Source organism: Budorcas taxicolor, chromosome 3 (genome assembly GCF_023091745.1).
Source record: "Budorcas taxicolor isolate Tak-1 chromosome 3, Takin1.1, whole genome shotgun sequence".
Lineage (NCBI taxonomy): Eukaryota > Metazoa > Chordata > Mammalia > Artiodactyla > Bovidae > Budorcas > Budorcas taxicolor.
Window position 1 is genome coordinate 31972657 of NC_068912.1, and position 144179 is coordinate 32116835.

At 39.8% G+C, this 144179-nt stretch overlaps 1 protein-coding gene and 1 non-coding gene across 2 annotated transcripts; both read right to left on the reverse strand.

The window, feature by feature from the left end:
• Positions 1 to 430: 430 nt before the first annotated feature.
• RAP1A (RAP1A, member of RAS oncogene family) lies at positions 431 to 79385 on the reverse strand. Its single transcript, XM_052636667.1, has 8 exons — positions 79369 to 79385; positions 19242 to 19325; positions 17558 to 17626; positions 15502 to 15558; positions 12691 to 12831; positions 10654 to 10797; positions 5219 to 5334; positions 431 to 2179 (listed from the first exon to the last, which is right to left on the reverse strand). The coding sequence occupies exons 2-7, from the start codon at positions 19296 to 19298 to the stop codon at positions 5248 to 5250; spliced, it is 555 nt and encodes a 184-aa protein (XP_052492627.1). The 5' UTR covers positions 19299 to 19325; positions 79369 to 79385; the 3' UTR covers positions 431 to 2179; positions 5219 to 5247.
• A 24751-nt stretch (positions 79386 to 104136) lies between these two features.
• LOC128045919 (U6 spliceosomal RNA) lies at positions 104137 to 104243 on the reverse strand. The gene has a single exon (XR_008199241.1). It is a non-coding gene; the product is annotated as a U6 spliceosomal RNA (small nuclear RNA).
• Between the last annotated feature and the right edge of the window lie 39936 nt (positions 104244 to 144179).

A 144179-nucleotide genomic window follows, 5' to 3' on the forward strand; every position in this document is an offset into this window, starting at 1 on the left:
GTGCCAGAAGGGCATTCTTCTTCACAATTCTACCTTTATCCCAAGTGGACTGTATAAGATGTAACAAATCCAGTACCTGTCATGTTCTAAAACAGAGGACATGGAGTTCACGCTACTCCTTAAAAGCAGACTGGAACTTGGGAGTTATTCTTAATTCCTACTCAATCTGGCAAATAACTACACCATCTGTGTAACAGGTAATATCTAGAAATGTTTGCTCGCTTATGAGATGTTTGTCTATGATTTTAAGTCCAAAGGAATGTTTGAGAGGTGTTTAAAGCAGAATGACTTTAGAGGACCTTAAAATATGCTACACTGACCTGGACAGACTGGCCCTAATGCTTCACTTATTTTTCAAATTTATTGCATTAAGGAGATTTTGGCCCCTCACTCCCAGACATGTATAACTGGATCAGCAGAAGGTAAGTATTAGGTAACTAAGTTTATTAGAAACTTAAAAGAATACAATTTCCAAAAAAATTTTTTACAATATTTTAACATTTTCTCAGGTTGGTCAGAACTTACATTTGAAATCTGATCTTTAAATGTCAATTTAGTAACTGATGGGGCTGACCACACTCCTGGAAAGTCTCTGCAAGGCGTGAACACTACTTCACGCCCAGTTGCAATGAGACAGCGTCTAGATCCCTGAGCAATGATTTAGACTTTCTAGGACTGGTCTCCTTGATATTCAGTAACAAGGCACAGGGTTTCCCAAGCTTCTTTCCTTCTCCAGTACTTAAGTGGCTAATGAGCTGTTTGGCTCTACTTCATGGCATACATAAGTCATATCACTCTAGGTCCATGATCTACTTAAGCCCCAACTTCTGTAAAAAAATGGAAAAAAACTGGGAAGGAAAAGAAAAGCACCACTATATAGCCAGCTAAAATTTTTAACTTAGCAACCTTTTCCATATGACCACCACTATACTACTTCTTATACAGTTGAAGAAAAAGCAACTGACACACCCTTTATATGCTTTTTCACTTTCACCCACTTCTCTTAGACACTTCAATCTATAATACTATAAAGCAAATCTGAAAAATTTTACATAACATTTCACGGTGGACTTATACTCAACAAATTAACAATGGCAAAAGGATTTCCTTGATGAAATTACAAGCTGGGGAAGACTGGAAATAGTAAAAGTTAAACCCTGATACAGTGTTAAACTTATCTTTTTACATATAAAAATAATACACAGTGGGATATTTTATTCAATAAGATACAATCTTTAAGATCAAGAGAGAATATACAAAACTATTGTATGTAGTATGATGTATTTTACTGTATAATAGGAATAAATATATACAGAACAGAAAGTGTGAGGTCTGCTCATAGAGAAATCACCATTTACTTAGGGGTTTAAAGCCAAGTGCTCTGCAGGTACCAGTCAGAAAGGAGCTACTGCTGCGTTTAAAACAATGTGATCATTATAAAATAAAGGCCTTAAATCTATAAACAATAACAAAAACACACAAACCAAATGAAAATGTACTAAAATTTAATCATCCATAAAAGCTGTAATTTAATCTGACAGTAAAACACAAGAAGCAATATTAGAGTTGGTTTAGTATATTATATATTTTAGCTTTGAAAGCCATAGAAATCAGTATCCCAGTTTTTTCCCTATAAAAGACCCATTTTTCCAAAGCATTATGCACAAACAATTTTAATTAGAATATAATGACAGAATGATATTTCATAATTTTTTAAATATAAAATGAAGTCAATGACTCAAAAAAGTTATCTGCTGCAATGAGTTTGAGGGGAAATTTTTTCATAATCTATACCATTACAGATAAAGTATAATGGTTCATCTTTTAGTGCTTGACAGGGAGGAAACATGATAAAAAGGTCAATATGAAATCATTTGATTATAGTAGCAATATCTAACATTTGAAATGCATCCATGCTCTTTTGTATAATCATATTAGAGTCAAGTATATTTATTTTCACATCTGTTATAACTGCTATTGCAAAGGAGAAATACTATTGTCTTATTTTCCAAGAGATATACACAGAGCAATTCTTTTCTCCAGGGAACTTGTGCAAACCAATATAAGATCTAAATTCTTCACATAATATATAAAACAGGAGAAGCCTCTTCAGATTTATTTTTTGAAGTCTGGAATGCTGGCACTTTCCAATTAGGCAACAGTTCTTCATTCCTGTAATCTAGAACATTGAATAGATACAGATATATATATATATATGTGTATTTATATGTATGTTTAACCTCTTAATGTCAGACATGATAGTAAATAGATATCTAATATTATAGAAAGAAATGATTTTAGCTGATAACTAAATATATTAAACAGATATAGTAACAAGATTATTTTAAACTCTCTCTAAAAATGTTTTTTAAAAATAGTTTTATTGTATTTAGTGTTTCACAATATACCCGGCAGTCCTGTCTGTACAGAGGAAAACAGTGATGATTTCTACCTCATTATCACCTTATTTTTAAAAGTTCCTTTTCTACTAAGAAAACAATTCATGGCTGCATCAACTTTCCATGGAAAATTCTTTAATTCAACCATTTTATGGTTATTATATTAGGGTTGTAAGTATTACTAAGTGTTAGCCATTCAGTCATGTCCATCTCTTTGAGACCCCATGGACGGTAGCCCATCAGGTTCCTCTGTCCATGGAATTCTTTAGGCAAGAATACTGGAGTGGGTACGGAGTGTATAGCTATTCTCTTCTCCAGGGGATCTTCCCAACCCAAGGATTGAACCTAGGTATCCTGCATTGCAGGCAGATTCTTTACCATCTGAGGTACCACGGAACTCCATATTAGGGTTACCTCTTCCAATTTAGGCTAGGTCAAAAAGAGATGATACAGAAATAGCTGATGCCTATTTTCAAGGGCAGAAAATTCAAAGTAAGGATTACTATTCAGCAGAAAAGAATCAGGTTAAAGGAGTAATTTCCTGAAGATGAATTTCTTTCCTCCGTTTTCAAAAGTAGGACATATTAGAAAGAGACTAACATGTTTCAATATGATTTTGCCTAACGGCTAAGGCTAGATAAGCTGCCCTTAAGGTTCACATACTCTTTCTAAAAACACTTAAGAGTTGCTATTTAAATTTATTCTGTATCTCGGTACCTTTTAAATGGGATCAACATGGCACTTCAAGCCTATAATCACAGCAAATAGCTCTGCAAAGTATTCTGATTACTAAGTGACCTACTATTTGGTATTATCAAATAGGCACAGAGGTCCTGGGTAACATTAAATATATTGAAGGCTGAATTATCTATCAGAGTCTTAAGAATTTATGCAACCAGGATGAAAGTCTTATTTCTAGATTTAAGTCAAGATTTCTTTCCTCTAAGGTAAAACTCAGAGTAATACACTGTAGTGTGTGTATGAATGAATGTTCACAATAGGCCAGAAGATGGCACCTCTTCCTTTAAACATAAGCTAAAAGGACGTTTTCAGAGAACTGGAAATTCAGTGAGAGTCGGCTCAGATAATGATAAAAATGAGTCAGTCAACTAATTATAAAAGAGCTAAATACATTTCAGAACAGGAACTGGAGTTCTTTTCTTTTTACCTTTGTACCCTTCCCTAAAGAAATGCAAATAGCAGCAATTTTATCAATAATCTTCTTCAGAGAGCTGATGATTCATAGTTATAGACTTAAGATTTCACTAAAAGCCTAAAGCAACCATGTGGCCAGAAGCTGTTTTTCCCAAGTCTGACTACCAGAGGCAACCTATGAATTTTTCTGCTTTCCCTCTACTTTATTTCAAAAGGGGGCATAATTACTCAGTTGTTTCCCCTAAGAGAGATTTGTTCATATCTCTAAGGAAGCACATATTAGTTAATCTGGTGCTCTGGAAGAGGTACTCTACTAAATGGACCCAAGGGACTTACAAGAGTTAGCACAACCAACTCTCAAGTGGGGAACAACTGACTTTCCACTAAGTGGACCAAGCTTAGTAACAGTCCCATAATTAGCATCAAATTACACCATAAACCCACTTCATGAACATACTCTTTCATGGTATGGACGTGAGTTTGAGTAAACTCCAGGAGTTGGTGATAGACAGGGAGGCCTGGTGTGCTGTAGTCCATGGGGTTGCAAACAGTCAGATACGACTGAGCGACTGAACTGAACTGAATGTTAACAGAATTGATGAACATAAGCAGAAACTGTTCAGGGGATTTAAGTACATAATTAAAGAAAAACAAACAAATGGCCCCACACAGCCTGGTTTCTCACTTGAAAGGCAGCTTCAATGCTGCCACTAATTTCTCTCCAATGGGTTCATTTAATGAAAACTTAAGTGCTACTTGAAGTCAACTACTACTTAAGAGACCTACAGAAGAAACATGTGAAAGAAGTCAACCCATACCTGAGAGGAAATGACTACTAAAACTACACTGACATGCCAGCACACCCAGCAGAACTGCTCAAGTTACAAAAACTGGCAATACTAAATTTGGGAAGGATGTGGAATTTGTAAACTGCTAGTATGTGTGTAACCTGGTACAACTACTTTGAAAGACGTCTTAACAGTTTCCACTAAAGCTAACCACATACACAGTGTACTGTCTGGTCATTCAATTCCTACATACAGAAATGCATACGCATATACATATATGTGCATAAAGACCTGTACAAGACAAGTGCACAGGAATCATACTCGTTCCTGAAAAGAACTCAAACGTCCATCGATAGCAGAATACATAAATATATTGCCAGTGTAGTCATACAACAAAAATAAACTACTGCTATATGCAACAAGGATTAGTCTTAGAAACATTTTTGAGTGGAACAAGCCAGACATAAAACAGCGCATTACATGCTTTTGTTCCTGCTTAATTCAAAGAGAGGCAAAACTGACTTTTCCCAGATGAACCACTGTTCCACTTCAATTCAGTATGAATTTGGGTGTGACTTTGGAAGGCTTTCTATCTATTCAACCACTATTTTTTGAATACCCATTCTATACTAGGTACTGGGGATGCTTTGGAGCAAAACAGATATGATTCTTACCCTCCCTCAGACAGCCTAGACCCTAAGAAAAAGACATATTTTCCAACAGATGAACATATCTACAAATTATATAACACATTCACATTTACAAATTACAGAAGCCTGGAAATACCCCAATAGGTGAAGTGGGAAGTGGTTAACGTTGGGGAAAGCCCAACCTAAGAGGCTGAGAAAGGCGTTTGTTCTTCGTTTAGCACCTTACCTGGCTCAGAGCTGCTGCTTACTGTGGGTCTAAAGCAGCAGACACGATTTCTTTTTAGGCTTCTTCTTTTCCACTGGTGTTTTTCTATTTATCTGTCTGACCAGGTCATAAAATATCTAAATAAAAGCAAGAAAAAAGTAGTACTTATTCATCCAATATTTGAGACCTTTTTCCACAAAACAATCGATTCTGTTAAATATTACTCTGCTCTTGGGTCTGTATTTTGCTGCTTTATCAGCAGGTCTCAGACACTCCAGCTGATTTTCAGTCAGGGTAAAGCAGGACTTATCTATTTACAATGAGAGAAATACATTTGCTCTTAGATACTCAATAACAAGTTAATATAAAGAATTAGTAGTGAAGAAATAACAGAAATCACATTCTTCACAGAATCTTCTATGCTTCAAAAACCTAATTATACTTGCTTTATTTTTTAAAAATTTCAAACTTGTAGAAAAGGTAGAAGACTAGTACCAAGAACTTACGTAATTTCTTCACCCATATCCACCAATTAGTAACATTCTGCCAAGTGTTTATTTTTCCAAAGAGGAAATGCAGATGGCCAACAGGCACATAAAAAGATGCGCAACATTGCTAATCACAGGAAATGCAAATCAAAATGGCAACAAGACATCACCTCATAGCTGTCAGAATGGCAAGCATCAATAGGAATACAAATAACAAATGTTGGTGAGGATGTAAAGAAAAGGGAACTCTCATATATTGTTGGTTGGAATGTAAATTGGTGCAGCCACTCTGGAAAACAGTATAGAGGTTTCATAAAAAACTAAAAACAGAATTATCGTATGACCCAGCAATTCCATTCCTGGGCACATATCCAAAATGAAAAACACTAATTTGAAAAGATACATGCTCACCAATGTCCATAGCAGCACTATTTACAAGGGCAAGATATGGAAGTGTCTGCCAACAGATGAATGGATAAAGAAGATGTAGTGTACATACACAATGGAATACTACTCATCATGGGCTTAGGTGCTCAGTCGTGTCCGACTCTTTGTGAGCCCATAGACTGCAGCCCGCCAGGCTCCTCTGTCCATGGGGATTCTCCAGGCAACAGTACTGGAGTGGGTTGTCATGCCCTCCTCCAGGGGATCTTCCCAACCCAGGGATCAAACCCGGGTCTCCCACACTGCAGGCAGATTCTTTTACCTTCTGAGCCACCAGGGAAGCCCACTAGTCATCATAAAGAATAATTAAATTTTGCCATTTACAACAATATGTATGGATTTAGAGGGCATTAGGCTAAATGAAGTAAGTCAGACAGAGAAGACAAATATTGTGTAATATCACTTACATGAGGAATTTAAAAAATACAGCTAGTGAATATAACAAAAAAACAGCAGACTCAGATGCAGAGAACAAACTAGTTGTTATCCATGAAGAAAAGAAGCTGGGAGGGGCAATATAAGGGTAGGGGATTAAGAGGCACAAACTATTAGGTATAAAATAAGCTATAAGGATTTATTATACAATACAGAGAATATAGCCAATATTTTATAACTATAATGGAGTATAACCTTTAAAAATTATGAATCACTACACTGTATACCTATAAAATATAAGATTGTACAGCGAGCATGCTCAGTCGCTGTCATGTCTGACTCTTTGTGATTCCATGGACCAGCTCACCAGGCTTCTCTCTCCATGGGATTTTCCAGGCAAGAACACTGGACTGGGTTGCTATTTCCTATTCCAGGGATCTTCCTGACCCAGAGATTGAACCCACATTCTTGTGTCCCCTGCATTGGCAGGTGGATTCTTTAGTACTCCTCTATCTGGGAAGCCCAATACTGTATAGCAACTAGGTGAAAGTTAAAGTGTTAGTTGCTCAGTCGTGTCCAACTCTGCAACCTCATGGACTGTAGCCCACCAGGCTCCTCTGTCCATGGAATCCTCCAGGCAAGAGTACTGGAGTGGACTGCCATTCCCTTCACGTCTCCTGCACTGCAGGCAGATATTTTACTGTCTGAGCCACCAAAGAAGGCCATACAACAACTATACTATAAATTTTTTAAAAATGGTCCCAAGATCACAAGCCTAAATTATTTGTTAAGGGGGGTACCACTACCAAACAATTTATTCAAAGCTATAAAAGTGCTTCATTTATATTTTTTTCCTTCTGGTCCATCCTACTCAGTTCTATTTTCTTCAAACCATTTAATTCTATTATCTTATTTCTAAGAAAGCTGAAAACACAAGAATTTATTAACAAAAGGGTAGTTTCTGTTTCACAACTCCAAAACCCTCCAAGAACTTAATATGCATAGTGAAAGTCGCTCAGTCATGTCCCATTCTTTGAGACTCCATGGACTATACAGCCCATGGAATTCTCCAGGCCAGAATACTGGAGTGGGTTGCCTTTCTCTTCTCCAGGGGATCTTCCCAACCCAGGAATAGAAGCCAGGTCTCCCGCATCACAGGCAGATTCTTTATCAGCTGAGCCACAAGGGAAGCCCATACTTATTATTATGCTTAATATGCACAGCCACCAACAAAATCTCTTTAGTTCCTCAGCTTTAATACATAAGCTATAAAGTGAAAAATAACAAAAGGATAAACTAAAATAGTAAATTGATCAAAACAGCACATTTCTTCATGCTAGCCAGTCTGGGTTTCTGGTACTAAACAAAATGATAACTGGTTTTGTTGTATTATCCTCAAGGATTTCTTTGGCAAATGGGGCCTACCTCACAGTAGCAGCTGGTTCAGTGATGAGGGCAAGTTCAAACTATGGTTATTTGGTTAGATATGCTGAAAGTCCTCAGCCTAGATTCTTCCTCATCTTTCTGAACTACAGAAAAATCTAAAAGGAACACAGAATAATTTCTTAATCCCTCTGTCACTCCTCAATTGGGATGTCTTGATTCCAATTATTATTCTAGCATCAGCAAAGAACAATTAACTCCTGATTAAGACTGATGTGATTCTGATACAGCTATGTACTACTTTCAGAACACAACTTGTTCACAAAATGATGTGAACAAGTTTTAAAAAATTATATATTATATATTCTACGATATAGACAGTAGAGAATTAAAGAGGGCAATTTAGTTAAGCAGGATGTCCCTGTATGATCTCAAACTTGAGCCCAAGAGCTGAATTGTGTTAAAGTAGGATCCCTCTATCTTCAGGCACTCAGAAATCACATAAGGTATTAGCTGTCTGAGAAACTATTAACCACCCATAAAACTATAGTTGCATTATCAGGCTATCAAGACAGAAATATTAAAAGAAACAAGTTATTATACTCTCAAGAATTTTTAGCATGACATTTGTATGTTTTCCAAAAGAATAAAGAGCCTTAAACACCTAATGTATTTCATTTTGTTGTATCATTTTTCTATTTTTCTTTTAAAAACATTCATGTCAACAGTCGACTTCAGTGAGGCTACTGGTTTCCAATGCAGCAGGCCTCTGAGGGAGGGAGGCCATCCCAGAGGAAGGCTTAGCAGCACGTAAGTTCCCACAAACAGGTAATGCTTGAAAGGTAAGAAATGCGTCCTGCCCCCTCTGGTCCCTGGACCCAGGCCCAGCTCAGCTCTAGCCAGGCCCTATCAAATCTGTGGGTGGGTACCAGTGAGGGAGACCACAAGGATGCAGGAACTAGATCTCTAAGGAACCAGATCCAGTCATGCTGCAGATGGTGACCTGGCACTACCATTTCCTTAGCCAAGCTCATCTATCAATCTTAATGTGTATTATCTCAGTTATCTCTGAGATAATTCTCAAAGAGTAAGACTAAACCAAAAATTAAAATTATGATTAGCCATTTTTTCAAGATAACATCTATGAAATCGTAATTCTACAACAGGGAAAGCTGAAACAGGAAGCATTTCACACTTCCTTTCATTACTTGGCACTGAATTAGAAGTGAGTGTTGCTGAAGATCACAGCAGAACTTTTCCCCCATTGGTATGTAAACTTCTTTAGGGCACGACCAGTGTCTGTCCAGAAGAGTGTTACTGATGCCTAACACAGGGCCAGGCACACAGGGACATGATGAATACTCACTGAATAAATGAAATCTGTGAATTTCTTATTTTTATGTATTTATTTTAGCTGGTTTTACCTAAGAGGCAAGCTTTGACATTCTTTATTTTTGTAAAACAGAGGATGTGTATCAAGCTTAAATTCTGTTCACGCCACATGTTTAAAATAATATGGTCATTGTCTATAACCATAATCTCAGTCAAGAAAAAGACCGAAAGGACCAAAGGCTGGAGAGGAATGGCAAGCAAAAACACACAGAAGACTCTGACAACCTAACCCAGTTTTAACTTTCACCTGTGTGGTGTGCTGAATTCTGACTGACTGCCTGTGATCCTATAAATGGCAAAAGAAAGAAAGTGAAAGTGAAGTGGCTCAGTCATGGCCAACTCTTCGTGACCCCCACGGACTGTAGCCTACCAGGCTCCTCCGCCCGTGGGATTTTCCAGGCAAGAGTACTGGAGTGGGGTGCCATTTCCTTCTCCAGAGGATCTTCCCGACCCAGGGATCAAACCCAGGTCTGCCGCCTTGTAGGCAGATGCTTTACCATCTGAGCCACCAGGGAAGTCCTAAAAATAAATGGCAAGCACACTGGCAAATGAGAACATTTGCTCTACTAGGAAAGGAAAGAAGTCTATTTCATTTTTTTGTTTGTTTTAAAGTCTGATGTTAAAATTAACAAAAGCAAGGGAATCTCTTAATATTTTGCTTGGATGTGGTGGTGGCAATGGGGAACTGCACTCATCTTTTAGGGATCCAGTAAACTACTGGCCCTTTACACTCAGGCAGACAAGCTCACTTGTTAAGCATTCCTGTCCCCAGCTGTGTTCTCAGGATAGCGGAATGCTTAAGTCATGGACAGAAAAAGCCTTGTACACCTGCTCTAACAGGCCTAAGAGACAGAGTGAATTATAGCTCTGTATCCATCCACTCACACAGATTCTTCCTTTTGAGTCATACACCAAAGGGAAGCAGGACTCAAATTACATGACGTCTTTCTGTACAACGTAAGTTCATTATAGTAACTACCTTGATTTCTGTATTTTTCTACTGAATTTTACAACCTATTTACACACATCTGCATAGTTAATTGTTGTAAGACAAGGGTGATGTGCCAATTTTCACATACCACTTTCTGGTATATCGTTGAGAGGCTTAGCAGGACTTTAAAAGACACTTTCTTTAACTTAAACTTCCCCTTTGCCAACAAGGTAAGTATATGTGTTCTCATTATAGCCATCAAAGTGATTTTATACAGAGAAGGAATATAGTTTCTAGGAATTACTTAGTGTTTTCCATAAACTAATGAAGATTGCTTAAAAGAACACTGCTTTTTCTTTTTAAAAAGTTGTTTTTGACTGTTAGCTTGAAAGAAGGGAAGCTAAAAAGGCATTTATTTGTGCTGCCTCACAGCTGTTGCTTACCTCATTAACGTTGATCTTTGACTTTGCAGAAGATTCTAAAAAGGCACAGTTACACCACTGTCTTGCTAAATTCTGACCCTGTTCTTTGCCAACTACTCGCTCGTCTTCCAGGTCACATTTATTGCCAACCAAAATCATTGGAACCTGTGGAAAGGAGAAAACATATAATAAGCGACTAACATACTTGTTACTCAGCTTCTTATAAGCAAGTAACTACCCTCCACCAACTAAAATGTGTTAGGATTATTAGTTTCACCAAAGAAAAGTGAAAAGTGAAAGTCACTCAGTCATGTCAGACTCTTTGCAACCCCATGACTGTAGCCTGCCAGGCTCCTCTGTCCATGGAATTTTCCAGGCCAGAATACTGGAGTGGGAGCCATTCCCTTCTCTAGGGGATCTTCCCGACCCAGGGATTGAACCCAGGTCTTCCACATTGCGGGCAGATTCCTTATCATCTGAGCCCATAAGCTTCACCAAGTGCTTTAAAAAAGGTGTATGTATGTGTGTTGGGGAAAAGACGAAAGTGGAAGAGACAGGAAAAAATGGACAAGATTCTACCACACGGATCTGCTAAAATCACTTTAAGAATATAATCCCAAAATTCTCATGTGGACTCATGCTAATGGCTGAATTCCAAGTAGAAAAATATGAAGGAAAAGGAAACGCCTGCAATACAGAGAAGAACATACTCAATGGTCTGGGTGTGTCTTAAGTGCCTCAACTCACAGGACCAACAAACGTCAAAAACACGGCCCAACCAACACAGCAGTAAGTTTTACTTCTAGGTCTGAACACTAGCTTAGGTGAGACATGAAGGGAGAATAAGACTAAACATAAAGCCACTGAGCAGCTACGTCTTCATCTATGATTCGATCTTCAGTTTATTACATGGGATAAAGAGATTAACATTATCAGAGTTCAGTGATTTGCATGTAACTGCCTACGAAAAAAGAACTCTCGTAGATGAATCAGTCATGGGAAGAAAGAGAACTATTCATTAGGTTATGGCTGGTCATGAGTCATACGGTGCAAATCCCTCCTGCCTACAACATTACCCAGAGTTATGGTGCTGAGCAGGTGCCTGTGTCCCATTAATAATGAGTGAGAACACACAGAAACAGAAGAGAAGGTACACATGAAATTTGATACCCTAACTTATACAACTTTTGAAAAGGAACTTTGTAACTCAAAACTGAGACAAACATCTAAAACACAGATTTCATCTTTGCAAAAAGGCACAACGTTATTCATCAAATAAGAATTCTAAAACAGTATATTTTACCACAATAAAAAATTAACATTAAAAAAATCTAAAACAAAAATAATTATAAAAACTCAGTTAATTAAAATATTTAACATAATTCAAAGGAAATAGCTAAGTAAAAACTGTACCGAGAGAATTTTAGAAATGGGAACATAGCATTATGGTTCTTGATAATGTTCTTTGAACACTGTTTTTGACACTAACTAACTACCACCTTTCCAAGCAAAACCTGAGTCCCCCTTCTGCTACCAAACATTCTTTGACTCTTTTTTCACTACACTTGTGACCCATCTAGCACATGGTGGGTCATAAGTGCAGCAGAGAAAGAAGAACTTTACATACGTGTCCTTCATGTCATGGGCTTCATTTCTAACCATCTCATTGGCATATCTGTTGTTTAGTTGCTAAGTCGTGTCTGACTCTTTTACAACTCCATGGACTGTTGCCTGCCAGGCTCCTCTGTCCATGCAATTTTCTAGGCAAGAATACTGGAGTGGTTTGCCATTTCCTTCTCCAGGGGATCTTCCTGACCCAGGGACTGAACCCGTGTCTCCTGCTTGGCAAGTGGACTCTTTACCACTGAGCCACCTGGGACGTCCTCTCAGTATATTATCTGTACGTAAATTTAGAAAGCTTAAAATTGTTTTTGGTTACCAGGCCTCTTTTAGGCACAAGGTAGATACCCTCCAAGTTCCTACTGATAGAGAAAATGGATATTTTATATTTGGCCACAGAGAGATGGCAATACGCTATATATAGAGAGAAATACTTACATCTTCTGTGTCCTTAACTCGCAAAATCTGTTCCCTCAGGTCTTGTAAGTCATTAAACGTGGACTGAGCGGTAATTGAATATACTAGTGCAAACCCTTGGCCATTCTTCATATACAAATCCCTCATTGCTGTAAATTGCTCCTATAATAAAAACATGCAATAAATTATAAATATGACTCCTCCTTAAATGTACTGAATTGAAACATTAAAATGGAAACAATTTAAAACAGAATAATAACAAGTTAGCTACTGAATTCTTTATTACATGTTATAGTGACAGGAAACCTAAAGACATGATACACAGCTTCTGGAAAATCTGAGATCAATGTTCCTGTCTATTTACCTGACTAAAAACAACAAACTGTAGAATTACAAGGGAAATATTAACCACTTTTCTTTTTTTTTTGGCTGGGCTACTGCAGCATGCAGGTCTTAGTTTCCTGACCAGGGATTAAACCCATGCTCCCTGCAGTGGAGGGTGGAGTCTTACCCACTGGACCACCAGGGAAGTCCTCACTTTAATTTGGCTTTGTGTGATTTAGAAAAACTGTATATAATTCTTTTATATATCTAGATTTTAATTAAATTATTTTGGTGCTACAAAAGATGATCTCCAAGGTAGTGTTTTCAGAAAAGTTCAAGGAGTAAACCCTGATGCCCTCCAACATTAACAGGTTGGGGAGATGAAGCCAAATCAGGACAGGACTTAGAAACAATGAATGATACAAGGAGAAAACCAGGCAAGCATTGTTTCCTGGAAGTCAAATGAATAAAATTTTCACAGAGGATAAGGATCTACTGAATCAAAGGTTGCTGAAAAAGTCAAGGGAACTGAGGATACATGTGAGGGATGTATTCTGAATGCATCATGTGCTTGAAGCTACGAAAAGAGGGGCTTGAAGATATGAGGGATAATCAAAGATGTTAGAATAAACAGACTGCAGGTCCCAGAGAAGTTGAAGGGTTTGAAAGGAAGTGAGCTGGAGAAACAAGATGGTGAGTGAAGAGTAAGACACTTGAAAATGAAATTTAGGATTGTATTACGTTATTGGTTATCATACAGTCTAGAGTAAAGACATGGGAATGAATGAATGAAGCAGAGTGGAGGTCAAGAAACTGACAAGCCAAGCTACTAAATCATCTATATTACCCATAAAGATTCTATTTGGATACCAAAATCAACAACACTTTGGACTAAAGCAGTGTTGGAGAAAGTGAGCAACCCTAAAGGAGAAAGAACTGATCTAGAATAAGACTAATGAGCATCAACTACTTTCCAACCTTTATGCAAGGCACTGGGGATAGACAAATATACAGAAAATTATAACAGCATGCTGACTGCTAGGATGGGAGAAATACAAGATATTTGAGAAAATAAGGGAGGATCTCTGCAGTGGAGGAAAACTTCTTTAATTTGGACATGAGGAAGAAGAATGTCCTCACAGTTGTGGAAGTATGAAAGGAAGAAGTAGAAAGTTTTATTTATTTATTTTTTTAAGTTTTTTAACTGTTGGGGTCTTTGGAAACAAAGGAGAATTATTGCTGATTCAGAAGCTAGGAAAATTGGGGGCTGGGGAAAGTGGAAAGAGGGAGAGACCTCAATTCAGCTGATACAAGGCTACTGTTGGAATAAAGATCCGTTTTCCCACAAAACGGATTTTTATACAAAAATATGGTATAATTTGTACTCTAATTGCTCCAGTCTTCTCATGTTTTTTGATCTGAAACTTTCTCACCATTTATAAAATTATAATGGGGGATATTTGTGAATTTTAAAACAACTTAAAACATTTAAGAATGCCATTCATTTTAGAGCACTGCCTAATAGGAAAAGTCTATACATATGGAGAAAAAAAAAAGAAAATCATTTAATGTGTGCATTTTTTTGTGGCAGAATAAAACATCATTAATCAATAAAAAAACTTAAAAAGGTAATGACAAGTGAAGATAATGAAAATAAAAGCAAATACATAGAGTTCATTAACTATATTATAGGTATTTTGTGCCAAATGATTTATAGTCACCATCTCATTTGATCCATGTTGTTGTTTAGCTGCTAAGTCATGTCCAACTCTTCTGCAACCCCACGGACTGCAGCCCACCAGGCTCCTCTGTCCATAGGATTTCCCAGCCAAGAATACTGGAATGGGTTGCCGTTTAGTTCTTCAGGGGATCTTCCTGACCCAGGAACTAAACCCGAGTCTCCTGCACTGGCAGGTGCATTCTTTACCACTGAGTCACCAGGGAAGCCCCATTTGATCATTACAAGCACCCTATAATGTACTATCATCATTATACTCATTTAAAGATATGAAAAATGAGGCTTGAAATAATCCTAAAGATTTTTGTCAGAAAACACTTCTATATCACTAGTCCCTTGAGATGTTGCAATGCTAATAAAAAGCAAAAACAATTTTTAAAATAAATGAATTACCATGGTATCAAGAGACAGTCTTATTTAAGCCCAGAGAAATACCTATCTTAACTAAAATTCTGGATTTAAAATACCTTAAATATCTTTTTTTTTTTTTTAAAGAGCAGTAATAGCATAACCCTCACCTCAATACAGGAAAAAAGAAACTCAACACACAGATTCTGTAGATGAACTCAACATACAATTTAATAGTGATATGTGGGCATTAAGTACATTTAACGCACGTAAGAAAATTTAAGAAGTTTTACATTTAGCGACTTAAGTTCTTAATCAGAACAATTGTTTTTACTCAGAGGAATCAATCAGGTGACAAAAACCTGTTTACAAATTAAAATCTAACAAGGAAAAGGAAGAGACAGAGAAAGAAATATCCTTACTGTTCCTGCTGTATCCAGGATTTCGAGCATACACTGTTGGCAGTCTACTTCAACTTGCTGTTGGGGTCAGGGTTGGGGGTGGAGGAGAATAAAAAAGTAACATCAAAATGTCAGTCTGTTTTCCTCCCACCTCTTCACTCAAAGTTCCTATTAACAACTGGAAGCCTTTCTCCAGCAGTTTGCTATATTGGTGGAGACCTAACTTGGTAGTATAATAAAGAATAGGAGGTCTCAAACACATTCTACCAGGACTTGTTAATGCTCAGTTTAGATATTTTTCTGACCACCCTGAAATATGAGCACTGATTTCTGTTATTATTAGAAGGCAGTTGTCATATTCTGCAATTTAAGAAAAACAGCAATAAACAGGTATAGTTCTAAAAGGAAAAAAACAACAGCATAAAGTGTGTATATTTATATTGTCTTCAAAACAAGGCACAAAAGTACCAAGTAGCTCAAAATATAGCCAAGATTTGGGAGTAAAGAAAACTGACCACTTATCACATTCAAGTCGTCGAAGTTTTACTAAAATGCGCCCCAAATTTAATACAGAGTAAAATTTAAATTGAAGAGATAAAGGGAACACAATAACACTGAACTCATACAGTTCTCAAGACTTTAACAAAAAGGTACTTCTTTGGAAAAGCTGTGTGCCTAAGGTGAAATTTCATGTACTAAATTCTATTTTCCCAGGGCTTTACAGAAGAAGAGAAGGCTGGCCAAAAGAAGTACCAACTATTAATGGTTTGGAAAATTTTTAATAAATATGAGATTAAGAAAAGTGCTTCAGCACTCAAGGTACAGATCTCCGTTTATAGTTGAAGCTTTAACCAGCAACTTATTTGGGGGAAATTTCAGTAATGCAACACTGTCTTCTAAAAATAAACCTGTTAACCTAAGGACTATTTAAAACTGCTTCTGTGTCAAATAAAGGACTGATGAAGAGGACCATGGGCCATTCTACACACTCACACTCCACCACTTATGGGACTAATGTGATAATAATCTGCACAATCTGTGAGGGGGCATGTTCAATGAATAACGAATTAGGTCTGTGGTTTCTCAATATATCACAATTTTGTTTCCAATTTGCAGATAATGAAACTGCTCTGCTGGTAGGCTTAATGAACTTAATTCAGCAAGAGTTACAGTACTATTTAAGGTAAATTCTAGAACATCTGACAACACAGCCCTTTCTTATTTGCTGAAAGGCAGGTTTAATCTTTTGGATGGGGGTGCCTACCAGGCTTTCTTATGGCATTGTCTTTTCTACCCCATAACATACTTGGGAAATAAAATCATGAAAGTTCTCCACAATTCTAGCTAGTCTTATAATTAAATAAAACAGTACTTTTTATCAAGACCAACTATTAAAATTTATTTTCCTTTTAAATAAGTGTTATTTTTCAAAAAGTAGTTTTTGGTTCACAGCAAAACTGAGCAGAAAATACAGAGCTCCCATATATCCCTTCCCTGCTCCTTGCTAGCCTCCTCCGTATCAGCACCCGACTCACATCGGAGTGGCACATGTGGGAGGGCCGATGAACCTATCTACATCAACACAGCATCATGCAGAGTCCATGGTTAGCAGTTTTACTCTTGGCGTTGTGCTCTCTATAGGCTGGGATAAAAATGTACAGTGCCATGCATCCACCCTTATAGAATTACACAGAATCCAAACAGAATTTTTTAAGTCTAAAGATGAAATATTTTTGAAGTTATTTAACTAAATAAACATAACTTTCAGTCACAGTATAACCTTAAGCATAAAGTGATCTTAATTTTAGTCCATAAAAAGAATTAAAAATATACCTAAAAAATATACTTATTTATATGCAACTTTTCTACATTAAGAAAATTCCCATCATTAAATGCATACATTAAAGAAAGATTAACAATCAGTAAGAACACAGAGCTCTCTATAGTTAAGCAATAGTCTGTCTTGGTGAAAGTTTTTAAAATGGATACAGAGTATCTGTATCATTTCTCAAAACTATTTTCAAAACAGCTATTCCATGGATACTTGTAAGCATGTGTATACAAGTTTCACGTTTACCTTTCTGTAGGAATCTTCTATCGTTGGGTCATATTTTTCAACGAAAATTCCCTGAACAAATTGAACTGTCTGGGGAAAAAAAAGCAGATAAAAGTTAAGGACTTAGAAGAAAAACCTGCCCCTCTTATAGGTCATTCAAGTGAAATTATGTGAAAACTCTGGGTGAACATGTAAATATAAAGTATCATTGTTTTTCCATGTAAGGACACATTCATAATTAAGAGTATATTTATGAAAGGAGGTCATCATGTTAAAAATGGTCAGATGACATTACACTGTTAAAATATTACTATATTAAGTTTTAAAATACAACCAGGATACACATAAGGACATGGATTCTCATTCACTAAAATGTGAAAATTTATCAGTGTTTCCTATTACCCACCTTTATATATCTATAGCAATTTTTTATCTCATGCCCTCAACAGATAGAGGCAAAAGTTATAAATTTTAAAAAGTTTTGAAACAGGCTTTCTAATTGTGGAGGGGAAAAAAAGAGGGAATTAAAATTTATTGAGTGTATTAAGTTTATAAGCACAGTCACATTTCATATTCACCTCAGTAGTAGATATTTTTCTGATCTGCCAGTTGAGATTCAAAAGTCATTCACACTTCAATTAGCCAGAGAAATGTATTATACACTATTTTAGCTTGAACTAAATAGGTCAACTTGAATATGGTCGGCTTCAACTATCTATAATAGTGGTTCCATCTCCTCAGCTCTCATTTACTCTTCAATCCAGCCAGGATGCTTATGTCTGCATCACCTTACTGAAGCTGCTTTGATCACAACCGGCTACCTCTGTGTTATGACTTCTGCAGTCATGTAAAGGTACTCTTTATATCCAAGTACAAAGACACATTGTTCCATCCTGGATCCTTCAATCCTACCCACTCTTTCAAGGTTGAGAGGTACTCAGAACACTGTCCTGACTTTTTTCTCTCTAGTCCCTCCCCTAGACAACCTCATTAATTCCTATGGAATTCTATTTTTAATTAATTAATTTATTTTAAAAAGGTAATTCATGGACATAGGAAAAAATGAAAAAGACACAAAAGCATATGTAATGGTAACTAAACCTATTTCTTACCACTTTTCCCAATTCTATTCCCAAGGAAGTGACTGACATGCTTGTTTGTAACTTACTGAACCTTGCAGAGATAGTCTGTTCTTTTGTAGTATCTCCAACTTCCTTTCTTATCTCTATGAAGAAGACTGTCACTATTTTGTTCACAGTGGTAACTTTAGAGTCTGATGTTGTAGAAGCTCAATAAATAATAAATAAATACAGCATGTGTACAAAAAATGACCTTTATGCTATATAAGCCTGGGGTGGGATAGGATAGGAATTATTCCACTGGTACCTTTAATGATCAGTCTTCCCCATTAGAATGTAAATTCCTTAGAAATGAGAATAATTTCTTTCTTTTAAATCACAAATACTAATGTTTGACATATTATAGATAGTTAATAAATATTTGGCAAATGAAAAAGGAAGAGCCACCATTATAAAAATACACATCCATGGTTATTCAATGAGTCTGGGTCCCCTGGTGAGCCAGATACTAGGCATATAAAAACACTGCCACTTTTTCTCTTCAGTGACTAAAAACTGCATGGCAAGAAAATATGAACATCTTTTTTGTATTGTATTAATTCATTATAGTTGGCTGGCTAACTTACCAGAGCGGACTTCCCCACGCCTCCTGAACCAAGGACCACTAGCTTGTACTCACGCATGATGTGGTCTGTTTAAATACTGACAATCTGAAAGACAAAAAAAATCGAAGATTAATAAACATGCTAAGAATAGCCTAAGAACATACAACTGTTACATAAAATGAGATTGTTCATTTTTGTTTGTTTGTTTTTCCTGAAAACTATCCAAAGTTCTGACCAGAGGTCTTCTTTGTTGGAAAAAGGTAATTCATTTGAAATTCCAGAATCCTCCTATCTTTTTGTTTTGTTGTTTAGTCGCTAAGTTGTGTCTGACTCTTTTGTGGGCCCGTGGATCTAGCCTGCCAGGCTCCTCTATCCATGTGATTTCCCAGACTGAACCCATGCCTTCTGCGCTGGCAGGTAGATTCTTTCCCGCTGAGCCACCAGGGCTCTCCCATTCATACTTTGGTACAGAAGTAAGCAAACCAGGGCTTCCCTGGTGACTCAGCTGGTAAAGAATCCAGCTACAATGAGGGAGACCTGGGTTGATTCCTGGGTTGGGAAGGTCCCCAGAAGAAGGGAAAGGCTACCCACTCCAGTATTCTAGCCTGGATAATTCCACAGACTGTTTAGTCCATGGGGTTGCAAAGAGTTGGACACAACTGTCACTTCACTAAACAAACCCTAGAGTAAAAAAAATCCTCTCAGTTCAGTTCAGTCGCTCAGTCGTGTACGACTCTTTGCAACCCCATGAACTGCAGCACGCCAGGCCTCCCTGTCCATCACCAACTCCCGGAATGTACCCAAACCCATGTCCATTGAGTTGGCGATGCCATCCAACCATCTCACCCTCTGTGGTCCCCTTCTCCTCCTGCCCTCAATCCCTCCCAGCATCAGGGTCTTTGCCAGTGAGTCAGCTGTTCACATAGGCGGCCAAAGTACTGGAATTTCAGCTTCAACATTAGTTCTTCCAATGAACACCCAGGACTGATCTCCTTTAGGATGGACTGGCTGGATCTCCTTGCAGTCCAAGGACCTCTCAAGAGTCTTCTCCAACACCACAGTTCAAAAGCATCAATTTTCCGCTGCTCAGCTTTCTTTATAGTCCAACTCTCACATCCACACATGACTACTGGAAAAACCATAGCCTTGACTAGACAGACCTTTGTTGACAAAGTGATGTCTATGCTTTTTAATATGCTGTCTAGGTTGGTCATAACTTTCTTTCCAAGGAGTAAGCATCTTTTAATTTCACAGCTGTAATCACCATCTGCAGTGATTTTGGAGCCCAGAAAAATAAAGTCAGCCACTGTTTCTACTGTTTTCCCATCTATTTCCCATGAAGGGATGGGACTAGATGCCATGATCTTCGTTTTCTGAATGTTGAGCTTTAAGCCAACTTTTTCACTCTTCTCTTTCACTTTCATCAAGAGGCTCTTTAGTTCTTCTTCACTTTCTGCGATAAGGGTGGTGTCATCTGCGTATCTGAGGTTATTGATATTTCTCCTGGCAATCTTGATTCCAGCTTGTGCTTCTTCCAGCCCAGCGTTTCTCATGAGGTACTCTGCATATAAGTTAAATAAGCAGGGTGACAATATACAGCCTTGAAGTACTCCTTCTCCTATTTGGAAGCAGTCTGTTGTTCCATGTCCAGTTCTAACTGTTGCTTCCTGACCTGCATACAGGTTTCTCAAGAGGCAGGTCAAGAGGTCTGGTATTCCCATCTATTTCAGAATTTTCCACAGTTTATTGTGATCCACACAGTCAAAGGCTTTGGCATAGTCAATAAAGCAGAAATAGATGTTTTTCTGGAACCCTGTTGCTTTTTCAATGATCCAGCAGATGCTGGCAATTTGATCTCTGGTTGCTTTGCCTTTTCTAAAACCAGCTTGAACATCTGGAAGTTCACAGTTCACGTATTGCTGAAGCCTGGCTTGAAGAATTTTGAGCATTACTATACTAGCATGTGGGATGAGTACAATTGTGCGGTAGTTTGAGCATTCTCTGGCGTTGCCTTTCTTTGGGACTGGAATGAAAACTGACCTATTCCAGTCCTGTGGCCACTGCTGAGTTTTCCAAATTTGCTGATATATTCAGTGCAGCACTTTCACAGCATCATCTTTCAGAATTTGAAATAGCTCAACTGGAATTCCATCACCTCCACTAGCTTTGTTCATAGTGATGCTTTCTAAGGCCCACTTGACTTCACATTTCAGGATGTCTGGCTCTAGGTGAGTGATCACACCATCATGATTATCTGGGTCATGAGGATCTTTTCTGTACAGTTCTTCTGTGTATTCTCTTCTTAATATCTTCTGCTTCTGTTAGGTCCCTACCATTTCTGTGCTTTATTGAGCCCATCTTTGCATAAAATGTTTGTACAGGAGACAGGAATCAAGACCATCCCCAAGAAAAAGCAAATGCAAAAAAGCAAAATGGCTGTCTGAAGAGGCCTTACAAATAGCTGTGAAAAGAAGAGAAGCAAAAAGCAAAGGAGAAAAGGAAAGATATACCCATCTGAATGCAGAGTTCCAAAGAATATCAAGGAGATAAGAAAGCCTTCCTCAGCGATCAATGCAAAGAAATAGAGGAAAACAATAGAATGGGAAAGACTAGAGATCTCTTCAAGAAAAAAATACTCTACATGCTTCCAAAAACAGCTTAAAAACAAGCCTCAAAGGACTGAGTCAATCCATAGAAAAAACTGCCTGTCAGGACAAGTCCAAAATATTTTTAAAGAAGAAAAAAAATTCCACCATTCAATCATATAAAATTTACAATGTCCACAGCATCCAAAAAAATTAATATAGATGACAAAGAAAATATGACCTGAAATTAGGGTGGAATGAGTCAACTGAAACAGTCCCAGAACTGAGAAAATGGAATTAATCAGTAAGAACTCTAAAACTGATATGATAAATATGTTCAAGGATTTAAAGGAAAATATAATGAGGAGAGAAATGGTAGACATAAAAAACAACCAAAATGAACTTTCAATGTTCAAAAATAACATCTGAAATGGAATTATAACCAGATGTGCTTATCTTAAACACTGCAGAAGGAAATTTCAAAGGAACTGAGATAAAGATGGAAAAAAGTTGATGATAAGGGCTTTCCTGGTGGCTTAGAGGGTAAAGCATCTGCTTGCAATAAGAATCCCCTGGAGAAGGAAATGGCACCCCACTCCGGTACTCTTGCCTAGAAAACCCCATGGACGGAGGAGCCTGGTAGGCTACAGTCCATGGGGTCACAAAAAGTCAGACACGACTGAGTGATGACACCTTAAGGGGGGTAAAGTTGGAGAGACAGAGGGGGAAGGAGGGAGAAAAGAAAAGGAAGAAGGGAAATAAAAGAAGAAAGAAGAAGAAAACCACAGGACAATATCCAGCTATCAGGTAGGCTAATATGTTTGTAACTGGAATGGGGCGGGGGGAGGGATTTGAAAAATAAAATAGATAATAAAATACTTTCAAAATTTGATAAATTATAAATCCACAGATCCAAGAAATTCAATGAGTCCTCTCCTTAGTATAAATACAAAGAAAAGAACAATGCACAATAATAAAATTCCTGAAAATTGTCAAAAAGAGAAAATCATAAGAAGCCCAAGGAAAAAGTTTAGATATAGAAGAACTAAGTTATGAAAATATATAGATTTTCTCAAGAAGCTAGGCAAGACAAAAGAAAATACATCTTTCGAAAATGCTTCAAGAAAAATATGGTCAACCTAGAATGCTAAATACAATGAATATAGCCCTCAAAAATGAAAGTGAAATAAAAAATCCTCAGATCCCCAAAAAAGAAAAGAAAAACTGAGGAGAGGAAAAATGTTCACCAGCATGCACTTAATATACCACAGGAAAGGAAGGGAACAGGAAGAATAACGCTCAAGGTTCTTACATTATGTCTGTATTATTTGAAGGTAGGTAATTATGTATCAGGCCTTCCTGGTGGTCAGCTGGCAAAAGAATCTGCCTGCAATGCAGGAGACCTGCGTTCAATCCCCGGGTTGGGACGATCCCCTGGAGAAGGGAACGGCTACCCACGCCAGTATTCTGGCCTGGAGAATTTCATGGAGTGTATGGAGAATCTCCATGGGGTCGGATACGGCTGAGTGACTTTCACTTTTGCTTTCAGTTATATATTAACGATGCATACTGTACATACTAGAGCAACAGGGGTAGAAGGGCAGGGGAGAAAGGGGTTGGTTAATAAGCCAAGAGCTGAGATAAAATGCAATACTGAACAACATAATTCATCCACAAAACAGCGGGAAAAATACAAGCAAACAAAAAAGTACAGAGAAGATGGGAGAAATACAAAACAGGATAGAATTAAAAGGCAACCACATCATTATATTAAATGTAAATCATCTATTCTAATATTCCAACATTCAAATTCAAAGGCAAGATAAAAAAAAAGCAAGACCTAATTATATGTTATCCTCAAGAAACAAACAAATACAAGAAAAGTTGAAAGTAACATTTACTAGTGACAAAGTCACAGTTGGTGCTAATATTACCACTGTGGTTTGTTGCCTGCATCCAAAATAGAAACAAACACTAAATTTCATTTAGAGGTTGCTGTTATTGTTATTGTTAAGCCCTCTGACTCTTTGCAACGGCACAGACTGCTGCTGCTGCTGCTGCTAAGTCACTTCAGTTGTGTCCGACTCTTAGCGACCCCACAGACGGCAGCCCACCAGGCTAGCCCATCCCTGGGATTCTCCAGGCAAGAACACTGGAGTGGGTTGCCATTTCCTTCTCCAATGCATGAAAGTGAAAAGTCAAAGTGAAGTCGCTCAGTCATGTCCGACTCTTAGCGACCCCATGGACTGCAGCCTACCAGGCTCCTCCGTCCATGGGATTTGCCAAGCAAGAGTACTGGAGTGGGTTGCCATTGCCTTCTCCAGCACGCCACAATTCCCCATCCTTCGCCATCTCCTGGAGTTTGCTCAAACTCATGTCCACTGAGTCAATGACGCCATCCAATCATCTCATCCTCTGTTGCCCCCTTTTCCTCCTGCCCTCAATCTTTCCCAGCATCAGGGTCTTTTCCAATGAGTTGGCTCTTCACATCAGGTGGCCAAAGTACTGGAGCTTCAGCATCAGTCCTTCCAACGATTATTCAGGGTTGATTTACTAACCTTACTAACATTTAGAGGTTAGTAAAAAATAAAGATGTATCTTTTTTTTTTCTGTACAAGTGCTGGGGACTCTAGATTATGACTCCCTACCTATTCTAACCAGTTAGCATTTTAGGTTACTCTAGTCAGTGTTCTCAAACATTTTGGTTTCAGATTTCTTTATACTATTCGCTATACTCTTTTTTATATGGTTCTCAGGAATGGATGCTAGATTTTTTCCTAATCTTTTCCTGCATCTATTGGTATTGTGTTTTCTTCTTCTTCTTCTTCTTCTACCAATATGTTCACACTCACCACTTCCGTTCAACACTACTAGGCTATATATAGTAGGTTCTGTGTGTGTGCTCAGCTGTGTCTGACTCTGCATCCTCGTGGACTGCTGCCTGCCAAGCTCCTCTGTCCGTGGCATTTTTCAAGGCAAGAATACTGGAGCAGATTACCATGCCCTCCTCCACGGGATCTTCCTGATCCAGGGATCAAACTGCATCTCTTGAGTCTCCTGACTGGCAGGTGGATTCTTTACCACTGTGCTACCTGGGAAGTCCACAGTAGGTTTTAAGCCTAAAAGCCTATGCAAAAGGAAGCAATGAAACTTTTTTCACAGACCGACATGATTCTATATGTAGAATATCCTAAAAGGAATGAGCCAAAAAAAAAAAAAAAGGTACCAGACCAAGAAGTGAATTTAGCAAGGCTTCAGGATAAAAGGTTGATACAAAAAAGGCAATTATATTTCCATATACTAGAAAAGAACTGGAAATGAAATTTTAAAAATACCATTTATAATAGTATCCAATAAGAAATACTTAGATAAGTGTAACAAAATGTGTGCAAGACTTCTGTATTAAAACTACAAAATGTGTCTGGTTAAGGGCTTAATGATTATAGAGATATGCCATAAGATATGTCCATATCATTGTTAAGATATCAAGACTCCTCAAATTGATATACAGATTCAATGTGATCATAATCACAATCTTTGTGTAGAAACTGACAAGATGACTTCATTTCTATGAAAATACAAATAAGAACAGCCACCATAGTTTTGGGAAAAAAAAGAAAACGTCTTATACTACCTGATTTCAAGACATACTATAAAACTACAATAATAAAGACAGTGTTGTATTAGACTAAGGCCAAACACAGATCAGTAGAATCAAATCAAGTCCAGAATTAAAACCATAGATATATGTTCCATTCATTTTTGACAAAAGGGACTGTGGTACCCATCCTCTCAGATGCCCCCCAAGGATCCTGGCCTCTTGGTAGTCCTAACTTGTGTTGTTCCATCTCATATTCATATCCTTGTGTAGTTTCTTCCCATGCTTACTCAAGATTGGTTATGTGGCCAACAGAAAATGGCAGACAATATCTGACTTCCAAGATTATCATCTAAAAGGCACTGCTTGGACCATGGTCTCTGGGATCACTCCCCTTGAGGGAAACCACCACCATGTCATGAGGACAATCAACCATTCTAAGAGGCCTCTGACCCATTTGTCAACTATGTGAGCCAGCCACCTTTGAAGCCTGTCTTATAGTCAAGCTTTAATTCAGATAATTGTAGCCTCAAGAGACCATGAGACACACTTCCAGTCAAGCCACTCCCAAATCTCTAATCCTTAGACAGTGAGGGACAATAAATAATTACTGTTGTTCTAAGACAGTAAGGTTTGGGTTCATCTGTTACACAAGAATAGATCATTAATACAGGGGCTAAAGAAATTCAGTATGTAAAAGTATTTTCAACAAGTCAAGCTGGGGGAAAAAAAAAAAAGAACTTCAGCTCTTGGTGCTCAAACTAGCCAAAATCCAGAGACAATACAAGTATACCTCAAGAGATGAATGGGTAAATGGTGGTATATCCAGTCAATGGAACACTATTAATAAAAAGAAACTTCTGACAGATGCAGTAACACAGAGGAATCTGAAAAACATGCTCAGTAAAATCAGCCAAACACGAGACACTGAATATTGTATGATTCCACTCACATAAAATTCCAAATACGAAACTCAGTTACAGTGCCAGAAAGCCACGTGGGACCAGTGGTGACAGGGCAGGAGGGATGACTACAAAGGAGCAAAAGGGAACTTTTCACCGTGAAGGAAATGAGCTCTATCTTGATCATGATGGTAGTTACATGGGTATACAGATTTATCGAAACTTACTGAACTGTACATTTAAAATAGGTGCATTTTATTACATGTAAATTATAGCTCAATAGAATTAATTTAGGAAATTCAATGGGAAAGAGGGAGGAAACTTCTCAGACTAACAGTTATATGTGAAAGTCAAAGTATTAGTTGTGTCTGACTCTTTGCAACCCCATGGACTGTAGCCCACCAGGCTCCTCTGTCCATGGAATTCTCCATGCAAGAATACTGGAGTGGGTTGCCATTCTCTTCTCCAGGGGATAATCCCAACCCATGTATTAAACCTGGGTCTCCTGGACTGCAGGCAGATTCTTTACTGTCTGAGTCACCAGGGAAACCCCAAAACAGTTATATATATACATACTGTTAGAAACCGAATATGCCCCCTGAAAATTCTTACGGTGAAGCTCTCCCCACAATATGATGGTATTAAGAGGTGGGACCTTTGGGAGATAATTAGGATTATATGAGGTCATAAGGGCAGAGAGCCCTCATGTATGGGATTATGCCTTTGTAGGAGGCTGAGAGCTTGCTTCTCTCTGCCCTCTGCCATGTGAGGATACAAGACAACCAAATACAAGCCAGGAAGTGGGTCCTCACCAAACACCTAATGTGCTAGGGCGTTGATCTTGGACTTCTCAGCCTCTAGAACAGCGAGAAATAAATCTGTTGTTTAAGCCACCCCGGTTATGATAACTTGTTAGAGTGGCCGGAACTAAGCAACACAGTAAGGATAAATTAGTAAATATGCAACAGACATGACAGCAAGAATAGCTGTTGTTCTGAATCAAATATTTTTAAAATATCTCCCAGGTAACAAGTCTGTTATTATATACTAGATACCAGGGACAAAAAAAAAAAAGTATCTGTTTCCTTCCTCAAGGAGCTCACAGAGGGGAAAAAAAACTGCAATATAGTTGCAAACAAAGTTATTATAGAGACAAGATTAAAGGGTTGGGGAAGGATGGAGGAACAAAGCCCAGGATAGTTTTTAAATAGAGGTTACATAAAAGCTAAGTGAAAAGCTGAAGAGGAATGTTATAGGTATGTAGTGAAAGGCATTCTAAGCAGAAGAAACAGCATGAACAAATACTACAAACTATTAAATACAGAAGATTCAGGGAATACTGCAGAGCTCAGCATGAGTAAAACACAGGGTTTAAAAATCAGGTATGGAAATTGAAGCCAGGTATGGAGACTGGGTTATGCTTACAAAAGCATTTGCCACGTTAAAGAGAACTTTTTATCTAGTAAGCAATGAGGAGAAAACAATGATTTTTTTTTTAAAGTAATGTATACACAAATATTACATAATTATAATATAGAAAACTGATACAGTATATAAAGGAGATCAAAGGAAAAGAGAGCAGAGACAGAATCGCAGGAAGCTACTGTAATAGCTCAGGTGGGAAGTGACACAGGCCTGTATAGTAGCTCTACAGCTGAAGGCGGGCAGTGGTTTTCTGAAGGTAAAACTGACATGCCTCCATAGCTGATTAAGGGTTATTACTGAGGCTTTTATTAAGAGGATTGAAGAACAGTCAGGATAATTCTCAGATATCTATCTTGGGCAATTTAGGGGGCTGGTGGCACACCTCCTCCAATTAACACAGGAAATATAAAAGAAGATTTAAAAAGAAAGTTAAATCTTTCTGCCAAAAATTAAGTTTGAGATGCCTACAGGAAAAGTAGGTAAACAACTGATAGACCAAGTCTGGAAGCTCAGTAGAAACCAATAACGACTTAGGAGTGGGTGTTACAAGAAGATGGTAGTAGTTGAAACCGTAGCAGATGAGATCAAACAAGGAGAATTTATTAATTCAGTGAAAACAGAAGAAAGCTAAGAACTGAACTCTGAGAAACAACCACATTTTACTATCTAGATGAACAGGAACCTGAGGAATAAATGAGGTGGGAGATGTTTGTGCTGGATACTGGTAATCCTATTAACTCTTATCTGTACCAAGTAATCCTTTCATTTCTATGGGGTGCAAAAAAGCTGACTATTAAACACAGGAGACAGATCCCCATATCCCTAACCCCCTTTTCCAGGCTCCCAGTGATTCTCAGTCTGGGGATTACTGTCATTTTAATAAGAGGTAAATTCATCATCTCTCTTATCCAAAAATGTGTATCTTTTGAGAGGGAATCCTAATATAGCAAGGCTCATTTATGCTTCCCAAATTGCCTCCTAGGGCAATAGCATTTGGGGAAACACACTCAGACATGGCCAAATTATTTTGGGTGTTCTATAACAACAAAATATTTGGCCCCTGTTCCTCAACTTGAGGAGCAAGACAGTCAACTTACAAAGTTATTTTTCACATGTTTTGTAAGCACAGAAAATCATTTTCTTTACACCAAACAAGTACCATGGATTATAAATGTATACACATATGCACACATGCAAATACAATAATAATATAGCTCAGATAAGGAATCACATACAAATACCAATGAGGAATAATGTAGATGAATATTTTCTTTTTAAAGGGGGTTAGTTCTAACCTATTACTGCCAAGTTAGAAAACCACTACGTTCTTCCAAGCAAATCTCATGCCTTTTTATGGAAATCTCCTGTGCCCTGCACTCCCAACACAGCACCAGAAAATTTCTCACTCTGGTTAAGATTCCCCGACAAATAAGGAGGAGAAGAATAAACATTACACTATGTTTACATTTTAAGTCAATCTTGAATCCCTAACACTATGGCCCAAGTTATAATATAACAACTTTTTCATGCTTCAAACTTCAGTAAAACTACTTCTAAATTTCACAAAATAACATAATGATTTTCCCTGTGATACAAATAGACCTGCTTTTTCTGTTTTTAAATATTTAAACTAATTACAAGATGAAATGATTTCTCCTGTACAACTGAACCTATGAAACAAAATTCATTAAAGGAAATTTAATTGTGACAAGAAATTTTGGATAAAAAATGTTTTACATTAAGGAACACTGAAACTTCTTAACAAGCAGTTATACTGTTGGTTATATTTAAATATTTACAGAAGCTGTGAATATTTTAAATCTGACAACTGACCACAAAATACTGGGTATGGGTGGGGATGGTGGTAAGTAATATGGAAATGATGGTAAGACTTAACTTTCTAAAATAAAGAACAACGTTCCTCATAGTACATCATAATGGAAAGTCAATCGTTTCTGTAACGTGAAGTCATAGTACTATCCCACTGAGAGAGTATCTTCCTTGATACTTTCTCCTCTTGATTTTCTCAAGACTAGTACTTTGGGGGGAGGATATATATGGGGATAAAATAATCAGACATAATACACTTAGAAATGAAGTTTATAAATTAGTCTTTACATTCTAAAACCAGGTAACTCAGCTCAACAGTACTTTCCTACCCCTTACCAAATGAAAGAAGATAAGCTCCTGGAAACAGAAGAGCCAAGCCAGGGACTCTCAAAAAGAGCAGACAATTAGTCACTGATTTGAGTAAAATCTGACAAAAGGCAATAAATTCAACAAGCAGCAGAACAAAAGCCAAAGAAAACAGAATTAAGAGGATCTATAAAACACTGTAAAATAAATGTAATGTCCTTGAAAAACTGTGAAGCTATTAAATCTACATAAAAGACCCTGGAGAGACTTGCCTGGCAGTCCAGTGGTTCAGAATCCGCCTATCAATGCAGGGCACAAGTGTTTGATCCCAGGTCTGGGATGATCCCATGTGCCTTGAGCAACTAAGCCCAGACAAAACTACTGAATGTGCGCTCCACAGCCCTCAGGCCAAAACCACTGAAGCTCACACTCCTACAGCACGAGCTCCGTAACAATGAGAAGCACCCCTGCTTGCTGCAAACAGAGAAAGCCCATGCAAAGCAATGAAGACCCAGTGTAGCCAAAAAGTAAATAAATAAATTGTAAAAAAAAAAAAAAAAAAATTAAATAATGCATTAGTGGTGTTGTATGACTTCTGAAGCTAGAAAGGGTGCCAGAAATTCCTCCTGGATCTCTATTTGAAGTCATGCCTTTGGGCCCAGAGCTAAAAGGCTGCCCTGAAGTGGCCACTTTGGAAAAACCACAGAGATGGACAGAGCTGCCAGAGGAGCCCCAGCTGCGAGACCTATCAATAAAGAAGATAATTTCAGACAACCACCATTTGACTGCAACGCTCAGAGGAGAGACCTGGGGCCAGATCTTCCTAGATGAGTCATTCCCTAATTCCATACTCAAGAAACTATGGACAATAATACATGGTTATTGTCTTGAAGTGAAAGCTGCTCCATCATGTCTCTTTGTGATCCCGTGGACTAGAATTCTCTAGGCCTGAATATTGGAGTGGGGAGCCTTTCCCTTCTCCAGGGGATCTTCCCAAGCCAGGAATCAAACCCAGGTGTCCCGCATTGCAGGCAGATTCTTTATTGGCTGAGCCACAGGGAAGGCCATTGCATACTGGAGTGGGCAGTCTGTCCCTTCTCCAGCGGGTCTTCCGGATAAAGGAATCAAACCAGGGTCTCCTACACTGCAGGCGCATTCTTGACCAACTGAGCTATCCGGGAAGCCTGGTTACTGTCTTAAGCCACAACAATGTGAATGGTTTGACTACTAAAAACAGCAGGTAGAAAGCAAAAAACAAAAGAACAAAGAACAGATGGACAAACTGAAAATAATGGATAACCTAAATATCCTTAATTACATGAGTACATATTCAATAGGAAAAATGAAAATTAAAATGCAAGACAAAACATACATATAGCAAAAGTTGACAGAACCAAAGGGAAAACTAGTCAAACACAAAATCAGGATTAGATTTTAACAAACTCAGTAACTGAGAGAAAAGAAGACAAAGTCAATAAGGATGTATTAAGGATTTGACCAAATAATGAATCAACTTAATTCAGATGACATATATAAAACACCACACCCCACACCCAGCAACTGCAAATTACACATTTTTCTAAATTGCATATGGGTCATTTATTAGAACAGACAATGCTGGGCCATAAGTCAGGTTTAAACAAATTTCAAAGGACTGAAATCATACAAAGTGTACATTCTGACTATAATGCAATTAAATTAGGAACCAATACAAAAATATAATTATATAATCTCAAAATGTTTTTAAGTTAACACAATCCTAAATAATATATGGGTCAAAGAAAAAATGAAGATGGAAAGTAAAGGATCAGAGCTGAATGATAATAAAAATATATATCAGCAAAAATTATAACTAAGTATTTGATTATCACTGTAAAGTAAGCACAAAAATCTGAAAATAAAACTGTGATTATCTCAACCTTTTAGTTTGGGAGAAGACAGAAAGGAAGGTATGTTAAAAGTCTTTCTCTTCTTGGGAAGAGCATAAAGATACTGAACCTCTCTTTTTCCATATACTGAAAAAATATAAATCAAAGCATGAAAAATATAATGTCAACAACTAAATCACATATAACTTAAAAATCACTAGAGGAAAAACAAGCACAGAAAGCTTGACCAGTGCCAGAGTCACAAAATGAAAACTGAACAACACAAAAGAAAGGTTAAAAAAAGAGTATAGGAATAAGACAAAATAGATCAGTAATCCCAATAAAAAGAAATCCTCCTAAATCCTAATTCTGCAAATCACAAACGATAGAAGTTTATTCTATGAAGATTATGATGACAAACTTAGAAAACAATACACTTATCTTGCATGTAGCAAATCTTCTAACATGCTATATTACCAGCTGGCTTTGTCTTTTCTTGTTTTAAATACTGAATTCAGTATTTAACAACAGAATGCCTGAACTACAGTAAGCGTTTCTTTTGTGGCAATTCACTCTAAAAACATCTCTAGATATGGTCATCTATTCCTTTGAACTCTATACTCACTTAATAGAGTACATTCCATTTCTGGATAATTTTACATTGCTGTTTCTCTGTAGTGGCTACTTGTTGGGCCCCTGCCTCTGATGCTAAACAGAATAAAGAGAACTCCTCTCCCAGGCTACTCCTTCAAATATTTGAGGACAGCTATTTCCCCAACCATAAGCTCTTTTAAAATAAGCAGTCCTATTTCCTTTTTCAAATGATAAGTTTCAAATTCTGTATTCATTCTGTTTCCTCTGCAAAAATTTTAGGTCTTCAGTTCAGTTCAGTCGCTCAGTCGTGTCCGACTCTTTGAGACCCCATGAATCGCAGCACGCCAGGCCTCCCTGTCCATCACCAACTCCCGGAGTTCACTCCTCAGACTCACTTCCATCAAGTTGGTGATGCCATCCAGCCATCTCATCCTCGGTTGTCCCCTTCTCCTCCTGCCCCAATCCCTCCCAGCATCAAGGTCTTTTCCAATGAGTCAACTCTTCACATGAGGTGGCCGAACTACTGGAGCTTCAGCTTCAGCATCAGTCCTTCCAATGAACACCCAGGACTGATCTCCTTTAGGATGGACTGGTTGAATCTCCTTGCAGTCCAAGGGACTCTCAAGAGTCTTCTCCAACACCACAGTTCAAAAGCATCAATTCTTCGGCACTCAGCTTTCTTCACAGTCCAACTCTCACATCCATACATGACCACTGGAAAAACCACAGCCTTGACTAGACGGACCTTTGTTGGCAAAGTAATGTCTCTGCTTTTCAATATGCTGTCTAGGTTGGTCATAACTTTCCTTCCAAGGAGTAAGCGTCTTTTAATTTCATGGCTGCAATCACCATCTGCAGTGATTTTGGAGCCCCCAAAAATAAAGTCTGACACTGTTTCCACTGTTTCCCCATCTACTTCCCACGAAGTGATGGGACCAGATGCCATGTTAGTTTTCTGAATGTTGAGCTTTAAGCCAACTTTTTCACTCTCCTCTTTCACTTTCATCAATAGGCTTTTATAGTTCCTCTTCACTTTCTGCCATAAGGGTGGTGTCATCTGCATATCTGAGGTTATTGATATTTCTCCCGGTTTTAGGTCTTACACTCTCTTAAAAGTAATATATGCTAATTAGTACTATTAGCAGGCATTATGAAAAGGCTTATAATAAAAAGAGCAGTCACTGTATCTCCTTGAGAGTCTGTGTGTGTGTGTGAGAGTCATTTAGTCATGTCGAACTCTTTGTGATCCCACAGACTGGAGCCTGCCAGGCTCCTCTGTCCATGTAATTTTCCAGGCAAGAATACTGGAGTGGGTTGCCATTTCCTTCTCCAGGAGATCTTCCTGACCCAGGGATCGAACCTGGGTCTCTCACATTGCAGGCAGACTCTTTACCATCTGAGCCATCAGGAAAGCCCTAAACCTTAACCTACTTCCAACTTCTAGTTCTTTCTCTGAGTGTTCTCCATACTTCTGAATAAGATATTTATACTCCTATCTCTTGATTTTTAGTTTTAGATATTGCTACTATGGTAGGTGAGAATTCTAGCTCTCTTAACACACAGCAAAATAATATACTAAGATTACATTTCCTTTTTCATATAATGTGTGTTTATTCTGGAATTGTCTACCAACATTTTCTACCCAAACTTGCCAGATAATCTATCAATATCATACCCTCTCCCCCCTGCTCCCGTCAAAATCCTTCCTGGAGCTTGCTGTAATCTGTACCAGCTGCTCTCTAGGCCTGCAGATGTCTAGCAATCTAGGACTTTATGTGTTGGTGTGCTTCAAAGTGCCTATCTACAGAGGTTACCACTACTAATTCTTTTCTTTTGTCTATGATTTTATTTTCCCCAACACCACAAAGGAATGCAGTCCCAATATTATCATATCTCACAAATTTTCAAGAGAAGCTAGAATTCTAACATTTGGGAAAGCTTCCAGTTTGCTTTAAGCTGGGAATTAAACTCAAATTATCTGTGTGTGTGTTTACACGTATATATATAAATATATATATATGTATATATTTTTTAAATTGGGAGTATACTTGCCTTACAATGCTGTGTTGGTTTCTGCTGTAGAACAATGAGAATCAGCTATATGCTAACATATATTCCCTCCCTCCTGAGTCTCCTACCCCTTCTAGGTCATCACAGAGCACTGAGGTGAGCTCCCTGACCACTGCTATTTCTACTGCTCCTCCAGAAAATAAGGAATTTGTCCCTGTAAGTCAGCATCTTCTTTAAGTACACTATCTAAATCAACCGAACAGTGTGAATGTGAACTACAGGGCTGGTGACAATGTTTTTTTAAAGAGAAAGAAAGAAAACACTAAATTATAGATCATTTTCAGTACTGTGCCATCACTTTTTCGAACCGGCATCGAGAACTTAAAAGAAAAACTTTTAAAAGCACAATGTCTCCACTGCTTCTCAGGTTCTTACATTTTTTTGAGGGCTTCCCAGGTGGTGCTAGTGGTAAAGAATTTGCCTGCCAATACAGGAGACATAAGAGACACGCGTTCAATCCCTGGGTCAGGAAGACCCCCTGGAGGAGGGCATGCCAATCCACTCCAGTATTCTTGCTTGAAGAGTCCATGGAGAGAGGGGTCTGGTGGCTACAGCTCACAGGGTCACAAAGAGTCGGACATGACTGAAGCGACTTGGCACAGTACATTTCTTTACTAAATGACACTTCCTTTTTTATATATTAAAAAGGATCACAAATACTACCATTCTAAAAGAAACTCATCCATCAATTATCCCCTAACAAGTTTTTACTAAAACTTTTAATGAATTATGACTGAGACAATTATTCCATTCGTTGTACCCTTGATATTCTCTACAAATTCAGGTAAAGGATTAAAATGTTTAATCCAACCATATTACTTTTTCAGGAGCAAAATTTCTGGCAAATTTGACCAGTGGTCTTGAAAGGTTTAATACTAGTATGCAACAAACTCAATAATCTACCATTTGAAGTTGTTCCTTAAAAAATGTGTTAGTAAGTATACATGTTTCATTTATAATAAACTTTGTACCATCTGTAGTTTCATCTCTTTTATTATGGTCTCTTTTCTGATCCATCCTAGTAGATCTGTTAATTCTATTAGTCTTTTTCTAAAAATCAACTTTGGCTCTGTTGACCCTTCACTGTTGGCTTCCTTTATATTTCTTTAATATTTACTTTTATGTCTATTATTTCCTTCTTTTCTTTATTCTGTCCTTTTTCTAATTTAGATTGAATGCCTGGCTCTTTCATTTTCAGCCTTTCTTCTTTTCCAATGAGTATCTCAGAGCCTCCATCAGGGATCTGTTTCTTCTACCTAAAGTGTATCTTTTAGAATTTCTCTTAATGATATTCTACTGGTGGTAAAACGTTTTAATTTTTCTGAAAACTTTATGTACCTACACTCTTAAAAGATATTTTAACTTTAATAGTTATTTATTCTCAGCACACCATAGTTATTCTTTTCTTTTGGTTTCGGTTTCAATTTTTCCTTTTAATAAATTAGTCTAATAGTAGATCTTTTGAAGGTAATCTGTCTTCTTCAGACTATTTTTAAGATTCCTCATTATGTGCAAATTTAACCATGACATGTTTAGGTATTGTTTTTTCCTCTCCTGTTTAGGATACAGTTCTTGAATTTATGCCTTTTTGCAATTTTAGAAATTCTCAATTATAAACTCTTCAAATATTATTTCTACTTGACTTTTCTTCACATCTGTATTCTGCTTTGATAACTGTTAGATCTTCTTATGCTTTTCTTGTATTGGTTAAGGTTAATACGAGACTGGGCTGATACAGTAAGAGATTCTACTATGGCTTAAACAAAATTCAAGGTTTTTTCCTCTCTCACACGACAGTAGAAAGGGATAGTTCAGGACTGGTTTGGCAGCTCAGCTAAGCTCTTGTATCTTGTTGCTCTGTCATCCTTAGAGTATTGCCCTGTGCCACACAGCTAAAAATAGTCCCCCACCATGCCCACATTCCAGTCTATGGGAAGGAAGAAGGAAGGAGATGGCATATCTTTCTTCTTGTAGGCATAAACCATAAAGCTAAAACCTATGCACAAATAACTTCCACTTGCATTCAAACTGCTGAACCCGACACACAGTCAAGCCTCACTATCAGCCGCTGCTGCTGTGTCGCTTCAGTCGTGCCTGACCCTGTGCGACCCCAGAGACAGCAGCCCACCAGGCTCCCCCGTCCCTGGGAGTCTCCTACCAGAAAGACATTGAGATGGAAGCTATAGCTGGAGAGCAAAGCTTCCGACTAATAGTGATTACTCAGATGGAAAAAGAAATCAAGGGAATTTAGCAATCTCTGCCCCAATTTTCAAATTCTCTTTTTTTCTCTTACATATGGTCCATCTGTGTCTCTGCATTTTGTTTATTTTTCAGGTCATCTTCCAGCTCACACATTCCCTAATCTATTGTTAAACCTATCTATTGAATTTAAAATTTGTATTTGTATTTTTCATTTCCAAAAGTTCTTTTATTCATTTTTTTGTCAAGGCCATTGGTAATTGTTCATAGTCATTCTCCTTCTCACAGCATTATGGTGAAATGTTCAGAAGTCTGAACTTAGGATCCATACTGCCTGACTAGAATCCTGCTCTACTATTTACTAAACTCTGACTAGAACAGTGACTACTAAGAATCTGGGAATGACACTATTAAATAGAATATGGGAGACTATCACTCTATCCAAAAATATTCCCTAAAAAAAGAGAGTGAATGCCTATCTTCTTTTAACAACAGAGTAAATCATCATAAAGTACATCAGAGTGGACTGCTTTTTATATGTAGTATAATCTACTTAGATGAATATTCTTCAGCAACTGTTATCATTACAGACAAATAAAACATTTGTAAACCATGAAGAAAATTTTATAGGCAGTGACTAATACTTTCTATGTTGCCCCCAAAAGTTTTTTCCTTAAAAGTTAAGTCTTACTAAATTAACTTTACTAATCTATGCTATTTGGGATTTCTTTGGAAGGAATGATGCTAAAGCTGAAACTCCAGTACTTTGGCCACCTCATGCGAGGAGCTGACTCATTGGAAAAGACTTTGATGCTGGGAGGGATTGGGGGCAGGAGGAGAAAAGGACGACAGAGGATGAGATGGCTGGATGGCATCACGGACTCGATGGACGTTGAGTCTGAGTGAACTCCAGGAGATGGTGATGGACAGGGAGGCCTGGTGTGCTGCGATTCATGGGGTCGCAAAGAGTCGGACATGACTGAGCGACTGAACTGAACTGAATCTATGCTAAGTATATCAATTATAGAATCCTGATGTCAGAATCTTGACATTTCCATAAATAGAGATATCTACCCTAATGTTATTCCCTTAAGGGTATTGCCATATAAATTACATAACCATAATCTGAAAATTTAAGACTAACACTAAAGCAAGTCATAGCAAAATTTTTTTACAAAAGCATGAATTTAAAGAGGCTTCCCAGGTGGTGCTAGTGGTAAAGAATCTGCCTGTCAATGCAAGAGACATAAGAAACCTGGGTTTGATTCATGGGTCAGGAAGATCCCCTGGAGCAGGGCATGGCAACCCACTCCAGTATCTTGTCTGGAGGATCCCATGGACAGAGGAGCCTGGTGAGCTACAGTCCATAGGGCTGCAAAGAATTGGACATGACTAAAGTGACTTAGCATGCATGCACATGAATTTAAAATAATTTCTAGAGCAAAACGGCATACCTGTCACAAATTTCTGAAATCTTTAGAGACTTCACTTCTTATAACCAACGGAAATGTTGTGATCTTTCCTAGAAGGGAAAGTAAAATGATGTGACCAATAATCTCTATAGAGTATTTTATCATGTACAAAGCTCTTTCCTTTATATGTTTTAGTTTACCATATCAAAACTGTATATGATTTCCCCCGCTATAAAGATAAGAAAACCATCTAAGGTTTAACTTGAGTTAATGACTTACGTGCAAAGTAACTAGGAAGCTCTATTCAAACCTATCCTGATAGTAAATGCCATTCTCTTTTCAATGTATTCTGCTTTGTCACATAACAACAACAAAACAATATTAACAGCATATATTTACTGAGAACTTACCACATGCCAGGCACTACCATGAAAAATCCTCACAAAAGTCTTAATGAGGTAGGTACTATAATTTGCCCAAACCACACATCTAGTAAGAGAATCCACACTTCAAACTTTGGCAGCCTGGATCCCGAGTTCACACTCTAAAACGCTAAATCACCTCTACTCTTATATGTGCATAGAAACTTGTAAACACACGGAATACCTCTGGAAGGAAACTGAGCAATTAGGGGACAAGGAAAAGATTTTTACTATATGCCTTACATACATTTCTTGAAGGCAACTAAGAGGAAGGGGTTGGGGTAGGAATTCACTACAGACATGGAATTTCATGGTAAAAAAGGTGTTGATTCAAGATAATGAAAAGCCTAATAAAAAAATTATTTTAAATGAATCCAGGTGGTTTGAGCATTTACAATGAACAGTTGTGAGAAAGCTAGGGGGAAAGAATGAGTACAGATGTGATTTAAATAGTGATTAGGCTAGCAAGCTACCAAAGACCCTGTAAGATAAAAGACCTGAAATTTCCCTATCAGAGGAAGAAAGTCACTTAAGGTTTTTCAACAGATAATTCGAGGGAAAAACTAGATTATAAAAAAAAAGCTCCCAACTTCTCTGAGAAGAGTGTAGGTAGGAATAAAGGACTGAGAAATTGGAGCAGGGAGTCCAGTCAGGAAAACAAAGAATGGCGCTGGAATTTGAGACAGAGAGGGTTAGCCTTCAAGTGAGGGGACACAGTTCAGCAACACTGTTGTGAACACCAAGTCAGATAAATCATATATAGCACTTAGCACAGTGCCTGGCTAAAAAACAACAACTACTACTACTATTACTGCTTCACTACTGTCATTAGAGTTACTGGTATTCAGAAAAGAACTGTGGAAAGGTAATGTAACACAAGAGTGCACAGCACTGTCAGATTAGGAACCCCAATCAGGAGGCAGCATAATGAAATTTATTGATTCTGAACTTTACTGAATTGAAGGGTCATCAGTTCTCCGAAAACTGTTAGCACACAGAGAGAAGTGGAGACAAAGGAACCCAAACTAAGAACCCCTGATCAAAAGAAACCCCTGGCATATCTGGATCCCTGTGTGAGCCTGGGAAAGTTATTTGTTAATATACAATTTCCTTATTAGGGAAGCATAGCTGGATTAAGATACTGGTTCCTGATAATTAAACAAAATAATGTATTTTAAGTAGGTACAAAATGCTTAAAACATGGGAGAAGTTAAATGCTTTCCCCTCCTAAAGTAAAAACACAGGATCAGCATTTTGGTTTGATGAAAACACTGCCACATTAGAAAACCATTGCTCGGATTCTAGTTTACTATTCTGTTTGCTTTAAGAACTTCAAATCTATCTTAGCATGGCCAGGTTGTCATGAATTTCTGATTCGCAGAAACTCAAGGTTCCTGTGGCCAGAGCATTGGCTCTGTGACAAGAAATAACATAGGCATAGACACCTTTGTCCTCAAAATTTCCTGTACAGTCTTAGTCCTAACCAACTTCTTTATATTTGAGATAAGAGGAGTTCAGAAGAATATAATAAGGAAATTATTTAAAGCTTGCTTTCATGAGACAAATCAATTTGATCAGGTCTAAAAACGGACCAATAAATAAGAACTAAACTTAATCAGGGGATATTGTGTTTTGTGACTAATGCTAAGAAATACACAAAAAATACATAAATATTGATTTTTAGTTTCTAGGATTTTTATATTGAAGAGTAACACTGGGTGAGAGATTTCATTTTCTTGTAATGGAACCAAATGGGGATTCTATAAATGGGAGATTCTAATTTAGCAATTTAGAGTTATGAATTGCTGAGCCACTTAGGTTTATAAATGGAATTCATGATAAGAATCAGTTCCAAACATTCTTTTTTTTATGGCCATGAAAACCCTAATAGATTAAGCTACCATAGGTTTATACCTAGATCACTGCAATAGTGATCCCTTCACATCCAATTTTCCCCTCTCCAATCTTTCTCCCACAGTGAAGATAGAATGATCTTTATTAAAAAGACATATTTCATCATGTTAGTGACCCTTCTCCCAAATCCCTCCAGTTAAGATACTTTAGTGCTCTGCCACCACCCTTAAGGATAAAGCCAAAATATGTTGACATGGCCTGCAAGAGTCTGCCGTTTGGTCCCTAATTCCCACACTAGCATTCTCACAACGTGCTCCCTCTTCGCTCTACACGCTCCAGCCTAACTGGCTTTATACCTTTTTCTCCACTGTGCCATGCTCTCTCTTGACAGACATTGGTCAGCTGGTAAACTGTTCTGGAGAAAAATAAAGCATGAAAGGGGGTACAGGGAGTTCATAGGGCATGAAGATTTGTAATATGAAAAAAGTGATATTCGAGTAAAGACCTAAACGCAATGGTGAAGAACAGAGTCATGTGGACATCTGAAGGAAATGGAAACGGGAAGTCTTGAGATGCCTGGTGACTTCTAGGGAAAGGAGGGCACCATAATTGGAGGGCAATGATGAGAGGATTTGTAGGAGGTAAGGTAAGAGATGAAACAGCTAAATATGGGCTTTCAGGCTATAGTAAGGACAGTGGCTTTTACCTGGTGCAACAAGGGAAGTCACAGGACAGTTCTGATCAAAGGATGACAAGTTCCCACTGAAATTTTAGACAGATTTCTCTACTCTGTTGTGTGGTGAAAGGAAGGAGGAGATCAAGGGCAAAAGCAAGGAGAACTATTTGAAGGCAAATGAAACCCAGAAGATGGCAACATGGACCAGCAGAAGTGGTAAGAATTAGTTATCTTCCAGATACATTTGAACAGAGGGCCTAAAAGGAGTGAAGAGTTAGGAGAAAAAAGGCTACTAAACAATTAACAGAAGACAGACACCAAACAGAGAACATCAAGCAGGATAAACACCAAAAAATCTACACCTAGGAATATATTCAAACTGCAGAAAATCAAAGACAAAGAGAAAATGTTGAAGAAGCCAGAGGGGGAAAAACACAACTTCTAGAGGAGCAAGGATGAGAATTACATGAGATGTCTCTTCAGAAATTACACAAATATAAGAGAAGAATGAAGTGAAATGTTTAAGCATTGAAAGAGAAAATCCCCACAAAGCTACAATTCTGCAAATCCAGCAAAATTATCCTTCAAATGACACAGAAATACAGACTTTCTCAAACAAAATTTCAGGGGAACCTGTTGTTTTATATATCTGCTCTGTTCTTGAAAGTTCTTGAAAAGAAGTTCTTGAAGAGAAATAATTTAAGCCAGAAACTTGAAACCAAATAAGAATATATGAAGGTAAAATAAAATCTTTTATTTTTCTTGTTCTTAAGTGATCTAACAGACAACAACTTGAAATAACAGCAGTAATGAATTAGATGATTACCACTGATGGATAAGTGAATGACAACAATGTTATAAGGGATTTTAGGAACTGGAAATAACTGTTATAAAGTTCCTGTATTATCTGTGAGGTAGTATAGTGTTACATGAAACTGGACTTGGATTAGTTATAAATGTATATTTCAAATTCATGGGCAATCACTAAAAAAATGTGTAACTGATATGGCAAAAGAAGAGAAATAAAAAATGCTCAATTAAAACCAGAAGGTAGCAGAGAAAGAGTAGAAGACAAAAAAGAAACAAGGGCAATGAACAGAAAACAGTCATACCTATGGTAGCTATTAATCCAGCTACATTAAAATCATTAGTCAAATCAAAAGTCTAAATACGCCAATTAAAAGAGGTGTCAGAGTAGATCAAGAAATCCACTTTGAATATAAAGACACAGATTAAAAATAAAGGGGTGGAGGAAGATATACTATGCTAATACTAATCAAAAGAAAGCTGGAATAGCCATATTAAGTTCAGAGAAAGCTGACTCACGAGCAAGGAAAATTATCAGGGATAGAGAGAGGAATGTATAATGCATATAGGTATGCATAATGATAAAGGGGTCACTTCTACAAGACATAACAGTCCTTAAGGGCTTCCCTTGTGGCTCAGCTGGTAAAGAACCCGCCTACAATGTGGGAGACCTGGGTTTGATCCCTGCGTTGGGAAGATCCCCTGGACAAGGGAAAGGCTACCCACTCCAGTATTCCAGCCTGGAGAATTACAAGGACTGTATAGCCCATGGGGGTCATAAAGAGTCAGACACAACTGAGCGGCTTTCATGAATGAATGTGTATGTGCCCAACAACAGTGTCAAAATACATGAAGCAAAAACGGACCAAAGAGCAAGGAAAACAGATGAATCTACCATTATAGCCAGAGAGGCTAACACTCCTTTATTAGTAATTGGCAGATACAGCAGCAGAAAACAGTGAGGACACGGCTGAGCTGACCAACACTGCCCATCAGCTGGACCTGACTGATAACATTACAACACCTCATGAACAACAAAACATATATTATTTATAAGGGCATACAGAACATTTAAATAGACCATGTGGGACTTCCCTGGTGATCTAGTGGTTAAGACTCAGCACTTGCAACGCAGAGGGTCAGCGTGGGTTTGATCCCTGGTCAGAGGAACCAGGATCTCATGTGCTAGTAGGGGGGCGGGGGAAAGATAGACCCCATAATCTAAACTATAAGTAAGTCTCAATAAATTAAAAGAAATTTAAATCACACAAAGTATTTTTTCTGACCAGAGTGGAATCAATAATAGAAAGACATCAAGAAAACCCCCAAATATCTGAAAATTATAACATACCTCTAAATAATCCTTGATTCAAGGAAATCAAAAGGGAAATTAGAACAGAATGAAAACACTAAACAAATGAAATAAATATAACATATCAAAATTTATAGCCCAGAAATAAACCCTTATATAAATGATCAAATGAATTTTGACAAAGGTATTAATACCATCCAAGAGTTGGACAGTGAAGAAGGCTGAGCGCCGAAGAACTGATGCTTTCGAACTGTGGTGTTGGAGAAGACTCTTGAGAGTCCCTTGGACTGCAAGGAGATCCAACCAGTCCATTCTGAAGGAGATCAACCCTGGGATTTCTTTGGAAGGAATGATGCTAAAGCTGAAGCTCCAGTACTTTGGCCACCTCATGTGAAGAGTTGACTCATTGGAAAAGACTCTGATGCTGGGAGAGATTGGGGGCAGGAGGAGAAGGGGACGACCGAGGATGAGATGGCTGGATGGCATCACGGACTCGATGGACGTGAGTCTGAGTGAACTCCGGGAGATGGTGATGGACAGGGAGGCCTGGCGTGCTGTGATTCATGGAGTCGCAAAGAGTCGGACACGACTGAGCGACTGAACTGAACTGAACTGAACTGAATGAGGAAAAGGCAGTCTTTTCAACATATGTATTGGGAAAACTAGATATTCACATGCAAAATAGTTAATTGGACTCTGGCCTTACACTAAATATGAAAATTAATTCAAAACAGATCAAAGACCTAGACGTAAACGCTAAACTATAAAACTCTTAGAAGAAAATAAAGGGGAAGTTTCATGACACTGGATTTGGCAATGATTTTTTGGATATGACATTAAAAGTACAGGCAACAAAAGCAAAAACTGATGAATTGGACTACATCAAAATTTAAAACTTCTGTGCACAAGAGACAAAACCAACACTGCAAAATGGCTACATGGAAGAAAGTACTTGCAAATCATATATCTGATAAGGGGTTAATATTCAGAATAAAAACTGCTAAAACTGAACAACAACAAAAAAAGCCCAAACAAAATGGGGAAAGGATTTGAATAGACACTCCTCCAAAGATGATACACGGATGGATAATATATACATGTAAAGATACTCAACATCACTAATTCAGTTCAGTTGCTCAGTCATGTCTGACTCTCTGCGACCCCAGGGACTGCAGCACGCCAGGCCTCCCTGTTCATCACCAACTCCCAGTTTTTACTCAAACTCATGTCCATTGAGTCAGTGATGCCATCCAGCCATCTCCTCCTCTGTCATCCCCTTCTCCTCCTGCCTCCAATCCCTCTCAGCATCAAGGTCTTTTCCAATGAGTCAACTCTTCACATGAGGTGGCCGAACTATTGGAGCTTCAGCATCAGTCCTTCCAATGAACACCCAGGACTGATCTCCTTTAGGATGGACTAGGTGAATCTCCTTGCAGTCCAAGGGACTCTCAAGAGTCTTCTCCAACACCACAGTTCAAAAGCATCAATTCTTCAGTGCTCAGCCTTCTTTATAGTCCAACTCTCATATCCATACATGACTAATGGAAAAATCATAGCTTTGACTAGATTGATCTCTGCTTTTTAATAAGCTGTGTAGGTTGGTCATAACTTTTCTTCCAAAATTAGCGTCTTTTCATTTCATGGCTGCAGTCACTATCTGCAGTGATTTTTGGAGCCCAAGAAAATAAAGTCTGTCACTGTTTCCCCACCAATTTGCCATGAAGTGATGGGACTAGATGCCATGATCTTAGTTTTCTGAATGTTGAGTTTTAAGTCAACTTTTTCACTCTCCTCTTTCACTTTCATCAAGAGGCTCTTTAGTTCATGGAAAGGTAAATCAAAACCATAATGAAATACTGCTTTATATTCATTAGGATGGCTATTACGAAAACAAAACAAATGAAGAAACCAGAAAACAAGTCTTCGTGAGGATGTGGAGAAATCACAATCTTTGTGCACTGCTGGTGGGAATGTGGAAAAAGGTATGGCAATTCCTCAAAAAAATTAAAAATACAATTACCATATAATCCAGCAATTCCACTTCTGGGTATATACCTAAGAGACCTGAAAGCAGGGATTCAACCACATATTTGTAGTATACTCATGTTTACAGCAGTACTATACACAACAGGACAAAAGTGCAAATTACCCAAGTGTCCATCAATAGATGAATGGATAAACAAAATGTAGTATGCTCAGAGGTAAAGAATCTGCCTGCGTATGCAGGAGACCCCGGTTGGATCCCTGGTTCAGGAAGATCCCCTCCCCTGGAGAAAGAAATGGCAACCCACTCCCAAGCAACCCACTCTTGCTTGGGAAATTCCATGGACAGAGGAGCCTAGTGGGCTACAGTCCATGGAGTCGCAAAAGTCGAACACGGCTTAGCAACTAAACAACAACAAACAATTGTATGTACATACAATGGGCTATTATTCAGCTTTAAAAGGAAACTGTGATACCTGCTACAACATGGATCAATTTTGAGGCTACAGTAAGTGAAATAAGCCAGTCACAAAAGGACAAATACTGTATGACTCCACATGTATGAAATATCTATAATAGTTAATAATCAAATTCAAAGACAAAAAGTAGAATGGTGGTTGCCAGAGGTAGGAAGATAACAGATATGGAGTTTCAGTTTGGGAAGATGAAAATAAGTTCTGGAGATGGACGAATAATTTCACAAAAATGTAGATATACTTAGTGCCACTAAACTATACACTTAAAAATGGTGACAGTGGTAAATTTTACGTTATGTGTATTCTATCACAATTTAAAAATAATGTTATTTACCATATTAAGTTAAAATAAATCATAGGTAGAAGTGCCAGTAAAGAAAGACCAGATGCAACAGCCATTAAAGTAAGGGGAAAGCCAAACATGTGGTTTCTTGGAACAAAGAGAAGAAACTATTTGAAAGAAAAGGAACTGATCAACTGTTAAATCCTGTTGACAAGTCAAGTAAGACAAGGATTAAGAACTGACCACTGGAGGTCACTGGAGACTTGATGAACCATTTCAGTGAAATACCCTAGGGCCCAAGGCCCACTAGATTCAAGACTGGGAGATGGCAAACTAGAAACATTAGATGACTTTTTCTGAGGCGTTTGCTTAAAGAATAGAGAAATGGGGTGGCCACTATGACGACGGAAAGAGGATTTGGGTTCAGAAGGGGTTTTATTTGTTCTATTTTTACAGTACGTAGAAGTTCAGTACGTCACACACTTAAGAACTACTTAGTAATGTTTGTCCAGAATGACCCATTCTCAAGACCAGGTTTTTGCTTGACACTAGAGGGTACAGGGCTGCAATTCTGAATCTTGCTTCCCTCCACCTCCCAAAAGTATGCTATCTTATTTTTCCAAGGTCATTAAATTTTTTTTAGTAAAACTCTTTATCAAATAATACTGCAATAAATGTACAAAAATTTAACTATCTTTTTTGTTCTGTATGTCCAAACATTCTGTTACAAAAGATAACACTGCAATGAATCTGTGCATACATTTTTATCCAGAGTTACCATTTTTTCTTGGGGTAACATTTTCAGATGGATCATTATTAGTTTTAAGGTTAGAAGCTTTCTGAAGGTTCTTCATGGAGATTAATAGTTTTATCAACTTATATTCCCATATCAAGAATACGTGGGTCTTGGGAATTCCCTGGTGGTCCAGCGGTTTGGACTCTGAGCTTCCACTGCAGGGGGTATGGTGTTGATTCCTGGTCAGGGAACTGAGATCCCCTAGGCCTCCACATGGCCAGAAAAAGAAAAAAAAGTCCTATTTTCCCCTAATAATCTTCCCTAAAAGTTTCAACTTAAATTTGCTTATTACAATTTAAATGTTCTTATTTGTCAGCTGTATCATCAAAGATGTATTATGCTGCTTTTAGTTTAAATTTCTTCGATTAACTAGTGAGGTTAAAATGCTTTCCAAATATTTATCAAGTCACATCTTTTTTCTTTTGTGAACTGCCTATTCTTTCTCATTTGTTTCGAAAACAGTTATTTTTCCTGTTATGTTTATTGATTAGGGACAGTCACTCTTTTGATTACTGCAAGTTTTCCCTGTAGGTGTTATTTACTTTTAACTTTTTATTTTATCATATTCAAGTAAATTTTTGTTAATCATGTTAAATCTGCATTTTCCTTTGCCATTTTTCCCTTTCACAATTTGGTTTATAACTACTAAGGAGTGCATATTGGTGAATTAAAGCAAAAGACTGGCTTTAGGAGTTAAAGTTCTGCTCCTATTATCTGGTCTCTTATTTAGAGGAAAGTTTATAAATGTATATGCAATAAATAAATAAGTATATAATAAAATTTGGTAAAGGCAACAGGACTTGGATTCAGAACACCTGTAATTAGGTGCTGGCTCTACCACTTAGCAGCTGAAAGACTTTGGACTTCTTAACCTTACTCAACTCTCCTAAGCTATAAATAACAGCATTTCTGAGGGCTTACCATATGCCAAGCATGACTCCAGGAATTTCACTTTTGTCAACTTATTTAAATACAACTCTATGATATTATAATCACCACTTTACACAAGAGAAAGCATGTAACCTAGAGAGGTTAAATAACTCATTAAAATTCACACACAATCAGCAAATGGCAGAACCAGGATTTGAATCTAGGCTTTCTGACTCCAGTGCCCTCATCCTGGCTCCTAATCACTCCATGATCGCTTTCATCTTTAAAATGGGAATGATATCATTTATCTCATAGGTGTGGGGAAAGGATGAAAGGAAGCAATATACATGAAAGAATTTTATTGTGTAAAGTGGCAAAGATGAGGAAGAGTACTATTAAAGATTCTTATTCTGAATATCAGCAAGAAATCAAAAATACTGTATAACTTAATAAAACAAAAAAGATGGGAAATTCTTTACCACATACACTGAGAATTAAAATCCTTATGGTAACCTGTTAAAAGTACCATTGAGATAGCCCTTAGGCTCCAGCTATCTGGCTGGAAAAAATCTGTCTCAGGCTAGAAGAATATACAATTTATTCCATGAAAATGACAACATAAAGCATGATCCCAAATCAGTTAAATATGCACGTTTAGAAGCCCCATGAAAACAAGAGACTCAGTTTGTCTTTCTCCCTTAGTCTTGCCACTGCTTCCTCTTCTGTGTAACAGACATAGCTTATATCCCTCGTGGTGTTATACCATACTTACCCACTTCCTTTTTCTATCCAAATCCTCCAAGCCCTGTGGGGTGCATTTCAAGTCCCAACTTCAAAGTTATATCCAGTAACTCATGCCTATAGTCTTCTTTATCTAACCTCTTATTACTTCTTTTACAAAAACTACTTAAGTCTTCAGTTATGTTTTCTATCGTTGAGATGGAACTCTCATACCGTAAAATAGTTTAAATTACATTCACAAGGTTGTACAATGATTCACCACTATCTAATTTCAGAACATTTTCACCACTCTAAAAAAAAAACCCCCATGGCCATTATTTACTTTCTACCCCATCCCCTACCCCTAGCTTCTGGAACCATCAATCTACTTTCTGTCTCTATGGATTTGACTATCCTTAGAGTCATGAAACAACAGAAGTATGTGACCTTTTGTGTCTGGCTTCTTAATGTTTTTCGTGGTTCATCCCTGTTGTAGCATGCATCAGTACCCCATTTCTTTCTATGGCTGAATTTTCCACTGTATGGCTACACCACATTTTGTTTATACATTCAATGGTGAGTTGCTTCCACTTTTTGGCTATTATGACCAATAACGTCATGAACACAATGTACAAGTTTTTATGTGAACCTGCTTACAATTCTCTTGGGTATATACCTATATACCTAGAAGAGAATTGCTGGATCATATGGTAACTCTAAGTTTAACTTATTGAGGAACTGCCAAAGTGTTTCCCACAGTGGCTATATCATTTTATATTCTCACCACATCCTTTTCAACAGTTGTTACTGCTCATTTTTTTGATTACAGATATCCTAGTGAGTGTGAAATGATATCTTATTGTGGTTTTGATTTGCATTTCCTAACGTCTCTGGTTATTCTTTATGTGATATATTTCCTCTAATTTATAGTCAGCAAGCTTTTCCTATAAAGGGCCAGACAGTAAACGTTTCATGCTTTGAGGGCTACATATGGTCTATGCTCCATATTCTCCTTGGTTTTTTTGTTTGTTTTTCAAACAACAAAAGCAAAAGCCATGCTTAGCTTGAGGACCATACAAAAATGAGCCTCGGACTATAGTCTGGCAACCTTTACTCAGACTGTTTCATAATTAGCCTGGCCTTTCCTATCAATGTCAATTTTGTTGAAAGCAAAGACCAGACTATTTTATATTCCTTCACAGTGATCTGCACAGTTCAGTCACTCAGTGGCGTCCGACTCTTTGTGACCCCATGGACTGCAGCACGCCAGGCTTCCCTGTCCACTAACTCCCGGAGCTTGCTCAAACTCATGTGTATCAAGTTGGTGATGCCATCCAACCATCTCATCTTCTGTCATCCCCTTTTCCTCCTGCCCTCAATCTTTCCCAGTATCAGGGTCTTTGCAAATAAGTCAGTTCTCCTCATCAGGTGGCCAAAGTATTGGAGCTTCAGCTTTAGCATCAGTCCCTCCAAAGAATTTGGAGGACGGATTTCCTTTAGGATTGACTGGTTGGATCTCCTTGCTGTCCAAGGGACTCTCAAGAGTCTTCTCCAACACCATAGTTCAACAGCATCGATTCTTCGGGGCTCAGCCTTCTCCATGGTCCAGCTCTCACATCCATACCTGACTACCTGACTCTGATCTGCAGAGTCCACAAGTACAAAAGCAGAGGTTTTAAAAATACTTGAACTGACCTTTTTGCACAAAGAATATCCCCAATTAAAAAAATATCTTCCCACAGGTATTTACACAATATAAATAAAGCATACTAGTTATCCTAAAACTACAAATAAGATTAGAATTATAGTAATATACTATGGCAGAACTTGTTATTTGTTCCTCTAACTTACTAGCCATAAAACAAAAGGTATATATATATACTTTGGCAAATGTGAAAACCCAATAATTTCAACAGTTTGAGTTTTACATTCTGGAAATTATAGGTTGATCACAAAGAAGGAATTAATTCTACATAGAAACTCCTGGACAAAGAATGAAAACTAATGTATCAGGGAGCAGACAGCTAGTTATTTATCTCTGGAAGTCACTGAACTTCTTCCAAGTCCAGATTTCTCATCTTTAATAGCAGAAGTGATTTCATCCGTCCTACCTTTCCCACAAAACTGTGAAGATAAAATGACACAAAGTTTATAAAATTTTATAAAAAGCGCTACAAATAATATGATTCATATATTGTTAGAAGAATTCTAAGCCAAAACCAAGATTTCACTATTAAAATAAGTATAAACAAGAGTTCTCTGGGTCTTTAGAGTTATAACAAGTATTCTTCCTAACGGTCTGCATGACATCAACACACTCTATGGTGATTCTTTTTTTTTTTAATCTTTCTAAAAGAGGAATGGAAATCAGAACAAACTGGTGTTACATTCTGAGTCTCAAAAAGGTTAACCAAGTGCATAAAAACATTCAGACCAGTTCCCCGGGTTTTAGAAATCTAAGACAACATTCATTCTATGGCATCTTTACTTTATTCGAGCTAAAAGGAATAATATACTAAATATTCCTTTGAACACTAAACTGTCTGCTAAAAATTCATGGGAACCAAACAGTAACTTCAAAGACAAAGCCAGAATCAGCAGTAAAGTTTTGATCAACAGAAAAGAAGGAATAATATAAATATCTAATATTCTATGCTAAGTACCTTTATACAGACCATACCATTTGATTTTTATGAACATAAGGAAGGGGTACTATTATTATTCAGATTACAGCTTAAAAGTGAGGCTAAGAAAAATATCTTACCAAAGCTCACAGTAATCTGCATAGCAGGGATTAGAATTCAGATAAACTGTGTTTATCACATTTCATTTGGTTAGCAACCAAAGCTAACATTTGGTTAGCAAGCTAACCAAAAACAAAATCTAAGAAAAAGGCAAAATTTCCAAAAGTGTGCTTCAATTCTTTTTCTCTCCATATCTGAGTACTACAAAGCTGATAAAAAAAAAGTAGTTAATGACCAGAAGACCATGTAACAAAATAGGGTGATGTCCATGGGATTTCCCAAGCAAGAATACTGGAGTGGTTTGCCATTTCATTCTCTGTGGGATCTTCCCAACCCAGGGATCAAACCAAGGTCTCCTACATTGGCAGGCAGATTCTTTTCCACTGAGCCACCAGGGAAGCCCACCTTAAGTATTATTAAAGTCTTGGGGCGCAGGGTTCAAAGAGAGACACTACATCTACAATTAAATTTTCTAGAAGTTACAATCTTAGATCTAAAGCCTTGTTTCTTTCTTTTTTTAATATAAATTTATTTATTTTAATTGGAGGCTAATTACTTTACAATATTGTAGTGGTTTTGCCATACAAGCCGTTTCTAACAATGCCTTTTCACTGGCTAGAAGCGAATAATTGAAACATTAGCCTGAATCAATCTGTAAGGCATACCAAACAAAGCAAACATCAACCATACCTTGCTATCTAGATTAATACAGAAAAAACAAAAAAATAATAAAACAATGGTCCCCAGTGCCACAAATATCTATTGTTTATCTACTATAAATGAGACACTGAGAGACAAAGGAAGATAAAACCAGTTACCCAAATTTAACAACAAAAATATACTATAATCCCATTTTTCGAAGTGTTGGTTTGATCAACTTACCAATTATATAGACTGTAGATAACAAAAATTGCTAGAAAAAGCCAAATACTTTTCAGAAAAGCAAACTGGTTCTGTGTTGAGAAGGTGCTCCACTTTGAGGGATGCAACCATTTTTTAATTCTCTTAGTTTGCATTTGCTGACATTTATTTACAAATTGGGCGCCAAGTGAAAAAAATAATAGAAAAGGAAATCAGATGGAGAACTTAAAAGACAGACAGACACATGCTGTCTTTCCAAATCAGAAAAAAAAACACCTCCAGCTCTAACTGGTAGAGCTCCCCTACTAAACTAGTGGAAGTAGTGGAAGTAGACAGAAGTATACTAGTGGATACAAACAGGTAAAAATGAAAAAGTCTGCCAAATTAATGTTACGTTATGAGAGGAAAGAGGAAGAATAGGAAAGGATCTGGTCAGTAACTGGGATTCTGTCAAAACTAGGGTGGTGGAGCATAAAAAAGGAAACAGAGGCGCTTACTATTAGCACACAAAAATGGAATAAAAAGTACTGTGCAGTCCAGATATGACTCAAATATTCACTGGAAGGACTGATGCTGAAGCTGCAGCTCCAATACTCTGGCCACAAGACGCAAAAAGCCAACTCATTAGAAAAGACCCTGATGCTGGGAAAGATTGAAGGCAGAAGGAGAAGGGGACAACAGAGGAAGAGATGGTTGGATGACATCACTGACTCGATGGATATGAGTCTGAGCAAAGTCCAGGAGATGGTGAAGGACAGGGAAGCCTGGCGTGCTGCAGTCCACGGGGTTGCAGAGCTGGATACGACTAAGCGACTGAACAACACTAAGAATTACTGGTGACCGTCTAAATTAGCATCTTTTTTCACCACTTGGCCTGGTATAAACATACCTGTGTGTGGCTGTGTTCTGTAAAAAGCTCCACAGCACAGATTTTCCACCTCACTGAAACTTCTGATACCGTCATCCCTTCGTCATCTCACAGTCGTCTCCTTTCCTTCCCTCCTAAACCTGGACTCCAAGAGTGATCATCACTGCAGCTTAATAGTAGCTAAGCACAGACATTGAACCTAACTTCCTGCGTTGTGAAGTCCAGCTCTGACACTTGCTCTGTAACCTCACCAATGTCTTGACCTGTCTGTGCCTTAGTATCATCATGGGGCAAACAGTACCTACCATCACAGGGTTATTTTGAGTAAATGTGTTAGTATCTTTAAAGCAAACTTATAAATATGCCTACCACAGAGGAAGGGCTCTAGAAGTGTTTGTTCTTTATCATTATCACTATTTTTGTCTGAGTCATTCTTTGCCTTGAATATCCTGAATATTCATTTCAAGGACTGATGCTGAAGCTCAAACTCCAGTTTGGCCACCTGATGTGAAGAACTGACTCACTGGAAAAGACCCTGATGCTGGGAAAGATTGACGGTGGGAGAAAGGGACGACAGAGGATGAGATGGTTGGGTGTCATCACTGACTTGATGGACATGAGTTTGGGTGGACTCCAGGAGTTGGTGATGGACAGGGAAGCCTGGAGTGGTACAGTCCATGGGGTCGCAGAGAGTCAGACATGACTGAGTGACTGAACTGAACTGATGGTTAGATGTATGTGTCAATCTGGTTAGGTTGTGTGTGTGTGCATGCTAAGTCACTTCAGTCATGTCTGACTCTTTGCGACCCCATGGACTGTAGCCCACCAGGCTCCTCTGTCCACGGGATTCCCCAGGCAAGAATACTGGAGTGGGCTGTCATTTCCCCCTCCAGGGGAATCTTCTTGACCCAGGGATCAAACTTGTGTCTCTTTTGTCTTCCGCATTGGCAGGCGGGTTCTTTACCGCTAGTGCCATCAGGAAAGCCCAGTTAGGCTACAGCAATCAGTTATTCAAATAAATACTAATCTAGGTGTTGCTGTGAAGGTGTTATGTGAATGTTGCTAACCATCACGTAAAGGAGATTATTAATAATGTGAGGAGGCCTCACCTAATCAACTGAAAGCCCTCAAGGGACAAAAATGATGTTTCACTAAAGAAATTCTGTTGCCAAGAATTTATGCCTAAGTTTCCAGCTGGTATGCCCTAGAGATTTTGGACTTGCCTGTCCCCAAAATCATATAAGCCAATTTCTTGAAATAATTTTTTAATTTTTATACACACAGAGACACAAAATGCATATGTGTATATGTCTAATGTGTGTGTGCACATGTATCCTACTGGTCTGTTTCTCTGGAGAACCCTGACTAATACAAATATCTGCTGTTTACTGATGCTGAGAACAAGATAAAGTCTGTTTCTGTTGCTTGCAACCAAAGAACTCCAAGTGCAGTTATATATGTCACCACTTGAGAAGGAGAGTCCACAAAGATCTCACTATTCAACCACATGCTAATAGTTTAAGATCAAAGTTGTAGGCAGAAATTTTATTTTATTTTTTTTAAATATAAATTTATTTATTTTAATTGGAGGTTAATGACTTTACAATATTGTATTGGTTTTGCCATACATCAACATGTATCCGCCACAGGTATACACGTGTTAAATTCTAAACCTAATGGCAATAAAACTCATTTTCTAGACTCCTCCAAAGTACAGAGAAACTAAAGAATGAAGGCATACTTAAGAAAAAAAGGGTGTCTAAAACAGCTGTTAGAATGTTCAGGCTCCTTTACACTAGTTCAGTCTACTACCTGTTTTTGTGTGCCCTATAAACTAAGAAGAGTTTCCACACTAAAAAAACTTTTTTGTTTTAATAAAAAGAAAAAAATTTAAAGAAAAACAGTATTTTGTGACACGTGGAAACTACATGAAATTCAAATTTCAGTGTTCATAAATAAAGTGGACAAGGCTATGCACATCTGTTTACGTATGGTCTATGGCTGCTTTGCCTGTAACAGCAGAACTGAGTATTGCAACAGAGTCAGTGTGACCCTAAAAGCCTAAAGTATTCTGTCTCTTTACTGAAAAGTCTCTGCGGATCCCCAATCTAGTTTCTCAGAAAAACCACAGCCTACCTTTAGGAGGAATGGGCAAGAAAAGGTAGGAAATGTTAGAAAAGAGGATATAAGAAAAGGAATACATTAATTGTAGGTATACGTTTTGAAACCTTATCATGCACAAAATACTGTTTGCAGCACTTTACATATATTAATATTTTTAATACTTACAACAGTCTTATGAGATGGAGACCATGACCCTGATTTTATAGATGAGGCAGAGAGGCTAAAACAAACCTGCCAAGCTCAACAGACATAAATTACAGAACAAGGACTACAACCCAGGCTGCTTGGCGTTAGCATCCATGCGGCTAACCACAACATCATACTGCTTTATCACTCATCTTCTTGCCTGTCTAATCTGCACAGTACTAATGATGCTGATTTTCCTTAAAACTAAAGTACTACAAACTATGTAACTGAAGCAACACTGGAATAAATGAAAATGTTTGTGGCTGTATATTTATTAGAGAACTTGAGGGACGACCGACACCTATGCCTGTCTTCTTTCTTGAAGACAGGAAACTCAGGAAGATGCCCCCCTGGATTTAATCACTGCCTTCCCCAAACTATACTTGAAGTCAAAAGCTCAGGCAAGCTTCTATATGGAGGCCAAGATAAAGCATGTTCTCCTCCCACATGTCTTGCCTCATCAGGACCAACTAAATAAGAATCTGGACGGTGGAGCCGTGATGCTGATATTTCTTAAAACTTCTCAGTTAATTCTAATACACAGTCTCACAGGGTTGAGACCTGCCACACTACATTTCTCTCCTTTCAAGAAGAGCGGTGATCGAAAGAAGAGTACCGGTGAGGGGAGGGGCAAAAGCAGAGATGGGGAAAACGAACAAAACTTATCTTCCCAGAATGGAGCTTTCATTCAGTACCATAGCATCCCAGCAAAGTGCATTTCTAAGTCTTCGTGTATCAACTACATCTAAAAACTTAAAGTAAGCCAAAAATAAGTAGGTATGAAAATAAAACTAAATGTTTTTATATATGCATGTATATACAGAAATTTCTATAAGATACACAGCAAACAGATAACCATTATTTTTGCCTTATCTATATTTTTTACTTGATCTGTGTTTTTTGTCAACTTGTATTTCTTTTTATAATATATTACTTGATTAATTAAAAATAATTTTTAAAGTGTAACTAAAAAAAAAGGATGTTCAAGGATTACTTTAATTATACTTTGAATATGAAAATAACTACATAAAGAGCCAGTAAAAGTTACTTGGTACCCTCCTGGAAAGCAGTCTACTTCTTGTCAGCGGTCTCCCCAACTTCTATGTGTAGCAGAGATGTATATTCTAACAAATCTATTAAAGAATCTTTTCCACCAGATGACTATTAACTAACTAAAGTCTTACTGGTACTAATTTATCACAGTACCTAGTGAGGGGAAAATATTTTAAATAATAAAAAATAATAAGGGCTTCCCTGGTGACTCAGTGGTAAAGAATCTGCCTGCCAATGCAGGGGACAAAGGTTCAATCTCTGCTCCCACAGACCCTACGTGTCTTGGAGCAACCAGCCCGTGCGCCAAAACTACTAAGCCTGTGCTCTAGAGCCTGGTGGCTGCAAATACAGAGCCCACATGCCGCAGCTACTGAAGCCCGTGCTCCGCACCTGGAGAAGCCACCACAGTGAGAAGCCTGCGCTCCGCAACTAGGGAGCAGCCCCTGCTCACCACACTGGAGAAAAGCCCACGCGCAACAGAGACCCAGCACAGCAAACGGCAACACAGAAATAGAACTGTAAAAAGCAACAGTAAAATGGAAATGCTTCAGCGTTTTATAAACACAAATATCTATTACACATTCTAATTTTTATAATCATTTGTAATGATCTCACATTACAGTTAAAATCAAATCTCCCCTTTAAATGCACTATTCGTTTAAATGAATCTCAAGTTTGTAACATGGCTTCAGAAACAAAGTAGGCAATACGGGTAGTAAGACACCATCCAAGCAATCACACAGGCTTGGCCAAAGGTCTAAAGTCTTAGTGAGTTAATGTTCAAGCACACCTTGTCATTCGTTTGCTACTGTGATTCTCAGTAAAAGACCCAGCTTCATGTACACTCACACAGTGTTTTAAGTTTACACTAAAGAATAAAACCTCAAACCTGGTTAAATGCTAAGTAAGCCTCAACAGATAAAACCACATCTGAGATGTCTATTGGTAAAGAATCTGCTTGCCAATGCAGGTAGACGTAAGTGACGTGGGTTCCATCCCTGGGTCGGGAAGATCCCCTGGAGGAAGGCACAGCAACTTACTCCAGCATTCTTGCCTGGAGAATCTCATGGACAGAGGAGCCTGGTGGGCTACAGTCCACGGGGTCGCAAAGAGTTGGACACAACTGAAGCGACTCAGCACGCACACACACTGAAACATAACTGGCAAGAAAAACCAGACCATGAAGGAACATAGTTGGTTTTTATTTGGCTAGAACCATGACCCAAAGCAAGGCCTTTGTAATGAGCTTAAGCTAGCTGTGGTAAGAACTTAACTCCAACTCTTAGAAAACAGTCCTCTCTGAATTGCCTAGGTACCGAATATCATTTGTTGTTCAGTTGCTCAGTCATGTCCGACTCTTCGTGATCCCATCGGCTGCAGTACGTCAGGCTTCCCTGTCCTTCACTATCTCCCAGAGTTTGCTCAAACTCATGTCCATCGAGTCAGTGATGCCATCCAACCATCTCATCCTCTGTCGTCCCCTTCTCCTCCTGTCCTCAATCTTTCCCAGCATCAGGGTCTTTTCCAAAAAGCCAACTCTTCACATCAGGGGGCCAATACTGAATATCATGTATTCTATTCATTATCATTCACTTTTAATGTAGTGGTGAACATGGTACTCTCAGAAGAGATTCTTCTTGACAGAGGTAAACTAAGTCTTCCAGAACATTAAGAGTGTTTTAAAGTTTCGCTCAAAAATGTCTTAGGGAGTTCCCTGGCAGTCCAGTGGTTAGGACCCCACACTTTCACTGCTGAGGGCATGAGTTCCCTGGGCATGGAGTTCACAAGCCATGTGGTACGCCCAGAGTGGGGAAAAAAAAGAAAAAAACAAAAGTACGTCTTAAGAAAAAAGTTAGGTTACAGTTAGTAAGTAGGGTCAGAAACAACATTTAAAGATTTGGGTAATGGTGTGAGCAGTTAAATTTAAATGAGAAACTATCTCAGAAAAAAATGTCTTAAAAGCCTAAAAACATTTCTACTTTGAAAACCAAAGCGTAATTCTTTCACAATGTTTAATGGATCTATTCTCATGTATTTTGAACTTTAGGAAACTAAACTTCTGAAAAAATGTAAGCAGAAACAGCATATATTATGAGATACTTAAAACAAGGGCATTACCAAAAATGTAGAAAGAGAGATATTATATGTCCTTTTAAAAGGAATAAAAGTTAGATAACAAAGAGAGTACATATCCAAGATATTTCAATCAATAAACCAAAGATTAAAATAAATGCTGGACAGGAATGCTGTGGTTCCAAGTATTTCCACAGAGCTCACAGCATGACAACTTGTTCGTCCACTGTGCAACTCAGAGGTGCTTTCAGAATTCTGAATTATTGCCAGGCACTGAAAGTTCTCAAGCCTAAATATGTGAGTCCTCAAAAATTTGTATTATTCTAGTTAAAATACATTTACTTGTCTTCTTAAAAAAAAAAAAAAAAAGGAAAACTTAGCCAAACTTAAAACAGTAACTCAGAATCTGAAAAATATACAGAAGCACATCTGCCTATTAAAGAAACCTTTAGTATTTCCAGACATAAGAGCACAACACTATAAAGTGTAGTAATGAAAATCTAGTGCCAACATCAGAGTAGGTAAATAAAAGATGAAAAAGAGAAAGCCTAAAGAGACTCAAGCATATAATGCCATTTCAATTCTTAAATGACCCAGCAATTCCACCATAAATGGGAATTTATGAAACAGAAAAACACAAGCAAACAAATACGTATGCCAGAAACAATCACACACACACAAAAAAACAGGAAACAAAAGGCCCTTCAACAGAAGAATGGATAAATGTGTACAGTAATTCAGTAAATACTCCAAAAAGAAATGAGATAAATTACAAGAGTCATATGAAAAGATGACCAAAATGCCTTGGACAAAAAAGAAAAAGCAACTTGCCACAGTTAAAGTTCAGCCTATTAATCTTTTTCAAAAGATACAAAGATACAAGTTTATAAACTATTTATGTTAGAATATATACAGGAAAAAGCTGGATAAATATTCATATTACTAGTGGCTGTCCTTAGAGAAAGGAACTTTCATTAAGTTATACATATCAAAAATATTAAGATATACAGAATAAAATAATTCTATTTCTTGGAATTCATCCTAGGGAAATAAGTAAGAATGCCTGGAGAAATTCAACTACAATGATATTCAAAAAAGTTTTTATTATAAAATATTGAAAGCTATAGGGAATAAGATTTTTAAATGATGGCAAATTCACATAACAGAGTATTTACTATCTATTGTTATTATTTATCCAATAAATACTAAAATATATTCATCTTGACAAAAATGTCACAATATACTTTTTAAAAGGAGCATGAACTATTATGCATCTGATTTCATTTTCTGAAGGAAAAAAGGTATGTACTGAAAACCACTGGGCAAGATGTTAGTAAACATTAACAGGGTGGGAGGTAAATGAAGGGTGATTTTCCTTTTAGTTTATTGCACTCATTCCAACAAGGGCAATATCACTCCTAAAGGGGTAAAAAAATCTTTACCTTTTAGTGTATAAAGAAAAAGATTAACATACAGTAAATAAACAAATATACAGAATACCCATGGTATCAAAATTTCATGAGGGGAACAATTAGGAAAAAACATATAAAGACTAGACTGAGGGAAGCAAGTGATAATGATAAGAAAGGCTAAGAAACTATCTCATCGGTACTCTCACTTTTTTCTACAATGAACTAGGTATTACTTGAGCCTGAATAAGTAATATATGTACACTGACTGAACTACTGAAAAGGAACATACTATGAAAAGTTAACATTAATTTTTGTTAGTAAATATAAAGTTTATTCCTATAGTCTTAAAGTTTCAAAAATACAGTACAGAGTTCTAAACACACAATGTTAAAATAAAAATACAGAGGGACTTCCTTAGTGGCCCAGTGGTTAAGAATCCGCCTGCCAGTGCAGGAGACATGGGTTTGATTCCTGCTCTGGGAAGGTGCCACACGCGGCAGAGCAACTAAAGCCCATGAAAGAAAGTGGAAGTGGAAGTGTTCGCTGCTCAGCTGTGTGGGACTCTCTGCAACCCCATGAAAACTCGGTTGGTAAAGAATCCGCCTGTAACGCAGGAGACCCCGGTTCAATTCCTAGGTGGGGAAGATCCCCTGGAGAAGGGAAAGGCTACCCACTCCAGTATTCTGGCCTGGAGAATTCCATGGACCTACAGTCCACATGGTGGTAAAGAGTCGAACAGGACTGAGCAACTTTCACTTTTTTTCACTTTGCAATCCCATGGACTGTACCTGCCAGGTTCCTCTGTCTATGGAATTCTCCAGGTAAGAATACCGAAGTGGGTAGCCAATGCCCTTCTCCAGAGGATCTTCTCCACCCAGGGACTGAACCATAGTCTTCTGTATTGCAGGCAGATTCTTTACCATCCGAGCCACCGACTAAGCCCTTAGGCCACAACTATTGAGCCTGTGCTCGAGAGCCTGGAAGCCGCAACCCCTGAAGCCTGAGCACCCGAGGGCCGGTGCTCAGCAACAAGAGAAGCCACCGGAACGAGACGCCCGAGCCACAACAGCCAGAGAGTAGCTTCTGCTTGCTGTAACTACTAGAGAAAACCCACACGCAGCAATGAAAAATCAGTGAAATCAAGGATAATTAACTCTTTTAAGAGCTAGACCTAAAAAAAGAAATTATAAGCGAAAAAGAAATTGAAAGAGTATTGCATCAGAATCATCTGGGATCACAAGGTTCCTTGACCATACTGCAGATATGATAATAAAATCAACATTTCTAGGGATGAGGCTAGTAGCTTTTATTAAATGAAGCACAATTCTATCATCATACCACTCTATGGAAATATGAAATCCAGACAGATATATATCCTATTATCCATTATCTCCACTGGGTAAAAGGCATTGTGAGGAATATTAAAAAAAAAATAAGCAAAATTCATAAATTTTGCTATTAAAATAGTCATTTCAGTTAAATCTGCAAAGTGAAGTCACTCAGTCGTGTCCGACTCTTTGCAACCTGCGGACTGCAAAATCTGCAAAACCCAGCATTAACTACTGGCCTTCTCAGGCAGGGCAGTATCATTCACAAAGAAACACAAGTTTAGTAAACAAGTAGAAAACGAAAATCACTGCTGGGTAATAATAACTAGGATGCTGTCAGCTATACTCAATTCTCTTCAGTTAATATTGTGTTTGGCATGTCAGCCTTGAAATATACAGAATTCAAAATTTTGCCTACCCCAAATTAAAAATCTCCCGCTAGATAGTCTGGGTTTAAAATGTGAAACCACATATGCCAAGATTTACTGTGTATATAAATAATGAATTCCCTGGTGGCTCAGACGGTAAAGCAACTGGCCACAATGCAGGAGACCCGGGTTCGATTCCTGGGTTGGGAAGATTCCCTGGAGAAGGAAATGGCAACTCACTCCAGCACTCTTACCTGGAAAATCCCATGGACAGTGGAGCCTGATAGGCTACAGTCTATGGGGTCGCAAAGAGTCGGACACGACTGAGCGACTTCACTTCACTTCACCTAACTGTACAGGCAATAGTCCCACTTAACTAAAGAAGAATATACTGGTTAGTCAAAATAGGCACAAAGGATTAAGATACTACTTCATTCCCTAGCAACTGTCTCCAATTTCTTACAGACATCAATGCCAACTTTTGGTGGTAGTAATAATGACGGCAGCAATATTTAAGAGCTTTCTGTATGCCAGGCATACTTATTTAATCTTTAAACATGTCTAAGAAATAGGTACTGCTCTTTTTCCATTCTACAGATGAAAACAACCGAGAAATAAAGAAATGAAGTAACAGCTAGTAGATACTAACATATAAACTTCCATGGATTGTTTGCCTCCTAACCACAAATGCAGTATCAAATGACCAAATATTCAAAGTGAGAGGTGGCATATCATTTATATAAATAAGCTTATTCCTTGTGATTAACAATCATCTATAAAACAGTATACAAATGAATGTAACTAAGGCAAACCTGAGTGAGAAGCATCAAAAGTTTTCCCAAGTTACCATACAATATAGTACAGTACTTTTCCCTCTTTTCTCACTCACTACACCAAGAAAATGAACTTAAATTTGCCTTAAAGTACAAACTTTATCATTACGCATAATTCCATCTCAGGAATACATTTGTTTAATTCATTTGTAAAGACTTTAACTCATTTGATCCCCCAAGAACCTTCATTTTTAAAAGCTTTATTAAATTCAATTTCATATTCTATAATGAACTCATCTTAGAACCCAATTATAAAATATATGAACAGTGTATAAAATTCAGGAAATAAAATTTAAAATTAAAAAGAAAAATAAAAATCACCTATAATTCCAACTTCATGATAACTTTGGTCCTTTTGATGTTTCCTTTTCACCTACATTCTACATATCAATAGGAACCTGTAAACATAAGAACTGAAATCGTACTATATAAACACTGTTAATCAACTTTTTCTCTCTTAACAAAAGTGTCTTTTTTTAAATGGTGTGGACAAATGCTATGTGACTGTGTGTGTGTGCATGTACATGGGCGTTCAGGAGCATCTGACTCTACCAGCCCATGGCCTGTAGCCTGCCAGGCTCCTCTGTCTATGGAATTTTCCAGGCAAGAATACTGGAATGGGTTGCCATTTCCTACTCCAGGGCATCTTCCTGACTGAAGAGACTGAACCCACGTCTCCTGCATCGGCAGATTCTTTACCACCACACCACCCGGGAAGCACATTATATGACTGACTTTCTATAAAACACTGGCTTATAGGATTGAAAAAAAAAGTTTCTTATATTGTGAAAATTAACCACAAGGTGGGGGGGGGGGGGGACAGTTGGTCCTTCACATAGAGTCATCTCTCTTTTTCAAGTACTTGAATACTTTAAAAAAACAATCATTTAAAAATTTTTTTACTCATTAAATAGGCACTCTCTGCATTACTAAAAAACCTCACTTGTCCATCTTCAGCACACCAACACACAGAAGGCATTAATACATACATATATTATGTATTCCATACATAGTTATGGAAATGTTATGGTTGCCAAAGATCAAAAATGTGACAACCCATGTAGACACAAGCTCAGCCCAGTCCAGTTGAACCTAAACAGAGCCAGCCTGGAACACCACAAAGCAATGATTCTTTACATCCGATGCTTACGGCCTACTGCTTACAGGCAACACAAGCAGACGGCACTAGTGGTGGCACACTCCCAAGCTTATCCTCCCGATGACAGCAGTGCAAGTCTAAAGCAAAGCAGGAATGACAGATGACTTCATCACCTAACACCCTCCTAGCAATGGCTTCAACTGCAGATTTTGGTTGGTACTTAAACTATAAGGCTGTCACTTTTTCCACGTAAAAACCATGATATTTAAATAGCAGTAAGAAGTTACCATTTATTTAAAATTCAAAAGAATGTTTCACAAAGTTCATCCCAGGTGTGAAACTCCATATTCAAAAGGCACGGGAACTTTTCTTTTAAAGAGTATATATTGGAAGGACTGATGTTGAAGATGAAACTCCAATACTTTGGCCACCTCATGCGAAGAGTTGACTCCTTGGAAAAGACTCTGATGCTGGGAGGGACTGGGGGCAGGAGGAGAAGGGGACGAGAGAGGATGAGATGGCTGGATGGCATCACTGACTCGATGGACGTGAATCTGAGTGAACTCCGGGAGTTGGTGATAGACAGGGAGGCCTGGCGTGCTGTGATTCATGGGATCGTAAAGAGTCGGACATGACTGAGCGACTGAACTGAACTGAAGTATTTCTCCAGTTACGAGTTACTTAAGTTCCAGATCTGTCATATGGATATAAAAGAAACATCATCGAAATAACCTAGTATCTGAAGATCTAAACAAATAAAGGGGAGTCTGAGACATAAGATTCACCCTCAAGCTCACTTGTCCATGGTTTTTCTTAAATTAATCTAATATTCTTCAGCAATATATAAAAGTTTCAAGTATACCAACTTTTAGATATACACATCAACAGGGCAAATTGTTGCTTGTACTTTATATGCAAAACAATTTTCTGAAGTGTGAAAATTTCAGGCCAAGGGGTTACACATGTCATTACTAAACTTGATTATATGATTAAAATAAAGAGCAGCAGAATGTAACAGTAGAGCAGTTGAAAACTCATACAGAAATCTAGCCCCCAAACCCCCAAAAACCAAAAAGAGCACTCTGAGGATACCAAGAACCAAAATATCACATCAAGTTATCTTTTATAGACCTGTCATATTATAACCTTAGTCTCAAACTACTAGAAACAAATTTAAAAATATGTCCCATTCTTCACAAAAACAAGGCTCTTCACTCTGTCCAGGTTTATTGTACTTCAGACCCAAACCAACAAGACAGATCCCATCCTGCACGAAGTAGTGATACTGCCACAAATGGTGAGATTCGTCATAACCTCTCAGAAGGTCCCTCTAGGCCACCATATTTAACCTGAAGTGTTCTTTCTACCCTTCAATGTTAATTTATCTCCGAATAGCCCTCATTTCATCAATTTCCCTTCTTTTCTCTTTAGGTGAAAATAAATTTCTTTTCCACAGTCCAGCAAAACAACTTCCATGTGTTATCCATTCCCTTACAGAAAACCCTGTATTAGAATTCTTTCCCTTTCGCAACCCTCCACTAAAATAGTTTCTTTCAAACTCTCAATTATCAGCAACTATTTTCATCTCTTAAGTATCCATTCCTATTAAGAATTCATTTAAATGTTCACTTTAGCTCAGTTCAGTCGCTCAGGTGTGTCTGACTCTTTGTGACCCTAGGGACTACAGCACGCCAGGCCTCCCTGTCCATCACCAACTCCCAGAGTTTACTCAAACTCATGTCCATTGAGTCGATGATGCCATCCAACCATCTCATCCTCTGTCGTCCCCTTCTCCTCCCGCCTTCAATCCTTCCCAGCATCAGGGTCTTTGCCAATGAGTCAGTTCTTCACATCAGGTGGCCAAAGTATTGGAGCTTCAGCCTCTGCATCAGTCCTTCCAATGAATATTCAGGACTGATTTCCTTTAGGATAGGATGGACTGGTTGGATCGCCTTGCTGTCCAAGGGACTCTCAAGAGTCTTCTCCAACACCACAGTTCAAAAGCATCAATTCTTTGGTGCTCAGCTTTCTTTCTAGTCCAACTCTCACATCCATACATGACCACTGGAAAAACCATCGCTTTGACTAGATGGACCTCTGCTGGCAAAGTAATGTCTCTGCTTTTTAATATGCTGTCTAGATAACTTTTCTTCCAAGAAGCAAGTGTCTTTGAATTTCATGGTTATAGTCACCATCTGCAGTGATTTGGAGCCCAAGAAAATAAAGTCTCTCACTGTCTTCATTGTTTCCCCATCTATTTGCCATGAAGTGATGGGACCAGGTGCCATGATCTTAGTGTTCTGAATGTTGAGTTTTAAGCCAACTTTTTCACTCTCCTCTTTTACTTTCATTAAGAGGCTCCTTAGTTCTTCTTCGCTTTCTGCCATAAGGGTGGTGTCATCTGCATATCTGAGGTTATTGATATTTCTCCCAGAAATCTTGATTCCAGCTTGTGCTTCACCCATCCCAGTGTTTCTCATGATGTACTCTGCACAGAAGTTAAATAAGCAGGGTGACAATATACAGCCTTGATGTACTCCTTTCTTGATTTGGAACTCTGTGGGTCCATGTCCAGTTCTAACTGTTGTTTCCTGCCCTGCATACAGCTTTCTCAAGAGGCAGGTCAGGTGGTCTGGTATTCCCATCTCTCGAGAATTCTCCACAGTTTGTTGTGATCCACAAAGTCAAAGGCTTTGGCGTAGTCAATAAAGCAGACGTAGATGTCTTTCTGGAACTCTCTTGCTTTTTCAATGATCCAGTGCATTATGGCAATTTGATCTCTGGTTCTTCTGCCTTTTCTAAATCCAGCTGGAACATCTGGAAGTTCATGGTTCATGTACTGTCGAAGCCTGGCTTGGAGAATTTTGAGCATTACTTTACTTGCATGTGAGATCATTGAAATGTACTCTACACTTAATTAATAAGATATTAATTTATTTGAAACGTTAGATCTCATACTGCTGTTCTGCCTGAGTATTAATATCAGTTGGAGAAAAAAGTCCCATTATGTAATTTTTTTAACCCTACTAACCATTAAATGCCCCAAAATTACTGGATCATATTTTTGAACAAATCACACACTATGATATACTAGTGGAGGAGGTGGTTTAGTCGCTCAGTCATGTCTGACTCTTTCAGACCCCATGGACTGTAGCCCACGAGGCTCCTCTGTCCATGGGATTTTCCAGGCAAGAACACTGGAGTGGGTTGCCATTTCCTTCTCCAATGATATACTAGTAGAAGACAGAAATACACACATACTTCCCCCACAATGAAACAGAGATTAGATGGACAACACATGTTGGCTGCATAAACAGTTTGATTACTGTTGTTCATTTCAAAAAACTAAACTTTTAAACAGTTAAAATTTAAGTGATGCAAACAGAACCAAAAGAAGATGATATCCTGAATACGAATGGAAAAATTTGAGCAAATTTCCTTTAAGCTGAAAACATTAGGGACTAGTCAAGTAGTCAGAATCTTAGTGAAAATTACACTTTCTGGGTTTCTGGTCTTTATTTCTCTCAGAATTTTTAATGTGTGATTTATTTTAAGCAATTTAAGCCTCATGGGGAAGCAAGTTTTGCAGAGGAAACACAGGTGAAGTCAGTTATTTTTGAACAGTCTTCTAGACTCATCTAGAAGAAAGCGCGTGCTGCACTGAAGATTAGAGGGAGAGGCAGTCTTCTGTCGTTCGCCTACTCATTCATCCATGTGTGCATGAAAGACACAAATATTTACTGGCCTCTCGTTTTGTGCTTTGTACTGCTGTGATCCTTTCTTCTCAAAGTTTGCTGTCGACATTATCCTCTACAATTAAGAGTTTGTGGGACTTCTGTGGTGGCACAGTGGATAAGAATCCACCTTCAAGTGCATGGGACATGGGTGCGATCTCTGGTCTGGGAAGATTCCACGTGCTGTGGAGCAACTAAGCCCGTGCACAACTACTGAGCCCGCACTCTAGAGCCGACAAGCCACAGATACTGAGCCTGCATGCCACAACTGAAGCCTGAACACCTAGAGCCCGTGCTCTGCAACAAGAGAAGCCACCCCAACGAGAAGCCTGCGCGCCCCAAAGGAGAGTAGCTCCCACTTGCCGCAATTGGAGAAAGCCAGCATACAGCAATGAAGACCCAGTGCAGCCAAAAACAAATAAATAAAAATTTTAAACAGTTTATACATTTTCATATATATAATTTGGGTTTCATCATCCTCAAAAAATGTACAATATTTATTTCACAGATTTGATATACAGATGAAATGGGATGTAAGGGCTTTACCTTCAAAAAAAAAAGTTCCCTTTTCCTTCTAAGTCTCTCTAGAAATTGGGACATTTAACAGTAGTTCTCAACCTAACTAACTATGAAAAATCTTTTATTCTCCACAGATTCCAGGTCTTCAAAGAGTTTTGTCTATCAAATGCACTGATATTTTATTAACCAGATATATAATGGCTAACAAGAACTCTCAAACTGTCAAAGACATAAAAAGTAATGAAACTCAATGCTGGGTTCCTGAGGCATAAGCACAATGTTTCATTTCATTAACAGCCTGCAAATCACCACAATGCATGGTAAGGATAGTGTGGCAATTAGTCCCAAAGATTTGAGTTAATATAATTACTGGCCAAAGATACATAGTATTGCACCTGTGTAAGTCTACTGAGAGCAAATACTAGGCTTTTTTGCAGCATTAAAAAGAATCCATTCCTATTTCTGCAGACCCCTGGGGAAAACACATTTTATGTATAAGTTAGTGATTTTCTACATCTGGAAAAATACTGGTTACCCTGCAGATTTGTTTCAAGCCAGATTCATTAGTAACACTATCTTCAACATCAAAAGTTGTACATATTTATCTATAAAGGTAGGTAGTGCTATCCTGTGTACTTCCTTTGCTTTCATAAAAGCAAAATCCAAACGCTTCACCAGAGCCTTATGTGATCTGCCCCTTGCCAACTTCAGCTAGCCGTCTCCCCTCAGCTTACCACTTCTCAGCCATGACTAGCTGCTTCCTACTGTAGGGCTTTTATACCAACTGGCCCTCTTGTCTGGTTAACTTTTCTTGCAGATCATAACATGTCTGGCTTTTTGCGACTGAGGTGTCAGAATAAATATCATCAGGGAATTTTTTCCTCAGCACTCAATCTAAACCCTTCCATCACTATCATTTCTTCTTGTTATGGCTTCTTCATAGCATCTGTGACCTCTTAAATTATCTGTTCACTTATTTATTTACTGTTTCTCTCCAAAACCACCAAACCCCACTGGTATAAAGAATTCCACAAAAGCAGTCTACTCATTGCCCTATCTCCAGTTCCTAAAATAGTACCAGGTAACCAATAATCACTCAATAAATATTTGTTGGCTAACCAGCCAAAGTGTTTAAGATTATTCTGGGGAAGGTTATGATTTCTTTGTTAAGAACTTATTTAGCATTTAAAACTTATTCAAAAGGAATAAGAAATAATGTTCTTTTGATTTAAAAAAAGAGTTAAGAAATATACACAATAAGCTATTCAACCAGTGGGCTTTATTTTCTTTTATGACAATCCTTTGGGATAGAAAAATATGCAAATCTATTCATGTTTCACAAACCTCATAGGTCACCTCATGCAAAAACTGAGTAAATTTTCTTTTTTTAATTTTAGCTTTATTGCAGTCTGACATTTAAAACTGACTTTTCTTATAATAATATACCATGAGCTGCTAGCCACTCAATATAATAACATTTTTCCTGCCAAGAAACAAGAATGCTTCTAAGAATGTAAGAAGTACAGACTGGGAAGCCATAGCTGACATCACAGTGACAGCGTCAGCATGGCCCAAATCAGGGAAGATCCTGTTCTCAGCTATGACAGGAGAGAAGGAAGGAAGGAAAGGAGTGATCAGTCCGAGGAAAATCACTGTAGTTCTGATTTTGGTTGATAAACATGAATATCTTCAAATCAATTCAAAACAGAATCAACTGGAATCTTATAGCTTGAGACATTAAATCCCTGCTTTGACTATCTGAAGTCTCTAGTAAAAGAAATAATCACACAGTTCACCAGATCTGGGCTTATATGAGGAAAAAAAGTGTTTGTGGAAAACAAACAAACAAGCAAACATAAAATCCCCAATACTATATGCTACATTTGCTTATTAATTTAAAAATATTTTCAAGGATACTTGTAAAGCGGAGAGATGTGAATAGAAATAATAATGACTTTATTTCTGAGTTTAGAAAATATTTGGAAACTAAAAGAAACATTACGAAAAGGTATAAAATTCAATGGTTTAAAAAATGCCAACACCCTGAATGTAACACAAGCCTGTATTTACTTTTTTAAAATTGGAGGTTGCTTCTTTTATATAAAAGGTAATATAAAAGGAGACAGTAAGCAGATAATTCACAGCTTATGTGAGTTTACCTCTCAGTCAAAAAGAAATATTAATATCAATCTTTAGGCTAACTTGCTTACATAGTATTCAACCAAGTGGAAAGCACAGCTAGCACAGAGCTAGAAGCAGGTACCAGAACGACTAAGAACAGCATTTGCTCTTTTTTTTTTAATTAAGAAATTAAGAAGTACTGAAAGCGTTATTTTTTCTAAAGATCATGTACTTAATTTCCTATTTTTTGCTGTTCCATATTTCACTGTCTTCAACATTATAAGCTGCTTAAGAAGCTATATTTCACTTTTCATCACTTCTGCTCTCAAAACTGATGTTTCTAAAGTCCATTTACGTTTATGAAAGCTGGAAAACCACATATAGGAGAATTTTACCTTACAGTTAAGTATTTTAAGATAGAAAGAAAGTCAAGCTGCTTAATTGTGTCGTATTCTTTGCAACCCCACAGACTGTATGTAACCTGCCAGGCTCCTCTGTCCATGGAATTCTCCAGGCAATAATAATACTGGAGTGGGTTACCATTTCCTTCTCCAGAGGATCTTCCCAACCCAGGAATCAAACCCGGATTTCCCACACTGCAGGCAGACTCTATCATCTGAGCCACCATGGAAGCCCTATTCTAAGATAATACCTCCAGCTGCTGCTGCTGCTAAGTCGCATCAGCCGTGTCCAACTCTGTGCGACCCCATAGACGGCAGCCCACCAGGCTCCCCCAACCCTGGGATTCTCCAGGCAAGAACACTGGAGTGGCTTGCCATTTCCTTCTCCAATCCATGAAAGTGAAAAGTGAAAGTGAAGTCGCTCAGTCATGCCCGACTCTTCGCAACCCTCTGGACTGCAGCCCACCAGGCTCCTCCGTCCATGGGATTTTCCAGGCAAGAGTACTGGAGTGGGGTGCCATCGCCTTCTCCAGAAATATGTCTAAAAGTGAGGATTCTCTGTTAGCTACCAACTCAAAATGCTAGATAAGTAAATTTCTGTAGACTATATATTTGTCAAAGAAATAGCATAAACATATGCTTTTTACTGATAAAAAACAGGAATCTTTTACCAATCAAACCAATCAAACCAATTAAAAACTCAGCAACAACACAGTGTACAACCAAAGAGTCCTATTTTCTCTCAAAGGTTACACACCTAACTCTATGTAGCCTATTCATTAGACTCAGATTCTTTCTTTTGAATTTCATCTCTAAACTGGATATCTCTGAAGATCTAGAGATCTTCACAATGGTTGATTCCCAGCAACGCCCCCCTAACCTTTCCTCTTGTTTTCTGTTAAACTCTCAGATCTTGGCTTACCTCTCATGTTTATTTTAGTAAAAGGAGATTAAATGCTCCTGTGTGTTTAAACCAGTCTCCCTGTCTTCAGTCTCTTTCTTCCTCAATTCATTCTGTACTCTGCATCTAGATTCATTTTCAAAAGATGAATGGTCTGATCGGATCTTATTCCTCATATCAAAACTTCCTGTGCTCCCGCATAAAGCCTATACTTCTCAACCTAGCACTCAATGACTTCCATAGTCCCGATCAATCTTTATGCCCTTACTGCCATTATTTTCTAATTACACAAGCCGAGGCTTCTGTCAAATCAATCTTCTGTCCTCCAACTTGCCCTGAACCTTCTATCTTGGCTCATGTCATTCCTACCGCACAAAGAATGCCCTGCACTCCCTCTCAGCTGCCACTGCTCAAGGCCCCTTCGCATCTCTGCATTTATTTATGTAAATAAGGACATACAAAAGATATGTTCTGCCCCACCCAGCAAGTTCAGTTCAGTTCAGTCGCTCAGTCGTGTCCGACTCTTTGCGACCCCATGAATTGCAGCCCACCAGGCCTCCCTGTCCATCACCAACTCCCGGAGTTCACTCAGATTCACGTCCATCGAGTCAGTGATGCCATCCAGCCATCTCATTCTCTGTCGTCCCCTTCTCCTCCTGCCCACCCGCCAAATTTTCAAACCCAACAACTGGCAGCTTTTATTAAATGCCTACTATGCGCTCAGCAGTCTTAAACAGTATTTCTAATCCTCTCAACCATCCTATAAAGTAGGTATTATTATTCTCCTTTTACAGATGAGAAACCCAAAGCTCAAAACCATCAAACTATATATTTAGTAGATATCCTCAAACTGTATACTCAGTAAGTTGCCTCAAATCATACACTGAATAAGTGGCAAAGCAAGGATTTCAATACAGGCTGCTTAACTCTACAGCTATTGCTCTAAACACTAAGTTGTGTAGTTTGAGGGTTTTTTAAAGTCTGAATCATGTGACTATCCCTCTCCTCTATCTGAAATAATTTAGTTTTACATATTTCTACTTACACACTATAAAATAAGCCTTCTCACGCTTGTTATTTTAGTAAAGGGAGAAGATTAAATACTATTTCTTTTCAAGAGAAGAACAATACTGAAATTGTAATGTCAAGGAACATCTTTTTTGTCACAAAGATTACTTTTACTAAAATATTTTCAAAGAAATTCATTCTAAGCAACTTTTTCAAAGATGACTGCAAATTAATAATCATACCCTTTGATGTTTTTACAGATTATTAATAATATGAGGATTTTGTGATCACCCCCCAAGAACTGTAATTGGTATCTATCATATTGGCAAAGGTTGTAAAAACTGACCTACTCAATGCCATTGAAGGTGCAGTGAGACACACATTCATACACAGGGTAACCACCCTTTGATCCAGTTATTCCACTTCTGGGAATCTACCCTAAAGGAAAATTAAAAAAAAAAAGAGAGAGAGATGCAATCAAGTATAAATGTACAAAAATGTGTATCTCAGTGTTATTTAAAATAGTAGTATTATAAAGATCAACCTAAAAGTCCCACACTAGGAGAACAATAACCTGTTCAGAGATAAAAGCAGGAGCAAAACCACATTTACAGAAGTATAATTTCAGAGGTTTTTTTTTTTTTTTAATTGAAAAGAAGTAAGAAAGGAGAAGAACCAAAAAAAGTAAATTGAAATGTTTGTAGAAATTATCTCTGGGCGATAGGTTTATGAGTAATCTTCAATTTCTTCTTTACATTTACGCTCTTGTCAAAATTTGCCACCACAATGAACATGAATTAGCTTAAACAAGAAAAAAAGGTTTAAGCAATTTATAACCCCTGAAATATGCCCCTGAAACAAACAAGGGCATATTGCTTGGACTAGAAACTACACTTCCTACTGCAAAGAAAGCATCAAACTCGTTTTCTTTCCAGCTTTCATTAGGCTTAGTTGTACTTTTAGACTGTGTAAAGAATGTCATCCAAAACTCAGTAGTACTCATGAAATCACACAAGGCTATCTAAAAGTCAGCCAATACTCCAGCAGAAAGACCACAGTTAAATGAACTGTTTTATTGTATGCCTATTGAGGATAATAAATGTCCAATTAATCCTAACTCAAAACATGCAAAATGGAAAAACCAGAAAAACTATTCTCATTTCACAAATTAACTAAATATACTGTTGTTGCCTTATAAGCACATCACAGTTAGGTCTGGGAGGAACTTGAAAATAAATCTGGCAAACTACCAACAACATCACTAAAAATGCACACTGATGCATTTGACTACTATCTTTTAGTGGATAGTTCACTTCAGTGGCACAGGATGATTTTAATCATTGTAGAAAAAATATTAAGCTGTCCTTCCAAAAAAACAAAAAAAAACCCTCCCAAACGTCTCACATTAAACATTAGAATTAAAACTTAGCTGAACCAGGAAAAAACTTACCTACAAAGTAGGATATATGCAGAAAAGCAACTTGGGAAAAAAAAGACCAACAGAAGTAAAACAGGCAGTTGAACAAGCAGTTCTTATTTTACTGTATATTTTAACCGATGGGAGACTGGTTTGCTCAAATACTAAAAAGCTGTTAGAAAATAAGACCACAGAAATAGTTGTTAACAACTGAAAGAGAATTAAAATATCACAAAGATTTTACTTAGAAAATGAGTATCATTCTATTTTTAATCAATCATGAAAACACAACATTTATTTATAAAACATATGTCAGGTTCTGGCAAACAAAATACATTACTAGACTATAATACTAGAGTAGAAACTACAGCCCCACGTCTCAGTTTCCATCAAACAGCTTAATACTGGGTCACTGAAACATCTGTTCAATGACTGAATCTGAAATCTATTAATGAAATTATGCAATATTTCCACAACTACACAATGAAATCTAAAAGGTAGCTTAAAAGACACCAATGATTTGGGATAGACACTGAAAACTACATAAAACCCAAAGATTAGTGTTAAATGTCAGCTGCTAAAATAATTAAGTTAAGGTTGCTTGCTTAATATTCTATACAATACTTGTCTAGAACAGAATGATCCTATGAATTTAAAAATATCATGAAAAGTAGTGAATGAATTTACTCTCTGGATCACACATTTGACAGATCTGAAATGTTCAGTCTGCAATAAGAATTCCTACTACTACTAACTTAGAATCTTATATAAGTGGCATCTGGGCTTTGTCCAAAGAAACAGTTCTTTGTGTCTCTTCAACTTTATACTTTTGTCACTGATAACTAAGCTACAGTTCTGAGTGAGTATATACTTCTGTCACTGATAACTAAGCTACAGTTCTGAGTGAGTATATACTTTTGTCACTGATAACCTAGCTACAGTTCTGAGTGAGTGTAACATAGCACTGCAAACAACCATGCATGTTACAGGCACACATATGTATTTGTGAATTCAAAGTAAGTCATCTCAAGTTTTAATTAATCCAACAGTGTCTTTTATCAGTTATGTGTAGTTTAGTACATTCCTAACCTTATGAGGTATAGCCTAATTTAAATATATTCTGAAACCAGACATAGAATTATGCATATAATCCTAAATTTGGTTAATTTTACCATTCCACACTTTGAACCACTCTCTATCAATGTGAACTAAATAAATAGGGTGGAGATAGGAAACTATCTCTATCCCTGGAAAAACTGGATATGCAAAGAAATCTTCTTTTCCAGATTTATCTAATCTAAATTTATACAGCCTAAATAAGTCATCAGAACTTTAAAAAAAGCCATTAGTCTAACAATTGAAAATAATTTCATAGAATATATTTAATCCTCCATGTGTATATCATGTACTTCTGAAAATTATAATAAAAGGATGGTTTTTAGACCGCTTAACAAAAGTACACTATCTCAACTCCACCTTAACCATCATACACAATTTCCTTTGCACCTTTTACCTCTACAAGGCCTATTTTCAAGTGGAAATGAGAACAAGGCACAGTTCTCTGCTGAACTGCTTAACGGATCAGAACATTGTGATAAACTAAGTTTATAGGTTCAATACTAATCTGGATCTTTTAACTTTGAAACAAACTGCTCTCCTAATCAGTCATCTCAAAACTGAATGCAAACGGGATTGGAGAGAGCGTGTGTGAACCTTCATTGCATACTTATAACCACTATTACAAAAATTCAACATGTAAAATGGCCAATACTTTCTCTGTATATGAAAGTGAAAAGCACAAAAACTACCATTTGTAATCTCCAAATTTCAGACACACACAAAAGGGAAAAAAATGGACCCTTCATCTGTCTCAGTAACATAAGAAAGTTTAAGTATCTTTATTTTAAGCAGTAATCATTTCCATAATATACGAATTTGGCATTAAGTCATATAGCAGTATATGGCTTGGCAATATGCCATAACTCTTTTTAAAATTGATGAGTTCAATCTGAAGGAACATTAGGAGGAAGTAAGTCTATGTTCACAATTTTAAACTCACCACAACATTAAGATATAAATGCTTTATACAAGATATTTTTATTGACCTTCTAAAATGAGAATTTTAGAACTGGGACCTTAGAGGTTATATGAGGTTCAATAGACATTTGCTGGGTCCCTAGCATGTGTGAGACACAGTGCTCGGTGCTTGCAGGTAAACTCCATTGGCTCAGCCCACTCACTTTATAGATGCTGGAGTTTCTGCTCATGTCAAATCAAACCTTTTAGACTTCTGAATTGCTTAGCAATGCCATCACAGTGGTATAATTCTATTAAAACAGACTGATATCATCCTTCCTCATAATCTAAATAAAATTTCAAAGAGGCAATATTGACTTAACAGAAACAATAGTCTCTATGTTTTGAATAACTTATAAAGAATTACAACAATTTAAAAATTCAACTATGAGAGTCTTCAACTAACTGCTAGTTGCATAATTTACTGCAAAGAACAAAATAAGGAGGCTGCTGCTGCTGCTGCTGCTAAGTCGCTTCAGTCGTGTCCGACTCTGTGCGACCCCAGAGACGGCAGCCCACCAGGCTCCCCCGTCCCTGGGATTCTCCAGGCAAGAACACTGGAGTGGGTTGCCATTTCCTTCTCCAAACATGAGGCTATCAGAGATTTAAGATTCTAAAGACATACAAAACAGAAATTAAACTAATCGCTGATACCACTGAAAAGTCCTTTTATAAGAAAAAAGAATTAATATGAAAAATTAGGTGCTTAACTGGGATATCTATTCTTTATAAAAGATCACCAACTATATACTAACAAAGTTCTTGAGTAACAGTAAACACTGGCAAGATTTTAAGTTATTTAACTATGAGATCACAAATTATTACATAATATAAAACTTCCTGAGGGCAGAGACCCTGTCTAATTCAACTGTTATCCCCAACAATTAGCACCCTGTTATTAAAATGTTAAAGAGACAGTTGAACAAACATTATGAACTCATGTGAGCTAGCTACTGGAAAATTCAACCTAATGACCTAAAAGGTCTCTTTTTATAATTCAAATTGTTCAAGTATTAAGTAATATTCACTCAAGTGACACTGCATGAAACTTCAGATCAACAACTGTGGCTGTCACTTTAGCACAAACTACTCTGAAGGAATTAATAGATACACCGAGAAGACAAGTGTATTTATATACTTCGATTTAGCAGTCCTTCTGGAAATAAATTCCAAGGAAATATTCAAAAAGAAAGAAAATGTTGAATACACAAAAGTGTTCATTTCATTGTTATTTTCAATAAGGGGAAAAGGAAAGTATCTATATGCCCAAGGGCAGGTAGACAGACTAATTTGCAACCATGCAAAAAGGTTTAAAATGAACGTTAACCTCCTAATCGGTCTTCCTGCTTCCACTCCCTGCTGCCTTCCCCAAGTTAACTTCCACACAGCAGCCAGAACAGTTCCCACAGACTTTAGTCAGAAGAGTTCTCTCTTCTACCCAAAACCCTCCAGTGGTTTCCCATTTCATTCAAAGTAAAATTCAAAGTTCTGACCATTGCCTACAGGCTTTACAGCGGCCTCGGCCACTTCTCTAATCTCAAGTTCTCTCATTTTCCCTCCTGCTTACTGGCCTTCTCCAAAAGGCCAAGTACACTGAGTGGTCTCTGCCTGTTATCTTCTTCCCCTAGAGAGCATGAATTCCTCACTTTCTTCAGGTCTCTACTCCAGCATCATGTCTTCCCTGGCTACCCTTCCTTGCCACTCTCTGTATCCTCTAACCCCACCTTACTCTCTGTGTATTTCTTACCATCTGACTTATTCTGTATTTATATGGTTATGGCCCATCTCTCCTGTTTAGTATATGAACTCCATGATAGCAAGGACTTTGTTTTATTCACATAATAGGCATTTAAAAAGCACTTGTTAAACAGATACTGAATACTGATACAATAATTATTAACTACACAAAAAAACATGCATATAAACAAACTTGCAAGAGAATAGGAAAAATGATCTGTGAACACTTTTAAGTGCTGATCATATTGCTAAGGAGTTAAACAAAAAATCTAAGTCAGTTGTGATTACGATTTTAAGCTGTCAGTAGTGACTATGACAATCTTATCTCCCTCAAAGCCATCTGTTTAGAAATATTATGAGAACTTTTCCCACAAAACTGTTAATAACAATCAGTCTTAAAATCTTTGTTCCCAAAGACCCAAATAAGTCTGTGAGGGTAGATACACATGCTTGAGGTCACACAGAAGGTGAACGAAGCCTTCTGAACAGTTTTAATATAGAACTGAATAATACTCAGAGTTTACATTTGAGACAAGCACACATGGTTGGCTTTAGAGAGTCCCTGAAGATGTAAAATTCTGTACCTAAATGTCTATTACTTCTTTCCTGAGGAGAGAGTCTATATGTGCATTTCATTATACTCTCAAAGGTGTCAGTGGCCCAGAAAAGGTTAATAATCAGTATTTTGTATGTTGGAAGTGAAGAGAAATCTAATTTGAGTTACCTCTCAAAGGATAGAAAATATATAAAACCAGACACATCTTTGCAATAACACATTTCATTCAAGAAATATCAAGTGCCTACCATGTGCCGGGCATGGTGTGATTTTGAGCACCTTACACTTAACCATATTTTGTAGTACATAATTCAAAATACATAGGAAACAAGATTCACTGAAACACCAGACTAAAAAGAAATCCAGCGAACACAAATATAATTTCAAACAGAAAGTGGTATAGAAAATCATAATACAGACAGAAAGGAGCTCAGGGCCTGATTTAGTGCTTATTATGTCAAAATATCCACAGATATCAGTTACATCAAAAGAAAAGAAAAACTACACACACGTGTGCCCACCCCCACACACTGTGACAGGAAACCAAAATAAAGTTTCCAAATCCTGTTTCCAGCAGCATCCCTTCTGAGACTGCCCTTCAGCATTCTTTTGAAGGTAGGAGCTTCACGTTAAAACCTAGCGCTGATACTTTACTCTTACTGTGATAAAAACAAAAAGAATCATCTCAAACCCAGAAAACAGAAAACTGTGGCCACCTGTACGGCTGTGACCCATTAACCTCCTGCCCTGTTATTCCCTTTCTTTTTATACCCCACTTCCTTCAAAGCAGTGACAGAATGGTCTTCTCTCCCCAAACGGAATGACTCCAGAACGCAAGTTCTTTTTCCAAGAGGTCGAAAGGTCCCCTAAACTCTGCTTCTTAGCCCTGTGAGTTGATGTCTTCCCCTCGTCTTTTCCCCATAGCAGTAAATTACACAATTCAGCTGAGGACACCGTCCTTAACTTCCTGAACAAGGGGGCAAAAAGACACTCCTACCAGTCCCAGCCTGAAGGCAGACAAAAATCACACGGTGACCTCTTCCCTAACAAAATTCAGGGAAGAAGCAGAGACCCAAGAAAGGCAACGCCGAAAAGGCGAACACATGGCATGTTACGGAAGACGTGGGGGACAGAGGGCGGGAAAGGGGCTGAGAGGTGGAGTGGGGTGTAAAGATGTCAGCTCTGTGCACTAGGGGAATGAAGAAATGCGAGATCCCGAACCCTGACAAGTGAACACAGAAAGGGCACCGCTCCCGTCTACCCACACTTCTCCAGCAGTCAAGGGAGGTCAGAAAATTCACCCAACCCTCCAACTCTCTTCTTCGCGTGCCCCCCAAAGGGTGAACTGGGTTTGAAAGAAGAGCTGACCCTAGTCAGGGTACAAGCAAGAAAAACGAAGCGATGTCCAATCTAGTACCCCTCTCAGGCAGCAAGGGGCGAGGGCACTGTGTCCGGGGAGATGGCGAGGGAAATGGGCTTGTGCCATGACACCTCGGGGAGTTGGAGGGTGGGGGACACAATGTCCTCTTTCTCTCCCACACCCGGCCCGGGCCCCTCCCGTCCCTCTCCCGTAGGCCCAGCCACAGTCGACCGGCTCGGTCCGCGGGCGTGGTTGGCTCCGGCCCCGGTGGCGGCGGCCGGGCCTCCCCGAGTCCTGGCCCCTCCCGCCGGCCAGGCCCCCGGGCCGCCGCCCCGGACACCGAGGGAACACGGAGGAGGAAGGGGGAGCCAGGGGACTGACCGGCGACAGGAGCCGCCTCGGCCCGGACTCGTCCGACCCGCGCCCCTCGCTCCCTCTGGGGCCGGCTCCGGCTCCCCGCCCCTCACTCACCCCCCCCGGTCCGGCACCTCCTCCACCTCCTCCTCCTCCTCCTCCCTCCTCTCGGCCGTGGCTCCTGCTCCGGCTCTACGCGGCGACGGCGGCGGTAGCGGCCTCGAGAGCAGCGGCGGCGGAGCCTCCAGAACGCGCACGCACGCAGCACGCAAGCCCCGCCCCCAAGTTCCGCCCCGCCCCTTCGAGTCGGCGTCGGCAAGATTTCGGCCCCGCCTTCCCCGCGGCTTTCCGGAGTCCGCTTAAAGGGGCCGCGCAGGAAAGAGGTGGAAGAGCTCAGAACGCCGCGGGGGAGGAGTGGGGGAGCTTCGGCTTTTAGCTTGGGCTGAGTGACGGAGTGGGGAGGCCGGAAATGAAATGAGAAATGGTTCGAAGATTCAGGAGGAGAAGAATTTTGGAGGGAATACGACCATTTGACAAGTACTAATTGAGTATCTAGTAGGTGCCAGGCACTGTCCTAGGCGCAGAGAATAATGGAAGTAAATTAAAAGAAGCTTACTTCTTGGAAGAAAAGTTATGACCAACCTAGATAGCATCTTGAAAAGCAGAGACATTACTTTGCCAACAAAGGTCTGTCTAGTCAAGGCTATGGTTTTTCCAGTGGTCATGTATGGATACGAGAGTTGGACTGTGAAGGAAGCTGAGCGCCGAAGAATTGATGCTTTTGAACTGTGGTGTTGGAGAAGACTCTTGAGAGTCCCTTGGACTGCAAGGAGATCCAACCAGTCCATTCTGAAGGAGATCAACCCTGGGATTTCTTTGGAAGGAATGATGCTAAAGCTGAAACTCCAGTACTTTGGCCACCTCATGCCAAGAGTTGACAAAAGACTCTGATGCTGGGGGGGATTGGGGGCAGGAGGAGAGGGGGACGACAGAGGATGAGATGGCTGGATGCCATCATTGACTCAATGAACGTGAGTCTGAGTGAACTCGAGGAGTTGGTGATGGACAGGGAGGCGGGCGTGCTATGATTCATGGGGTCGCAAACAGTCGGACACGACTGAGCGACTGGACTGAACTGAACTGAACTGAACTGAAAGGCCTTTATGGAGCTTGCATTCTAGTGGTTGAGAAGAGACAACAAACAGATAAAAATTTCAGAAAGTGAGAAGTCGAGTGAAGAAAAATAAAACCAGAAATAGGATGACTTCATAGATGGCCAAGTATTGCCCCTCAGAGGAGCCCTATAAGCACATACACGTATGACACGAAGGAATAAGCCTAGCAAATACCTCGGGAGGGGAGAGGAAAGGGATGGGAGTCTTACCAAGCTGAAAGAACCTCGGCTGTACACGGTTAGCCTGGCATGTTGCAGGACCAACAAAAAAGGCTAGTATGGCTGAGTGTAATCAGCTAGCCACAGAGCAGTAGTAGGTTGAGAGAGGTGATGGGGGAGGTCAGATCCTATGGAGCCTTATGGGCTGTTATTAAGAGCAGCAGAAAGCCGTAGGAGGGTGAGCAGAGGAACGACCGAATCTAGTTCACATTTTAAAGAGTTACTCTGCTATTATGGGTAAAATGCACAACAGGGAAGCACAGATGTCTTCAAGGAGACCAGTGAGGAAGCTCTTTGTGGTCGCTTGGACTAGGATGGCAGCAGAGAAGAAGTGAGAAGGGGTGTATCAGAATGTATTCAGATACACTTTGAATTGGAATGGATTTGGCAGAGAATGTGTGAACGAACAAAAAGCTCATGGCTGATTCTTAAGTTCAGGACCTAAAGGGTAAGTTAGTGGTGGTATTATTTAGTGAGCTGGAGAAGATTTAAAGGGAAGAAAATTTGGAATGAGGGAAGTACGAATTCTGTTTCATATGTTACGTAAAGTGCTTGTTCTACATCCAAATGAAGATGTTGAGTAAACAAGTGGATGGATATATGAGTCTGAAGATATGAATTTGGGAATCATCAGCACATAGATGCTTTTTAAGCCTTAGGTCTTACATAAAATCACTTAGGAGGGAGAGTAGCTAGTGGAGAGGACGAAAATGAACTCCAACCTTTGGAAATTCTGTAGAAGAGGAGAAGGAACTACCAGATAGGAGCCACACCAGGAGAGGGTGGAGTGTTGGAAGATAAGAGAATTGTTTGAGGAAAGTGGGAGTGATCAGCCTTATCAAATACTGTCGAAATAAATAAGGTGAGGACTGAGGGTTTGAACACTGCATTTGACCTGATGAAGGATGCTGATGTCCTTGAGGAAAGCAGCTTCAGTGAAGTCATGGAGGAGAAACTCTGATTAGGGTGTGTTAACAAGAGATGGGAGGTGAGGAAGAAAAATGTTTATAGCAAGTCTAAGCAGCTCTTGAGGACCTTTGCCCTCAGGATCCACTAAGAGAGAGGAGTACTTGGGATCGTTGTTCAGTCGCTCAGTTGTATCCAACTCGTTATGACCCAATGGACTGCAGTGTGCCAGGCTTCCTTGTCTTTCACCTGAAGCTTTCACCCTGTCTTTCACCATCTCCTGAAGCTTTCTCAAACTTATGTTCATTGAGTCAGTGATGCCATCCAATCATCTCGTCCTCTGTCCTCCCCTCCTCCTGCCTTCTGTCTTTCCCAGTGTCAGGATCTTTTCCAATGGGTCAGTTCTTCGCATCAGGTGGCCAAAGTACTGGAACTTCAGCTTCAGCATCAGTCCTCCCCATGAATATTCAGGGTTGATTTCCTTTAGGATTGACTGGTTTGATCTCCTTGCAGTCCAAGGGCCTCTCAAGAGTCCTATCCAACACCACAGTTCAAAAGCATCAATTCTTTGGCGCTCAGCTTTCTTTGTGGTCCAATTCTCACATCCATACATAATAGTAGTAGTAGTGTTAGTCACTCAGTAGTGTCTGACTCTTTGTGACCCCATGGACTGTAGCCTGCCAGGCTCCTCTGTCCATGAGATTCTCCAGGCAAGAGTACTGGAGTGGGTTGCCATTCCCTTCTCCAGGGGATCTTCCTGACCCAGCAACTGAACCCTCCTCCATTGCAGGCAGATTCTTCACAGTCTGAGCTATAGGGAAGCCCCCAAAAGACTACTAGAAAAACCATAGCTTTGACTAGATGGACCTTTGTCAGCAAAGTAATGTCTCTGCTTTTTAATATGCTGTCTAGGTTTGTCATAACCATTCTTCGAAGGAGCAAACGTCTTTTAATTTCATGGTTGCAGTCACCATCTACAGTGATTTTGGAGCCCAAGAAAATAAAGTCTGTCTCTGTTTCCATTGTTTCCCCATTTATTTGCCATGAAGTGATGGGACTGGATGCCATGATCTTTGTTTTTTGAATGTTGAGTTTTAAGCCAGTTTTTTCACTCTCTTCTTTCACCTTCATCAAGAGGCTCTTTAGTTCACTTGTTATTTAGGGGAGGTATTTCAAAGATAGGAGTTGTTTCCTTATGTTGGTATGCTGGAATGATCCTTTAGAGAGGTAAAGGTGATGGTGCAGAAGATAAGAGGGAGCAGCTAGAGAAGGCTTGTCCTTCAGTGGGTAAAAAGCAATGGGACCTAGCGTAGAAGTGGAGGAGTTGACTGTGGATAGGAGCAAGGACAGTATTTTAGGAGAGAAGGCAACGTCTATGGGCACAAACACAGTTAGGTCAGGTATTAAATTTGGTGATGGCCTATTCAGGCCATGTCTGTGCAGGAAGCATGTGGGAGCTGAAATCCAGCCTCTGTTTTTCCAACCAAGTTTTGAGGCCAAATCAACCTTGAGGAAGGGGCACCTTTTCTAATTTCTTCAACTGCAGAGACAGTGCCTTTTAGAAAATCCTCCGTATCACCACATGCACACATACAAAGTCTGTGTGCTTCTTTTCCCAGTTTGTACCAAATATTCTTTGTGCAAGTTGCCTCCGTGGGTTTGATGAGGTCGATCAGGGCTGTTGAGCTTTCTTTTATTCTTAGCAATAGGAAGCTGTGAGTGGGGAAGGGCTGTTGGGTATATGAGATGGAAGCTGTGAGAAAGATGGAAGAAGTGAGAAAGAATTCCCTCAAAGAGAGGAAGTGTAGCATGGACAAGGCTGAGGGTCTTCTTGAGTTGGTGGTCCTATATTTAAGTGAGACCACTCAGCAAGGTTGTATGGTTTTTCTCCAGCCACATTCCATAGCTTGCGGGGTTAAAGGAGAGATTTGGCCAGGGGTGGGTTTTGCTGATGAAAGTCCTGAAAAGGGGAGGGGTATAAGTCAGGGTGTAGTTATAGTGATAGACCTTAGAATCTAAGCTGGGAGGGAATAGCTGTTTTGCTGTTGGTCGCTAACTTATGTCTGACTCTTTCCAACACCGTGGTCTATAGGCCACCAGGCTCCTCTGTCCATGGCATTTCCCAGGCAAAAATGAATATTGGAATGGGTTCCCAGAGAGCAAGTTAAAAAGCAGGGGAGTCAATGGTTTGGTGGTCCCTGTAGGAAAGAATAGTTCAAGAGGAAGCTATCAAGTAAGTGGAAGCAAGGGGACTTTCCAAGAATCAAGCATGGGAAAGGGTGAGTGAGGTGTCTGTGAGAAATGAGGTCCAGGCAGGTACCTCGGGGTTGAGGGAATACCAGGCTGTCGGGCTCCTGTCTTGTCACAGTCCTTGTGATCCACTGACCTGGGGGAGGTTGAGGGCAGGGGATTGTGTGGCTTTACTAGCCTTGGGAGAGTCCCTTGTGCCCTGCTTTACTCACCCGAGCATTTGTGTAGGTACTTTGTCCTGCCTGATGTTTCACAGAAACTAAACATCTTTCCTCCTTATTCTGCTTTCCTGCTCCTGGCATTATCTTTCTCAGTCACTCATGCAGCAAATCTTAGCCACCTTTAATCCATCTTCCCCATCCCTGCACCCAATTGATCCTCAAAGTGTAGCGATCAACACCATCCAATAGAACATTCTGCTGTGATGAGAATGTTCTTTATCTGCATATCTAATACAGTAGTCACATGTGGCTATCGAGCATTGACTGAGGAACTGCATTTTATAACTGTTGTTGTTCAGTTGCTCAGTCATGTCCGACTCTTTGTGACCCCATTGACTACAGCATGCTAGTCACAAAGTTTACAACTTTAGTGTATATAAATTCAATTTAGATAGCCACATGGGGCTGGGGGATACTGTATTAGACAGACAGGTATAGACCTTTCCTACCCAGGGTCTTTTCCATCCGCCTCTGCCTCTGTGTCCCCATTGCCACCTGCCTCAGTCAGCTACTGGTTACCTCTCGTCTAGACTTTTGCTGTAGTTTCCTATTTGGTCTTCTGCTTAGTTGCCTTCCCTTCAATCCATTTGGTGTTCTTGCCAGAACCATCTCCCTAAAGCAGTGGCCAGATCACAGCTCCACCCTATTTTAAAAATTATCAGTAGTTTCCTGTCAAATTAGGTAAAACTGCTTAATCTGACATTTGTCCACTTGAATGTCTCCATCCCCCTTTTCCAGCCTTACCCTGCAGTGCCCCTTTACATAATAGAGTGCTGGTTCTCAAGCAAAACTGAGCTGCTTGCTATATTTCCTACCAACTTTTTACAAAGCAGCTAACTCATTTGCGTAAATTGTCTCTGCCTGGAACTGGCCTCTCATTTCTTCTTCCAGACCTCAAATCTGTTGAAATTCTTGAAGGCCTGTCTTACGTAGCAGTTTGTACCTGGAAATTTTTCTGCTTTTTCTTCTCCTCTTAAATACAGTTTCTGGTTTTTGTGGTTGTTGATGTTTGTTTGTTTGCTGCACTGCACAGCTTACTTCCCTGACCAGGGATCAAACCTGGGCCCCAGCAGTGAAAACACCAAGTCCTAACCACTGGACAGCTAGGGAATTCCCTACAGCTTCTGTTTTTAACTTCACCTGTGGCACTCATAAGTTGCCTTGTCATTTATTCTATGCATTCATTTTATTGCTGTTACAAAATATTCCTTCTTACAGATCACTACATTCCATATCATTGCCCCTTTCAGTGTCAGTCTTGTACCTGATATATATGAGGTACTCCTCAATTAAGCCGTGAATTGAGTTCTACAAGAGCATTCATGCTCCTTAACTCTAAGAGTAATATCACTAGCTGTAAAAGAGAATGTCTTTATACCTTGGAAGAAACAAAGAGAAAAAGAAGCAGAAGGAGCCAAAAAGCACTAATGTGACAATTGAGAATTTCTTAAGTCGGAAGGCCAAGAACTCTTGGAAGTTAAAAAGAAATGAAGGAAAGAAGAACAAGCAGAAAAAAAAAAAAAATGAAATGGGAAACAGCCATTCAAAATAGTTAATAATCCTGACACATCTTGATACCCTGTTCTTGGAGGATGTCAGAGACGGTATGGAGGTGGGTGATTCTTTGTTCCAGGACCCAGAGGAGGAGGAGCAGGGTCTAGGCTACATTCCTGCTGACCCTGACACTGCCTTGATCAACTGATGGACTTCCCCCGTCCTCAAGCGTTCTGACTGCCACAGCTTCCGTGGCTATGCTGAGAAGGTGGTGACTTTCTTTTTTTTCCAAGAAAAAATAATTTTGGGGAAAATCTTCTCATAGCTTTCATCATTGAACTTAGTAAACTGATCTTAAAATTAAAAACAAAAGCAAAACCAGCAGATTTTCTAATACGAAATTCCAACTTTTGAAAAGAAACAGACTGTATTTCTTTTCATATTACTATTTGCTGAGAGTTCCTTCCAAATGCTTCCCACCTTTTACAGGGCAGTTTTACAAGTCACTTCTAACTCGTAATCCTAGCATGGGCATGCTTGGAACTCACAGGATCAGCTTAGCTACTCAGAGGGTCAGTTTATGGAAAAGGCCTGTAAGAAGCATTCAGATGGTGATACAAATCAATAAAAAGAGGTTTCCATCTAATAATTGTTTAGAAAATGTATTTTTAGACCTTTAACTCTTAGAAACTTGAAACCTGAGAATAGAATTACGTTTGCTCTGTTCCACGGTACCAAATATACTTTTCCTGTTGGTGCAGTGGTTTTAAGGATTTGAACAGCAGGGGCTACATTTTACACACACAAAAAAACATAATTCACATGTGTAGGACCTTATATCTGTTTATTCAATAAGCCTTAACCAAGTGCTTGCTCCTTGCTAAGCACTTACACTTGTTGCCAGGTATACAAAGAAAGAAAAAATACGGTACCTGCCTTCAAGGAGGAAACAGGGTAAAACTCTGACCTGACATTGGTATATCATTTTACAGTTTTCAAAATGATTCCACGGTACCTAATTTAATCCTACCAACAATGTCCTTAAGGTAGGTATCAGCCTCCTTTTGAATTAGGGAAAGTAGTTCAGGGTGATTACAAGAATTGTAGAGAAGTACAGAGCTATTAGGGCTTCTCAGGTGGTGCTAGAGGTGAAGAACCTGCCTGCCAGTGCAGGAGATACAAGAGACGCAGGTTCGATACCTGGGTTGGGAAGATCCCCTGGAGAAGGGCATGGCAACCCACACCAGTGTTCTTGTCTGGGGAATCCCACAGACAGAGAAGCCTGGCAGGCTACAGTCCATGGGGTCTCAAAGAATCAGACACGACTGAAGCAACTTAGCATGCACACGCACACAGAACTATTAACTGGTGGGATATTGAGCTGGAACTCAGATCTCTGGGTGTCAGAACATTGGTTGAATTAGAATGGAAGTTTCCTGAGGACAGGCACTTGATCTGTTTTGTTCATTGCCATATTTCCAGAACCTAGAAAAGTACCCAGCATATAGTATTTTCTCAGTAAATATTTCAGGAATGTGTGCATGTGTGTGTGTGTGTGTGTGTGTGTGTGTGTGTGGCGTGTTGTGGAGAGAGAGTGAGAGGGGGGCAGTGGGTGAGGGAGGGAGAGAGAATACAAGCCAAACATCTAAGTCATTAGCATATTTGTATATTTTAGTTTTGTGCTAAGTTGATCTTTTCTGTATTAGTGCTGTCTGAATTGTGGCCCACAGACTGGTCCTGGTCCACAGAATTGCTTAATACCAGTTGTAGTTCACTGAGGCTGCTGTAACAAAATATCACATACTGGATAGCTTATAAACAACAGAGATGTATTTCTCACAGTTTTAGATACTGAAACTGAGATCACAATGCCAGCATGCTCATGTTCTGGTTAAGGCCTTCTTTCTGGTTCTTATCAGCACCTTCTTGCTGTATCCTCAGCTGGTGGGAGGGGCAGGGGATCTCTCTGCCATGTCTTTTTTTTTTTGGCTGCACAGGATCTTCATTGCTGTGCAGGCTTTCTATAGTTGTGGTGAGTGGGCTACTCTCTAGTTGCAGCGCACAGGCTTCGCACAGGCTTCTCGTTGCAGTGGCTGCTCTCGTTACAGCGCGTGGGCTCTAGGCCATGCAGGCTGTAGTAGTTGTGGTGTGTGAGAGCTTAGTTGCTACGTGGCGTGTACAGTCTTCCCATGTCTCCTGCAGTGGCAGGCAGGCTCTCAATTGCTAGACCACCAGGGAAGTCCCTTTCATAAGGGCACTAATTCCATTCACAAGGGCTCTGCCCTCGAAGTCTAAGTACCTCCCAAGTGCCCACCTCAAATATATTTTTAGTGTAAAGTTCCATGCAATTCTTGGGGTTTGTTTATCTGAAATTCAGATTTAATTTGGCATCCTGTATTTTATCTGGCAGCCCTAAGTGTGATTAAATATGTAGGCTCTGAAGTCACACTGTGTGACTTCAAATTTTGACCCTACCACTTACCAACTGTGTGACCTTGGACATGTTACTTGGGAATTAGGATTTTAACATAAGAATTTTGGGGGAATACAAACATTCAGACCGTAGCACCAGCTGACCTTTAGATAAATACCGAAAATGAGAGTAACATTTAGAATATTTTGCGGCTACTTCACATTGCTCTGACATACAAGCGAGTGGTCAGTAAACCTGTCTAGTTGAGCAGGGCATAGACCAGCACAGATGTTGTCCGACTTGTTTAGTGAATCACATGAGGGATGAGCTGTATGCTAGTCAGGCAACATCTAATTTTTCTTTAACCTTTTGACCCTCTTCACCCATTTCTCCCACCTCTGGCGATTGTCAGTCTATTCTCTGTATCTATGAGTTTGTTGTTGTTTTTCTAGATTCCAAGTATAAGAGAAATCATACAGTATTTGTCCTTCTCTCACATATTTCACATAGCATAATGCCCTCTAGATCCATCCACATTGTCACAAGGCAAGATTTCCTTCTTTTTATTGCTGAATAATATTCCATTTTATATACATACACCAGATTTTCTCTATTCATCCATCCGTGGACACCCAGATAAACATGAGTGTTTGGTGGTGTGTATGTTGCATATTTATTGTTTTACACAACAGATTTGATGTGCAGTGTCCCTTTCTGCTAAGCTTTATGATAAGCCAGCTCATCCTTCTCCATTTCTTTCTGTGAACACCATCATCTGGGAAGAAGCAGCTACTCAACCATGCAGCTCTAAAACTCCAACAAAGAATCTAAGATTTCTGCAGCAAGCAAGTTGGTGAGCACTGCAGCAAGCAAGTAAGGGTGAGCACCAGGCAGGACACTTCTGGCCCCTGAAGAGAAAATTTGATGTAAGCAGGAGGCCAGAATGTGCTAACCGTAGGCAGAGACTTCTCTTATCAATAGAGAAAAGCTGGCACTTAACCACCCTATCAGAGGAAAGACTGGCCCCAGACCAACCCAGACTTCAATAAATGGAGGGAAGAGGAATCCAAGAGGCCTATTCTAGTTTGTGGATGAGTTAACATCATTTCCTATTCTGTAACAAAACTCAAGCATATGTAAACCACAAATTAAGCAACCTGTATAGATACGGACATATGTATGCCTTTTTAAGAAGACAGAAGAGTGTGGTTAGGGTTGCTAGGTTTAGCAAATAAAAATACAAGATGTCCAGTTAAATTTGAATTTCAGATAAACAACGAATGTATTTTTAGTGTAAATATGTTCCATGCAATACTTGGGGTTTGTTTATCTGAAATTCAGATTTAACTTGACATCCTGTATTTTATCTGGAAACCCTAAGTGTGATTAAACATGTAGGCTCTGGAGTCACACTCCAGAGTGTGACTTCAAATTCTGACTGTACAACTTACCAGCTATGTGACCTTGGACAAATTACTTCCCCTCTCAGAGCCTCAGTATCTGTGTATGTAAAATTTACCTCATAGAGTTGTTGTGAAGATTAAATAATACATAAAGATTTACAGTGGTAACTGACACATGGTAAATCTTAAAATAAAAAATACTAGCTGTTTTTATAGGAAAGACAAATCATTATTTGGTAACTAAACATCTTAAAAAATAGAAAAAAAAATCTAGGCAGAGATTCCACTCCCCCCCACCCCCCATTTTCATGCCATTTTCAATATTGCTTACAGCAAATTAAAGTAATATGATTTAGACCCATTATCTATGGCGTAAAGGAACACCCAGCCAGCATCTCACAGTATCATCAGGCTTTCTATTCCTTCCCTTGATACACAACACTTGGACCCACTCTTGGAGATGTCTTAAGCTCCAAATTTCCGTGAGAAATTTGGGTAAACCTTTATGAAGTATTACTTGAGTATTTACTAGGTGAGTGTTTGCTCAGGAGTCAATGCCATCTCTAGGGTGGGGTTTCATCAAAATGGTACATACTCAAGTAACATGCAGATGTCTGTCCTCTGTAGGTTACGTAAGAGGAACCACCTAGTACAGAGAGTTACAGTTCTAGCATATAGAATTTTATTAGCACAAAGTTAAAAATAGGACAAGAAGAAACATGGTGAAATGTGAAGAACAGTAGATCTGGAATCCAAAGCTCTGGTTCTACTCCTCAGCACGAGCCACCTAATATTTGAGGGATGGGGGTGAAGTAGAAAAGAATAACTTTATTGCTTTGCCAGGTGAAGGTGGCCACAGCAGGCTAACGCCCTCAAAACTGTGTCTCCACCTGGAGCGGGTAGTGAGGAGTTTCATAGTAATGGTTCAAAGAGTGCGGGATCGGCCCATGAATGTTCTTCTAATTGATTTGTGGGGAGGTAAGTGGGAGTTACCATCATCAGTCTTCTGGTTCTAATCATCTTGGATCTGTCCCACCTAATATTTTTCAATATTTAAAATATTAAATATTTAAATTTAACTTAAATATTGCTTCCTCATTTATGAAAATGTAAACATCAATGCTACCTTAAAGGGTAAGAGTTAAGTTAAGTGAAATAACAAAATGAATAATACAGTACTGGGAACAAAATAAGCATTTGGTAAATATTTGTTAACGTGAATCTGCTTATTCATTAGAAAGAAGAACATATCCTAGAGCAGTCTTACAGAAAGATTAAAGCCTGGGATCTGTACTACTTTATATGGCTGAGCTAAAACAGTAACTCTTTACTCTGTCCCTGTCTGCTTCTGGATAAGAACCAATCATTTCAAAACAATGATACAATCTAAGGGGAATTCAAGCAAGGACTCCATCTTTCCCAACTCCAGTGGTGTGTGTATGTGTGTGTGTGTGTGTGTGTGTGTGTGTGTGTGTGTGCTGGGGTGGGAGGGGAGCTGTGGTAAGATAGGAGAAAGGCCAGGGAAAGGGTTGGAAATTTCCTTTCTATTTTAATAATTAGTTGAGCCAGATTCTAAACTGTGTATAAAAACTATTAGTTTTAGGTCAGAAAGTAGAAAACACACTTCTAGTACATTGACAATATTAAGTTTGACTTGAGGGAGCAAATCCCAAATTCAAACCAGATTCAGAAATTATGATCTCAGCTTTTCCAGAGTTTGAACTGATTAGGCTTGTTACAGATTAACCAGAGGTAGAATATATTAGGGGGAAAACATAGAAGAAAAAAAATAGAATTCATGAGGTTACTCAAACTCAGAGAATGAAATTTCCTGTCTTAGTGCTTGCTGTTAATACATGAGATTCAAGGGAAAGTGTGGTATTTTCTAAGGAGGACTGAAGGGGTGAACTAGGGTTTTGCCAAGGGGATTACCAAGGGCGTCAGTTGCTTTGGGCTGGAAAGTCATAAGGAGTACACGGTTTGGCAGGGCAATACAGAGATGATGGTAGACTAGGGGAATAGAGCTGCTAGCTGTAGAATGAGCTATGTATGACTCTTTGGAACAGCAGGTAATTCCCATTTACATATTGAGTATCAACTATCTTCTCTGCTGTTGTCCAGTCACTAAGTCGCTAAGCTGTGTCTGACTCTGCGACCCCATGGACTGAATAGCACACCAGGCCCCTCTGTCCTCTACTGTCTCCTGGAGTTTGCTCAAATTCACGTCCATTGAGTCAGTGATGCTATCTAACCATCTCATCCTCTGCTACCCCCTTCTCCTTTTGCATTCAACCTTTCCCAGCATCGGGTCTTCTCTAATGAGTTGGCCCTTCACATCAGGTGGCCAAAGTATTGGAGCTTCAGCAGCAGTCCTTCCAGTGAACTTTCAAGGTTGATTTCCTTTAGGATTGACTGGTTTGATCTTCTTGCAGTCAAGGAACTCTCGAGAGTCTTCTCCAGCGCCACAACTCAAAAACATCAATTCTTTGGCACTCAGTTTTCTTTATGGTTCAACTTTCACCTCCGTACATGACCACGAGAAAAACTATCGCTGTGAATATATGGACCTTTGTCAGCAAAGTGATGTGTCTGCTTTTTAATACACTGTCTAGGTTTGTTATAGCTTTCCTTTCAACAGCAAGCGTCTTTTAATTTCACAGCAGTAGTCACCATCGGGAATTTTGGAGCCCAAGAAAATAAAATCGGTCAGTTTCCACTCGAGAACTTAATAAACACTTAGGAGACTCAGTGAGACACAGAGCAGAGCACTAGCACACAGTATGCCTAGTTTAGGGGAAAGTAGCCTATGAACCTAGTGTAAGAGAAGAAAAAGCTAAATGGAAGGCCCTGGAACCAGAGAGTTAAGAAATCTTGAATGACTAATAATTTGAATTTCAAAAGTAAAGGCTAAATTCTAAAACAAAGAATAGCAATAGATTTGCTACCAAAGAGGAAGACTCTTGACAAAAAAATCCGTTAAGTGTCAGGTATGCTGGGGACATGATTAAAGGCCTTGGCCTGGGCTTTGAACTTGGCAAAGGGTAGAGGGGAAGTGTTTCTCAAGCCCTTCCCTTGTCTCTTGCAGAACTGAGGTGCATGGGGTAAAGGAAGAAAAGCCAGGGCTTGTACATCACAGGACAGGCACCTGAAATGCACCATAATATTGTTGCTGGGAGTTGTAGCGTTTCTCACCACCTCTCTCTTCACCCTTGGAGCCATAATTGCCAAAATGAACAGATTATCACGATTTCAGCCTACGCAGCTATCTCACTAATGCTCATTTGCTGACTTTAATGAGTTCCAGAACCAATTTGTGTGATCCTACAATCAACTCAGGTTTATCACGGAAAGGAAGCACTGTCTTTCTTTGCCGAATACAGATCCATTGATATGAAAATGAATTCAGATGAATTCTTGTGGGCATTGTAAGGCCCCAAAGTTCCCGAACACCACTGAGCATAGATATGTTAGATGCTGGCTGTCCTGATGAGCTGGCTTTTGTCCAATACCTGTCTGGCAGACTACATTCGCGTATCCTTTTGTTCTATCTTCACATTTCACAGCTTCCTCTTCTCTGCCTAAAAAGGAAAATGCACGTCTTCAAGCTGTTACAATAAAACTACTGGCAGTGTGTAAAGTGAGAACAGAGCCTTGCTTTAATTTACCGCACCATGCAGATTTATTACACATCAGGAGAATAATAACAATGCCTGACAACACTGTGGCTTGCCACCTGATAATCTCCTCCCCTGCTCTCGTAGGAGGGAGTTTGGAGGACCCCGTAGACTCCCTGTATGGTGCTAAGCGCTGCCGGGCACACTCTTGGCTCAGGGCCGAGAGATGATGTGGACCACTGGGCTGTGCGGTGCCCAGATACACTGCAGAGCTGGTAAGGAGATGTAGTGTTTGCACAGAAAATGCCAGAAACCATTTGCCAAGTGTACAGAGAAGTGTTTTCACAACTGCTCATTGCTGGGGGAATAAGCATTCTACTTCTTCTCACAAGAAGTTCCTCTACCTGAAATGTGATGAGAACACAGTTTGAGAATCGTAGAGGTGAGAGAGTACTTCAAAAGGAATTTGACCTCCTTTAGGCATCACTGCACTTAAAAGAATCTGGGACCTTCAGAGTTACATCTGTTCAGAGCTTCTGAGGAATAGCTAACAAAAGGCAAGGTTAAAGACAGTCAGCCCTTTGGCCCAGGGTCTCCTTCAGGATGCCAGTATCACTTCCGGCCTTCTTCTTGGGCTCCTCCCCGTGGCTTCTGAGTCCTGGGTGCCCCCATCTGTCTTGGCTGCTTCTGGGGAAACTGCTCCGAGGCACGTGGGCACACAGCTGGTCTGTGGCAACAGTGACATCCTCACAGAAGACAGCATCCATCAGATGTGCCCTCCTGCTGTTCCACTTGCTCTGAAAGTCTCTCATTAGGGTTTCTAAGTTTTAAGATAATAGGAACTTAATGAGGATTACTTTGATTTTCTCTCACCAGCCGACGCTTTTGTATCCAAAGCGCTGCTGCCCCCAGCTGCACTGCTTGAACAAATTGCATCGTGAGCAAGCAAAAGCTGCAGCCCAGGAGACTGCTGACGTGACCTCAGAAACGCACAGTCCAGTCCTATTGCCCAGTGTTTTTGCCCAAGAGCTTTGCCTGTCATAGCGTTTGGATTTCTGGCCATCTTGGTGACCACAGTGGACCTTCCCTCTCCCTGCTCCCATCAAGTTTTAAACAGAAACATCTTTAACAACTCATCAGTGACCAATCAATGAATTCTAAGCTCTTGGGAGGCTCAGGCTCCTGCTGTTTCTCTCCTCTCCTTACCACATTTTATAACAAAAAATTAGTCCAGCCACAATCCATTACCTGGTTGTACTCTAAGACATGGATTTGCCTTCCAAGGGCAGTTCCAAGACAGAAATGATTGGAAAATTATGTATGATTTACTCTCCCAGGGATCAAATGACCTCAGTAAATATTTTTTGAGACCGTTAGGCCCCAGGGATGCAAAGACATTATCCCTGTCTTCTGTCCAGAGCTTTGGTTTTCTTCTCAATAAACAAACCTGTTTTTGTTTGTTTTTTGTTAAGTGGTGGTCGGTGGGGTAAATTGGCTGTTGGGGATTTTTATCCTGTCAAAATGATGGCCAATCACAAAAATGGGCAAACCACCATTCTTAGCAGACTCTGCCCAGCACTTCACAGCATAGGCTGGCTGGTTACGGGCATCCCCTTCCTCTGTTGGCTGTTAGCAATTAGGACCACTCAGCAAATCCTGAATCTTGGAAATCACTTCAGTCCTGTGGTTGCTGATTCCTGGCAAGTAAGATACCATGTCACTTTTCTGTCTGAGGTTCGGCGTTTTATTATCACTACCAACTTGAACTTCTGGCAGTAGGTCTTCATCTCACAACTAAGCCCAGAGCAGTGTAACCGAGTGGAAACTGGAGTGTCTGAGAGGCTGATGAGTCACACAAATGGAGAGAAACATGGTCCTAGTTAGGTTAAGAGAGGTAACAGTCCTGATGCTTCAAAGCACATTGCTGATCTTTTCTGATGGAAGGCCCAAGACTATTTCACCTCAACAATTGTTTTGAGGATGAATTTTCAAGCCAGGCAATCCACTGTCCAGCCATTTTCTGGAATGGTTGTCAATAGGCTGGCCCAGAGGGTACCAATGAAGGCAAATGACAATGCAAGATGGAAAGCAGATCGACACTGCCACATGGTAAACAAGTTAAGAAATCAAAATTGTGCCAGAAGTGGACTCCCAACTTTATTTATTTCAGTGTTTATTTTATTTTATCTTTTCATTTTTGGCTTTAAAGTGTATAAGCTAACTGTAGACATCCTGGCCATCGTAGAGCTAGCATGCGATAGGAACCCTGAGAAGAATTCGGATCACATGGAGGAGATGAGAGTGAGGCAGAGGCTTCTGCCCCACAAGAAACAGCTCCTCAGCTCACAGGATGCCTGTGTCCCTGTCAGCGTGTAGGAGTGCAGACAGCGTGCAGAAACTTGCCAGCCCCAGATGTTGCCCGATAGGGGAGTTTCACTGTGGGGCACCAGGCACAGGCCGGCTTGCTACCTTCGTCAGCCTGTAGGTGCTGACTTTGCTGATAGAGTCCCCACCGCAGCCTGGGGCCCCTTCCCACTTCCTTCTTCTCTCGCTGCTCTTCTGTCAAGAAGCCAAGGCCCACTCTAGCCTGGTTTGCATCTCTTACATCAGAGGTTCGGGATGGCAGATTGCAAATGCTCACTGAAATCTTTTCCTGTCGTGTTCTTGACATCTGAGCAGAGAGGCAGAGAGTATGTGGCCTAGGAAGCAAATGAAAGTCTACATTTTCAAAATGAGTCTGAAAGGAAGCTCATTTGGAAATGGAGGGGGAGGCAAAGACAACCGTCAGGGCAGAAGCTGATCTCATAGACTCTCAATCTGAGAAATTTTACTTGTTTTGTTGGAAAGAGGGAGGGAAAAAAACTCGATACTAGTTCCTTTGCATGGCAGGGTATGAATGAGCATCTAAAAGATGGGTTCAATTATTTTTTTAAAATCGCAGTCCTGAACAGTTCCACTGGGTGAAGTGGGTTTTGTAATGCAGCACAACTGTTCACGCCTTGGACTTGGAAGGAGAAAGGTGAGGATATTTTACAAAGGAAAAAATAAAATAATTGTTATTGAAAAAATTCTACCATGACACAAAATTAAAGTGTAATGTACAAGCCAAGGAACATCCTGTCAAATCGTCACCGCACCCCAGCTGACACGCCACTGTTCGACTCAGCTCTGCCTAATTTTGGCACCTTTCATCTCAGAAAACATGGTAAATACTAATTACTTTTAACAGCGTTCTAAAGTCGGTCGAGTCATTCAAGCTTATAGTGATGACAGTTTGGGCAATAGGTAGCAATTTTCCTTTGTTGTCATTATCCTTCCCACATGCTGGGAAACTGAGGCATGGAAGGCTTCAAGGGTCTGGACCAGATTGGTAGTGTTCCAGGAACCAAGGCTTGAGAACTTCCGTCATCTCTAGGAAGTGGCTTTTTGGTTCAGCAGCGGTACTTTCCAATGTCAGCCCTTGTGTGTGTCAGCAGCTAAGATGACTCCCATTCAAGGGGCCCCAGATTCTTGGCATCTGCTTCATCTCAGACAAGTTCTCTGACAGTTGAAGGAAACAGAGTGGGTGGGGAAGTAGGGTGAAGCCTTGGTGAGTCTGATGGTTAGGTGACTGAATGGATCTTAGCAGGGAAGAGAACAGCTTTGTGACTGTGAGTTGGTATAACTGGAGCAGATTGGACCAGACACTGAGTGTTGTCCTTAGAACCCCGATAAGAAGCTGGCGGGACCTACACTATCTCCTCTCTTGATAATGAAGCATCACAATGCTCAGGCCAAGACTGACCCCTTGCCTTACTTGTCCTACTCCCTTGGGTGCTGCATAGAAAGAAAGTGAATTTGCTCAGCCGTGTCCAACTCTTTGCGACCCCATGGACTGTAGCCCACTAGGCTCCTCTGTCCATGGGATTCTCCAGGCAAGAATACTGTAGCGGGTTGCCATTTCCTTCTCCAGGAGATCTTCCCGACCCAGAGATCAAACCCGGGTCTCCCACATTGCAGGCAGACGCTTTAACCTCTGAGCCACCAGAGAAGCCCTGGGTGCTGCATCCATCCTGTAAACTCTGCAAAGGGGCCATACTGAGGTGGATTTTCCTGAAGCCTTGTTTGTTTCCACCTTCAATAGTGATCAACACAGCATTTACTCTTGGTTGATGAAAGTGGTCTTAGATTAGCTTGATAATTCAGTATCAGCCGGACTTTGATCATTGTTTTGAAGTGCTACAAGACAAAAATGAACAATTTACACCAGGTAGAGAAGATTAAATCCATCTTCATGATCCCTTGCTTCAGAAAAGTGGGAGAAATATAAACTGACACACCATTTGGTGAATTTCATACCTAAAGAGTAGTCCAACTCTCTATCTCACAGAAAAGGGGGAAAGAGGAAGTGGGAACTGACATCTGAGTGCCTGCTATATGCTGGTTGCTTTAATTTAATCTAATCCTCCCTCACAAGACCCTACTATATAGGTATTATCTCTATTTTTAGAAACAACTCTCTTAGCTGCTCACATTTAAGAACCAGGAGGCCAAAATCGAAAGCCCAGGACCTCCTAGCTCCACATTCTTTTCATGAATATTGTTTACATGCTGAAGTGCCCATTTTAAATGAAGCTTGACTGTATCCTGAACTCAGCCTATAGGAGGGAAAGGACAGTAGTTGGGTACTGTCTTCATGTATGCCTGGGGGCTAAGTCCTTTCAGTCCTGTCTGACTCTTTGCCACCCTATGGACCATAGCCCGCCAGGCTTCTCTGTCCATGGGATTCTCCAGGCAAGAATACTGGGTTGCCATTTCCTCCTCCAGGGGATTTTCCTGACCAAAGGATTGAATCAGCATCTCTTATGTCTCCCGCATTGGCAGGAGGATTCTTTACCACTGAGCCACCTGGTGAGTCCCATTTCCAGGTGGCAATAGTGATAAAGAACCCCCCTGCCAATGCAGGAGATGTCAGAGATGCAGGTTTGATCCCTGGCTCAGGAAGATCAACTGGAGGAAGAAATGGCAACCCACTCCAGTGTTCTTGCCTGGAGAAGCCCATGGACAGAGGAGCCTGGTGGGCTATGGTCTATGGTGTTGCAGAGTCGGACAGTTGAACAGCTGAGTGCACACACACACACACACATATACTTTATTTATTTACTTTTGGCTATGCTGGGTCTTCATTGCTGCAAGAGGGCTTTCTCTAGTTGCAGCGAGTGGGGTCTACCTTCACTGTGGTGCACAGGCTTCTCACAGTCATGACCTCTCTTGTTGCAGAGCAAAGGCTTTAGGCACATGGGCTTCAGCAGTTGCAGCACACAGGATCAGTAGTTGTGGCAGGTAGGCTCATTAGTTGGGGCTCACGGTCTCTAGAGACCAGGCTCAGTAGTTGTGGCACACAGGCTTAGTTGCTCCTTAGAGGCATATAGGATCTTCCCAGACCAGGGATCGAACCAGTGTCCCCTGCATTGGCAGGTGGATTCTTACCCATTGTACCACTAGGAAAGTCTGGGGTACTGTCTTCTTATATAAGATGGTTATCAGAATATCCTTTTTGACAGAAGGGCCCGGATGTCAGACTTGTTTAAAAATCCTATTTGGCTGAAAGATCTGATTCATTGAATGAACACTTTTCTTTCCAGGGCATGGAATGCAGTTCCTTCCAAAAGGTGACTGACCTATAGAGGGAGATACTCTATGACTTTGTTGAAAAGTCTCATTAGAGTTTACCCTTAATCACTTGTCAATAAATGTGAAAGTGAAAGTGAAGTCGCTTAGTCGTGTCTGACTCTTTGCGACCCCATGGACTGTAGCCCACCAGGCTCCTCCCTCTATGGGATTCTCCAGGCAAGAGTACTGGAGTGGGTTGCCATTTCCTTCTCCAGGGGATCTTTCTGATGCAGGGATCGAACCCAGGTCTCCTGCATTCCAGGCAGACGCTTTAACCTCTGAGCCACCAGGGAAGTCAATAAATGTAGGGACGCCTTAAACTAGAAGGGTCTTAAAAGTCATACTGCTCTCACCCTTGTCGTAAAAGTAACTATACAACTTCCCTGGTGGGCCAGTGGTTGGGAGCCCACCTGCCAATGTAGGGAACATGGGTTTGATCCCTGGTCCAGGAGGATTCCAGGTGTCTTGGGGCAACTAGGCCCATGTGCCACAGTTACTGAGCCTGCATGCTGCAACTACTGAAGCCCATGTGCCTAGAGCCTGTGCTCCACAACAAGAGAAGCCACTGCAACGAGAAGGCCAAAAACCACAATTAGAGAGTAGCCCCTGCTTGCCGCAGCTAGAGAAAGCCTGTGAGCAGCAGTGAACGCCCAGCACAGCCAAAAATAAATCAATAAAAAATTTCAGAAGCAGTTACAGCTAAATTTATTGAGGGCTTGTGTGCCAGGAACTGTTCTTTAAGCTTTACATATGTTATTTAATCCTTGAACAATCCTTTGAGGAAGGTATTACTATTTTCTCCATTTGAAAGATAAAAGGCACAGAGAGGTTGAGTAACATGCCCAAGGTTACACAGGAAGGAAGTGGCACAATTGGGATTTGATCTTCTGAACCTGGGCACGTATCAACGACACATTTTCTGCCTGTCATTCAAAGAAGATTATACATAGGCAAGAAAGGTCGATTGTGTACTTGGAGAAGTGTCTTCTCATTTTCTGTTTCTAGAGGAACAGCAAGCTTCTGCCACATGAAACACTAGGTCCCTTTACCCGCATTCATGTTAACCTGCTGGAGAAGCCTGCTGGGTTCAGCTCCTCATCTTTCACTGCAGAGCTTGGCCTCTCTTTCCTCAGCCGGTCTTCAGCATCATCTTCCGCATGTGATGGGAGGGAGGGGCAACTGCAGACTAGGAGCTTCCTTCTCGGCTATGGGTTATCCACCCTCTGGTGTGATCATTGTCCTGGGCACCCACAGGCAGTAAAAAGTGGCTGACACCCCACTCCTTGGACAGGAAAGATCCCACCATCATCATGGGCTTCAACAGAGAGAGGCAGGTCAATTACGCTGAACATTGTGGATGAGGGTCAGGGACATGGACCCCACTTGGGAGAGACCAGGTCTTTAAGGAGAGCTCTTGGGGATCCCACCCCTGCTGCCGTGGAGAGGGACTGAGGGGGCCTCTGGTGACCTTGGCTTCCGATACTATGTGCTGAAACTCACATCTGCCTCTCTTTTCCTGTGTAAACCAGGATTGCAAAATTACTCACTCCACTTAGATATGTAAAGAAAACACAATTTCTTTTTTCTCTAGGTCATTCTGTTTTCCCATATGAGTCCCCACCTGCCCGATAACGAAAGGGAAAAAACTAATTTTAGTTTCACAGCTTTTAAAACTTTGTCACTCAATTTTTTAAACAGTTTCTTTAGGTTTAACTCTGTGTTTGGGGATGAGGTTCTGTCTTTCTGGTTCTTCCATTCTTCTGCCTGCCTCTCTGTAAATGGTATTGCTCATGCTTCTGAGACCAGGCCCCTGGCTCCCTCATCCCATTGCCATGCCCTTCTTAAATGCAGTGCCTTAGCAAGGGCTTTTATGGGAATGCAAAACAGTTCTCCTGCCGTGGATGCTCTCTTAATTTATTTCATTCTCTTTAGACAGAGATGTGGAGAGGAGAGGACAGGGGCCGGGTCTGGTGTGCCACTATCCATCTCCTTTTAGCATCAAGCTGCAAGGAGAGGCCTGCTAACCTTTATCAAAAGCAGAAGAGTATCCCCTTTATAGTGATAGTGAAGTCACTCAGTCGTGTCTGACTCTTTGCTATCCCATGGACAGAAGCCAACCAGGCTCCTCCGTCCATGGGATTTTCCAGGCAAGAATACTGGAGTGGGTTGCCACTTCCTTCTCCAGGGGATCTTCCTGACCCAGGGATAGAACCTGAATCTCCCGCATTATAGGCAGACTCTTTACAGTCTGAGCCACCAGGGAAGATTCCCTTTATACTAAGGAAGAAACTCTTAAATTAAAGTGCATGGTTCACGAACCTCTAAAGAGAATAAAGTAAAATTGAAAGTGTTCGTTATTCAGTCAGGCTTCTCTGTCCATGGGATTCACCTGGCAAGAATACTGGAGCGGGTAGCCATTCCCTTCTCCCGGGGATCTTCCCAACCCAGAGATCGAACCAGGGTCTCCTACATTCCAGGCAGATTCTTTACTGTCTGAGCCACCAGGGAAGCCCTCTAAAAAGTTTAGAGTATCCAATTCACTTTTTCCAAGCTTGTTGTTAGTGACTGTCCTGACCCGCCTGAGGCATTACACCTCTAGGCAAGCCCCGGGGATGCAGGCTGCAACAATAGAGATTTAGAGAGGAACTGAAATGTAGTCTTTCCTCCATAACAACAGGAGATTTATTCCAGGACCCGCTACAGATACGAAACTCCAGGGATATAAGTCCTTTATATTAGATGGTATCGGGTTTGCATATAACTCATGTACCTCCTTCTGTGAGCCTGGTGGGCTACAGTCCATGGGGTCGCAGAGAGTCATGACTGAGCAATAAGCACAGCACATGGATTCAAGATCCAGATTGGGCTCTGCTATCTCTTTGTAATTTGGACAACTTTATTTATGTGCTGTGCTTAGTCACTCAGTTGTATCCTACTCTTTGTGACCCCATGGACTAGCCTGCCAGGCACTTCTGTCCAAGCGGATTCTCCAGGCAAGAATACTGGAGTGGGTTGCCATGCCCTCCTCCAGGGAATCTTCCCAACCTAGGGATCGAACCCAAGTCTTCTGCATTGCGAGCAGATTCTTTACTGTCTGAGCCACCAGGGAAGCCTTTATTTATATTACTTTATTTATAGATAAACTCAATTTCTCCATCCTTAAAAATGGGATAATAGTAATATCTACCTCCTGGAGTAATTACAAAGTTTATATCTGTGAAGATATATAAAGAACTTTTATTTTGCTATCTCATAGTGAACACTCAACCAATGTTAGCTGTTCATTTATTTATTTAATTTTATTGCCACACCATGTGACTTGCAGGATCTTAGTACCCTGATCAGGGATTGAACCTGGGCCCAGAAGTGAAAGCGCCAAGTCCTAATCACTAGACCACCAAGAAACTCCCCAATGGTAGCTATTTAAATTCTGAACACACATAAAATACTGGATTTTAAGCCTTAGAAGCTCCATATGTGTGATATAGGGGGAAAAGCATGAATTTTCCATATAGACAGCCTAAGTTGCATAATGTTGAACAAGTGACATGGCCACTGTGAGGCTTGGTCTAAAGAACGAGGATGAGGGTATCGTAGGACAGCTACCAGGATTAAATGAAATAGTGTATGTGAAACACTCGGAAAAAAGTTGGGCAGATAACTGAGGCTCAACCAATAGTTCTTCCCCTTTCTCCTTAGGTTAGTAACATGCTCTTTTATAATGGTTTACTGTTATATCCTCAACCAGAAATCTTGGGTTTCTATAGTCCCCTAACTGGCTGGTGCATAGGAGAAGTCCAACAGATTCACTGACATTCAAATAAGCCTCCAAATCTGGGACTCAGGACCCAGAACTTCTTCTTGTCAAGTGCAGCTGGTCAGAGGACAGTTTCTGTCTTCTACTTTTCAGATCTCATAAGATAAATATACGTATTTCTCCCTTCTTTGTCATACAGTTTCACTGAGGTCCGTTGGAGGCATTTGCATCTGCTTTCCTCATATTGCTCAGCCCACACTTGGAGAGAATTGTGTTTGCATAAATACTAGCAGATGAATTTTTTAAATATCACTTTTTCTCTCCTGGCACTCTGTGAGAGAAATGAGCAAATATAAACAGAAGAGTATCAGACTCGAAATATAGCAGATGGGTTCCTGCTGGGAATCTGGACTTTCCTGGAGTTACACACTTGGGAGATGTAGGATTATGACAAAATCCACTTGTAATGCTCTTGCTTTTTGTTTCTTGGGCACAATATTAATTACTTAATGACTAAGCTTAACGTACACTTTAAGCCTGACTTTTCTCATTGGGAAACAAGCAGGATGCTATAAGCACTCTATGTAGGAGGGATTCTCTTCTCAAGCCTAGCATAAATCCAGTTTGATTGAGAAATCAAGGAGAAGAAAAAAAAACAACAATGTTTATCTTCACTCCATGCTGCAAGGGCAGGGGAAAAAAGGAAACACTTCACTTCCCATGTCTAATGGCCTCATGCTTATGACCAAGAGTTTATTATGGATACTAAAAAATGGGAACAGATTATACATACTTCCTGACCAATCCTGATTCAGGTCATGTCAATTCAGACTACACATCCTGAGAGACACATCTATACCCGAGGAGTTGATCATCATCCTTAACTCAGTCTACAGCTTTGGCTCAGACTTGATTAGATATTATCTTCATTCATTCATTCAACAGATTTATTGAGCATCTGTTATTAACTAAGCACTGCATTAAGAGTGGGAATGTACCAATGAAGAAAATAAGTATAGTCCCTGACTTCACAAAATTTAAGTCTAGTGGGAAAACAGATACTTATCTTATGATACAGTCGTTCCATTACACAGGTATCTTTAAAAAGCACAGTAAAGCAATAGTTTCTATTCCCATCATCTGTAATATGTTCCAAGAACTGGCTTTGGAAAAAATGGGAGGTAGAAGCTCCCTGTGACCTCCTGCCGTCAGAGACTCCACAGGATCTTTAAGACCACTCCATGGAAGAGGTCCTTATCCACTGTTGGACTTGACTGACCCCTAGCTTTCATGAGTTAGGGTTGCTTGTGAATGACTTCTGGATCTCAGAGAAAGCTCCACCTTTATTTTTTATTTTTATTTTTGAGAATAAAAGTGGTATTTTTATTTTGATAATTAAACCCCTCCTTAAACGAGGTTGATGTTATTACATATAAGACAAAGTTTTCCTTTGCTATGGTATATATTTTATCACAGCTATAAATTTTGAGACCTTATATGATTTTCATTACTAAAATGGTATAAAGAGTTTATATTCACATTCTTGGGATAGAGCCCTAGCTTTATTGCTTCATAAAATGGGTATATTCAAACATTATTTATTTATTTATTTATTTATTTTTTTACTTTTTATTTTTACTTTATTTTACTTTACAACACTGTATTGGTTTTGCCATACATTGACATGAATCCAAAAATATGGAACGCTTCACGAATTTGCGTGTCATCCTTGCACAGGGGCCATGCTAATCTTCTCTGTATCGTTCCAATTTTAGTATATGTGCTGCCGAAGTGAGCACGAAAGCGCCACCTTTAATCAATAAGTATTAGCTTGTTTTTTTTCTACAAGAATGATCATCAATAGATAAATAAGGCTTAACAAGGGAGGCACTGTGATGTAGGGTAAAGACCACAGGCTTTGATGTCAGCTCTGAGTTCTAATCTTGACTCAAACATTTCTTAGCTATGCCCCTTAAGTGACTTATTTTACTTTTCTGTGGTCTAATGCCCTCATATCCAAAACAGGGAAAAGAGCACTTGACTCTGAATTGTTGAGATTCTTAAAATGAAATAATCACTGAAAAAGTACTCAGCATCCTCCTCCATTATGCTCAGGAACTCTATTCTGCATGACACAGTACTTGCCTTTGAAAGAAAACATCATTTGCATGAAATACTTAATGACCACCATACAACTATGAACTCTTTGGTAAAGGATAAATTACCTCCATAACTATCTTTGCCCATTCTAACTAGTACCAACTCTTTCTGCTTCTGTAGCTCAAAACATATCTCTCCAGCAAGAGACCCAACCAGGGAATTCCACAAGAAATCAGAATGCTCTAATAAGAAATCAGAATAAGAGTAAGATACTTTATAAATATTTTAAAAGGAGAGCCTCAGCCTTGTCACACTGAGTGTAGTCCCTGTCCTTTATTTTACTGTTCTTTTCATTCATTAAAAATATTATCTGTTATCTTCAGGATGCTTGAAAATGTGGGTCCAGAGATAGAACTTGTGGGCCACATTCAGCAGGAAATACACAGCTATATGCCGTGACGTTACCTCAAGCAATGTCTGTGTCCTTTAGGACTCCTGTACCGGAAAACCATGAGTTTTATAGCTGAAGAGGGGCTAGATCCCGAAAGAAGTCTGACCAGCAGGTCCCTCTGATTATCTGTCTTATAGATTTCTCCTGAAACCCTCAGGTTACCAACAGGGATATTATGATTTACCACATGGCTAAGTGATGGGGCTAAAGTGAAAAGCTCCAAATTTTATACACTTATTAAATCAAGACATAGTTTCAAAAAACTGGAAGCATATATAATGTCTAAAACATAATCTATGAATTATATGTCAGCCATTAAGAATTATCATGGTTACCTAATTTTCCAAGTGATAACAGAAAAAGATATATTTAGCAAAAAGCAGTGCACAATATTCTAATACAGAATGAGAACAACTGTGTAAAAGAATGAATCTACGCCTATGAAAGCCCTGGAAAGAAACACACTACACGGTTAACATTCTGAGTGTGGGAACTATGGCTGGCTCTTTCATTTCTACTTTTATTTTTATATGTTTATATCATCTTAAAAGCGCTTCCCTGGTGGCTCAGATGGTGAAGACTCCGCCTGCAATGCAGGAGATCCAGGTTCAATCTCTAGGAAGATCCGCTGGAGAAGAAAAATGAAGACTTCTGAGGCCAAGATTATGAACTTCCCTGAGATGATTTTCATGAATCATTTCCAAAGAAGATTTTCAGTAATTCACTAGTTTGCTCGCTGAGGTAAGTTGAATTGAGCAGAGGCAGCCTTCTTCAGGAACTTAATGGGGATCAGGAAGCTTGCTTTGATTGGATCTTGGGTTGTGGTCTTTCTTCACAGCGGCTGTAATTGTTCTTTTTCTGCACAGCCTTGTTAGTGTTAGGTCTTCCACTTCCTCTCAAGATCAAGCTTTGATCTTTCCAAGTCATGGCATCTGCCTGTGCTCTTCTATGGGGTGAAGGCGGGTGTGCAGGGGCAGCGGAGACAAAGCCAAAAGCTGAGTCCAGCCTTCACTGCAAGGTCACGTGGAGTGGAACACGGCTGCAGACTTAAAAACCCAAAGCAGCTCCTGTCCCTCTTCTCTCTTTTTAAGTAGTCACCAAACTTCCACATAGCTTGTGAGCAAACCCCATTATCCTCATGATCTGAATCAGCCTATCTCAAGGAATATTTTATTTTTCTTCAGAAGATTCTCCTGACAGCCATGCCATATTAACAGTCTTACTTGCATCCCAGCCCTTGTCTCTTGCACACGTGGCTTTTCCTTCTGGCTTCTCGTGACAGTTTAAAAGTCTTTGAGAAGGATTGTGGGCTGGCCAGGCCCACATGAAATCAAACCCATGAAATCAGACCATTAGACATGTTCCAAGAACTCAGCCTATTCCACTCCCTTTTTACTTAGAAAAGTAGAAAAAGTAGGAGTCGCGTCCTAAGCTTCCAGGTCACATGCCCTGTGGCTTCTAAGCCAAGCTGATCTGGATGGGGTAATGTCTCCAGGTCTCGCAGCAGAGTTACAGCCTTAGTTGCCCACTGTGTTCACGCCCAGTGCCACCTGAAGCCTTGGCCTTGAGCTTGCCATTCAGCTCTACTGTTATGCTTTGAGATAAGATTTTGGGGGAAATGGTGCATCCTAAAAATCCCCAACAAAGAAGTACAAAGAAGTAATTTAAATTAATGTCTTGACTCTTGCCACCCAGATAACTTATAATCAGAAAGGGAATGGCCCTGGATCAATATCACCATGTCCCTGATTAGAGCCTTAGAGCAACCTGGACAAAGAATTCCAAGCCTTAGGACACAGAACTTGTAAACCAGAGAGGACAGCAGTCAGATGATTTGTTCAACCAGGTTTTACTGGACAGTTTAGTGTTAGCAGGTCCAGAGGGGGCTGTGCTTAGCCTGAGTCAGCCAGGGTGTGACAAGCCACAGTGCCGATTTCACCTTTGTAAGCCAACCAAGTTCCCTGCCCCCTCCACCCCCTCAGCTGCTGTCAGCCACCTCTGCCAACTTGTTCATTTTGTTTCTATTTTTCTCCCTCTCCCTCTGTCTCTGGGCAGCCAGCTCCTCTGCTATTTACCCCCAGCAACACACCCGCTGATCTTCAGAATGCTGCTGTTAAGTTTGGTGACTCATTTGTTACTTAGGTATTTTGAGTTTATTACTCTTCAGCCACGTTACCGAGAAGAACCACACAGAGCCAAAACAGAGAAGAGAGGAAATGGGGGCGTGCAGATGGGAGGGGATGGGGCAGAAATCCAAGAGCTGCTGTGGAAAAATTCAGCAGAGGTGCTGTTGTCAAAGCTTGGATTCAGAGTACAAGGCCATTCCAAAAGCAACAATGGGAAGGAAATAGTGCTTTGATTAAAACTTCATTGAGAGTCCTGGACACACACCCCAGAGCTCTCCCACAGGGAGGTGGCGTGTTCAAGAGTCCAGAAAAATCGTCATTGCTCTTTGGGAATATTTACGAACAACCACACCCAAGCTGTTGGCCAAAGCAAGGTGGAAGGGTGCAGTTACAGGTCAGCCAAGCACCGCCTACAAAATACAATGCAAATCATTTGCCCTAAACTTCCCCAATAGCCATGTGCCTTTGGCTCAACTATCTAGATTTGTCTTGTGGACAATATCTGGTATGAAGTTGCTGCTGTCCAGAATAGACAGACACTGCTTATGTTGTCAATGATGGGAAAATCCTGTGTGATAGGTCAGGCAGAAGATTCATGAATATGTATATTTCAGAGGCTCCCAGAAAATTGTTTCAAAATTAATTTTCCTGAAATAGTTCCCCCAAGACTGCATCCAATGATGCTTCTTCTTGCACTGTAAGCCTGCCTTGTTCTATTTTCAATCCTTTTTAGTAAGAGTATTGAGTTACTCTTTGTGATATTTATCATCCGTTCCTAGTTTGGGACTTGCAAGATTAGCATGCTGGGAGATATTAATTCCTTTCTAATTATGCATTCTTTAATTTGACAAATATTTTCTAAATGCTTAATGTTGGAGGCAGCTCTTCAGGTCCAAAGCTGAGGAATGAGATGGAGAAATTCCAGAAAAGGGTTGTGAACCCTATCTGAGAAAGAAACTGATGAGAATAGAGTGAGGACTGATTCATGACAAATCTCAAGATTATTGAGTTTGGGGCTGTTAATTCCTTCTTACCCAGCTTGGTATGTTAAACGAGTTCATTGTACTTAACAGCTGCTAAAGGAAAAGCATTTGCCTGGAAATAGTAAGAAATATAAAAAAGGTATATTGTGAAAATCACATATTGGGATGACAGAGCAGGTAGATAGAAGGATATAGGTCTCTGATGACACGTGTCACCATCTTAACCAAGACAATAACAAATCAGTAATCACATAGATCACATTCTCTGATTTATTAGACAAAAAAAAAGCTTACTTACAATATTTAATTTCCTTGGATTAGGATAACTAAATATTCTTCTAAATAACATGAGTAATAAATCATAGCTGATGGGCCAAAGGAAAAAGATTGTGACTAAAATTAGTACAGAGAGCTAAACAATTAAATATATCTCAAAACTTATGTGATACAGAGAAATGTATAAAAACTTGAAAATGTTTATTATAAAAGAAGAAAAACTAGAAATCAATGAGTCATTGTCCAAATCAGGACACTGGAAAAAAAGACAGCAGCATACACACAAAGAAAAGGAAGGAAAAAACTACTGCAGAGGAGAAATTAATTAAATAGAAAACAAAGTTGCAGTAGAAATGATCAAAGAAACAAAAGCTGGAGGTTTGAAAGACTAATAAAATCCACAGATTAAAAGAAAAAATCACTACATATATGTAGAATTTTTGAAAATAAGAGAATTAAAAAGAATAAACGTCATGCAACTAAATTTGGACACTTACATGAAATGGCCGGTTCCCTAGAAAAAGGAAACTTACCAAAACTGACTCAAGTAGAAATACAAAACTTAATTAGACAGCTATAGTTATATTTTGAAAATTGAATTGGTAGTTTACAAATGAAAATAAAAACACAACTCTCCAAAACCCATGGGAGGCAGCAAAAGCAATTCTAAGAGGGAAGGTTATAGTGATACAAGAAACAAGAAAAATCTCAAATAAATAATTTGAACTTACACTTAAAGGAACTAGAGAAAGAAGAACAAACAAAACAAAAGGTTAGAAGAAGGAAAGAAATCATAAAGATCAGAGCAGAAATAAATGAAATAAAGATTTTCATTTATTTTTTATTACAAATGTTTATTTTTATAAATGTTTCATTAAACATTTTAATAAAACTTTAAATAAGTGTTTTATTAAATGTTTTAATAAAATATTTAGTAAAATGTTTTATTAAAAAGTCTTCATAAACAATAGAACAGATCAATGAAATTAAAAGCTGGTTCTTTGAAAAGCTAAACAAAATTGAAACACCTTTAGCCAGACCCATCAAGAAAAAAAAGAGGGAGAGGGCCCAAATCAATAAAATCTGAAATGAAGGAGGAGAAATTAGAACTGATATCACAGAAACACAAAGGATCATAAGAGAATACTACAAGAAACTATATGCCAATAAAATGGACAACCTAGAAGAAAAAGACAAATTCTTTAAAAGATGAAATCTCTCAAGAACTGAACCAGGAAGAAATAGAAAATATGAAGAGACCAATGAAATTAGATCAATAATTTGAAAACTCCCAACAAAATCTAGGACCAGATGGTTTCACAGGTGAATGCTATCAAACATTCAGAGAAGAATTAATACCAATCTTTCTAAAACTATTCCAAAAAATTGCAGAGGAAGAAATACTTCTGAATTCATTCTATGAGGCCACTATCATCCTGATACCAAAATCATAATACTCAACAATGAAAAGCTGAAAGCATTTCCTCTAAGATGAGGAAAAAGACAAGAATGCTCACTCTTGCCACTTTTATTCAACATAATATTGGAAGTCCTAGACATGGCAATGAAAGAAGACAAATAGATAAAGGAAGATGCTCGACATCACTCATTATTAGAGAAATGCAAATCAAAACCACAATGAGGTACCACTTCACACCAGTCAGAATGGCTGCGATCCAAAAACCTGCAAGCAATAAATGCTGGAGAGGGTGTGGAGAAAAGGGAACCCTCCTACACTGTTGGTGGGAATGCAAACTAGTACAGCCACTATGGAGAACAGTGTGGAGATTCCTTAAAAAATTGCAAATAGAACTACCTTATGACCCAGCAATCCCACTGCTGGGCGTACACACCGAGGAAATCAGAATTGCAAGAGACACATGTACCCCAATGTTCATCACAGCACTGTTTATAATAGCCAGGACATGGAAACAACCTAGATGTCCATCAGCAGATGAGTGGATAAGAAAGCTGTGGTACATATACACAATGGAGTATTACTCAGCTGTTAAAAAGAATTCATTTGAATCAGTTCTGATGAGATGGATGAAACTGGAGCCGATTATACAGAGTGAAGTAAGCCAGAAAGAAAAACACCAATACAGTATCCTAACACATATATATGGAATTTAGAAAGATGGCAATGACGACCCTGTATGCAAGACAGCAAAAAAGACACAGATGTGTATAATGGACTTTTGGACTCAGAGGGAGAGGGAGAGGGTGGGATGATTTGGGAGAATGGCATTCTAACATGTATACTATCATGTAAGAATCTAATCGCCAGTCTATGTCTGACGCAGGATACAGCATGCTTGGGGCTGGTGCATGGGGATGACCCAGAGAGATGTTATGGGGAGGGAGGTGGGAGGGGGGTTCATGTTTGGGAATGCATGTAAGAATTAAAGATTTTAAAATTAAAAAAATAAAATAAAGTAAAAAGATATGTACAAAAAAAAAATTGGAAAGGAAGAAGTAAGTCTGTCACTCTTTGCAGATGACGTGAGGCTATACACAGAAGAATCCTAAAGACACCACCAGGAAACTACTAGAGCTCAGCGATGAATTTGGTAAAATCGCAGGATGCAAAATTAATATACAGAAATCTGTTGCATTTCTATACACAATGAAGAATCAGAAAGAGAAATTAAGGAAACAATCCCATTTACTATGACATCAAAAAGCATAAAATACCTAGAAATAAATGTACCTAAGGAAGTAAATGTACCTAAGGGATCCCTGGTGGCTCAGACGGTAAAGCATCTGTCTACAATGCGGGAGACCCGGGTTCGATCCCTGGGTTGGGAAGATCCCCTGGAGAAGGAAATGGCAATCCACTCCAGGACTATTGCCTGGAAAATCCCGTGGACAGAGGAGCCTGGTAGTCTACAGCCCATGGGGTTGCAAAGAGTCGGACACGACTGAGCGACTTCACTTCACTTCACTTCACTTCACTTCGCTTCACTTCAAGGAACTAAAAGACCTGTACTTGGGAAATTGTGAGACACCACCCTTATGGCAGAAAGTGAAGAGGAACTAAAGAGCCTCTTGATGAAGGTGAAGAGGAGAGTGAAGAGCTGGCTTAAAAGGCAACATTCAAAAAAAAGCTAAGATCATGGCATCCAGTCCCATCACTTCATGGCAACTAGATGGGGAAACAATGGAAAAGTGTCAGACTTTATTTTCTTGGCCTCCAGAATCACTGCAGATGGTGACTGCAACCATGAAATTAAAAGACGCTTTCTCCTTGGAAGAAAAGTTATGACAAACCTAGACAGCATATTAAAAAGCAGAGTCATCACTTTGCCAAGAAAGGTCTGTATAGTCAAAGCTATGGCTTTTCCAGTAGTCATGTACGGGTATGATATTTGGATCATAAAGAAGGCTGAGCACCGAAGAACTGATGCTTTTGAATTGCAGAGTTGGAGGAGACTCTTGAGAGTCCCTTGGACTGCAAGGAGATCAAACCAGTCAATCCTAAAGGAAATCAATCCTGATTGATTGCAGGGACTGATGCTGAGGCTGAAGCTCTAAACCTTTGACTGCCTGATGCTAAGAGCCGACTCATTGGAAAAGACCCTGATGCTGAGAACGGTTGAAGGAGAAGGGAAAGGGGATGGCAGAGGACAAGATGGTTGGATGGCATTATTGACTGAATGGACATGAGTTTGAGCTAGCTCTGGGAGATGGTGGAGGACAGGGAAGCCTAGCATGCTGCAGTCCATGGGATCACAGACAGTTGGACTGAGCGACTGAACAAAAACAAAGAGATGGAAAGATAAAGCGCGTTCTTAGGTTGAAAGAATTAACACTGTTAAAATGACTGTACTACCCACGGTCATCTACAGGTTCAGTGAATCCCTATCAAAATACTAATGACAGACTTCCCTGGTGGTGAAGTGGATAGGAATCCACCTGCCAATGCAGGGGACATGGGTTGGGTCCCTGGTCCAGGAACATTCCACATACCACAGAGTAACTAAAGCCCATGCACCAGAAATGCTGAGACTGTGCACCAGAGCTACTGGAGCCTGAGCTCTCTAGGCACTGCAAGCCACAAGTACTGAGCCCGCATGCTGCAACTACTGAAGCCCATGTGCCTAGACCCTGTGCTCCACAACAAGAGAAGCCACTGCGATGAGAAGCCCATACACCACAATGAAGAGTAACCCCCACTCATGGCTACTAGATGAAGTGTGCACACAGCAACAAAGATTCAGTGCAACCAAAAATAAATGAATAAACAAATAGTAAAAAAAAAAAAAAAAGGCATTTTTCACAGAACTAGAACAAATAATTTGAAATGTGTATGGAAACACAAAAGGTGCTAAATAGCCAAAATAAGAAAGAAGAACAGAGCTGGATGAATCACACTCCCTGACTTCAGACTCTACTACAAAGCTCTAGTAATCAAAAAGGTATGGTACTGGCACAAATAGGGACACATAGATCAATGCAGCAGAATGCAGAGTCCAGAAACAAACCCATACACTTAAAGTCAGTTAATCTATAATAAAGGAAGCAGGAATATACAGTGGGGAAAAGAGTCTCTTCAATAAGAAGTGTTGGGAAAACTGCAAGCTACATGTAAAAGAATGAAATTAGAACATTCTGTAACACCATATATACAAATTATTTATTATTATTATTATTATTATTTTTAATTTTAAAATCTTTAATTCTTACATGTGTTCCCAAACATGAACCCCCCTCCCACCTCCCTCCCCATAACATCTCTCTGGGTCATCCCCATGCACCAGCCCCAAGCATGCTGTATCCTGCGTCAGACATAGACTGGCGATTAGATTCTTACATGATAGTATACATGTTAGAATGCCATTCTCCCAAATCATCCCACCCTCTCTCCCTCTGAGTCCAAAAGTCCGTTATACACATCTGTGTCTTTTTTGCTGTCTTGCATACAGGGTCGTCATTGCCATCTTTCTAAATTCCATATATATGTGTTAGGATACTGTATTGGTGTTTTTCTTTCTGGCTTACTTCACTCTGTATAATCGGCTCCAGTTTCATCCATCTCATCAGAACTGATTCAAATGAATTCTTTTTAACGGCTGAGTAATACTCCATTGTGTATATGTACCACAGCTTTCTTATCCATTCATCTGCTGATGGACATCTAGGTTGCTTCCATGTCCTGGCTATTATAAACAGTGCTGTGATGAACATTGGGGTACATGTGTCTCTTGCAATTCTGATTTCCTCGGTGTGTATGCCCAGCAGTGGGATTGCTGGGTCATAAGGTAGTTCTATTTGCAATTTTTTAAGGAATCTCCACACTGTTCTCCATAGTGGCTGTACTAGTTTGCATTCCCACCAACAGTGTAGGAGGGTTCCCTTCTCTCCACACCCTCTCCAGCATTTATTGCTTGCAGATTTTTGGATCGCAGCCATTCTGACTGGTGTGAAGTGGTACCTCATTGTGGTTTTGATTTGCATTTCTCTGATAATGAGTGATGTTGAGCATCTTTTCATGTGTTTGTTAGCCATCTGTATGTCTTCTTTGGAGAAATGTCTATTTAGTTCTTTGGCCCATTTTTTGATTGGGTCATTTATTTTTCTGGAATTGAGCTGCATAAGTTGCTTGTATATTTTTGAGATTAGTTGTTTGTCAGTTGCTTCATTTGCTATTATTTTCTCCCATTCAGAAGGCTGTCTTTTCACCTTGTTTATAGTTTCCTTTGTTGTGCAGAAGCTTTTAATTTTAGTTAGATCCCATTTGTTTATTTTTGCTTTTATTTCCGGTATTCTCGGAGGTGGATCATAGAGGATCCTGCTGTGATTTATGTCTGAGAGTGTTTTGCCTATGTTCTCCTCTAGGAGTTTTATAGTTTCTGGTCTTACATTCAGATCTTTAATCCATTTTGAGTTTATTTTTGTGTGCAGTGTTAGAAAGTGATCTAGTTTCATTCTTTTACAAGTGGTTAACCAGTTTTCCCAGCACCACTTGTTAAAGAGATTGTCTTTACTCCATTGTATATTCTTGGCTCCTTTGTCAAAGATAAGGTGTCCATATGTGTGTGGATTTATCTCTGGGCTTTCTATTTTGTTCCATTGATCTATATGTCTGTCTTTGTGCCAGTACCATACTGTCTTGATAACTGTGGCTTTGTAGTAGAGTCTGAAGTCAGGCAAGTTGATTCCTCCAGTTCCATTCTTATTTCTCAAGATTGCTTTGGCAATTTGAGGTTTTTTGTATTTCCATACAAATCTTGAAATTATTTGTTCTAGTTCTGTGAAAAATATGGCTGGTAGCTTGATAGGGATTGCATTGAATTTGTAAATTGCTTTGGGTAGTATACTCATTTTCACTATATTGATTCTTCCGATCCATGAACATGTAACACCATATATACAAATTAACTCAAAATGAATTAAAGACCTAAATGTAAGACCAGAAACCATAAAACTTCTAACATAGGCAAAACACTCTTTGTCATAAATTGTAGCAATGTATTTTTGGATCTGTCTCCTAAAGAAAAGGAAGTAAAAGCAAAAATAAACAAACAGGACCCAATTAAACTTAAAAGCTTTTGCACAGCAAAGGAAACCATTGACAAAATTAAAAGACAATCTACTGAATGAGAGAAAATATTTGCAAATGATATGACTGAGAAGGAATTAATACCCAACATGTAGAAAGAGTTAATACAACTCAACATAAAAAAAGCACACAATCTAATTTAAAAATGGGCATCAGAACTGAATAGATATGTTTCCAAAGAAGAAATGCAGATGCCCAATGTGAAAAGATGCTCATCATCACTAATCATCAGGGAAATGCATCACCTGACCCCTATCAGAGTAACTCTTAGCAAAAAGAACACAAATAACAAATGTTGACAAAGATGTGGAGAAAAGAGAACTCTGCACACTGTTGGTGGGAATTTAAATTGGTATAGCCACTATGGAGGTTTCCCCAAAATCTACAAAACTAAAAACAGAACATCCATATGACCCAGAAATCCCACTTCTGGGTATATATATCTGGAAAAAACAAAAATACTAATTCAAAAACATACATACACTCCAGTGTTCATAGCAGCATTATTTAGAATTGCCAAGATATAGAAGCAATCTAAGTGTCTGTCAACAGATGAATGGATAAAGAAGATGTGATATATATATAAAATGGAATACTACTCAGCCATAAAAATGAAAATTTGCCATTTGCAGCACCATGGATAGCCTTAGAGGGTATTATGAAAAGTGAAATAAATCTGATAGAGAAAGAAAAATACTATATGATATCACTTAAATGTTGGAATCTAAAATGTACAACAAAATAGGGAGTATAACAAAAAAGAAGACTTACAGACATAGAGAACAAACTAGTGGTTACCAGTGAGGAGAGGGAAGGAGAAGAGGCAATACATGCACAGGGAATTAAGAGATACAAGCTATTATGTATAAAATAAGCTACAGTGATATAGTGCACAACATGAGGAATGTAACCAATATTTCATAATAAGTGTAACTGGAGTGTAATCTTTAAAAATTGTGAATCACTGTATTGTACATCTGCAACTTATGTAAGATTGTACGTCAACTGTATTTCATTAAAAATTAATTTTAAAAGTCAAACTTTAGATGTAATTTAAAAAATTAAATTTTAAAAACCTACCTACAAAAACAGTTAGGATTAAGATTTATGGTCTGTTAGGGTTTATCCCAGAATTCAACACTAGAACATTAGAAATTTTTTTTCTAAATTTTAATACTTTTAGAATAACATGAATCAGTCATGGAGGTATATGGGTTCCCCATCCTGAAGCCCCCATCCACCTCCTTCTCCCACCCGCCTCCCTGCCCATTCCATCCCACAAATTAGAAAATTTATTGACATAAATCATTATTTTTATATATTACTACATTTATATATTAGAGGAGAAAAATAATTATCTCAATGTCTGAAGAGAAATATATGATAGAATTTAATCATGGTAAAAATTCTTAGCAAATGCATTATAGAAGGACCTTCCTTAACATGAAAAAAGGTGCCCACCCAAAATTTATAGGAAAAAATACACTTAATATGTTTAATAATTAACTTTTTTAGAAGCATTTCTTTTTAAGTAAGAAATATGACATGATTTTTATCATCACTACATTTATTAAATTGAGTAATGAAGGGCCTAGTGAACTGCTATAAGACAAAAAGAAATTAAATGTATAAGGATTTGAAAGGAAGAAACAAACTTGTTAGTCACAATTAATGAGATTATATAAAAATTCAAGACAATCTACAAACTATTAAAATAAAAGAGTTCAATAAAACCCACAAATACAAAATTAAAATGCAAAAATCAGCTGTATTCCTATATATAGAAGAAAAATAGTTAGAAACTATAATAATAATAAACAACAATGACCATACTCCCTAGCAGCAAAAAATTGGGAAAAGAAGAAAAAAAGAATGGAACCAAAGATGTATATCACAATTGTGCAAATAGCTATATAACCATATGGGAAGACGTAAAATACTATTAATACCTAAATGACTACTGAGAGATACTATATTTTGTGAAAGGAAGACTCAATAAAGATGTCAATTCTTCATGAGGCAATTTAAGTTCAGTGCAATTCCAATGAAAATCTCTGAGTGTTGTGTTGTTTTGATTGATTAATTGATTTGAATGGCAATTGGTAATTTGAACCTAAGTTCAAAAGGTAGAGCATTGAGAAGATCATAGACAGACAATATATTTTCAAAGATAAACAAAATTGGGAGAACTTGTCCTGTTGCATATCAAGTTAATTAAAGTCAATAACAATGAAGTTACTGTGAGATTGATTACTGGAGAGGCAAATAACTGAGGCAACAGAGTAGAGAGACCAAAAAGTGCCCCAAACACACATGGAAGTTAACCCTGTGGCCAGTGTGTGGTGTTACAGATCAGTCAAAACATGGGCTAAAACAATTGGTTCCCTCATAGAAAAATAAAATAAAATTACACAGACCATAAACAAAAATTAATTCTAGATGGATTAGACTCCCAAATGTCAAAGTCAAGCTTTAAAATTTAAACAAGAAAATGTGGAAGAATATGTTTATGACCGTGGGAAAGGAAATTGCTTTTATTTTTTTACATTATTAATTTACTTGTTTTGCAGGGTCTTCGTTGCTGCCAGGGGGGTTTCTCCAGCTACGGCGAGCAGGGGCCGCTCTTCGATGAATGGTCAAGCTTCTCATCACGGTGGCCTCTCTTGTTGCGGAGCGCAGCCTCTAGGCTCTGGGACTCCAGTAGCTGTGGCTCATGGGCTCAGTCGCTCCATGTCATGTGGGATCTTCCCTGACCAGGAACTGAACCTGTGTCCCCTAAATCGGCAGGCAAATTCTTGTCCACTGTACCACCAAGAAAGTCCCCAAATTGTTTTTAACATAAAGATACAAAAAGCACAAATCATAAAGGTGCAGACTGACACATTTCAGTATATTAATACTAAAACTTAACAAGAAGACTCAAAGTGATAATTCAAGTCAGAAGCTGGCAATGTGTATTTATAATACATAGACCCCCCCCCTCAGATTACCGTTATCAATAATATACTCCATAAATTATTAAGAACAAGGCAAGTCAATAGGGGGGAAATAAGCAAGAGATGTGAACAGATACTTCACAAAAAAACAACACTGAGACTAGTGAATAAACATAAGGGGAAAAAAAGGTCAAGTGTATTAGTAATCAGAGATACAGTAAAGCAATCATGTATCATTTTATACCTATCAGATTAGTAAAATTAAGAAAAAATGTTTGAGTGTTGGTGAGCCTGTGGGAGCTTGTATGCATACAGTTTACTGTTTCTACGCTCTGCCATCTGGAATGTAAATTTCATGAGGGCAGGGATATTTTTTTTGTGTGTGTGGTTCACAGGCATAATCTGCAGTGCCTAGAAGAATGCTTGCACTGCCGAGAGGTAAAGGCAAGAGGTGGGAAAGTTGAAGGTGCACAAAAACTAACTCCATTCATAAGAATGTGATTTACAGAAGTTATCCTAGGAAAAGTTTTCTATACATGCACAACAGATCATGTCCAAGTGTTTATCATTTCAAAATAGCAACAGGTTGGAAGTAAGAGAATAGATAAATAATAGATTGTGGAGTATTTAGACAATGGAATAATATATGCCAATTAAAATGCATAATTTAGAACTAAGGTGTATCACTGTGGTTAGAACGTTATATTTTTCTCTATACTTGAAATATATTGCTCAAAATATGCCATTAGAAGAGTTATACTCTGTCTTGCTGCTGCTGCTGCTAAGTCGTTTCAGTCATGTCCGACTCTGTGTGACCCCATAGATGGCAGCCCACCAGGCTCCCCCATCCCTGAGATTCTCCAGGCAAGGACACTGGAGTGGGTTGCCATTTCCTTCTCCAATGCATGAAAGTGAAAAGTGAAAGTGAAGTCGCTCAGTCGTTTCCAACTCTTAGCAACCCCATGGACTGCAGCCCACCAGGCTCCCCCGTCCATGGGATTTTCCAGGCAAGAGTACTGGAGTGGGCTGCCATTGCCTTCTCTGATACTCTGTCTTGAAGGGGTTGAAAAATGTTAAATATACAAAACTTCAATATAAAATGAAATATTAAACTGTATAGTTATTTTTGCTACACAAAAGTTAAAAAAATAAAACTGGATATGGTAAGAGGTACAAAATGATATGAAGAGAATCTCTTCAGAAAAAAATCAGAGAGGTGTTTATGTATGAAGTTGCACTTAATATTTAATTGTTGGAAATGGAGCAAAGAGATTCTTGGTGGAGGAAATAAAGGCCTAAAGAGAAGAAATAAAGCATTGGGAGAAATGTAGAACATTTCAGAGAGTGTTTGGAAGTTCAATTTGACTAGAATATAAGATAAGTACAAAAGAATGGTGAAAGATGGTTTGGGATAAAGTCTTGGAGAAATTTAAATACCAAGTGAGAGTCCTGGTTGAGAAAACCCAAACCACGTTAGGTATATTATAGTACCTGGATCTGTGTTTCAAGTACTTAGGCTCCACTTGAATTTTCCTTGGGAGATCAGCTTAAGATATATTCCTAATGAATTAAGGTTGTTTCCACTTAATTAGAATATCAGCAAGACACCAAAATAGTAATAATATATTAACATACTCTTTTAAGAGAATAATACAGTTTAGAGAAAGATGTAAGTAAATAAATTTATCTAATTTAACGAAGTGCTTTTTTTTCCACATTTCTTTCACTGTTATCATTACTTAGTTTACCTACGATTTTCACTCTGTCTCGCGTGTAAAACAGGTTTTTTTAAAATTGAAATATCGTTGATTTGTAATAATCTGTTAATTTCTGCTATACAGCAAAGTAATTCAGTTACACATACATATAAACTTTCTTTTAAAAATATTCTTTTCCATTATGATTTATTATGAAATACTGAAGATAGTTCCCTGTGGTATACAGAGAGATCTTGTTATCTATCCATTCCATATACAGTAGTTTGCATCTGCTGACACCAAACTTCCACTCCGTCCCTCTCCCGTATCCCCTGCCCCTTCACGACCCCAAGTCTCTTCTCGGTGTCTGTGAGTCTGTTTCTGTTTCATAAATGTTCATTTGTGTCATATTTTAGATTCCACATGTAAGTGATATATGGTATTTGTCTTTGTCTGACTTACTTCACTTAGTATGATCCTCTCTAGGTCCATCCCATGTTGCTGCAAATGGAATTATGTTGTTCTTTTTTATGGCTGAAGAGTATTCCATTGTCTATCTGTATCTCATCTCATTCATCTGTCAGTGGACGTACAGGTTGTTTCTATATTTTGGCCATTGTGTGTGGTGCTACTGTGAACATAGGGCTGCATGTATCTTTCTGAATTACAGTTTTGTTTGGGTATATACCCAGGGGAGAGATTGTTGGATCATATGGCCACTATTTTTAATTTTTTGAGGACCCTCTATACCGTAAAACAACTTTTCATTCACTTATTTTTAGACTTGAAGGCTCAGTCTTCAAGTGAACAAATAAGTGAGCTTATTTGTTCATTCATTCATTCTACTAATATATGTAACAGCCTAAGCCAAATAATGGCTCAGAGGTTAAAGCGTCTGCCTGCAATGTGGGAGACCTGAGTTCGATCCCTGAGTCGGGAAGATTCCCCTGGAGAAGGAAATGGCAACCCACTCCAGTACTCTTGCTTGGAAAATCCCATGGACCGAGGAGCCTGGTAGGCTACAGTCCATGGGGTGGCAAAGAGTCGGACACGACTGAGCGACTTCACTTTCACTTTCAAGCCAAATAATACATGGTCGTTACTTTTCTTGGAGCATACATTCTAGGACAAGACATATATATATATATATATAAACCAGCAATGAAACAGAGGTGATAGAGGTGTGCATAGGATATCTTGTAGAATACAGGAGCAGCAGCTAATCAGGGAGTTAAGGAAGGCTTAGTAGAGGAAGAGATGTTCAAGAAGGATGTGCAGCAGTTAGTTAGCTGGACCAAAGAGGAAAGGCTAGGAGAGCACTGAGGAGGAGGCTGGGGGTATAAATCATTCTGTGTGTATTGTTAAGTGTGATCAGAAAAAGAAAGCCGTAGAGTACATGGCTGAATAAGAGTCAGAGAGGCAGGCAGGGGCACACCACGAGGGATTAGGAGTTAAAGTGGTTTGTTTTTATTTTGGTTTGCCACACCTCACAGCATGCAAATCTTAGTTCCCTGACCAGGGATCAAACCTGTGCCCCTTCAGTGAAAGCACAGAGTCTTAACCACTAGACTTCCAGGGAAGTCCCAGGGTGTTTTAATTTTATCTTGAAAGCTACTGGGGAACCATCTAATTAATTTAAGCAGGGAAATAACATGATCTGATTTGTATTTTAGGAAGATTATTCTAGCAGACTGGAGAAGAAGCAATTAGCAGACCACTATAGTGATGCAGGTGACAGATGACAAAGGTGTCATTAAAGTAGATGCATTGGAAATGGATCAGCAGATGGTAGGAGGCAGACTCTAGAAGCCTAAGTAACTGATCAGATGTGTAGCTGAGGGAGGGACGAGTCCAAGGGCATGGCCTCATTTCTGGCTTGACAGCTCTGGGGCTGGTGATGCTTGTCACTGAGGCAGGAGGAGAAACAGGTTTATGGGAGAAAATGATGCGTTTAACTGAAATCTGTTATCACCAATGTGGAGAGAAGTTTGAGTTGAATGCATTTAGTGCACATTTGGGACTGAGGGTCATATCTGGAAGCTGAAGCAGTGTATTTGATGGAAGACCACCCAAGAAATGTCATAAGTAAACCAGGAGAGCAAAAGGCGGAAGACAGAGCCTCCTTCTATCTGATCAAAGAATAAAGCAGAGTAAGAATAAAGCATGAAAAAGGAGGAGAGAATGGTGTCGCGAAAACCAAAAGAGAAGAAATGTCAAGGAGGGAGGTTCCATGTTAATAAGGACTGTAGAGAGGTAAGGTCAGATACTATTGGCCACATGGCAGTCACTGGTGACCTTAAAGAACAATTTTATTGGTATAAGAAGGATGATTTCCAGATTTCAGATTACAGTAGCCTTTCAAATGAATAGGAGATGAAAGTGGAGACAATAATAAGTAGACTCTACAAACTTGGCTTTGAAGGAAAAAGAAAGGGCTAGCATTAGGAGAGAGGAGCAGTGTGTGGATGAGTAAAAGTTGTTTTTAAAGAGAAGAGATGAAAATATCTACATGCTGTCAGGAAAGATCAAGTGAAAGGGAAGCTTAGAGTAAGGGAGATAAAGGAGATGATTAATAGAGTAAGAGTTTCCTGAGGAGGAGGCAGAGATCAGATGAAGGGATTAGCCCTGAACTGGAGAAAGAGTCATCCTGAAACAGGAGAAAAGGATAGCATTAGAGGTTTTAGCTTTTAGGTGCTGGGGAGGGAACTCAGGGAGTTCCAACCTGATGGCTTTTGATTTTCTGGTAGGGTGGAAATGAAGATGATTTGCTGAAATCTTGAGGGCTTGGGAGAAAATAAGGAAAGGGTGAAAGAGAAGAATGACAGGTTAAATAGGTAGAATGTTAGAGAATGGCTGATATTCATGGACCAAGAAGAAGAGATCTGGGGGGAGAATGCTGCAGAAGATAGAAGGCAAGGCCACTGGTATTGAGGAGTCAAGGGCGTGTAGGATCATGTGACATAAGTCTTCCACATGAAAATCAGAGTTTCACAGTTTTATGGCATAAGAAATGGTGGAGAGAAAATAAGAATGTGAACCAGATTCCAAGTCCTGGGTGAAGCTTCAATACTTTGGTCACCTGATGTGAAGAGCCGACTCATTGGAAAAGACCCTGATATGGGAAAGATCGAAGGCAAAAGGAGAAGGGGGCAGCAGAGGATGAGAATGTGTCATAGCATGACCAACTCATTGGACATGAATTTGAGCCAACTCTGCGAGATAGTGAAGGACAGGCAAGCTTGGCATGCCGCAGTCCATGGGTCGCAAAGAGTCGGACATGACTTAGCAACTGAAAAGCAACAACAGGTGAAGGTTGGGAGATTCATGATTCCAGCCAGTGATTCAGAGGAAATATTATTATAAATTATCATATTTGGTTTGATTTTAAAGTTTTTGTTGATTTAACATAGTAACAAGTTTTCAACTTCTTAAATATAATATATAACTTTTAATGACAGATTTCAAGCAAACATATTTTAAGTACAAAGAATAATACATTTGGTAGTAATTTGCCACCACATAAAAAGCAATCTGAAAGGAGGCAGGGAGTGAGGTGCCTTTTCAGCATTCCCAATTAGCTACTGTCTGTTCATTCCTCCTTTCACTCCAATCCTTCAACAACCAAATAATATTTATTGAACATTTACTATGTTTCAGATCCTCATCACTGGGATGTGCAAGATATATCTCAATTCATCAGTTCCAAAACACACATCTCCTGCCCTCCTCCCAGTCTTTTAATATCTCTGAAATCCACTGGGACACTTCTTACACTGATGTCAGCCAGGCTTCAGTCACGATGTAGTTGTCATGGTCTGCCCAGGCTCACATTTACTCATAGCTGTCCATGTTGTCATTTTTTCAATTGAGTTAAGTACATTGTTGGTAATAACATGTTGAGCTTGGTAGCCATTTAAATTACCAAAAATTACACTATGTTTGTTGTTGAAATGAAAAGTGATTTAAAAAAACAAAAAGAAAGAGAAGTGATTGTATTTGCAGAAGGCATGAAAATAGCAGGACATCAAACTGACATTATCAGAGCAGATATTTATCACGGCAGAAATTTCCACAATTCCATACGTTATTGCAAAAAATAAGAGCCAAGTGTTTTATGGGACGCATGAAAGAAAAAATACCTATAAACAAATAAAACTGTGCTATGTTTTGTTATTGGTATAGACAAAAAAAGAACTGCCTAGGATAAGCCAAGCAATACAGTTGAAGGCAGGGAGAATCGTTCCATATTGCAAAGTCATAAGAGGCTGGTGTGACAGATTCCTGGTCATCGAGTTGTGGTTAAGGCATCATGTCACAGTTTAGTTGGCAGGATTTTTTTTTTTTTTTCTTAGTGAAACATAAAATGATGATGTGTCTTAAATGTGTTTTAGAATGGATGCCCTAGAACTATCTAAATATTTTGTTTTAGAGAAACAGAATGTCAGATCTGGAAAAACAAATTCCTTTCTTTCCAAATGAGGAAACTGAGTCCCAGGATGTAAGACGCTGGCCCAGGATTGCACCGCACAGCTTGTCAGAGGCAGAGGAAATTTATTTACTGTAGAGATATTATTGAGCCTTCTGGCACAGAAGCAAGAAAAGATAAAACTTATATAAAGGCTTAATGGCCCAGACCTCTGTTAAAAACCCTGTGATTGCTTATTTTTTTTCCTATTGGAAAGATGATAAACAGGTTTAGTAACTACTAATCAATAACCTCAGATATGCAGACGACACCACCCTTATGGCAGAAAGTGAAGAGGAACTAAAAAGCCTCTTGATGAAAGTAAAAGAGGAGAGTGAAAAAGTTGGCTTAAAGCTCAACATTCAGAAAACGAAGATCATGGCATCCGGTCCCCATCACTTTATGGCAAATACATGGGGAAACAGTGGAAACAGTGTTAGACTGTATTTTTTATTTTGGCTCCAAAATCACTGCAGATGGTGATTGCAGCCATGAAATTAAAAACACTTACTCCTTGGAAGGAAAGTTATGACCAACCTAGATAGCATATTCAAAAGCAGAGACATTACTTTGCCGACTAAGGTCCGTCTAGTTAAGGCTATGGTTTTTCCAGCAGTCATGTATGGATGTGAGAGTTGGACTGTGAAGAAAGCTGGGTGCTGAAGAATTGATGCTTTTGAACTGTGGTGTTGGAGAGGACTCTTGAGACTCCCTTGGACTGCAAGGAGATCCAACCAGTCCATTCTGAAGGAGATCAGTCCTGGGTGTTCTTTGGAAGGACTAATGTTGAAGCTGAAACTCCAATACTTTGGCCACCTCATGCGAAGAATTGACTCATTGGAAAAGACTCTGATGCTGGGAGGGATTGGGGGCAGGAGGAGAAGGGGATGACTGAGGATGAGGTGGCTGGATGGCATCACCGACTTGATGGACGTGATTTTGAGTGAACTCCGGGAGTTGGTGATGGACAGGAAGGCCTGGCGTGCTGCAATTCATGGGGTCTCAAAGAGTCGGACATGACTGAGCGACTGAACTGAACTGAAGTGAATCTTTGACAACATGCTTCTGATTTATGCCATCATCTATATCAATTTGACCCCCTTAACTGTTATCTTCACTGGCTTTATGGCTTAACTATTTCTTAGAGTACACAATCTCAGTGTCCCATTTTCTTTTTCTCAGGAAAATTTCAAGGTATATAAACTGAAAGTGAAGTCGCTCAGTCATGTCCGACTCTGCGACCCCGTGGACTGTAGCCCACCAGGCTCCTCTGTCCATGGGACTCTCCAGGCAAGAATACTGGAGTGGGTTGCTATTTCCTTCTCCAGGGGATCTTCCCAACCCAGGGATCGAACCCAGGTCTCCTGCATTGCAGGCAGACACTTTAACCTCTGAGCCACCAGGGAAGCCCATGAGGCAGTTTTAAAATCGATTTAGATAGCAAGCTATTATTTGCTGTGACATATTTTTTGAATAGTTAAGAAAACTAAGTTTCTTACTGTCAGTCTTCCCCTGGAGCTGGGATAGTTAAGGACAGCAGGTGTACAAACTCAAGAGGCACAATTAAACCAAGGACAGTGGTGGTATCCTGTCCTGTCCAACTGATGAAAGCATCATGGAGTAATTAGAGAATTATCACTTCCTTCCTCTTCCTTTGGCTCCATGCTGTCAAAGAAGCCAGCTCTTTGTTTACCATCCACAGCTCCTAATATTGCTAAGAAAATACATCACAGAGTGTGAAAATAAAGATGAGAAGTACTTAATTTTCTAGTCTTGCAGTGGAAAGCTCCTGACACTTGTGGTAAGAGTTTCATGGCCAGCAGTTGGAATGCTTGAACCAAATACGATTCTCAAAAAAAAAATTGAGCCTGTTTTGGTTGTAATAGCTGCTTTTGTTTTATTCTTACTAAATAATGGTATGCTGGTCATCAGTCATACCAGGCAGTTATAAATTATTACTATTTATAAATGAATCACTCTAAGGGCCTTAGGCACCCCGCTCCAGTACTCTTGCCTGGAAAATCCCATGGACGGAGGAGCCTGGTAGGCTGCAGTCCATGGGGTTGCTAAGAGTTGGAAACGACTGAGCGACTTCACTTTCACTTTTCACTTTCATGCACTGGAGAAGGAAATGGCAACCCACTCCAGTATTCTTGCCTGGAGAATCCCAGGGACGGGGGAGCCTGGTGGGCTGCCATCTATGGGGTCGCACAGAGTCGAACACGACTGAAGCGACTTAGCAGCAGCAGCAGCAGCAGCAGCAAGGGCCTTAGCAGGATTCAGAGACCCTATTTTTCTCTTCTCCCCTCTTTGAGGCTCCTTTTATCTCTAAGTGTCTCCAGTACAGGAGAGGTTTTTGCTTTTTTTCATAGTAAAATTGATCCCTAGTGTATCTTCTTATTCATCCTTCTGATCTTTCTTTTTTGTAAATAAAAACCTTACAAGTTGTGAGCAGCTAATAGCCAGTCACATTTTTTAGAAAACTAGATTAGATTAATTCATTAATGGTGGCTTCCAGTTTTTCCTTGTTAGCTCCAGAAAATTCACCCGTCTTTGGTCCCTTTTAGACAGCTGGGAGATTGGCATGTATTTGACTTCACATTCTGATGCAACATCCTGGCAGTCACCCGCAGCTATGTTAAGTTCAAAGGACATTGCATTGGAGTACTTCTTACAGAGGAAATAAAAGGTAGGCTTGAATAGACTGCAAGGCCCACACCACGTGGCTAACTCAGCTTCTTTGAGTTTATCTCCTGCATGATGAAGACTTCCCGAAAATCATACTTTCTCTTCATTTGCTTTTCCACTTTGACTGCGGGCTCTGACAAGCAACTATAAGAAATAACGGAGGTGGATCCAAAACATTGGACCAAGCTTCCCAATCCTTTCTCTATGCATATTTTTCTCAGTTAGAACATCAGTTGAAATCACCTGTGCAGAAACTCCCTGGTAGTCCAGTTGTTGTGACTCTGTGCTTTCACTGCTGAGGGCTGAGGTTCAATCTCTGATTGGGGAACTAGGATCACACAAGGAGCAGTGCAACCAAAACACACACACACACACATACACACACACACACACACACACATATATATATGTATATAGTGTGTACAGTTGTGTATTCATTATCATGTAGCATTTTCTTATGTTACTAATACTCTTAAGAACAATTATTAATAGCTGCATAATGTTTCACTGTGAATATAACATACTTTTTTTCAAAAACCTATTCTGTGATTATAGATTTAAGGTGTTTTCAGGATTTTGCAATTGTAAATAATGCTGCAATAAACATCTTTATGCATTCATCTTTTTCTGTGAGAAATAACATTAACTCCTTTCAGGCTAGCTAGGTATTTTTTTTGATAAACTGGATTGGTAATTAGTGAGTGAATGAGCAGCCTAAAAGTAATAAATGTGTTTAAATTGACTGTATTTAAAGAGGAACTTTTTTTCTCTTTGGAAGTGTGTACATTTACCTATCATCATCAGGGCTGGACTCCTTGTCCCAGAGAATAATTGAGTATGTGTTCAGCAGCCTGGGATGAACACTGCCCTTTTCCCCTTTTCGAGAGTGGGGAAAGACATCGGGGATGAGTGAGAGAGGGGGAGTTTAGAGGACCAGCAGTGATTCTGTGCCTGAAAACTTCTGCTCTGTGACCAGGAAATAGTCAAATACTGAAAAATATTTTGTGAATATCACTTTTTCCTGCATTTCCAATTAAATGATACATTCCATGAAAATCGAGTGAACCCCAGACCTCTATGCACCTTTCATCCCCTTGCAGTCATTACAGGACTATACGATTGTAGGATCCAGAAACCCAACACCATCAGAATCTGAGCCAGGAGACCGGGTTCTGGCCTGGGTGGGAGTAATCCCCCAGCTTGGCACCTAGTAGCTTCAAAGGATGATTTGATCCGAAAGCCCTTAGTCACACTTTTTAACACAGCTGCTAGAACACACACCCTATAAACAGGAAATGCCTTAGGAAGTACAACTGAAGATTTATTTTTATTTTTTAAGAAACTGCTAAAAGGCCTGAGCTGAGGATGACATTTATCTGACATGACAGTTAACAAGCTAGAAATGCTTCCCCCAAACCCTTGGTTTTATGTTTTGGGCAATTGTGTGCCCACTGCTGTTTAGTAGGTACTAAAATTCTTCCAATTAGTCTATCACTCATTTTGCCTTGTAAAATGAATATGTCTAGTCAGGGGATTTGTAAGTTGCATAGTTCATTTTTCCTGTCATAGAAAACAAAATGATTTACTAAACCCTAAACCAATATTTAGATACCACTGTGCTTGGAATAAGGACAATTTAGCACCAAGAAAAAGGAAAACCCTATAAAACAGAGAATGAGGAGGCTCTAGCTGGTTGAATAGCGTATGAAAGATTAAAATTAAGAACTGCCTACTTCTAGAAATGAATTACCTGTGTGGTGACATCACTACTCATCGGCCCCTGTGCCAGCTTCCTCTCCTGCACTGGCTGTGTTCCATTTGTTTCTGTCACACGGCCTCATCATCTAGGCTGTTTCACACCACTGGGCCTTTGCACATGCTTCACAGCACCTGGAATGCCACTGTTCCTCTCTTCTCCTCTCTTTATTGAAATCCTGCTCGTCCTTTCTCTTAAAAAAAAAAAGTACTGGAGTAGAGTTACTTTCAAAAGTTGTTAGTTTCTGTTATGCAGCAAAGTGAGTCAGATATATATATACATATGTCCCCTCCTTTTTGGATTTCCTTCCCATTTAGGTCACCATAGATTACTGAGTAATGTTCCCAGTGCTATACAGTGGGTTCTCATTAGTTATCTATTTTATATATAAGATAAATAGTGTATATATTTCAATCCCAATCTCCTGATTCATCCCACCCACCCCCATCTTTCCTCCTTGGTATCCACACATTTGTTCTCTACATCTGTGCCTATAATTTCTGCTTTGTAAATAAGATTGTCTATACCAATTTTTTCAGATTTCATATATATTTGTTAATTACAGTATTTGTTTTTCTCTGACTTACTTCACTCTGTATGACAGAGTTAAATAAACAGGGTGACAATATACAGCCTTAACGTACTCCTTTCTCAATTTTGAACCTGTTCATTGTTCCACGTCCGGTTCTAACTGTTGCTTCCTGACCTGCATACAGATTTTTCAGGAGGCAGGTAAGGTGGTCTGGTATTCCCATCTCTTCAATAATTTTCCACGGTTTGTTGTGATCCATATAGCCAAAGGCTTTAGAATAGTCAGTGAAGCAGAAGTAGATGTTTTTCTGGAATTCTCTTGCTTTTGCTTCCCTTTTGGGCTTCCTTTGTGGCTCAGCTGGTAAAGAACCTGCCTGTGATGGTGGTTGGAAAGATCCTCTGGAGAAGGGAAAGGCTACCCACTCCAGTATTCTGGCCTGGAGAATTCCATAGACTGTATAGTCCATGGGGTCCCAAAGAGTTAGACACGACTGAGAGAGCTCATTTTCACTTGCTTTTTCTATGATCCAATGGATGTTGGCAATTTGATCTCTGGTTCCTCTGCCTTTTCTGAATTCAGCTTGAACATCTGGAATTTCTCAGTTCATGTATTGTTGAAGCCTAAATTGGAGAATTTTGAGCATTACTTTGCTAGCATATGAAATGAGTGCAGTTGTGTGGTAGTTTGAACAATCTTTAGCATTGCCTTTCTTTGGGATTGGAATGAAAACTGACCTTTTCCAGTCCTGTGGCCACTGCTGAGTTTTCCAAATTTGTGGCCATATGGAGTGCAGCACTTTAATAGCATCATCTTCAGCCTCTTGGCACCTTTCTCTCATGAAAGTATACTATACTTTCTAGTGTTTCAAAACAAAACTAGTCAATCAAATCAGAAGCCCTGTCCCTTCACTGTCAAGCTCTCCAAAAGCATAGCCTGAACTTGTGGTCCCTTTCCACCCATTCTTCCACCTGCTGCCATCAGGCTCCCCCAACCCCTTCATGAGATGCTCCTACTGAAGTTCCTACTGGTAAATTGCTAAATCCTGTCTCCTCTTTCCACTGCTCACCTTACTTAACCTCCCTGACATTTGATGCTTCAGAAATTCCAGGATGTCTTTCTTTCCTGTTCTTCTTTGACCCTGTTTCACAAACCCAAGCGGGGTCTCCTTTGCTCCATCTTTTAAATTCTATCATTCCCAAGGCCTCTGTTCTTCGTCTTCTCTCTTCTCTCTCCCTGGCACATGTTCACTTATTTTCAAGGTTTTAATTCTCACTGAAGCATCAGTTCTACAATGCTTAGTTCCAGCCCCGGTTTCTCTGCTATGGAACTCACAGACTTCTTAAAGAGAACTTATTTTTCTCATCTCCTCATCCTAAAGTTGTTTCTCCTCCCATCTTCCCATGCCCCATCTCTTCTGCCCAATGGATTACAGTATGCCTTTCTGGCCCTGGTGATGCAGACCCTAGATGAGCACTTCAGCAGAGACATTCATCTTTGGTAACTCAGTCATGCAAGACTGAATTGGTTCCTTGGTGGCCCTCCTCACAACCCTCTGGCTGTAGCCAGCATGGAGCAGTGAACCTTAGTATTATATTAAATGATTTCCAGAAGGCCCTTGGAAGACAGTGGATACTCAGTACATGTTAACTCCCTTTCCTGTCATTTTCTTCTGGAAGACACACTCCAGAACATTAAGAGATGTATATGGGTAGTTAGATTATATGGGGGTGTTTTTTTTCATGTTCTTTAATACTTTTCCCATTGAAAAGAAATTATTTTTTCAACTAAAGAAAAATGGTTTGTTAAAATGCTCTTAGACAACTGATCATACAACTTGCTTTTATTGGCTGTTCATTGTCCCTTGGTGAAGTCCAAAGCTCTAAGAATGTCTTACAAGATGACTTGTGATTTGGCCTTGATCTAGTTATGCAAACTTATTTCATGCTCTACCACTGCCCCACCACTCATCACACACTCTGACAACTCCAAACCTCTTCCAGATCCTTGAGCTGTCGCCTATTTCTGCAGAAGTTTCTTCCTCTGCTTGATGACTGACCCATCCATCCCTGCACTCCAACCCTTCCCTTCCATCCCACATCCATCACAAGTCCACACTTAGAATACTCTCAGACACCTGACTTACTCTCTTTTCTTAAAACTCAGTTCAAACACATCCTTGTTGGACCCTTTTTCTTTTTCATTCTGTCTTTTTAAGCATATATCCTTCTCAGCTTTATTATATCTGGGTTCAGGAGTGATTTTGCCTGCTAGCAAAATTAGTTCTATTTCTTAATTTTCAATAGTGGTTCAGGGCCTTCTTGCCTATGATGGTAGATCACACTGATGTCTGCCGAGTTCCACACAGTCAACCTCTCTAGGATTTCTGATGTGGCCAGTTGGACACTCCAATCCCTTCCTTTATTTTCATTTAACAGAGGAGATTGGACTTAGACCCTCTTTTCCACAGGGCTGCGACAGATGCTGGTGCACAAGCTTGTCCCTGAAGGTCTGGGCCAGCTTCATTTAGCTCTTGATCTGCATAGGTTGTTAACAAAAAGTGTAATGGGTCCACAAACAGAGTTTTTGTGGTAGTGGTTGTGTGTAATGAGCATAAATTATTTGTCCTGGATCACTGGGACTGTCTGTGGCTTCTGCCAGAGTCCAGGCATAGGCACAGCCAAGACTCTGGAGCTGATTAGGTGCTTATAAAAGAGAAAGAGTCAGTCATCTAAGTTACCAGTTTATTAACATCCAGGTGGAAGAGATCCATACAGCAAAGTGTGGGGAATCCTCTCTCCAGGAGTGCTCCTCTCCCCAAATCTCCACGCATTCACCAACCCAGAAGCTTTTGAACCCTGTTGCTATCTCCTAAGTCTCCAAGCTGAAAGTAAACATGCTCTGCTTTGTTGCTCTTTGTCCATTTAGAAATTTGTCAGGGCACCTAGGGTACTTGATTATATTTATTTGTCCTCTGTCTCCCTCTAAGAGACAGTATTACTCCTTAAGGGCAAGGACTGTGTCTCTTGTTTGGCAAATAGAAGATGCTTATTTAGATTTTATCTCACTGAGAAGCACTGGGGTAGATTTTAGGGTTGGAAGAGAGAAAGAAAGCAAGCCACAGCCCCTACTGCCTTTATGGGGCTTGCAATGGGATCATGGAAATGAATGTGATTAACTGGGGTAAAGAAAGAGGAAATCATATAAAAAGCTAACACTTTAGGACTTTACTGGTGGCTCAGTGGTAAAGAATCTGCCTGTCAATGCAAGAGGCACGGGTTAGATCCTTGATCTGGGAAGATCCAACATGCTGTGGAACAGCTCAGCCTGTGCACCACAGTTAGTGAGACTGTGTTCTAGAGACTGGGAGCTGCAACTGCTGAAGCCAGTGCACCCTAGAACCCATGCTCTGTAACAAGAGAAGCCACCCCAATGAGAAGCATGCCCAGCATAACTAGAGAGTAGCCCCCCTCACTGTAATAGAGAAAAGCCTGCATAGCAATGAAGACCCAGTACAGCCAAAAATAAATAAATACATAAAAATTAAAAAGCTAACATTTTATATTTTTTATCTCTCAGTTAACCCATGATCTACTTGGTAATAAGTACTATTATTCCAGGATGTCTGGCTCTTGAGAGTCCCTTGGACAGCAAGGAGATCTGACCAGTCAATCTTAAAGGAAATCAGTTCTGAATATTCATTGGAAGTTCTGATACTGAAGCTGAAACTCCAATACTTATGATGCGAAGAACTGACTCATTTGGAAAGACCCTGATGCTGGGAAAGATTGAAGGCAGGAGAAGAAGGGGACGACAGAGGATGAGATGGTTGGATGGTATCACTGACTCAATGGACATGAGTTTGAGTAAACTCCGGGAGTTGGTGATAGCCAGGAATGCCTGGGGTGCTCCAGTGCATGGGGTCACAAAGAGTCAGACATGACTGAGAGACTGAACTGAACTGAAGTACTATTATTTTGTAAATACTAATAATTGAGAATTTAATGAAGTTAAGTGACTTGACCAAGTAGCTGGGAAATGTCCAAAATCCAATGTCCTAATCTAAATACAATAGTGTATTTGATTTTCAGTTTGAAGTCTTCAAAAATCTATTTGGGGAAACTTACTATCAGGGGTCATTTTGATCACTTACTATGCAAGAAACCTGGATTTCAGCAAAAGAATACCCAGACTGATAAACAATCAATCAGTTGATTAATCCAGAGTTTCCAGGGGCTGAGATCTCTACTGCTCCTCTCTGCCATCTCCAACTCTAGAAAAACAGTAAAAACAAAAGTTTCCCCTCAAGTTGCTGGATCCACCTCTGCTTACCCTAAACTCCTGGGTCTCAGGGGGCCTCAGAGGACAAGGAAAATCTGACCTGTGCATGGTCAGGCAACTGGAAGCGATTACTTCTCGGGGCACAGTTAGAGCACTAAGCCATGATGATTCAGATCTGGGGCTCTACTAAAGATGTTCATCTGAGGTAACTCAGTAACCCAAGGCTGAGTCTGTCCTTCCTCCTCCCCAGGCCCTCTTCCTAAAGCTCTGGCTGCAGGCTCACGTGGAGACTTACCTTCTGATAGCTTTGCTAATGACTTTAAAGTCTGATTGAGATCAGGTAGCCTCCAAGCTGGCACCAACACCCATTATACTCTCCAAAGATAAGGAAACCAAACATTAGCTAGCTGGTGGCAAACAGTGCCATAAAAGCGTCCAAGCCTTCCTCCCCTCAAGGGAGCAGCAAAATGCCACTCCTGGCCTTATTTGGATAGGGAAATACAGAACTGAATATGACCTCAAGTAGACGGTTTAAGGTGACTTTAGTCCCAAGAGGTTCTCCTACAGGGATAGTTTTCATTTACCCTGAAATCAAGTGCCTTTCTTCCTTCCTTCCTTCAATAATTCTCCAGATAACTTCACCTGCTCAAGCAGCTTCACTCTCCAACCCTGGATTACACATTCACTTACATAGCACTGAGAGCTCTAATCATTATACACAGATATAAGATGCAGCTTAGAGAGTATTTCTTAGTATTTCCTTGATGTATTTTGTTTTGTGTCTTGTGTATCCAAATAGTTTATATCCCCTTGTGGCCTTGGCTTGCAGTTACTGGCAGCAGGATTTTGGTTCCCCACCAGATTGAAGTCAGGTCATGGCAGTGAGACTGCTGAATTCTAGCCACTAGACCACCAGGGAGAGCTTCCCTGGTGGCTCAGATAGTAAAGAATCTGCCTGCAATGCAGGAGACCTGGGTTCGATCCCTGGGTTGGGAAGATCCCCTGGAGAAGGGAATGGCAACCTGCTCCAGTATTCTTGCCTGGAAAATCCCATAGACAGTGGAGCCAGGCAGGCTACAGTCTATGGGATTGCAAAGAGTTGCACACGTCTGAGCTACTAACACACACAGACCACCAGGGACCCATAGTCAGTGACAAGGCCCTGGCCCATTGGCTTTGTACAAATGAATTCCCACAAAGACAGACAGCAGTGAAACAAGTAAAATGTTTATTAGGCGGAAAAAGGGTTCGTGTGAATATACTCACACGGGCGGGCTCAAAGAGAGAGTTTCGCTCTCGTTGTGGTTTGAATGATTTATTCTGGACACCTCTTCCAGGTTTCCTCCAGCTGATAATCTTGCTTTGCCTGGTTCTGAGTTTGTATTTGGTTTATCTCAGGTCCTCCCCAGTGTGTGCCTCTCTTGGCCAAGATGGAGTCTAGCAAAAAGGCCTATGGTTAGGTTGAAATCATTTACTATGGGGTGACGCCCCCTTCCCTTTTGACTTTCGAGGAAACATTCTTGGCATGTGTAGTCAGGAATGTCTCCTTGACCTGGAGAATGAGAAATATATTGTTTCTTTATCTCATATCTGGGCAGGGCTAAGCTCCTCTCTTGCGCCTGTGCCTCACTTCTGACCCACCTCCCCAGGGGACAGACTCCAGCTGCTCAGCCTGGGGCCCATCTAGCTCTTACCTCACTTGGGATCAAACAACCAGCTTCTTCAGTGTTGCCTGGTATGGTCCTCTGACCAGAAGCCTGAGAATCACTCCACCCTTATTAGAAATGCAGACTTGCTGGCTCCACACCCATCCCACTAAATCAGAATAAGATCCTCATTTTAACAAGATCCTCAGGTGCACCTTCATGCCTGAGAAGCTCTGGGCTAGCATGTTGTTTACTGACACATAGACTCTTCTGTGACGTCAGCATGGTGGTCAGTATGCGGGGCAAGGGCAGTTTTCTACGTCCACTGCTCCAAGATTCACCAGTGTGGACAGCAATTTCACCTTTCCTTTCTGTATGTTTTCGTACATACTAAATAATTTTCAGTGCCCTGTGCAGATATTTTTATTAATGGTAAATACTGATGATCGTAGAACAAGAAATGTTACTGAGCATTCAAATGCTAGGGGATTTATGTGTGTTATTCTTTTAATCATTATCGTATTAGTTTGCTAGAGTTGCTGTAACAAAGTACCACAGACTGAGTAGCTGAAACAACAGAAATTAACTTTCCCCCAGTTCTGGAGGCTAGAAGTCTAAGACTGCGTGCCGGCAGGTTTGGTTTCTCCTAAGACCTCTCTCCTTGGCTGTCTCTTTGCTGTGTCCTCACATGATCTTTCCCCTACATGCGCCCGTCTGGTGTCTCTCTCAGTGTGTTCAAACTTCCTCTTCTTATAAATCAGATTGCATTAGGGCCTCTGCTAAAGGCTTCCTTTTAACTTAATTACCTCTTTAAAGACCTTATCTCCAAATAAAGTTATCTTCTGGGGTACTGGAAGTTAGGACTTTAACATATGAATTTTGAAGGGGTATAATTGAACCCATAAAACTGTAAAGTGGGTGATAATTATAATCCCCATTTTACAGATGAAGAAACAGAGGCTTTAAAAAGTTGATTAACATGCTTAATGCCACGTATCTCGTAATGATAGAGCCAGAACTGGACCTTTTCTGTTTACACATTTATTTACCGAACATTTATTGGATATCTGCTGTTTGTATGCACTGGGATAAGTGATAGGGATACAGAAGTCATAGTGCCTGCTCTCATAAACTTTATATTTTTGTGAATTATTTTTTATTCTGGAGTCTCTATGCTTGCCCTCTCAAATGCTATAGAGATTCATTTTGTATAATTCCATAAAATATTTATTGCCAAATCCAAGAAAACAGTATAACAATCTTAAAAAAAAAACAAACAAAAAACCAGATCCTGAATCTAGCCTCATAAACATCTATCTGAGACTGAGACTATATTTGTTTCAGGTCAGTCCTGGCCATTTCCTCCAGCGACCAACTCATCATAGTTTGCCTGGAACTGTGGTCTTGGACTTTCTTGTTTTTTTTTTTTTTCCCCCTGGCTTTAAAATGGGGACTTCCATGGTTTTAGCATTGAAAGTCCTGTGTCCCAGGAACTTCAGCTCCAGGCAAACCATCAGAGTCGGTTTCCCTAATATTTCCTGATTTGTGCCTTGCTAGGCAATGGCACCCCACTCCAGTACTCTTGCCTGGAAAATCCCATGGATGGAGGAGCCTGGTAGGCTGCAGTCCATGGGGTCACTAAGAGTCGACACAACTGAGTGACTTCACTTTCACTTTTCACTTTCATGCATTGGAGAAGGAAATGGCAGCCCACTCCAGTGTTCTTTCCTGGAGAATCCCAGAGACGGGGGAGCCTGGTGGGCTGCCGTCTCTGAGGTCGCACACAGTCGGACATGACTGAAGCGACTTGGCAGCAGCAGCAGGATAGGAAGCCACAGGAAACAGCAGACATCACATAAATGGAGCCAGATTTCAGATTCGAAATGGATTAACAGGACAACAAAACTTCAGTCTCACCTAGGCCTTTCTCTACTGCTGAACCAGAAATTGTATGTCAGCATTTTGCCCCCACAGATTGGAACAGAATCCAGGGTTAATGGACTGTCTCCCGCTTCCACTATTCTTGATGTAAATATGAACACTGCAAGTGAACAAGGTATAATCTCGAGGTTCCTTAGCTGAAGGTTCAGGAATTCCTGAGTAACAAATATCCAACTGCCCTTCCTTAGATAATCCCCATTTCAGGTAACAACAGGTGACAGACTCTAACCAGCCACCATGGTGGACCAGGCAAGCCTCTCGGGGCAGCCATCTAGGGGAGCGTGAGCTCACTATGCTTTGTAACACAAGAGCCCTCGGAATGTGCAGAAAGGAGCTCCTGAACAGCAGCCAAATCCTCCTGCATAATGGATAACCATGGCTGGGCCTGCTGACCTGCTCTGGTACTTTCCTGGTGCTGATGCATTTCCACTCCCCACTGCCTCTGAGATGCAGCTACTCCCCAGCCTATAGAAATGACAGGCTTCTCAGCGGCAAAGGTGCCAAGTGCACTGCACTCCAGCCTCTGCTTTTTGTTATCCTATTAGAGCTCAAGGCTTCAATGAAGGGCTCAGAGAATAACGAATAGTCAGGGAGCCTCAAAATGAATTAAATCTCTGCGTGCATGGGTGCTAAGTCACCTCAGTGCTGTCCGACTTTTCAGCCCTATGGGGACTGTAGTCCGCCAGGCTCCTCTGTCCATAGGATTCTCCTATGGACAGCCAGAATACTGGAGTGTGTTGCCATGCCCCCCTCCAGGATATCTTCCCGACCCAGGGATCAAAACCAAGTCTTCTGTGGCTCCTGCACAGAGCCTCAGAATTCTTTACTGCCAATCCACCAGGGAAACCCCAGTTAAAACTATGGAAACTCCTAAATAAGAGATTTAGTTTCTTAACAACAGCAGAAAAAAAAAATAGCCAAAATGTATGTTGTTTTATCTGTTCTCTCACCAAATTCAAGTGGATGTAGGGCAGCATACATTCTCCTGGCAGAATGGCCTGTCACAAACACAAGGGCCCTTTGAACATTCTGATTTCAGGGAAAGGGGGTTTCTTAGCCATATTTACTTCCTTGTTTCCATTTACTTATGCTTTTTCTATTTGAAGTTAGTCAAGAAGTTAACTGACACATGTTTCACTAAGAACATGTATGTAATTGTGGTCTAATAACAAATATATGTTTAGTCTCTGTCTCACATTCTTGGCCTAGAGCGCCTAAAGCCCTTGAAATTTCCTAATATGAGCGTCTTCAAAGAGCCTCTTTTGATCACAACCTGAGTTTTTGCTAATGATCTGACCCAGGGTGGGACCTCTAGACAGCTTCAAGATGGAGGTTGGTCACTAGAAAGATCAATCTTTCAGCCTCACTCTCTGACGCCAGGGAGAGGAGGGGTCTGGAGATGGGTTACAAAAACAAGGGGACCCTGGGAGTTTCCAGGTTGGTGAACACAGTAATGTGCTGGAAGGGTGCTATACCCAGAAAGGACATAAAGACTCCATGTACTCCCCCCAACCACCTCATACTTTGCCTTATGTATTTCTTCCACGTGGCTGTTCCTGAGCACCCCTTATAATAAACTGGTAAACAGAGTGTTTTCTTGAATTCTGTGAGTCATTCTAGCCAAATATGGAACCTGAGGGGGGTGGTTGTGGAAACCCTCAAATTTGCAGTTAGCCAAGCAGTGTAGCTTGGCACCTCATTTGTGTCTTGTGTCTGAAGTGGAGGCAGGCGTGTGGGACATGAACTCCAGGAGTTAGTTTCAGAATTGAACTAAATCAAATTGTTGGTGTTGGAGAACTGGAGCATTGATGCGAAAAACTCCCAAACTGCTGATGTCAGAGGCAGAGTTAAAAAACATAATTTGCAATGAACATACTAAGTATCAAGGAAGAGACAGAAAAATAATAGGTGGTCATTCAGTGCTTACAATCATTTGGGAATTTGGATGCATATGAAAAAATTTGCAATTCAAATTCATTTTGCTAGGTACCCAACAAGTGAATGGCTGTAACTTGTCCTTGAATCCTCTTTCAACTTCAATATAATTTCAATTTGTATTTATTCTAAGGTGGGGACTCCCCTGGTGGCTCAGTGGTAAAGAATCCACCCGCAATGCAGAAGCCATGGGAGACTTCAGTTTGATCCCTGGGTCGAGAGGATCCCCCAGAGGAGGGCATGGCGACCCACTCCACTATTCTTGCTGGAGGATCCTATGGACAGAGGAGCCTGGCGGGCTGCAGTCCAGAGTATCAGAGTTGGACACGACTGAAGTGACTTAGCATGCACGTGTATTCTAAGGCGAACAGATTGTAGATTTATAAGAAGAGATGTTTCCTGCCTCCACATTACCTCAGAGACGCTGGGTTTCAGACCCTGCCACTTTGACCAGCTGCAACTCCGGCACACTGGCTCACACAGTGTTTGAATATCCAAGCCAAAATGAAGGTTAGATTGGCAAACTCTTGCACGTCCTTTGGGAAATTAAGACACTTCCTTGCACCACACACTCAGGGGCTCTCACTCAGCAATTTCTTCCCTGACATTTTATGCCTTTTTTTTTTTTTTTTTTTAAAGTGGAAGTACACTGCAGAGATTCCTCCTGTATCTGGGCAGAGACTTTTTCTATTTCTTGCTAATCAGAACCTTCCAAGGAAACCTCTAAACTCCCATGTCCCACAAATACATTGTGACTTCGAAAGTGCTGAAAAGCAGCAGACTCTGAGACTTCTGAGTAGATAGCAGAATTGCCTGTGCACCCAAGGGTGATTTGATGACCGCTGGGAAGGTCTCTTGGCCAGAAGTGGGCTTCCCTGTTGGCTCAGATGGTAAAGAATCCGCCTGCAGTACAGGAGACCTGGGTTTGATCCTTGGGTTGGGAAGATCCCCTGGAGAAGGGCATGGCAACCCACTCCAGCATTATTGCCTGGGAAATCCCATAGACAGAGTAACCTGGTGGGCTACAGTCCATGGGGTTGCAAAGAGTTGGACATGCCTGTGCAACTAACCACACACACATGGGGTATTCTTCTGGCCAGAAGGATTCCTTCCTGTGGGACCTGGAGGCATTTCCATACTCAGAGGCCCTTGAAAGTGACCATAGCTTACAGTCCTAGAATCACTGAGGCAGAAGGGAGCTTAGGGATGACTTAGCCGACCTCCTCATTTCACAGTTCAGACAGAACCTGATTTGCCTGGGGTCTTATACAGGACAGTGGCCAAGCCAGGCTTTTTCTAAATATTACCAGGACTATAAGATAAAAATAAAATAAACTTAAAAAAATGATAACTTCCCTCACAGTCCAGTTAAGACCAGTTAAAAAATGATAACTTCCCTCACAGTCCAGTTAAGACCCCATGCTTCCACTGCAGGGGTATGGGTTTGCCCCTTGATCAGGAAACTAAATCCCACATACTGCTCAGTGCAGCCAAAATAAAATACAATAAAAAGAAGTAAACATTACCAGGACTCATTCAGCAATATTAGTCTACCTCCTTAATCTACAAGAATCATTTGCTAACTATGAACTTGACCCTTGGGAAGATGACTGTAACCCCTGGAGGAGCTAAGTTGTCAGGAAGAAGAAGGAGGCCCCAAGAAGATGAGGGGACACCAGCCACAGTTCCCGCAACTCCCCTGGAAAGACAGAGGGAGGCGAGCACTGCCCCCTGCTCCTGGCCCTTCTGCTTCGGGGCAGGTGTAGTGAGAAAATGACCAAGTTGCTCTGGAGGTTTGTCTTGTCTGCTCAGTTGTCATACAAAGTACCACTGCCTGGGAGGCTTAAGTCACAGAAACTTATTTTCTCCCAGTTCTGGAGGTTATGAGTCCAAGAACAAGGTGTCACAAAGCTTGGTTTCTGGTGAAGCCTCTCTTCCTGGTTTGCTGGGGACAGAGGCAGGGAAAGAGGAAAGGGGAGAGAGAGAGATAGACATCTATCTACTTATCTCCTGTGTCTCTTCCTCTTCTTATAAGGCTTCCCAGGCAGCACTAATGGTAGAGAATTCACCTGCCAATAGAGGAGACGTAGGAGATGTGAGTTCGAACCCTGGGTGGGGAAGATTCCCTGGAGGAGGGTATGGCAACCCACTCCAGTATTCTTGCCTGGATAATCCCACAGACAGAGAAACCTGGTGGGCTACAGTCCATTGGGTCAAAAAGAGTTGGACACAACTGAAGTGACTTAGTACTCACCGTATCTTACAAGGATACCAGTCCTATTGGGTCAGGGCCCCACCCTTTTGACCTCATTTAACTTAATTACCTCCTTAAAGGCCCTACCTATCTCCAAATACAGTCAAAAGGAAGTGTAGGGCTTCAGGATAGGAATTTTGACAGGACATAGTTCAGTTTCCAGCAGGGCTGTCATTTTACCCTGTGGAGGATCTCAATCTTAGTAAGACATTTATTTTGACCATGATGAGACTGCCAGAACTAGGTTTGCCATTCTAGGCTCTTCTGCTTTCAGTGGACAGATTTCGCAGCTTCACGGTGCACAACATGTTACGCACCCCGCTCAGGAAGCCTCCCCAGCCACCCTGCCCACAGGTGAGCCACGTGCTCCTCTTTCTGCCCCCACAACACCCGAGGAGAGAGCTCTTCGCTTTGCTTTCCTGATGTAGTTCCATGGTGGCCTGTTTTCTGTCTCCTTCACTTAATGGTGGACTTCTTGCAGGCAGGGCCTCTGTCTCATCCCATTCACGTGTTTGTCAGTGTCTTTAACCTTTAGATATTTGAGAAACATTTCAGGGATGAATGAAATGCCTCCTAAAACTATTGGAACCGAGCTAGACATATGGTGAAACTAATAAAGCTTAAAGATCAGGGCCCCTTATTTACATGAAGACTGATCTAGCAATTTCAAAGTCAAAATTTGGTATTCTTTTCCTTAAAGAGATAGCTAATTCTCACCCCCTCCAAAACAAACAAACAAACAAATAAACAAAACACTACATAAATTCTAGCTCCATAAAACCTGGGTTCAGTTCAGTTCAGTTCAGTTCAGTTCAGTCGCTCAGTCGTGTCCGGCTCTTTGCGACCCCATGAATTGCAGCACACCAGGCCTCCCTGTCCATCACCATCTCCCGGAGTTCACTCAGACTCACATCCATCGAGTTCGTGATGCCATTCAGCCATCTCATCCTCGGTCGTCCCCTTCTCCTCCTGCTCCCAATCCCTCCCAGCAGCAGAGTCTTTTCCAATGAATCAACTCTTCACATGAGGTGGCCAAAGTACTGGAGTTTCAGCTTTAACATCATTCCTTCAAAAGAAATCACAGGGTTGATCTCCTTCAGAATGGACTGGTTGGATCTCCTTGCAGTCCAAGGGACTCTCAAGAGTCTTCTCCAACACCACAGTTCAAAAGCATCAATTCTTTGACGCTCAGCTTTCTTCACAGTCCAACTCTCACATCCATACATGACCACAGGAAAAACCATAGCCTTGACTAAACGGACCTTAGTCAGCAAAGTAATGTCTCTGCTTTTGAATATACTATCTAGGTTGGTCATAACTTTTCTTCCAAGGAGTAAGCGTCTTTTAATTTCATGGCTGCAATCACCATCTGCAGTGATTTTGGAGTCCAAAAAAATAAAGTCTGACACTGTTTTCACTGTTTGCCCAGCTATTTCCCATGAAGTGATGGGACCAGATGCCATGATCTTCGTTTTCTGAATGTTGAGCTTTAAGCCAACTTTTTCGCTCTCCTCTTTCACTTTCATCAAGAGGCTTTTTAGCTCCTCTTCACTTTCTGCCATAAGGGTGGTGTCATCTGCATATCTGAGGTTATTGATATTTCTCCCAGCAATCTTGATTCCAGCTTGAGTTTCTTCCAGTCCAGCGTTTCTCATGATGTACTCTGCATAGAAGTTAAATAAGCAGGGTGACAATATACAGCCTTGACGTACTCCTTTTCCTATTTGGAACCAGTCTGTTGTTCCATGTCCAGTTCTAAATGTTCCTTCCTGACCTGCATACAGATTTCTCAAGAGGCAGGTCAGGTGGTCTGGTATTCCCATCTCTTTCAGAATTTTCCACAGTTTATTGTGATCCACACAGTCAAAGGCTTTGGCATAGTCAATAAAGCAGAAATAGATGTTTTTCTGGAACTCTCTTGCTTTTTCCATGATCCAGCGGATGTTGGCAATTTGATCTCTGGTTCCTCTGCCTTTTCTAAAACCAGCTTGAACATCTGGAAGTTCACGGTTCACGTATTGCTGAAGACTGGCTTGGAGAATTTTGAGCATTACTTTACTAGCATGTGAGATGAGTACAATTGTGTGGTAGTTTGAGCATTCTTTGGCATTGCCTTTCTTTGGAATTGGAATGAAAGCTGACCTTTTCTAGTCCTGTGGCCACTGCTGAGTTTCCAAATTTGCTGGCATATTGAGTCCAGCACTTTCACAGCATCATCTTTCAGGATTTGAAACAGCTCAACTGGAATTCCGTCACCTCCACTAGCTTTGTTCATAGTGATGCTTTCTAAGGCCCACTTGACTTCACTTTCCAAGATGTCTGGCTCTAGATTAGTGATCACATCATCATGATTATCTGGGTTGTGAAGATCTCTTTTGTACAGTTCTTCTGTGTATTCTTGCCACCTCTTCTTAATATCTTCTGCTTCTGTTAGGTCCATACCATTTCTGTCCTTTATCGAGCCCATCCTTGCATGAAATGTTCCCTTGGTATCTCTAATTTTCTTGAAGAGATCTCTAGTCTTTCCCATTCTGTTGTTTTCCTCTATTTCTTTGCATTGATTGCTGAAGAAGGCTTTCTTATCTCTTCTTGCTATTCTTTGGAACTCTGCATTCAGATGCTTATATCTTTCCTTTTCTCCTTTGCTTTTTGTCTCTCTTCTTTTCACAGCTATTTGTAAGGCCTCGCCAGACAGCCATTTTGCTTTTTTGCTTTTCTTTTCCATGGGGATGGTCTTGATCCCTGTCTCCTGTACAATGTCACGAACCTCATTCCATAGTTCATCAGGCACTCTATCTATCAGATCTAGGCCCTTAAATCTATTTCTCACTTCCACTGTATAATCATAAGGGATTTGATTGAGGTCATATCTGAATGGTCTAGCGGTTTTCCCTACTTTCTTCAATTTGAGTCTGAATTTGGCAATAAGGAGTTCATGATCTGAGCCACAGTCAGCTCCTGGTCTTGTTTTTGTTGACTGTATAGAGCTTCTTCATCTTTGGCTGCATAGACTATAATCAATCTGATTTCAGTGTTGACCATCTGGTGATGTCCATGTGTAGGGTCTTCTCTTGCGTTGTTGGAAGAGGGTGTTTGTTATGACCAGTGC

Coding starts and splice junctions, on each gene's coding strand:
- RAP1A (XM_052636667.1), bottom strand. CDS start 19,298: ATGCGTGAGTACAAGCTAGTGGTCCTTGGTTCAGGAGGCGTGGGGAAG. Junction 17,627..19,241: donor GCGTGGGGAAGTCCGCTCTG/GTAAGTTAGCCA, acceptor TTTTTTCCCCAG/ACAGTTCAATTTGTTCAGGG. Junction 10,798..12,690: donor GAGTTAAGGACACAGAAGAT/GTAAGTATTTCT, acceptor TCCTTTCCACAG/GTTCCAATGATTTTGGTTGG.